The following is a 144,179-nucleotide window of genomic DNA, read 5'->3' as shown; positions in this document are numbered from 1 at the left end:
CTGGTTCAAGACCCCGAGGTCGCCAGCTTGAGTGCAGGCTCATCTGGTTTGAGGAAAAAGCCCACCAGCTTGAACCCAAGGTCGCTGGCTCCAGCAAGGGGTTACTCGGTCTGCTGAAGGCCCGCGGTCAAGGCATATATGAGAAAGCAATCAATGAACAACTAAGGTGTTGCAACGCGCAATGAAAAACTAATGATTGATGCTTCTCATCTCTCTCCGTTCCTGTCTGTCTTTCCCTGTCTATCTCTCTCTCTGACTCTCTCTCTGTCTCTGTAAAAAATAAATAAATAAATAAAATTAAAAAAAAAAAGCCGAATGCCAACCTGAGTCTTGCTCCCTAATAGGAAGGCTGCATTCACTCTTGAAGTTTTGAGAATTCTCTCTCCCTCTCTGGGATTTTGAAATTTCACCAGGATAACAACCCAGTTGAGCTTAGGTATTTCCCCTCATCACCGGCTCAGATATTGTTACAGGCAGATAAACTTTTAAAAGGATAAGCTCTTCACCCTCCCACGGCGTTACCCTACTTTCTTTGTGCTTCCAGGTGTAAATGCCTCCTAAAGGAAGGTGGTCTGTTCTTATGGGAGCAAAGAGAAGACGAATCCACGTCCCAGCCATCTATCTGCTTGCCACCAGCAGGGTACCTGGCACCTAGCTAACATGAATAAATGTCTAGAGAATTGGTGAGTGAACTATGTTGCTGCTGACTGAATAGCCTAAAACATCCTCTTGCTATTAAAAAAAGAAAACTTTAAAATTATAGATAAAGAATGGTTTTTTTTGTTTGTTTGTTTGTTTTGTTTGTTTGTTTGATTTTCTGAAGCTGGAAACGGGGACAGTCAGACAGACTCCCGCATGCGCCCGACCGGGATCCACCTGGCACGCCACCAGGGGCAACGCTCTGCCCACCAGGGGGCGATGCTCTGCCCCTCCGGGGCGTCGCTCTGCAGCGACCAGAGCCACTCTAGCGCCTGGGGCAGAGGCCAAGGAGCCATCCCCAGCGCCCGGGCCATCTTTGCTCCAATGGAGCCCTGGCTGCGGGAGGGGAAGAAAGAGACAGAGAGGAAGGAGGGGGGGGTGGAGAAGCAAATGGGCGCTTCTCCTATGTGCCCTGGCCGGGAATCGAACCCGGGTCCCCCGCGCGCCAGGCCGACGCTCTACCACTGAGCCAACCGGCCAGGGCAAAGAATGTTTTAAGTATTTTAAAATACATGACTGAGATGGAAAGAAAGTCAAGGAGAGGCCCAGTAGCCAGAAATGAGATGCGAGCCGGAATCCAAATAAGCCAGCAAGCGCAGAAAGCAGAGCATCTTCTGCCCCCCTGTGACCTGGAGCAAAAGCTGAACTGTGTCCTGAGGGAGAGGAGGGAGGATGGGCAGAGACCACTGCCCGAAGTGCAGAGTCCCACCTTCTGCATTCTTCGTAAGTGGATGGTCTAGCAAAATATGCCCTCTGCTAAGCAAGAGAGGTAATATATCAATATTTATATCACAAGCTTGAGTTGAAGGTAGAGAAAGTCTCCTCTGAGAATGAAAATCCACAAGCCAGACGTTATCCATGTTTTTACAGAACAATTTATACCACCTCTGTAGTTAAAAAAAGAAAAAGAAAAAAATTCCCTTGCAAAGCACACGTAAATTCTCTTAGGGAGCACCCAGACTTCAAAGGATTCCAACAGACAAAAGTTTCATCAACTATCAAAAATCACAAAGTATAGTAATCCTCCCCCTTAGCTATGGTTTTGCTTCCCATGGTTTCATTTACCCTTGTCAATCATGGTCTGAAAGTATTAAATGGAAAATGACAGGAAGAAGTAATTCATAACTTTTAAATTACACATCATTCTGAGGATCACGATGAAACCTCGTGCGGTCTTGTCCAGGGTACCCACACTGTATGTACCATTCGCCTGTCAGTTTATTCAGTAGCCGTCTCCAGGAAACAGAGCTGGGAAGAGGCTTGGAAACACTGCAGCCCAACCTAAAATCAGCTCAGTCTCTGTCTTGAAATGATGAAAACCCACTCTCCCTGAATAGCTAAAGAAAAAAATAACTCCCTCTGGAGGAAGACAACATTATTTACAGTCTCAAGATCTTTTTCATACACAATGTCCATCATTCACTTTAAAATCACCAGGCATATTAAGAGAGAAGTCCAAACAATCAAAAGCCAAGAGGAGGAAAAAAAAAAAGAGAGTAGAAAAAGCCCTATAGATGACTCATATATTGGAGTTTGTTTTTAAGAGCTAACGTTTTATTTTTAAATAGCAAAAATAATGGATAAACAGATGAAGGATAATTTCTCCAGATAATCAGAATCTATTAAAAATAATTAAATAAAAAGGTTAGGACTGAAAAATACAAGTGAAAAGTTGAAATTCAATAGCGGAGGTTCAGAGTAGATTGCGACCCAGATTTAGACCTAGATTAGCTGAGTGGAAAACAAGAGAAGATATCTAAACTAAGAGAAAAATAGATGGAAAATATAGGAAAAAAAGTGTACAAGACAAATAGGACACAATGGAAATGAATAATATATGTGTAATTGGAGACAAGAAAAGAGAAAATAGGGCAGAAAGCAATATTTGAAAAGACAATAGACAAGAATTTTCTGAAACAGATGAAATATAACATTCATGAACTTCACTGAATTTGATCATGATGAAAACAAAAAAAACCACGCTGAGGTGCATCATGGGAAAATTGCTCTCAAACTGCTAACAACCAAAGATACAGACAACAGCTTAAAAGTAGAGAGAGCCTCCAATGGACCACGTGAAGACTGAGAGGAGATTTCCAACAGAAACAATAAAACGCAAAAGACAAGGTGCTGAAAGAAAGTAACAGCCCTTCGGACCTTATACTCAGAGAAGTTACCCTTCAAAACCAAGGGCCAAGGCCTGACCTGTGGTGGCGCAGTGGATAAAGTGTCAACCTGGAACGCTGAGGTTGCCGGTTCAAAACCCTGCACTTGTCTGGTCAAGGCACTTATGGGAATTGATGCTTCCTGCTCCCCCCCCCCCCCATTCTCTCTCCCTCTCTCACTCTCTCTCCTCTCTGAAATGAATAAACAAACAACTAAATAAATAAAAACCAAGGATGAAAAGCCAAGCAAACCCGAGAGGATTCTCAACCAGCAGAACTAAGAGAAACACTGAAGGGAGTTCTTTGGAAAGAAGGAGAATTAATCCAATAAAATACAGAAATACAGAAAGGAAGGGAAACCCACAGAGAAAATAAACATGAATATTGACTTAACAAAACAATAAGAAAGAGGTATGTGCCTTTGAGCCAGTGATTCCTCCTCTAGAAATTCCTACAGATACACTATACATATGTTCCACCCCTACCCCAGATCCATTTTTTTTTTTTTTTTTTTAGAGAGAGAGAGAGACAGGCAGGAAGGGAGAGATGAGAAGCATCAACTTATAGTTGTGGCACCTTAGTTGTTCATTGATTGCTTCTCATATGTGCCTTGGCCAGGGGCTCCAGCTGAACCAGGGACCCCTTGCTCAAGCCAGTGACCTTTGGTCTCAAGGCTGTGACCATGTGATCCTGTAGCTTATCCCACGCTTAACCTGGATGAGCCTGAGCTCAAGCCGGCAACATCAGGGTTTCGAACCTGGGTCCTCAGCATCCCAGGTCAGTGCTTTATCCACTGCACCACCACCAGTCAGGTCCACTCCAGATTCATTTTCTATTCTCTGCCCAGTTCTGTGCCAGGACAATGACCACACTGGTCACCTGGTCCCTTGCCATCTGGCCTCTGTGGTTGGGTTTGGCTCATGGGAGGCACTGGCAGGACATTTCACAGCAAGAAGACAGTGATGGGGGTATTTTCTTCTCCTGCTCGCTCTACCCTTTGATGCTGTGTTTCTGGAAATATACACTCCTGCTAGGTGGCCCCTTCTTCGTGCTCCGGCTCTCCGAGGCTCCAGTGACACCATCGTCCCCTTCAGGACTGGCGCTGGCAACTGCTTGCTGTTGCTCTCAGTTCCTGGGCCCCTCACCTTCCATCGGTGGTCCCGGAAACCTGCCCACACCTCTGTAAACTAGTTCCTTTCCTGTCTCCTAGTTCCAACCTTCTGAGTTTCAGAATGGCTTCCTTCCAGAACTCTGACTGAGGCAGATGCAAATTTCATTGATTTTGTCAAAGTATTGTTTGCAGTAACAAAACACTGGAAACTGCCTAACATCCATCAGTTGGGAAAATGATTACTTAAATGATGACATTCATGTAACAGAACACCATTCCAAATTTTAAAAGAATAAAATAGCTCAATAGGAACTCAGAGGGAAGGTTCTCCAAAATGTATTAAGTGAAAACACTCAAGGGAAGAGCTGGTACCATAAATTCTCATTTATGTAACAGAGAGTGTTAATGTGTGTGGACAAATAAGACTATCCTTGCAAGAACATACAAAAATGTGGCATTGTTGATGGACTCTTATTGCTTTATTTGAAGTTTGTTTACCCTGTGGATGTATTACTTTTTCAAAGATCCTTTTATACATTTTTAAAGAAGAAAATACTTCAGTAGAGTCAAAACCACCTTTCCATTGTTTGGCAAATCAGTTTCCTTTCCCCTTCCCCCCTGGTTTCACTCCCTTAAAAATACGCCATCAGCCTAACCAGAACTCCTCCTTAAGTAGTGCTTTAAAGAACCTTGCGTAAGTCAAAAGAAGAGAGACAGAGAATCTAGATTCCAATGAGCTTTCCGGTTCCTCGTAACTTTCCCCGTGAGCAGTGGAGGTAAGACCTGCAGAATGATAATGGTTCTGGAGGGGACAGAAAGACAGGAACCCACTATTGACACTCCTCTCCCCACCCAATTCTGCCCTTGAGTGAATATCATTTAAACTTTCACCAGGTTGTTCTGGTTTGGATAAGTTTCTGGTCCCCTCTGGTAGTGGATGAGTGAGGTTGCACACAGACTCAGTTCCCTCCAAATAGCTAAGGGGTTACCAAGGAGTCACCCTACCAAACAGCAATCAAGACTAAAGCAGATGGTTTCAGTGTCATCTTTGTCCAAGAAAAAGAACCTGGCCCTGGCCGGTTGGCTCAGTGGTAGAGCGTCGGCCTGGCGTGCAGGAGTCCCGGGTTCGATTCCCGGCCAGGGCACACAGGAGAAGCGCCCATCTGCTTCTCCATCCCTCCCCCTCCCCTTCCCCTCTCTCTCTTCCCCTCCGGCAGCCGAGGCTCCATTGGAGCAAAGATGGCCCGGGCTCTGGGGATGGCTCCTCGGCCTCTGCCCCAGGCACTAGAGTGGCTCTGGTTGCAACAGAGCGACACCCCGGAGGGGCAGAGCATGGCCCCCTGGTGGGCAGAGCGTCGCCCCCTGGTGGGCGTGCCGGGTGGATCCCGGTCGGGCGCATGCGGGAGTCTGTCTGACTGTCTCTCCCCGTTTCCAGCTTCAGAAAAATACAGAAAAAAAAAAAAAAAAGAACCTGGTCTTCTTCTGAAAAAGTAACATGTCTTTATCTAATAAAGACTGCGGGTCTCATAACTGGCCATATACCTCTCTTTGCCTTGGCTGTCAGGAAGCTCAGACATGAATTTCCTTCCCACCCTGATGTTTTGGAAGGTCTTGCATGGAGCAGGCATTCAAGAAATTGTGACTAAATTTATAGTTAAAAATCACTGAGGTAAGAACAGTCCTATGACTAAGTTCTAGCTGATGATTTATAAACATCTCATGTTTAACTTTCTAGAAGAGGGTTTGCCCTCCTCATTTTCTTCCCTCATTCCTGCTAGCTGGAAACACTCCTTCACACATGACAAATACACCTCTGTTTAAGACACTGTTATTTTAAGCATTTACTGTCACTCAAGCTGACAGTGCCAACTCAAACAAAATTAATGACTGAAAAAAAATAATAAAGTTACCTTTACATTAGGTAAGAGAAAATACATAGAAGCAAATGATTTTTAAATCTTGTTAAAAGCATAATTTGGGATCCTACAATTCTCCCCCCCCCCTTTTTTTGGTTTATCTATATTGTTTAAATATCTTAATTACTGCTAACATGACTCAGATAATAATTACAATATGATCAGAGATCTCATTTTGAATAACTACAGCAGTGTACGTATGCTGCATTATTCAAGAATAATTCATTTAAAAAGTTAACTTCACCGTTATAGATATCTCTTTCAAACCTCACATGAACCCAGTGAAATAGCAAAGGCACTTATGTTCCCTATTTGCCAGTTAAAGAAACGGAGGATTGCATGCAGGCGTCCCCAAACTACGGCCTGCGGGTCGCAATTTGGCCCCCTAAGGCCATTTATCCAGCTCCTGCTGCACTTCCAGAAGGGGCACCTCTCTCATGGGTGGTCAGTGAGAAGAGCACTGTATGTGGAAGCCCTCCAATGGTCTGAGGGACAGTGAACTGGCCCCCTGTGTAAAAAGTTGGGGGGCCCCTGGAAGGGGTTCCTGGGGAGTGACAGCAGAGCTCAGTCTGGAAACCCGAACCCACTTCTTGGGCCTCACAGACAGGCTCAGCGTAAGCGAAACATCTGCAAACCACAAAGGAATTCCGGACACTGCCCCAAACAACAGTGCAAATGCCAAGTACAGGAAGGGTTCTGTGAGAATGGTCTTAAAACACTAGCAAACAAACAAGCAAAGAAGCCTATTGTACTGCGCACACTAGACTCGGTGCTGTCCTTCAGAAATAAGGGTAGGAGACTGGACCCACACGGGAAGGAAGCAGGAGAAAGCACCCTGGGATGCTTGTGTCACAGGGACAGCGTCAAAGTCTCGTCAACGGGAGGAAGGTGCCTGTCTCATAGAGGAATGACCAACCGTCCTGGTCTGCCCAGGACTGGACACTTTCAGTGCTGAGAAGCAGAAAACACCCCTTGCAAACCAGGACGGGTTGGTCACCTGCAAAAAAAGACTCTGTTCCTGGGGAAAATTAATATTCATCTTGGGAAGTGTGCTTTAAAATTCCTCTCTATAGGCTGTCTTTCAGGTCAGTTTATGATCCAGGAAAGAAAAATGGCTTCGTTATTTAAGTGACACCTTGTTTTTAGAAAAAAAAAATAATGGCTTTGCCTCAACGAACCTGAATGACTTTAATGTCTTTTCAAAAAAGTATACCCCTTTAAAGGAAAAGATTTTTTTCTTTTCTTATCAATAAAGATAAATAATGTACCAAAAACTAGGAAGATAAGTCCCAAAGAGATGTTCCAAAGTGTCCCTAACAGAGTCCAAGTGACTCTTCTGAAGAGCTCGTTCATTTGAATGCTGTCTGGAATATTTATTTACTAAAACTAAAAAATCTGGGCCCTGGGCGGTTGGCTCAGTGGTAGAGCGTCAGCCTGGCGTGCAGAGGTCCTGGGTTTGATTCCCGGCCAGGGCACACAGGAGAAGCGCCCATCTGCTTCTCCACCCTTCCCCCTCTCCTTCCTCTCTGTCTCTCTCTTCCCCTCCCGCAGCCAAGGCTCCACTGGAGCAAAAGATGGCCCTGGCGCTGGGGATGGCTCCATGGCCTCTGCCTCAGGCGCTACAGTGGCTCTGGTCGCGACAGAGCGACGCCCCGGATAAGCAGCGCATCGCCCCCTGGTGGGCATGCCGGGTGGATCCTGGTCGGGCACATGTGGAAGTCTGTCTGACTGCCTCCCCATTTCCAGCTTCAGAAAAATAAAAAAAAACTAAAATCTGTTTCATTATCTTATAGCCACCCTTTGCAAACATATAGTGAACGTGAAAAGACCTTCGTGTTACATACAATTATTAAAGCAATCAGCAAAGATGGTAGGCCGCCAGAGACTCAGTCACTTCGCTGGCGTCCTATGAATGCCAACAGATTAATATTCACATGCGTCCACTTTTAATTGAGAAAGATTAGAGCTCCCGCGTGAGGTAGCCTTTAAAAGGAAGAACCACGGCCAAGTTCATTTATCATGACTGATTTACCTGCTCGCGAGTGAAACCAATGGTTTGTGTGTTTTCACAGGTGAAGTAATCGATCTTGATTAAAGCCATGTCTCAGGCATTTGCATTCCCATTGACATGCTTTATTTTCACATATCTTATATTGCAAAGATGGGACCCTTGGATTGGAGCAGCACTTTTATGGACTGAAATCTGTAATTAATGACAGAGATCTTAAGTCAATGAATGACTGTCCTTCATTAAGGAACCTCCTACATTCGAATGTTAATTTAACTTCCATGATACTGCATAAGCCCATGTTTGGTGTTTGGCTGTAAACTATATGTGAAGTAATAGCAAGCCAGATAGATAAATGGAGGAAAGCTACTGTGACAATCCTGCAAATAGACAAACCCTTGTGACTCTCCTTCTAATTTTAAGAACCACTATTTATTGAGTGCTTACTGTGTGTCAGGCATGATTTAGTTTTATAGCTTCATTTAGTCTCCCCAACAGCCCAGTGAAGAAGATTGTTTTCTATCCCCATTTTTACAGAGGAGAAAACTGAGGCACAGAGAGCTCAAACAACATGCCAAGGTCAATGAATTTGCGGCCGGGCAGTCTGACTGCTGAGCCTATGGGCTCAAACATGGGACTCAGACTCCGGCTCTCAAGGTGGGAGGTCTGCCCTTCCCTTTTGCAGGGAATCTGGTCACTCCCCCAACTCTAGTCATAGCCACCACCTCCTCCTTTGCACTAATTACTCCCAAAGCTTTTCCCTCTGTCCATCTTTGTATATGTGTGTGTGTGTCTCTGTGTATGTGTGTGTGTGTGTGTGTGTGTGTGACAGAGACAGAGAGAGACACACACAGAGAGGGACAGATAGGGAGAGACAGACAGGAAGGGAGAGAGGTGAGAAGCACCAATTCTTCATTGCGGCTCCTTAGTTGTTCATTGATTGCTTTCTCATGTGTGCCTTGACCGGGGGGCTACAGCAGAGCGAGTGACCCCTTGATCAAGACAGTGACTTTGGGCTCAAGCTGGTGACCTTTGGGCTCAAACCAGCAACCATGGGGTCATGCCTGTGATCTCACACTCAAGACAGTGACCCCATGCTGAAACTGGTGAGCCTGCACTCAAGCCGGCGATCTCGGGAGTTACAACCTGGGTCCTCCGCATCCCAGTCTGATGCTCTATCCACTGTGCCACCGCCTGGTCAGGCCCTTTGTCTATCTTGACTCGCATCTCAAGACACCTTCAACTGAACACAGCCCAAACCAACACCTCACCTTTGCCTCCATGCCTACTGCCCCTCTCTGTCCCATGCATCTGGCATTGTAGCTTAGAATTCCCATCACCCACCCCAAACCTGGAGTGGTTGTGCTGTCTCCTCCCCATTCCAAGTAACATTATGTCACAGGGACTATCCCTCCATTACGTTGTTATTTCCCATCCACCCTTCCTGGCCTCCTCCGTTGTCTTTGTCCATGATCCTGGCAATGGCCCACCAGCAGATCACCCCAACTCCTCTGCGTCCCCACTCCGACTCAGCCTACACCCCGGAGCCTGGTTAATCTTTCCGAAAGGGAACCCTGATGGGCGGGAGCACCACACGCAGCCATGCGATTCATGAACCACTCCGGCGCACGGCATTTCCCAGCTTTCCCCAAAACACCTTGTGAAAGATGTATCGTTCGTTCTGCAAAGCAGTCTGGTGTCACACCGAAGGCCACGTCGCTAATGAGATCCTAGACTCCTTCCCCAGCAATAGCTGCTGCCTCCTGCTCAGGGCAAGCCTGCGCTCTCCCATCGTGAGCAGAATGAAGGGGAAACTCACTCTGGCTTTCCAGGTCCTTGCACAGCCGGGTCCCCACCAGCCTTTAATGTCAGCTCCCACTTAGCTCCTGCTTAATGCCCTCAGCATGTTTTCAGTTAAAAAATAAAACAGAATAAAAGAGTGGAGAGGAGGGAAGTCAAAATAACACTAAGTAGGAAGGCTATTATTTTATCCCAATACAAGGACATTCTGAGCCAAAACTCGGTAATATTTTTCCACCTAGTGGAAGAAATATATCTTCAAGGCTATTTTCTCTTGCTCTATAAGCAGGTTAAAAAAAAAAAAGATGCTTCAGTTCTTTCTCTAGTTCTTTTTGGGTTTTGGGGTGGGTTTTTTTTTTTTTTTGTAGAATGAATTCTTAATCAGTCCATTAGGTGAGACACCTGCCATGTTCCTTTCATGAGAAAATGTCAAAAGCCCAGCGTGGAAGACACCTTGCACGTGTATGAAGTTACCCCGGAGATAGTGTCTGGTCCCTTCGAGGTCGGAAGTGGGGCTTTGGCCGGTGCAAGGTGAACAGCGCTGTAGCCCCAGGGTGTAGATCCTCAGCCAATGCTCTGTTTCTTCTTCATGGTAGGGAACAATCATTCTTTTATTTATTTATTTATTTATTTATTTATTTATTTATTTATTTAGTATTTTTCTGAAGCTGGAAAAGGGGAGAGACAGTCGACAGACTCCCGCATGCGCCCTACCGGGATCCACCCGGCACGCCCACCAGGGGCGACGCTCTGCCCACCAGGGGGCGATGCTCTGCCCCTCCGGGGCGTCGCTCTGCCGCGACCAGAGCCACTGTAGCGCCTGGGGCAGAGGCCAAGGAGCCATCCCCAGCGCCCGGGCCATCCTTGCTCCAATGGAGCCTTGGCTGCGGGAGGGGAAGAGAGAGACAGAGAGGAAGGAGGGGGGAGTTGGGGTGGAGAAGCAGATGGGCGCTTCTCCTATGTGCCCTGGCCGGGAATCGAACCCGGGTCCCCCGCACGCCAGGCCGACGCTCTACCGCTGAGCCAACCGGCCAGGGCCTCATTTTTTTAATGGATATAAATTCCTCTAAATTCTTTTATTCCTAGAACACACATTTCAAATGTTTGTGAAGTGAGGGAATAACTGCGTTCCAGGCTCAGCCAAAGCAAGCCAGCTGTGGCCCCTAAATGGGGCAGCTCGGCCTCCGGGGCCTCGTCCCTGTCCTTTCTCAGTGCCAGGATCACCTGCTTACGCACGCTGTCTGGAGCTTTGCTAAACGCTGGGCAAAATTTCTTCTATGCATGGTTTTCTGTTATCGATAATAATCATAGCCACTGATCTCATACCATTTAATTCCACAACCACCCAAGGAGGGCTGCTGTAAGCCCACTCTATGGTTGAGAAAACGGAGGCCTCACAGGTGGGAGGCCGCTGAGGGCTGGAGCTGGGGGCTCTGGCTCTGGGCCCTCAGGCCCAGGCACTTACGTCCCTAAGTACACTCCTTGAAGGGGTGCTTTTGTTTGTCTTAGTTTTTTATAACCCCAAAGACTTTAAGAGGAAGCACCTCCTATTCACAGGAATTAATACCTTGTTCATCTCCAGGACCTAAGCCAGGACCCAGTTTATTAAATGATAAACTAGGGTTCCTCATGATTGTGTCTAAAAGATCTTAAATTCTGCCTGATTCAGGATCCATTGTGTTTCTTTACCAATGTTGAAAATGTTCATGTTAACTTAAAATACCTGCTATGCTCTCTCTCTCTCTCTCTCTTTAAAAGAAAGAAAGCCAGCCAGCCCTGGCTCAGTGGCTCAATGGGTTAGAACATCATCCTGAAGCACAGAGGTTGCTGGTTCAATCCCCAGTCAGGGCACATACAGGAACAGATCAATATTCCTATCTCTCTCTCTCTCCCTTCCTTTCTCTACAATAAATAAATAAATAAAATAAAATACCTGTTATGGACTGAATTGTGTCATTCTAAGATTCATAGAATGCTGAAGTTCTAGTCCCAGTGTTATCTGGAGTAAAGAAATAATTAAGGTAAAATGAGGTCATAAGAGGGGGAGCCCTGATCCAATGGGATTAGTGACCCTATAAGAAGAGACATCAGAGAGCTCATGCTCTCTCTCTCTCTCTCTCCTCCCCCACCTTCTTTTTTTTTATCTCTCTTTCCCTCTCTCCCCCTCTCCCTCTCTCTCTCTCCCTCTCTCCCCCTTCCCTCTCTCTCCCTCTCTCCCCCTCTCCCTCTCTCTCTCCCTCTCTCCCCCTTCCCTCTCTCTTCTTCTCTCCCCCTCTCCCTCTCTCTTTCTCTTTCCTTTGCCCTCTCTCTCCCTCTCTCTTCCCTTTTCCCTCTCTCTCCCTCTCTCTCCCTCTCTCCTTCTCTCTCTCTTCCCCTCCCTCTCTCTGCCCCTCTCCCTCTCTCTCCCTCCCTCTCCCTCTCCTCTCTCTCTCCCCCTTCCCTCTCTCCCCTTCCCTCTCTCTTCTTCTCTCCCCCTCTCCCTCTCTCTCTCTCTTCCCCTCTACCCCTCTCCCTCTCTCCCCCTCTCCCCCTCTCCCTCTTCCTCTCTCTCCCTCTCTCCCCCTTCCCTCTCTCTCTCTCCCCCTCTCCCTCTCTCTTTCTCTTTCCTTTGCCCTCTCTCTCCCTCCCTCTCCCTCTCCCTCTCCTCCCTCTATCTCCCCCTCCCTCTCTCTGTCCCTCTCCCCCTCTCTCCCCCTCTCCCTCTCCCTCTCTCTCTGCCATGAGAAGACACAGTGAGAAGACAGCCACCTGCACACGAGACAGAGTCCTCACCAGGAACTGTCCCACCTCGATGTTGGACATCCCAGTCTCTAGAACTGTAAGAAATAAACTTCTGCTGTTTAGCCACCCTGTCTGTGGTATTTGTGGCAGCCTGAGCAAGCTAACACCCAACACTTCTTCTCAGCTGTTCTTACAACGCCATGCCCCCAACCCTGAGATTCACATCTCCCATCCCTCTTACAGCAAAGACCTTCTGAGATGCTCTCCGAAACAGTGCCCAGAAACCACCATTTACACAACGCAAACTCAGCATAAATCTGGTTAATTGGTCCCCTTGTTAATAGAATTAGAGTGCATTCAACTGTCTCTTTATGCTCCATGGGTGTTTAATATACTTTCATTCGCTCCTAGCTCTCGTCTTGCTCGGAGATGGGTGAATGGTGTTGAGAGCCACGATGACTTCAGTTAAACTGCCCCATTTGTCTACAGAATGGATTTCCATTATACTCCAGCTTTAATGCTTGCTTAACTTAGAAATACAAACTTTAGAAGGATTATTGTTGTCGTTTGTTGGCAATGTTTGTGAAGTATTATTTTACAATAGTTATATTTTCCTTTTTAAATGTAATATCTATTTTTGAACAGTGTAGTATATTGACTGAACAGTGTCCTCCCCAAAATTCATGTCCACTCAGGACTTCACAATATGACATTTTAAAAGAGTCTTGGAAGCTATAGTTAGTTAAGGATCTCAAGGTGAGATCATTCTTGATCAGGATGAGCCCTAAAGCCAATGACTGATGTCCTTGTAAGGATGAGGACAAAGAGACACAGAAGAGAAGGCCATGTGAAGAGTTAGAGACTGGAGTGACACCACCTACAAGTGACCCTAAAAGCCACCGAAGTTGGAAGAGGCCAGAGCAGATTCTCCCCCAGAGCCCCCTGAAGGAGCATGGCCCCCCAGCACCCGCCCCCAGAGCCCCCTGAAGGAGCATGGCCCCCCAGCACCCCCAGAGCCCCCTGAAGGAGCATGGCCCCCCAGCACCCCCAGAGCCCCCTGAAGGAGCATGGCCCCCCAGCACCCGCCCCCAGAGCCCCCTGAAGGAGCATGGCCCCCCAGCACCCCCAGAGCCCCCTGAAGGAGCATGGCCCCCCAGCACCCCCAGAGCCTCCTGAAGGAGCATGGCCCCCCAGCACCCCCAGAGCCCCCTGAAGGAGCATGGCCCCCCAGCACCCCCAGAGCCCCCTGAAGGAGCATGGCCCCCCAGCACCCCCAGAGCCCCCTGAAGGAGCATGGCCCCCCAGCACCCGCCCCCAGAGCCTCCTGAAGGAGCACGGCCCCCCAGCACCCCCAGAGCCCCCTGAAGGAGCATGGCCCCCCAGCACCCGCCCCCAGAGCCCCCTGAAGGAGCATGGCCCCCCAGCACCCCCAGAGCCCCCTGAAGGAGCATGGCCCCCCAGCACCCCCAGAGCCCCCTGAAGGAGCATGGCCCCCCAGCACCCCCAGAGCCCCCTGAAGGAGCATGGCTCCCCAGCACCCGCCCCCAGAGCTGTAAGAGAGTAAACCTCAGTTGTTTCAAAGCACCAAGTTTGTGAGCGTTGCCGCAGTCCTAGGGAACTGATACAAATAGCGAATGTGGGTACATGGTTAAATTATGGCAGAAAGTGAAAAGGCTCCCTCTGTGCCTATCCCCAGGTACCTGACACCGAACTCCTTGTTCTCTCTCATACACACACACACACACACACACACACACACACACACACACACACACTCATTTTTAACATATATGAAATAAAAGACCTGAATGTATATCCTCCCATTTCCTTACCCAAAAGGTACCATTTTCCAAAAGATACTCTTCTGTACCTCGTTTTCTTACTTAGCAATATACTTCAAAAAAATCTGTATGCCTTTACATGGTGTCCTCTTTCTTCTTGTTAGTCAGATAATATTCAATCGTACGAATGAACCATCATTATTTAACTGGACTCCAAGTGACACTGTTGTTTCCAATCTCTGGAAGTTTGAGCACTGCCACAGTGAATGACCCTCTATGGGTGTGTCCACACGTGTCTGCAGCATAAACTCCCAGAAGTAGAGGCAGTGAGTCAAATGATGTAAGCATTGTATTTCCATACGTCCCCCCACAGGGACCGAGCCCGTGTACCTCCCCAACAGGGCTGCATGAGAGCGTCTGCCTCCCTGCAGCCTCACCAGCAGAATGTATTACCAAACGTGTGAGGTTTTGCCAAGCTGAGATGCAAATGTTAGCTCAACATCACTTTCATTTATTTTTTTAAATGATAAGAGTGAGCATCTTCCCATCCATTGAAGAACCATCTGCGTGAACAACAGGGTGGTGAGTGCTGGGGAGAAGGGGAGGTGGAGGAGGGTAGAGAGGAGATGAATGGTGATGGATGAAGATTTGACTTGTGGGGGGAGGTAAACACACAACACAGTGTACAGAAACGTGATGTAGGCCCTGGCCGGTTGGCTCAGTGGTAGAGCGTCGGCCTGGTGTGCGGGAGTCCCGGGTTCAAATCCCGGCCAGGGCACACAGGAGAAGCACCCATCTGCTTCTCCACCCCTCCCCCACTCCTTCCTCTCTGTCTCTCTCTTCCCCTCCCACAGCCGAGGCTCCATTGGAGCATAGTTTGCCTGGGCGCTGAGGATGGCTCTGTGGCCTCTGCCTCAGGCACTAGAATGGCTCTGGTTGCAACAGAGCGACGCCCCAGATGGGCAGAGCATCGCCCCCTGGTGGGCATGCCGGGTGGATCCTGGTCGGGCGAATGCGGGAGTCTGTCTGACTGCCTCCCCGTTTCCAACTTCAGAAAATACAAAAAAAAAGAGACATGATGTAGGCTTAGGCACCTGAAACCTGTATAATTATGTTAACCAGTGTTGTCCCAATAAATTCAATGAAATAAAACCCCATCTGTGCTTCCTTTGCTCTAAGCTATCTGTTCTTTTATTTACTTTGTTAGTTTTTTGCCCATTTTTTTCCCTAATAAACTTTGTTCTTTTTCTTATACATTTCTGGAGGAATTATATCCATTAGGAAGAGTAGTCCTTCATCTATCTATACAAAAAGTTTATCCAGTTCATTATTTGTCTTGTTAATGATATTAATAACTTTATAAAATTAGAAATAAATAATTCTATATTTTCTTCTATATTTTTATGGTTTTATTTTGTTCAATTAAATCTTTGATCTCTTTGGAATTTATCCTGGTATATGGTTTTCTGGTTGGTGCTCTTTGCCTGTTAGTAAATTTTACTCCTCGTTTTCAAATATTTTTCTTATAGGATCTTTGTATAAATGCTGTGCCAGTTCTTTTTTCTTTCTTTCTTTCTTTAATACTAACTATTGAATGTAAAATTTCCTGAGACATCCACTGGGAAGGCGCAGGATGGGTCAGGACAGCTCTTCGTGCTTCAAAAGGTATCTGAAGACAGACAGCTTCCTACAAAAATGGCTACACAGTGTATTTCTATAACACTGCCTCCACTGCTTCTCTGCGCAGAACTCGGACTCAGAGACCTTCTGCTCCAGCTTACATGTTCCCTTCCAGGTGCCTGCAAACCAGGGCTGTCGCTTGTTCACTCTCGAGCGAGCCCCTCCCTTTCAGGAAGCACAGTTTGCCAGCACTGCCGGCACTGTGCCACCACCTCTGTGCCACCACCGCTGTGTCACCACCGCTGTGCCACCACCACTGTGCCACCACCTCTGTGCCACCACCGCTGTGCCACCCCGGGCAGCTCTTCTCGCTGGGTTCCTGCTGCACTTCCTCCCGCGCAGCTTCTTACCCGGGCAGCCCTAACAGGCATTTCAGAGTTTGAGGATCATTTTTTACCTCTTCGTTTTTCTGAAAATGTAAATTGTGGGAAGGATGAGAGATGAAGACAGGGGTTTTCATTGGTCTTGTTGCTTTTGTGTAATTTCCAGGAGAAAGGTAGAGGTGCTGGCTTACCTAGCCAGTGGTCATACTGAAAGTCTTTTTAAATTTTTTTTTATTTTATTTATTCATTTTAGAAAGGAGAGAGAGATAGAGAGAGAAGGGGGGGAGGAGCAGGAAGCATCAACTCCCATATGACCAGGCAAGCACAGAGTTTCGAACCGGTGACCTCAGCATTTCCAGGTCGACGCTTTATCCACTGTGCCACCACAGGTCAGGCCTGAAAGTCTTTTTAATTGTTCCTCCTTTTCAGTCATCAGAGGCCTTCTTCCTTTGCAGCCCCATAACGTGGGCTGGTGCTGCGCTGCTGGGGTAAGCTATGAGCTCACTGCATCGGACAGGGAGAGAGAAGGGTGGAGCGAAAGCATTTGGGGTGTCGGCTCCAGTGCCTGGGGTCGAATCCCTCCTCTTCTGCTTACTAACTGTGGGGCCTTGAGCGAGTCAATCAACCTTTTGGAGCCTCAGATTTTTCATACGTCAAATGGAAATGTGCATCTCATAAAGTTACAGATGAGGGTATAAAGCAGATGATAGTTATACTATAAGAAGTGTTCAACAAATGTCAGTATGTTGGGACTCTGTGGTGTTAATGTAATTGGTAGCCTCTGAGGATGTGAGCATCTCCAGGTCCCTTTGTAAAGAAAAGAAGGTGAAGGCAGATACTGTGCCCCACAGTCTATCACCCACCTGACACTGCATGAAGTGTTGACACACTCCACCTCCTCACAATAGAACATTTCATTACCCAGCGCCAAAATCAACAACAAGAGGAAACTGGGATAATATCAGTCCTGAGATGATCAAACACTGGAAACCACAGAGCACACCGGGTTCTCACGCACTCCACTCCGGAGCTCAGCATTGCCCCAGATCTGCCTTGACATCTTGTGAAACTGCCCGAGGACACAGCCACAGGGACCCCACAGGGCCCTCCCTGCCAGTCAAAGTCCAGCCCTGCTGTGGCTGGGGCTGCCTGGCTAATGAACGAGGAAGAAAGGCAGGCAATGCAAACAGTGGCCGGCTCACGGCCAGGGCCTCAGAAGGAATGGAGCCCGCGGACACCTTGATCTCGGACTTCCAGCCTCCAGAACCGTCAGACGAACATTTGTGTTGCGTGAGCCCCCCCAGGCTGTGGTCCTTTGTTAGAACAACCTTAGCAAACCAATGCAGCCATCTCTTTGGAGGACACTCAAAGAGCAGGTCTTCTCCAAGCAGAGTCACAGAACCACAGAAGAGCAGGTGGCTCAGACAACATGGGCGAAGCTTCTGAGACTGGGGCTTCTATTGATACAATCCCAGTGATCTATGACAGTCAACTGATCTGTGACAGCCCACCCTATCCACCCCAATCACCAACAAAGTGACACCGTTATTGCCCAGCCCTACCCAGACCGTTCATCTCTGTGACCCCTTGAGCTGACTTTCCACCTCTCGCCTGCTCCATGCCACCTGGTTCCCACCATCATGAGCCCATGGGGACTCCAGCAACACCACCTACCTGCTTCCCTGCTTCTACACTCACGCACCAGCCCTCCCTGCACCCGCCGACTCTCCACACAGCAGGTGGAATGAGCCTTTTGCACTCCAAAACGCTCCAGCATCTTCGATTCTACTTAGAACAAATCCCAAATCCCTTTCATAGCCCAGAAGTCGCTGTAAGATGCCAGCTGTGCCACACTGGCCTTTCTCCCGGCCCTCCCCCGCTCCCCGGGACTCCACCGCGAGCTGTCCCCCTCCTGGAACTGAGCTGCCCCTGGGCCCCTTGTGCGTGGTGTCCAGCTCCCTTTCCTCCATCCGTCCTCAGGGGGCCTGGCTCACCTCCAAAACCTCCAAAACAGCAAAAATTCGTTTGAGGATGTGTGGGGGGGAAAAAATCTTTATTTTTGTATGGATAAAGCACACTACAAACAGTACACAAACAGATCACAATGTATCTGTGATCTGGAAATTGAATGAGGGAGAGGTTTTTAGGAAGACAAGCCTCCTGGAGTGAAGACGATCATTGTTTTAAAAGGTTGAGAGCCCAATCAGACGGTGGCGCAGCGAATAGAGCGTCAGACTGGAGAGCGGAGGACCCAGGTTCGAAACCATGAGGTCGCTGGCTTGAGCGTGGGCTCATCTGGTTTGAGCAAGGCTCACCAGCTTGAGCCCAAAGTCGCTGGCTTGAGCAAGGGGTCACTCGGTCTGCTGTAGGCCCCCAGTCAAGGCACATGTGAGAAAGCAATCAATGAACAACTAAGGAGCTGCAACAAAGAATTGATGCTTCTCATCTCTCTCCCTTCCTGTCTGTCTGTTCCTCTCTACCTCTCTATCTGTCCCTGTCACACAAAAAATAAAATAAAAGGTTGAGAAACTCTGTATTAGTCAATGGAAGACTCTGGTAGGAGATTGGGGAGAGAAGCCATTGTAGAAGGAAGCCCTTTCTCCCCTCTGCCCTCTCCTCTCTCGGACAGCATCCAGGCAGGGGCCACACTCTGCCTGAACCCCCCCCCCCCCGGCATGGGCTGGTGCTGCCCAGCCCTGGGTTCCAGCAGCGTGGTGTCCCTGCTGTCTGTGCAGACTGGGTGCCAGCAGCATCCTGCATGGGCTGGTGCTGCCCAGCCCTGGGCTACAGCTGCACGTGTCCCTGCTGTCTGTGCAGACTGGGTGCCAGCAGCATCCTGCATGGGCTGGTGCTGCCCAGCCCTGGGCTACAGCTGCACGTGTCCCTGCTGTCTGTGCAGACTGGGTGCCAGCAGCATCCTGCAGTGGCCAACCTCTGGGTTGTCTCACCATCCTGTTTAGCTCCTCAGCTCTTCCACCACTTACATAATCATTCCCTCCATTAAATTTCCTCCGTTAACACTGGGAGGAACAGGAGGCAGCCCTATCTGGCTCCATACGTTGTGTACTTTATACAGTAACTGTAAAAAACATATTTAAATTTTGATTAAAATATTTCAAAACTTCCAGGAGGAACAGTGGTTCCTATTCTAAATTTAAATAGTAACAGCTGGCCCCAAACAAAAAGGGGTGGGGGGCGGAGTGGAATGAAGGCAGGGAGAGCAATGTTTCCAGTTCTTGAGGACAGAGGCCATGTGTCACTTCGCTGGGTCTCCGCAGAACACAGGGCAGGTCCCAATTAATACTGGGTGGGTGAGAAGAGGTGGTGCAGGTGGGTCCAAGGTCCAGGGTCGGCTGACAGACCAGCAGCTGCCAGTAGCAACACGCTCCGCTCCAGCCTCTCCATTCAATCGTCCCAGGGCCCCACCATAGACAAACTGGGTGTGCCCCCTCATGATACAGTCCCATCCGGGTCCTTCCTGGAAAGATGAGAGAAAGTTGTTGAAAGAATGAGAGGTGTCTGTATTCTTGTTTAAGACAATGACAAGAAGTCCTCCTTCTCCTTTCTGCTCCTAAGGAAATCGCCAAGTTCTGCAGGAGAACTTAAGCTTGCTCTTCATCGACGGACCCGTCACTTCCTCTCAGGATTTTTATTTTTTTAAGGGGAACAAAGATCCTTTCAAAATGTATGGTCATTCTTACAGTGAGTGACGAGACTCAGTTTGGCTCCGTGCTCTTTCTTGGCCTCTGTGACCCCAGCTGGTAAACACAAGCATCAGGGAAAGAGAGATACCTGCTTGCTCTGCTGACCTACAACGGGTCCCACTGCTGTTTGAGAAAAAGAAGACAGATAAGAAGCAGAGGGGAAGACGGAAGAAAAGAGACTTAAGACTTGAATGGGCTCGGAAACAGACCTGGTGATTGTGTTGTATTTTGCTTTATGTCAGAAACTAAGAGGGAAATAGCAAAAAAGACACAAGGGAAGTGGCAGAGAGTATGCAGAGGAGACACACCCTAACGTCAGCACTGGTGTTCATGCGGTGAGCCTCAGGGTGATCATTCTTCTCCTTCTTTTTCCTCATTGATGTGTTTTACTCTTTCCACAATGGCCATTCTTTGTTTTGCGTTTATAATAACAACCCAAATTCCTATACACAAAAAAAGAAGATGTTGTTTGTCTTTTTAAAAAAAAGTAAACCACATCCAAATATAAACAGTGGTTCTTTCCAAATGGTAAGATCTGCGGGGCTATTTTGCTCATCTCTGATTTCCAAATGTCGAAGACAACGGAGAGGTATTAGCGCAGGAAGGAAAGTAAGGCGTACCTGCCCCGCCCCTCCGTCACCCGCTGCGGGGCCTTCGGACTGCGGCTGGCTGTAACTACAACCAGAGCGAGGGGAGAGATTGCACTCGTTTCTCCTTCTCTCCTCTCTTTTTTCGTGGTGGAGGAAACAATAATATGACCTCTCAAGAGGACTTCACTGTTGCTCTTGGTTGGGTTCTAAACCCCACACTTATAAAAGTAGCTAACTCAGCCCTGGCCGGTTGGCTCAGTGGTAGAGCATCGGCCTGGCGTGCAGGAGTCCCGGGTTCGATTCCTGGCCAGGGCACATAGGAGAGGCGCCCATCTGCTTCTCCACCCCTCCCCCTCTCCTTCCTCTCTGTCTCTCTCTTCCCCTCCAGCAGCCGAGGTTCCATTGGAGCAAAGATGGCCCGGGCGCTGGGGTTGGCTCCTTGGCCTCTGCCCCAGGTGCTAGAGTGCCTCTGGTCGCGGCAGAGCGACACCCCCTGGTGGGCAGAGCATCGCCCCCTGGTGGGCGTGCCGGGTGGATCCCGGTCGGGCGCATGCGGGAGTCTGTCTGACTGTCTCTCCCCGTTTCTAGCTTCAGAAAAATACAAAAAAATAAAAAAATAAAATAAAAAAAAGTAGCTAACTCTGTCCATCATGAAGCCAGGAGACAGACGACCCCTAAAATTAAGTAAGTATATCACCAGTCAAGTCATCCTAAGTACCAAGGAGAAGACTTAAAGCAGGTAACAGGGGTGGGGAGTGTGCTGGGAGGGGCAACTGCTGTTTCTTGATGAATTAATTGAGTCATTAGCCACCAGCACAGCGTCTGGCGCACAGGCACTGCTCAGTATGGACAGAAGGACTGGATGAACACACAAATGCTGAATGACCCGCCTCCCAAACAGAGTACAACTCCCATAGGGCATGATTTGTCCTTCGCCTGTAGTGAATCCCAAGTGGCTACATATTGCAGGGTTTTTTTTTTAAATTGTGGTAAAATACACATAAAATGTACCATACATCAACATGTAAAACCTTCCCAGAGAGAAAATAGCCTTCCCATCAGTGGAGTGTCTAAGATCATTATCCTGATGTCTTCCCTGTTGTAAAGCCAGGAGGCAAGGCCAGGGCCACTATCACAGCAGCCTTCTGGCCCATGCAGGTTCGCATTGGATTCGGACAGTCGGCAAAGAAACAGCGGAGCCAAAAACTGATGGGCCATAGTCTTTAATTCTAGTTTGCACCCGGCGGGCAAGTAAAAATACACACTGGGCTCCAAAACCCAATCACATTCAGTGCTCACAAAGCCACTGACTTATCCGAGTTTCCTAGAATCAAAAGTTTCTAGCTCACCAGACTTATTCACCTCTGTTCCCCATCTCCTTCCTTATCCCAAATACAAACTCTACACAAACTGGCATCTCACTCAGCACTCCACCATCTTGGCTGCTTCTCCTGGCCTCCTCCACGTGGCCTTTCTCTGCTCTCCTCTGCTCTCTCTTCTAATGATAATCTCAGGAACCAAGAGCCCAAGTTCCCGTTCTACCCCTATTTTATATTGTAGCTTCACAATCTCTAATCCAATATACAAAATAGGGAAGTCTCTAATACAAAGTCACTTCTCTGAGGCATGATTGGATTGTACCGCCCCACATCAAAAAGGGTGGGAAAGGCTTAATCCCAAAACCAAGCCCCAGGCTACAAGGATTCTACCTGCCCACAGAGACACACATTAATATCACCTGGGAGACAGCTTCCTCATGGGCAGCGCCGTCTTTAACAAAGTGAGCATAATACATTTTATCTGCCCAACACCTGTCCTCCCAGAAAGAACGGAGGGAGAAAACCAGAGAGGGGAGGTATAAAGCCAGGAGCCATGGCCACCATCACAGCCGCCTGGCCCATGCAGGTTCTCATTGGATTCAGACAGTCGGTAAAGAAACAACGGAGCCAAAAACTGATGGGCCATCATCTTTAGTTCTAGCTTGCACCCGGCAGGTAAGTAAAAACACACACTGGGCTCCAAAAGCTACTGACTTATCCAAGTTTTCTAGAATCAAAGGTTTCTAGCTCACCAGACTTATTCACCTTTGTTCCCCATCTCCTTCTCTCTGAACAAACTGGCTTCTCCTTCAGCACTCCGCCATCTTGGCTGCTTCTCCTGGTCTCCTCCATGTGGCCTTTCTCTGCTCTCCTCTCTAATGCTAATCTCAGGAACCAAGAGAGCAAGCTCCCGTTCTGCCCCCATTTTATAGTGTAAAAATCCAAACCTTTAATCCAATATACTCTAAAACCAAGCCCCAGGCTACAAGGATCCTGCCTGCCCACAACCCGCCCCCAACACACATTAATATCACCTGGGCGACAGGCTTCCACGTGGGCAGCGCCATCTTTAACAAAGTGAGCATAATACATTGTATCTGCCCAACAGGAGGGAAAACAGGTCGTTCTGGGTACCTACGAAGTCACTTTATTTCTGTTCTTCCCTGTGGATTGTGCCGTGTTTTATTTTTCCCCACTTATGATAAACAAATACGTAAACTTGAAGCCTAGAAATTTTAAGTAACTTGTCCAGGGTCACAGAGTTTGTGTGATCTGAACAAAGCTGGGAACCCAACAAAGCTCTGAATCAGAATCTATGTTTCCAGCACCTTCCAGGACCTTGAGGGTGAGTGAGGACAAAGGAGGGTGTTGGGCAGATAAAATATATTATGCTCACTTTGTTAAAGATGACGTTGCCCACGTGAGGCCATCGCCCAGGTGATATTAATGTGTGTTGAGAATCCTTGTAGCCTGGGGCTTGGTTTTGGGATTAAGCCTTTCCCACCCTTTTTGATGTGGGGCGGTACAATCCAATCATGCCTCAGAGAAGTGAGTTTGTATTAGAGACTTCCCTACTTTGTATATTGGATTAGAGGTTGTGAAGCTACAGTATAAAGTGGGGGCAAAACGGGAGTTTGGGCTCTTGGTTCCTGAGATTATCATTAGAAGAGAGAGCAGAGGAGAGCAGAGAAAGGCCACGTGGAGGAGGCCAGGAGAAGCAGCCAAGATGGTGGAGTGCTGAGTGAGATGCCAGTTTGTATCTGGGATAAGGAAGGAGATGGGGAACTGAGGAGAATAAGGCTGGTGAGCTAGAAACCTTTGATTCTAGGAAACTCGGATAAATCAGTAGCTTTGTGAGCACTGAATGTGATTGGGTTTTGGAGCCCAGTGTGTGTTTTTCTTGCCCGCCGGGTGCAAGCTAGAATTAAAGACTATGGCCCACCAGTTTGTGGCTCCGTTGTTTCTTTACCGACTGTCCGAATCCTATGCGAACCTGCATGGGCTGGGCTGCTGTGATTCTGGCCCTGGCCCTGGCTGCTGGCTTTACAGAGGGGATCTTGAATTACCTGCGGGAACATTTGAAGTCACCTTTATTCATCTCCTTCACCCTTCACCCTTCAGGTGCTCCTGACCCCTGACCTGATGCCCACAGCCCTGGCTCCTGCCTCCGCCGGCCAGTTCTCGGCACCTTCTTCGTCAGCAGTAATGCCGTGTAAACCTGTGAATAGTTACCCAGACCTTTTTATAAAAGTCACATCTCAATGCTGTTTATATTAAATAATACTGTTGGGCAGATAAAATATATTCCGCTCACTTTGTGATGGCGCTGCCCACGTGGAAGTCCATCACCCAGGTGATGGTATTGGTTGCCCTTCTCGCTTGGGATGGGCTTGATTATATCAATGTGTGTTGGGGGTGGGCTGTGGGCAGGCAGGATCCTTGTAGCCTGGGGCTTGGTTTTGGGACTAAGCCTTTCCCACCCTTTTTGTTGTGGGGTGGTACACTCTCATGAGGAATCCCATTATGCCTCAGATAAGTGACTTTGTATCAGAGACTTCCTTGTTTGTATATTGGGTTAAAGGTTTGGATTTCTACAATATAAATTGGGGCAGACCGGGAGCTTGCTCTCTCTTGGTTCCTGAGATTAGCATTAGAGGAGAGAGCAGAAAAAGGAGAGCAGAGAAAGGCCATGTGGAAGAGGCCAGGAGAAGCAGCTAAGATGGTGGAGTGCTGAGGGAGAAGCCAGTTAGTGCAGAGTTTGTGCAGAGAGGAGATGGGGAACAGAGGTGAATGAGACTGGTGAGGTTAGAAACCTTTGATTCTAGGAAACTCAGATAAGTCAGTAGCTTTGTGAGCACTGAATGAGTGGGTTTTGGAGCCCAGTGTGTGTTTTTACTTGCCTGCCGGGTGCAAGCTAGGATTAAAGGTAATGGCCCACCAGTTTTTGGCTTTGTTGTTTCATTACCGTCTGTCTGAATCAAATGTCATCCTGCATGTGCCAGGCGGCTGTGATGGTGGCCGTGGTTACTGGCGTTACAGTGCCCATCTCCCGCCCCAGAATGTACTGTGGCCCTGAGAACGTACCCGTCAGCCAGGCCGAGAGAAGGAAAGTGTCCACATGGCCTGGGCAGAACCTTACGAAGGAGAGAACAGGCCAGGAGCACACATATCTGGGCAGGGAAGGAGCCAAGGGCAAGGGCAAGGGGGGAAACAGAACCGATTTCAGGGGGCGGCCATGGGTCCTCAGGGCAAGATGATTAGGAAGGGGGGGCAGAGGAAACAGGGTTCAGAGAGAGGACGCATAAGGTCAGATGAGCAGAGGACATGCAGTGGGGGGGCGGCGCTCCCCCACAAGGAGAGGGGCCGAGGAAAGCAGGGGGACCTGCCTTCAACTGCAGCTCTTCCGCTGTGCAACGCTGGGCACATCACCGTCCCTCTCTGCGCCTGTGTTTACCCATCTGTGAAAAGAAGGTGATAACTGTGCGGGTGCTTCATACTTTGCAGAGCAAAAGCGAGATGAAGAATATGAAGCAGTAAAGAGTTTGGCAAATCTAACTCTGGGGATGATCAGAGAGAAGGCGGAGGGGTTGGTACCGACCAGTGCCCAAACACAAAAGGACTGGACAAAACAGAGGCCAGGGGGCCATGCAGCACAGGGTCAGGGGCCCAGACTCTATAGCCCGAAGGCCTTGTCTTCCGTCACATTCTCTACTTACTGGCTGTGTGTTCTTGGGCAAGTTACTTAACATTTCTGTTTCTCCTATAAAAACACAGGCTAACAATAGTTTCTAGTTCACAGGATTGTTGGGAGAATTAAGTGGGTTACTATCGATAAAGTATTCAGTGTCTGATGCACAGGAGTGTTTGTTAAAATATATAATGGAGCAGAGGAGCTAGGGTGGAGGGGCCAGCAGTCAAAGAAGCCATGGTGGGGCATAAATGGGGCTCCCAAGAGGAGAAACGAGAAACCATTGCAGCAATTCCTGTACATTTCTGCACCTCTAATCCCCTTCCCTGTTAACCACTCCAGTTTAATGCTGTTATCACTGCTTCCCACTAAAGGGAGCCACGTCTCCTGGCAGCTCCCTTTCTCCCTCCCCTCTCCTCCCCATGGTCCAAAGCTTCTTTGGAAAACACTCATCTTTCTTCTTAGCAAACCCACATGGTTTTGACGTTTCTAAAACATTATTCACCAAGAAACCAAGTCACCTATTTGATCACATAAGTTCAAACCAAAATTTACAAAGCTGGGGGACTCATCCTGCCCGATGTCACACTGAGTCAAACCACCTACCAATCAAGAGGGGCCTGGCAGGTTAGGATGAGTAGGTCTTCCTGTCCCCACAGTCCTGGTCCTTTCTCCTCACTGTCTTCTCTGGGGACCTTGGCCTGACCCCTACTATTGGAAAGAGGGACTCTCTCCAGATCTCCTCCTCTTCTCTTCTTCCTCCCCCAAACTCCCTCCCTTGATGGCAGAGGGCTAGGAGACCAGAGGCTCCATTAAGGGGCCAAGTGGTTATTTCCTTCTAGGGGAGCAAAGAGGCCACCCAGCAGGTGGTCAGGGGCTCAGATGCTGCAGCTTGAGGACTCAACTGAGGACTTGTTGCTCTGAGATGCTTTTCCTCCTCCGAAATCCTCCTGCTGTGAGCACCCAAGGTGAGTCAGCAATGCAGAGACTTCTCCCCTTAGACAGAGGCCCCTCTGCCAAGCCCAGCAGGCCACTGTCCCTTCCGATGACCTGTGACCAGCCCTATTGGCACTAACCAGGTCACATGAAAGTCTTACGTGCTCTGGGCTCCTTGGGCAGTGCTGTTCACACTGTCTCCCTGGGTCTGTGTGGCTCCCTGGCTACTTCGAAAAAGAGAAAGAGGAACGGGAGGAGGAGGAGGAGAAATGAAGAAGACGCCTAGAGAGAGGAGGGGAGACGGAGGGAGGGAAGGAGAGCAGGAAAGGAGGGGAGGGAGAGAGGCGTGTGGCGGGTTCCTTGCTGTGCCATTCTGCCCGCTTGAACCGGGCATTCATTTTCAAGGTCTTTAATATTTCATGAGTGTCATTCTGGGACTCTTGGGCTCAATATTTCAAATCACCCTGTAATTAACTAACTTCACTCTTGTGTCCCTAAACACACCCAGCCTACTCTAACACCCCGCCCTCGGGCTCCGGAAAAGAGGCTCCCTCTTCACCCCCTGCCCCGCTATCTTGCCGAGTGCCCTCTTGTAGAGTCCGGCGCTGGCCCAGTTTAAGACCCATCGGCCGAGAGCACTCCACTTCCTTCTGCTTAATCCCCATAGAGGCTTCAAGCACCGCACAAGGGGCTCGGGAAGTGCCGCCGCCCTCCCTGGAACTCCGCCCGCCGGGACCGAGTCCAGAAACAAAGGCTTTTCTAGTCACTGCCCCGCCCAGAGGCCTGGCCCCCCAGCCCTCAGCCTCTCTACGTCCTCGGGGGGCTTCTGGGGCTTGTGGTTGCCTTTGCCAACCTCCAAGACCACCTGCAGGGGTCCAAGAATTTCATGGGGGGGGGGGGGGAGGGGGCAGAAGGTAATGCCACTCCGAGTTACTTCTGAAATCCACCCGACAAAGGCATTTAAAGAAATATCAGATCAGGTCGGCCTTGGGTCCTGGCAAGAAAAACCCAAACCATCTTTCGTTTTCCTAGGTCAGAACCCGCACCCCCGCATGCCTGCGGTTTTCCGCCGCCGCCCCCTCCAGCCCCAGCTAAAAATAAAATGAACTCCGTGTGGCATTTGGGGAAGAGAAGTCAGAACCCTGGAAGCGCTGGCGGGTGGGCGAGCCTGTGCCCCTCTCGCCACCCTTCATCACTGAGCGCCACGAGGGCGCCTCCGCTAAGGGTGCGACCCCTCCCGCCCGCACTAGGAGTGAGGGGGCTGCGCCCTGAGCTGGCGTGGTGGCTGTCAATCAGGCAACCCGGCTGAGCAGGGGTGGGGGAGGGGCAGGCAGGCGATTTCCAGGTAAACAAATAGTCCCATCAGTAACTGCAGCGGGAGGCACAATCCAGGCAGAAATGCGAAGTGGGAGAAGGGGAGAAGGTGTGACTAGGACTGGGGGAGACCAAAGTCTCATCCAGGGGACAAAGAGGCCTCTCCGGGGAAGGGGCTTCTGAGCACAGTGGACCTCGGAACACTGGGTGAGAGTCAGGCGTGGAAACATCTGGGGGAGAACGGATCCAGGAAGGGAGAGGCAGGGGTTGAGACAGCCAGGAGCAGACCTGTGACGGCCTCGAGGGCATGTCAGGGCTGCCACTTTACAGATGAGAGACAGAGCACCAGGGGGCGTCAGGCTTGCCAAGGCTACGAGGCCAAGCCAGCCCGTCCGACTCCGGAAGGCGTTACTCCCCGTCTCCTGTGGTAGGACGCACACAGACCCACGTCCCTTAATCCAAAACCTGTGCCACCTGTCCCTCAAAGTCTCCGACTTCGGGGTGTGTGCACAGTGCAGCGTGACATGTCTGTAACACACACACCCCGGGGGATATCTGGGACAGCGTGCAGCAATGGAACAGATTAACACAGCATGACACAATTAAATATACTCGTATTTCTGCAGCAAAACAGACTAATCTCCACACTCGGTGGGCAAAATAAAGAACTAATAATAATAGCCTCAGTTCAGATTTGCCACCAAATTCAGGTCACATTTGATGCCAAATTAATTACCAAAATGAACAACAAACACCTTTCAGTTTGCAGAACCTTTAGGATTTCCACTAAAAACAATGGGGGGAGGAGCACCGTGTTACCACTTCTGAAAATGACAGCTCTGTGGAGAGAGGCGGTAGAGAAGCCAGCCGGAGAGGAGGTCCCCCCACTTCACATCTTGGCACGGCCCAGACCTCGGATCGGCAGCCAAGGGGCCCAAGCGCTTGGGGCACTAACTTCCTCCTCGGCAAAGGAGCGCAGCAGCTGGACAGCAGCTGGCGCTCTCAGGAGGAGATGGTGCGGAAGTCCAAGTCCACCGCAGGGCTGGAGAAGGTGCTGTAGGAGCCCAGCGTTATCAAACAAGCCACCCACGTGAAAGTGGTCGTCTGGGCTCTCACTGCGCCCTGGCTAGACAGGCCTGGGTTTGACAATGTGGCCAGAGGCAGAGAAGTAAAAGATGGGAGAGACAGAAAAGCATCTTTCTTGAACCGTTTTGAATTGCCCTAGGGCTCTTCCTCTGTTTCAAGTCCTCTAGGGATGTCCCATCTCGTTTAGGATAAAACTCACAGGCCTTACAGAGGCCCCACCATCCGACCCTCTACCACCCCAGCCTGCCCTCCTCCCCTCGCCCCTGCACATACCCCAGTGCCCTTGCCCATGATGTCTGCCCACCAAGAAGAATTCTATCCCAAATCTTCACCTGCCCTCTCTCACTGCTTTCAGATATCTTCTCAAATGTCTTATCTAATCTAAAAGAGCAACTTCTTTCCTCTTCCTTCCTCCCTAGCTTCTTCACCTGCTTCACGTGTGTTTATAAGTGGTGCCGTGATCTGAAATTTTCTTGCACACTCCCTTGTTTACTGGGTTATTGCCTATCCCTTCCCCACCGTTAGAATGCAAGACCGTAAGGAAAGAATGGGGTGTTGATGAAGATATACATCGTCAGTGCCCACACTGATGAGAGCATTTAGGAGGTGCGCAGTGTTTGTTGAATGAATAAACGACATCCTAACTTCTTAGTGTGGCTGTTGGGCAGATAAAATGTATTATGCTCACTTTGTTAAAGAGGCCGTTGCCCAGGTGATATTAATGTGTGTTGAGAATCCTTGTAGCCTGGGGCTTGGTTTTGGGATTAAGCCTTTCTCACCCTTTTTGATGTGGGGCGGTACAATCCAATCATGCCTCAGAGAAGTGACTTTGTATTAGAGACTTCCCTATTTTGTATATTGGATTAGAGGTTGTGAAGCTACAATATAAAATGGGTACAGAGCGGGAGTTTGGGCTCTTGGTTCCTGGGATGATTAGCATGAGAGAGTAGAGCCAGCAGCGGAAGGAGGCCACGTGGAGGAGGCCAGGAGAAGCAGCTAAGATGGCGGAGTGCTGAGATGCTAGTTTGTGTAGAGTTTGTATCTGGGATAAAGAAGGAGATGGGGAACAGAGGAGAATAAGTCTGGTGAGCTAGAAACCTTTGATTCTAGGAAACTCGGATAAGTCAGTAGCTTTGTGAGCACTGAATGTGACTGGGTTTTGGAGCCCAGTGTGTGTTTTTACTTGCCCGCCGGGTGCAAGCTAGAATTAAAGACTATGGCCCACCAGTTTGTGGCTCCGTTGTTTCTTTACCGACTGTCCGAATCCAATGCGAACCTGCATGGGCCAGAAGGCTGCTGTGATGGTGGCCCTGGCCGTGCCTCCTGGCTTTACAGTGGCACATAATCTCTCCATGATATGACCTCTGCCAACTTCTCTAGCCAGATTTCTTCTCCCTCTCTCCGAGAACACTCCAACCATATACAGTATTTGCTGGATGGGGGAGGTGACCCAGTTGTTGACACCGCCAAGTGTGGGTACAGCCTGTGCTATTTGTCTGCAGTGCCCTTCCCTCCTTGCCTGAGGACAGCTGCCGTGTTCGCACATGCCACACTGACGTTTCACTCCTTTGTCTGGTACCGCTCCCAGCTCAGCCTTTACACCGCCCATCTCATTTAGGTACCTGTCCCTCTGTGTCCTGCTCAAGCCCCTCAAGGACAAGGCTAGGGTCTTCATCTGCCAGCACAGGCAGACCCCAGGAATGTGGGTTGAATGCAGGAAAAAAATCAGTGCAGACCAGGCAAATCTGCTGAGTGTTATTTTCTTTAATGTGACTCTTAAAATTACAAAAGGAGTCCGTGCTAATTATTTCTCATGAAAATGCTGAGTGTATCCAGGGAAAAGCGAAGTCCCTCATTTTCCAGGACTCCGCGGAGCTGCCCTTGAGCCCTGAGCACGTCCTTTCAGGCAGGGGGGCCCGGGCCGCAGACCAGCTTCTGGGCAGGGCCCCAGCCGCATGCCACACAGCGGTGGGAGCGACACCCCACCCAGGAAGGGGGCTGAGGCGGACCCCACTGACTCCGGGGGTGGGCTCTTCCTCCACAAGAAACGGTTACCCCCTCTGCATTCCTCTCCTCCCCCAATTGAGAAAAAAAAATTGGCAGAAAATGCTTTTTTGTCTTGCTTTCTTAAATTGGGCAACTTCGAAGTGATAAGAAAGTACTTTGAAGTTGCCCAAGTTGGAATTTCCCAGAGAAGTTGATAACATTAATATCAATAAAATGGATTCATTGACTGGTTAACCTTTTTAACTGCCCACCACCACCACCACCACCACCACCACCTTTTTTATAGCTTTATCAGAAACTCCCAAAATAAACAGATTCTTTCTCAAGCTGGACCCTCCCCATGGACGTGGTGTTCCCTTTCTGCAGAAACCAAATGCAACAACAGAGCCTCCTTCACGGCCGGCCCATGCAGCCCGCCTCCAAGCGAGTCTGTCTTGCTGGTGGACATGGGGGAATCCCGCCACCTTACAGTTCAAAAGTTGGCAGCTCGCATCATTTTACTGCAGAGAAAAGATGTCCTGGTTGACAGACACAAGCCTCTGGCTTGCTAGAAGAATGGTATTTCTTGTTGTAAATTGTGTGTGTGTGTGGGGGGGGGGTTTGTTTGTTTTTTTGGTATTTTTCTGAAGCTGGAAACGGGGAGAGACAGTCAGACAGACTCCCACATGCGCCCGACCGGGATCCACCCGGCACGTCCACCAGGGGGCGACACTCTGCCCACCAGGGGGCGATGCTCTGCCCCTCCGGGGCGTCGCTCTGCTGCGACCAGAGCCACTCTAGGGCCTGGGGCAGAGGCCAAGGAGCCACCCCCAGCGCCCGGGCCATCTTTGCTCCAATGGAGCCTTGGCTGCGGGAGGGGAAGAGAGAGACAGAGAGGAAGGAGGGGTGGAGGGGTGGAGAAGCAGATGGGCGCTTCTCCTGTGTGCCCTGGCCGGGAATCGAACCCGGGACTTCTGCACGCCAGGCCGACGCTCTACCACTGAGCCAACCGGCCAGGGCCGTAAATTGTGGTTTTTAAAGATAATACTTCCACTGCTGAGCAACAGCAAGGAGAGAACGAGACTGTGGGACGGGTGGGAAAAGACTAGGATTACGGCGATGATGCTGATGTTGAAGAAGAAGATAATCTTTAAAAAGCAAGAGAAGCAATACAGGCCTCGTGTTTCTCTCAGATCTATAAGTGTGAAATGAAAGCTGCCAGCACCATGGAGATTTAGCCAAATTCCATAGAGACCAATCTGATGCCCAGCCAAACATACGCCTCCCTCCAGTGGTCAGATAAATTTCTACACTGACCACTTCCCCAAATCAGATACTCAGCCTCCTGCTTTTGCTGCACACCAGCTAGGAATTGAAATCTAGTTATTAGCTTTCCACTATCTACTTTATGTCACTCTTACCTCCTTCCCCAATTGTCCCTGGCCTCTGCCCCCCTCCTCCAAGGCCTACCTTTTGTGAAAGTGCTCTCTCATAGATATGCGTGACCAAAGATATCAAGTCTAGACTTTAATATCAATAACAGTTTACATTTTTCCAGTAACCTAAGGTTCCCAGTTTGCTTTTGTGTAAGTTATCTGATTGAATCCTGTCCTTGTGGAATGGATATACCCATTTTACAGGTGAGCCAGTTGAGTGACCAAAGGGTAAAGGGACTTACTTGAAATCACACAGTTTAGTTAAATGTAGAACCTTTTCATCAATACTGTAGCAGACTCGAAAGGGGAGAATTGTATGGTTGATATGAAATTCAGGGAAGAGAAGAGGTGCTGAAGTTCATCGTTTTTATGAACATTGCTGGGTAGGAAAGGTACTTAAATCAGAGTCAGTGTAAGTAAAGAGGATAACTCTTCTTCTAACCCAATACTGGGTCCCGAGGGGCTGATTCGTATAGGTTCAGTAATGCTATGTTCTACGGCTTATAAGGTATTGTAGAGTTGAGCTCTGCTAAAACGGATGGTGGGACTATAACTTTCAATGGCCTGGGACAAACAACAGTTCTTTCCATGAGTCAAAGAGGGCCATGCACAACTTGTTTGAGAAATCCTGAACAAGAGGCCCCAAATTTTGTTCTAAAAATCGACAAGAGATACACAGACATGTAAGACAGAGTTCCCTGAAAATCATGTCACAATATGCTGTCAAGAAAAAGAGTAAGTTACAAAATAATAGGTATCATATAATCTTGATTTTGCTAAATATTTGTATATACATTTAAAATCAATGGCTATACAAAGATGGAAAAACTTAGCAGAGTGATCACGGCCCTGAGGAATACCCCTGGGGGACTGAGCCTGGGTTCCCAGGAGACCCTCGGTACTTGCTGACAGTACAATCTGCCATTCCATCCACATCAAAGTCTGAAAATCGCAGCAGGACCAGGCCCTCACCAAAACCACGTGACTGCTTCCTTGGTCATGAGTCTGAAGGTGGACACATGAAGGGCTACGCTATTTGTAGGGTCCAGTATGAAATGAACATCTGGGGTTCCTTACCCAGAATTCCAACATGAGGACAGCAGCGTGACAGTGAATAGACAAAGGGTCACCAGCCAGACGGCATATAAAAACAATACTCTGACCCACAACCTGCAGCAGCCCGCCCAGGAAACCAATTCCTTCCTTACAACAACCAGCCAGGAAGCCAGCCGGCTGTATGTAAGTCGTTCCTGTAGCGAATCACCACTGCCACCTCTAGTGACAATCCAAACAATAACCCCTGTAACAATAGGCCTCACATGGCCTGGACTTGATCAATAACTGACAGCCTCCCTGATGTTTGTCCCTGATTCCAACTTAGCACCAACAGGAGAGAGCGCAACAAACCCGCCCAGCAATCACAGAGATTGGCCGGGGCTGGTTCTCCACCCCCGCTGCACGCCCCCACACCCCCACACCCCCAAACCCCCCCCACCCCCCCCCCCCCCCAAACCCCCCCACCCCCCCACCCCCCCCACCCCCCCACCCCCCGCCTGCACGCAGGGCCGACCCAAGCCTCCCTTGTCTCTGCTCAGAAGTGTTCCCACTCCTCTGCCTGCCCTTGAAGCTCTGCCTCCCTTGCTCGAGCAAGTTCAGAATAGACAGCCTTTGCTCATTCCCATTTGGTGGGTCTCCGTTTATTTTCACAGAGCCTTAAACCAAGCCCGGGTCCTTCTGGACAGGACTTCCGTCATGCCCACAGGTCGCGAAGCCAGCACTGACATGAACTCTAAGGGCCGGCACTCCGAGGTGCCTGGTTGTAAAGCCTCATTAACGATCGCACAGACAAGCGATCTGCTGCCCTCTGCAGGCGTTTCCAACCGTCCTTCAGCTGGCGAGCCAGGTCAGGAGTCCCATCTCCCTCCCTGGGAGCTCTCTCCTGGGCCGATGGGCCTAGGACAGTGCTGCCTGGTGACTCAGCATCAGCCAGGAAGTCCATGTTGTGCTTGGATTTCCTGGGTTGAGGCATTCCCACAGAACACCCTCGGAAAGCCGCAGGCCCACTCCGGTGGGGGGCAGCTCCCGCCTACCTTGGATGGCTCAGCTCTGCTGACCTGGACTGGGGTGGGATTGGGGGGCTGGGAGACTTCTGCAATGGCCCGAGGCTACAGTTAGACTTTTTAGCCTCCAGGGGGCGCTGTGGCTTTCAAACAGGCGTCCAGATTGCATTCATTTCAGGGGCAGGGCTTCCCAGCAGGGGTCTCCAAACTTTTTACACAGGGGGCCAGTTCACTGTCCCTCAGACCATTGGAGGGCTGCCAAATACAGTGGTCCTCTCACTGACCACCAATGAAAGAGGTGCCCCTTCCAGAAGTGCAGTGGGGGCTGGATAAATGGCCTCAGGGGGCCGCATTGCGGCCCGCGGGCCGTAGTTTGGAGACGCCTGCGAGCATAGATCATTAATGAGGCTTTATAACCAGGCACCTCGGAGTGCCAGCCCTTAGAGTTCACATACCAGGAGGGAAATATATACCATCTATAAGTAATGGGAGTAAGTGGTTGATGTCAGAGAGGTACAGTGTAGGACAGAAAATTTAGACCTCACCCCTCAATAGCTGTGTGACCTTAGCAAGTTACCTAATCATTCTGGGCCTCTCCATCCTCCTTGGTACAAAGAGATTAACAATGCTTCCTTTCTCGCCTGTGTGGGAAGGGACAGTTGAGCAAGTTAGTACCCAAAGTGCATTTATAAGCCCAGGTCCTCGGTGATGGTTAGTAGGAGAGAAGCTTTGAAAAAGCATTTGTATTGGACTCTGGGGCAGATGGAAGAAAGGCAGGGGACGAAATTCTCAGTCTTCTAAATGAGGTGGACATATTTCTTAGACGTCTAGCCCAGAATGGCACCACTTCTGTTTTTACTTCAACCCATAAAACCTATGACTTTCTCTCCCGGTGATGTTGTCGAGTGTCATCTCGTCAATCCACTTCTGGCAGCAAACTGTCACCCATCCCTCCGGCTTCCGGAAATGGGCTAAACCAGGTGGCATGAGTCACATGTCTACTGCACAGCCCAGAGCAAGACTAGTTATAAAGCAGCGTTTCCCTAAATGAAACATAAACAGGCCATCGCACCAACTCATTTCGGAACGAAGGGGAGAGAAAGTCCTGGTTTAGAAATCTGAGAAACCGAAGGCTGGTGGTTTAATGGAATTGCTGAGCCGATTTGCATATTTGTTCCTTCGACTTCCATTTCTCCATGAAGCTACGTTATTTCATTTCCTGCTCCATTCCGGGACTGTCAGCCCATCAGGTCCCTACTACATGTTGGATAAGTAAACAGGATAATTGGCAAGTGATGCTCTGTGCTGTTTCGTGTAAAAACACAAGATGTAACAGTTATTTTTATCACACTGTGTTATCACAGTTCCTAGCCCACAATTAATTGGCCACATGTGCTTTCCAGTCTGGGTTTCAGGGAGTCACATGGTCATCTTTGCGGTGCTCACAACTGAACAGTCTCTGTTTTGAATAGTTTCCCTATGCACACTGCAGATTTGCCCTCTGCTTGGTCCGTGTATTCATTCTGATGATTGTTTCTCTGCGTCTCCCAAGCTATGGATTTTCGGTGGGAGCTTTGACCCACTGGAAGTGTTCAGCCTTTAAAGGGCAGCCCGCCGAGGTTTGAATGGCAGCCTCACTGCTTACGAAGTAACTGTAAGGAAGTTACTGACCCTCCTCCCAGCCTTCGAAGGTTCCTGGAGACTTGGGAGCACATGCGGCTATTTCTCCTCCTCTTGTCCAGTCATCTTACTGCTTGGCCTCTCCTCCCCCTCCTCGGCCCTCCCCCTTCCCTCCCTCCTCCTTGGTGACCTCAGCACCCAACTCACTGCTACTTCCTCATCATCACTGCTGTTATCCTTTGGGGAGATTTTTTTTTTTTTCCTTTGGGGAGATTTTAAACAACCTCACAGATAAACCATTCAAAATGCCTGGCCACTTGGTTCTTGACCTACTTAACCCGAGTGATTAGACATCATCGACTTCACCCCTCTCTAAGACCCACTGCAAATGACCCGCTCGGGCTGTCACCTTTCCCTGTCCTAGCTTCCCTGGTCCCCAAATCCCACAGCTCTCTGCCTTCTGGTCCGCCAACCCTGTCATATGTACAGCATATATATATATCTGGTCCGCCAACCCTGTCATATGTACAGCATATATATATATATATATATATATATATATATATATATATATACACACACACACACACACACACCTTCATGCCTTCTCCTGCAACAATTGGACAGGACAAGGTAAGTGGTGGAAAGGAGAGAGGGAAGTAACATGTCATCAATGTTAGCAAGGTTTATAGCATCACTTAACATGTTGACAGTCACTAGTGTAGTTTATAGCAGCCATCTAATGGGGTTCCTGATTAATTGTTCTACTATCAAAAGTGGAAAATATATAACTTAAAATAACAATGTTCACTCTGCCACAGTTATCAGGAATACAGAAATTATTAAAAGCAGTCCCCAATGTTTCTAGTCCGGTTGGGGGCATGTGAGAACACTGGACTTTGGATGGTAGGTGGCATGAACTACAAACATCTTATTTTGACATTTAAAACCTATCAAGTCAGCTCGAGTGTCATTTAGTCAGGCTGTGGGACACAGTACATTCCACATCTGGGGGTGCTGTGCAGTCAGTCCCACTGCACATACCTAAGGGTGACATTTATGAGCTGTAATGGCCTACTCCCAACCTGCATGCCCATATGGACCCAACTCGGCACTACCGCTCAGCAGAACGTGACCTTGAGGCTGACATGTGGCCTTCAGGGAATCATTTCTCGATGCCACAGTTCATAACGAGAACCGGGCTACAATCTGCCCACTGCCGTCCACAGACTCACACAACTGCGAGCCCTTTGCGTGTGAAATTAACCACCAGTTGGGGGTATTTTTAAAGAAAAAAAATATATCGATGTTCAATGTATCTAAAAGAGCAGCTTTTTAATTTTCACAACTAAAAAGGATAAACAGGCCCTGGTCGGTTGGCTCAGCGGTAGAGCGTCGGCCTGGCGTGAGGGAGACCCGGGTTCGATTCCCGGCCAGGGCACATAGGAGAGGCGCCCATTTGCTTCTCCACCCCCCCCCTCCTTCCTCTCTGTCTCTCTCTTCCCCTCCCGCAGCCAAGGCTCCATTGGAGCAAAGATGGCCTGGGCGCTGGGGATGGCTCCTTGGCCTCTGCCCCAGGCGCTGGAGTGGCTCTGGTTGCGGCGGAGCGACGCCCCGGAGGGGCAGAGCATCGCCCCCTGGTGGGCGTGCCAGGTGGATCCCGGTCGGGCGCATGCGGGAGTCTGTCTGACTGTCTCTCCCCGTTTCCAACTTCAGAGAAAAAAAAAAAAGGATAAACATCTCATTCCTAAAAATAAAATCCATAAAGAATATGGTTCCCAACCTCAGTGGGCATAAAAGTGGGGAGCTGGTTAAAATGCAGGCCTGGGCCCCACTGTCACATTCTGATGAGGGAGCTTGCGCAGCTCCGACCTAGTCCTACTGTTAATCACTGGCCCGGGCCGTTTCGATGGGGTGGTGTGTGCTTCCTGGGAAGTGCTGTGCTAGTTCACTCTGAAAGTGGCAAACATTGAAAAGAGCAGCTTTTAAAAATATTTGATGTATCATATATCTTAAAAACATGTGATTACCTACCACAGTAACACTTCATTTCTTAGAACGAAGCCTTTAATCATTGAGAATTGCTGAACTGAATATTCGAGTTCAAATGCTATTTTCCTATGTAACATACGCCCTGCTCTCACATCTTTCTGAACTCGACTAAGTACCATCACCCTCTGCTTAGTGAGAACTAAAAATATGTCGAACAGTCCAATGTAGATCTAATAAATGCAAAGTCTAGAGATAATTGTCACCATTTTGAGGTGCCAAAGAAACTGACAACTTGCCCCAGTGAGATCATGCAAGGCATGGTTTCAGCTATTGCATCTTCTAGAAATAAGTATATAGCACATGTCTGCTTGCTGAACTTCAAGAAGGGAGATGTACTTAGATGAACTGAGATGTGTGTGTGTGTGTATAGATAGATAGATGTATATATATATATATATATATAGACTCCCAGTGGCACCGTAAACTCAGCAGTATACCATATACCATACGAGTTTCTTCACATTTATATTCAAATGCTCTTACCAAAGAAGACAGCATGCTTTAACATTTTGCTGAGTATAAAATTTTTATTTTGGAATAAAATCAAGAACAAAATAAAATAAAACCTAGGAAGCCAGAGAATTAGAAAGACTATGACTCTCACCATCTTATTAAGTCCGGCACAAAAATAAAATGTTCTGTACATTTCTGAAAAAACCAATACAATTTATCCTGGAAAAGAGCAGCACAGAATATTGTAATAAGTGCACCTTTTTTCTTTTTTAATGATGATTTTATTGATTTTAGAGAGAAAGGAAAGGAGAAAGAGAGACAAGAACATCGATCAATTCCTGTATATGCCCTGACCAGGAATCAAACCAGCAACCTCTGCATTTTGGGATGATGCTCTAACCAACCAAGCCATCAGGCCAACATAAGTGCTCATCTGTTCCAGGCGTCTCCTATATGCCAGCCACAGTGCTCTACAAGCACTCCTCCGTTTACTCCCCGAGCCCTGAGGTAGGTGCTTAGTCATCCCCACCATACGAAGGTCAGGCCCAGAGTCCCACAGTCAGTGACCGGGGGAGCCCATCGCCCACCCAGGGTCCTCCGCATCCTCACGTCTTTCTTCACTTTGTTCACTAACTCAAATGCACATCCAGCATCTGCTTATGAATATGCCAAACATAGTCTCTAATGATCAAATTGGTTCTAAATATTAAAAGGTTTCTAATGGCGTAAAAACTATATCCTGTATCTAAAAGTAAAATGATACACAAAATCATTTGCTCTGTGCTTATTAAAATTTAGAGATGTAGAGATCAATTTAAACTTTTTCACCTTGATGTAATACAAATCTAGTTCTTAAATATTTGATGTATCATAGATCTTAAAAACATCAGTGGAGAAACTATCCTCTTATAATTAGGAATTATTCACACTAATTTAACTCTTAGTGTTAAGGACAAGCTAGGAACGAGCCAGGGGCATCAACAGAGCTGGTTCTGGTCCCCGGTTCAGGCTAAGGGCAGAATCTGGAAGTCTTGCTGGAACTACAAATAGCAAACGTGCACACATCAAAAAACCTTTATAAATTCAATGCTGAAGTCACATGGGACTGATTACTGACTAATAAAGAACTGGTTATTGTGAAATTGGAATTCATTCTAAGAACAAGCTATAGTTATTTGTCTCCCAAACACACCAAAGTTACATATTTAAATGTTATGGGGTAAATTTCTGCAATGCATTCACTCTAAGATACTCCACGTGCCTACGACCTGTAATTTCTCCATGTCATCTGACAGTTGGTTCGCTGTTTTTCACTCACACAGCTAATTTAAGACATTCTGCACTATGCCACAAAATACTGGCCAACCACCAATAAACATTTAGACTTACATATGAATTGTATTTAAGGCAGGCCCGAGGCTGAAGGCTAGTGCGGTCAGTCTTCTGTAGGTCCTAGTTCTAAACTTTCAAGTTCATGTACACAACTCTGGTTTCACATCGGCTTTCCCTTAAAAACCAGGCAAGATCAGGCCCTGGCCAGGTAGTTAGAGCATCACCCTGAAATGCTAAGGTTGCGGGTTTAATATCTGGTCAGGGCACATGTAAGAGGCAACCAATTAATGCATAGTAAGTGGAACAACAAATCAACGTTTCTCTTCCTTCTTCTAAGATCAATCAATTAAAAAAACCAATAAAGATCAGACCAACTAAGGCACCTGGAGTATGTAAGGAGTAATGTACCTCTAGTCTGAGTGCAACAGCTACCTATTAAAGAGACAAATGACACAGCAATCCTAGCTACCCACTTCCCTGCTTACAGTATACCTTCCTGCCCCAAGATACTCAAAGCTTTCAAAGTGAGTCTTGTATGATATTTATCAGTGAACTGATATTGGAATTCATACCTACAATGGAAATTCTTTGAAAATCACTTGAGAAAACTACTCCTTTAGGAATGAGCCGTAGGAAATCAAGGGTAGCTTCTCTGCACTAATTCTAAATTGTTTACTTGACCCGTATTTTGCATGTTCCCAAGGAGTCAACCCCCCAGAGAGCTGCCACACGCCCCAGACCGATTCCAAAGGGAGGGAAAAGAAACCCCGCTGACTCAAAGAACTCGGCGCTCTAACACAGCACAATGAGAAAAGATGATCACGTAGGTGTCCAGCCGTGCTTTTGCTACTTAGATCATAAAGAGAGTACTGACCTTTGGTTTATTCAGCATTACAGTAGATCAGTGTATTTTGAAAACAATTTCAAAACCATTCTGGAGTCCTATAATAAACTAGAAGAGGAAGACACAAAAATAGGAACAAATGTTGTCTACGTTCTTATTTTACTTTCTAAGTATATATTTTTAAGATTTTATTTATTGATCTTTAGAGAGAGAGAGAGAGAAATAGGGAGTAGGAGCAGGAAGGATCATCTTGTACTAGTTGCCTCTCATATGGGCCTTGACCAGGCAAGCCCGGGGTTTCAAACTGGCGACCTCAGCGTTCCAGGTCGACGCTTTATCCACTGCGCCACCACAGGCCAGGCTGGCTATGATTTTAAATATAAAATGCATCAAAACTTCCAGTGACTGACTGTTTCAACATCATTTTTTCCTGATGGAGGACTGAGTCCTGATACCCACACCTATCTTTGTCTTCCTGATCTGCTTTCTCCAAACACTAGTTCTGTACAGAGTGATACAAAGAAATTCCAGCAAACAGAAAGCCTACCACGGAGACGAACGCTAACAGAAGATGAAGATGAAGCAGAATGAGGATAAGATCGACTGTTTATTTGTTATACAAAGAGAACTAAAAGTGGCTCAGGCATGTTAGCCCGTACCCTCTGTCCTTTCTGACGTGGTGAGAGCACACAGACGGCAGCGAGCGCATCAGTCCAGCTCGGGGTCAAGCTTCTCCACTTTGATGACGATCTCCGGGGCCGGGGCGGCAGTGCCGGCTGGGGTGCTCTCCGCCTCGGACTCGGACAGCACCTCCTCCTTTATTCTCACAGCCTTGTGCCCGGCCTCGTCCTCTTCGTCGGAAGACTCGTCCAGCTCCCACTCATCATCTATGTCCATTTCAAACACTCTCACATGGCGCAGATTGGAGCTTAGCTAAAGGAAAACAGGCGATACAGAATTTTAAAAGTCAGTGGTTAACTAGTACATTATCTGCAAGAAATCAGAAGTTCAAAGAATGGTTTTACAGGAAAATTATTTCCCCATCAACTTACTAAGCTGAAGCCTTCAGTTTGCATAAAAGAATCTCCACATACAAGAGGAAGAATTTCAAAATCAAAATCCTCCCAGAATTGTTATTAGTGACTTCGTAAGCTTTCTCAGAACAAGAGAACTAAATAGCTAAGGCAACTAGCAGGCTCATAATCAATAAAAGCAATTCATCCAAGCTGCTCACAATGAAAGGACCTCACCGATCCGAACTCCCTTCCCCTGTAACTCTTAGTAACGATCTGTGAACACTTACCACACAGGACACTTTGCGAAAACCATTCCCAGCAACATACTGGGCTTTCATGCTTTCCAGTAATCTCCAGTGCTTCTCGAAATGCATGGTGCGTGTGGGAATAGCGTCACACTGCTCATCCAGCCTAGACAGGAGGGAAACGGGCAGGCATGAGCGGGGTCTTCTCCCTGGCTTGCTAGGGTGGCACCAGAGTCAACCATGCCACCCCTAGTGGGTTTCTACCGATATTCCCATTGCCAATCTAATTCTATCAGCCACTGCATAAGAGAACTGTGTACTATATTCTGTGAAAATACTACAATTATACATAGGGAGAATATCATCTTAGCAAGGTTTTTTTATTCCTTTCAAGAAAAGCAAATAGACACATTTTTAAATTAGAGAAGGGATCTGCTTACTTAAATCTCAGTCAACAAAGCCATCCCTTGGAAATGGCCATGCACCCTCCATGGGGCTACGGAGGTCCTCATTCTGCGAGGGAAACACTGAAGGCAATCTAATTCTAGCGGATGTGCTGCCGAAGTGAGCTCTGAAGTAATTAATTCTGCTACAAACTGGGGTTAACGCTGCTCTTGAAAAAAAGAACTAAAAGAAGTCTTAGTTTCCACTCCAAATAATTCCCAACCTTGTTTCAGCAAATACTTATTGATTTACTAAAAGCAAAGGAACAGAGAGGCTGTTAAAGCCAGTATCTTTTAAATAAAAAACAGGAGTATCTCTGCTCAGTTGACTTTACGATTACCCCTAGTAACTATTATCTAAGCAAACCTAAAGAACTAGACTGTATGACAGACGCTGAAAAACATTTTAACTGTGAAAGCAGAAAGACGAACTTATGAACAAGCTCGTTACCTTGCAGAGTAAGTCCCGGTGAACTCATACTCTGCAGAGTCTTCACTGTTATATACTAAAGACAACGGCAGCTGGACCAAGAGTCTGTCTCTTCCTTCACGTCCTATAATGTCCTTAAGGACGACGGTTACAGTGTCATCATCATAAAATTGTGCATCTAAACAACTGTAGGTGCTAGAATTGAAATAAGTTTTGTTATATGAAAGATGATCATAACTATTGAGGCAATCTAGTAGGCATAATATACTTGTACAAAGGAAAAAACCTAATATCAATATCAAGTGAGCCTGGGCTGGCTAGCTCAGCAGTAGAGCGTCGGTCCAGCGTGTGGAAGCCCTGGGTTCGATTCCCGGCCAGGGTGCACAGGAGAAGTGCCCATCTGCTTCTCTGCCCTTCCCCCTCTCCTTTCTCTTCCCCTCCCGCAGCCAAGGCTCCATGGAGCAAAGTTGGCCTGGGCACTGAGGATGGCTCCATGGCCTCTGCCTCAGGCACTAGCATGGCTCTGGTTGCAAAAGAGCAACATCCCAGATGGGCAGAGCATTGCCCCCTGGTGGGCATGCCGGGTGGATCCCAGTTGGGCGCATGCAAGAGTCTGTCTCTCGGCCTTCCTGCTTCTGACTTCAGAAAAATACAAAAAAATAAAATAAAATAAAATTTAAAAATCAAGTGACAGTCTATATAATAACATTTAAAATATATCATTAGTTTGCACTAAAATCACAGTTACCTGCTATACTGATTATTCACAAATATAACTAACTAGGCCCTAAAATAGGTAATCACGAAAAAGGAAAAATCTGTATGGTTGTTGGTTTAGTTTCAATGGTCAGGCCATTATGGAAATTCCATGAACGATTTCTTACATATATTTGGAGTTAACTAGACTGAAAATAAAAGTAAGATTTACATATAAAGACACAACTCTAAAGATGTTACCACAAAATACTTCACGTAAGAAGAGTGAGAGAAAGACTGGCCTCTCCTTAGTGTTAATTCCGCCCTCTGCAAAGCCTCAGGGGTGACTTAGGTATTGCCACCCTTTTTGCATCAAAGAAAATCCCACTGCGCTAAGAATAACACCACCTCCCAATTTTGTTGGTCACAATGAGAACCTCCGCTATCAGCCCCTGAAACGACATTACTTTCTTACTAACAGACAAGGAACTCAGAGGTATTTATTATAGGAAACCGTGCTACATAAATTCTTGCTGCAGGGTGGTGAGGTTCTATTGAACTCATTCTGTACGAATACAATATGTGACCAATACTGCCTCTTGTGTTGCAAGAGAGGAAGCCCTTGTAGTTATATGTCGCTTAACTGAGTCTAACCATAATCCTATCATTTGCATTATTAAACATATACATACACACATATCATCCCAACAAAATTCAAGATTTACCTTCTTCTTACTTTCTCAGTCGTGGCATATGTGAAGCTCCCAAATTTAATAGCAATCAGTCCATTATGTATAGATCTTAAAGAAAGAAGGGGGTGGGGAAAGAGACTTTGTAGAATAACTTGGGTAGCTAATAATCTAAATGCTTGAAAGAACATGATTGTCAGTGTTAGTACATTTACCTAAACACCTAATCTCAGACCAAAATACCATTATGCTCACTCTAGAATACTAATAACTACATAATTTAAACACAGAGGTAGATAAACCTAACAGAAAAATTACAACATGGTTGGCCCTGGCTGGTGGCTCAGTGGATAGAGTGTCAACCCAGTGTATGAACATCCCGGGTTCAATTCCCGGTCAGGGCACACAGGAAAAGCAACCATCTGCTTCTCCCCTATCCCTCTCTCCTTTCTCTTCCTCTTCTTCTCCTGCACCCAGTGGCTTAATTGGTTTGAGTGTGGCTCTAGGCACTAAGAACAGCTCCAATGGAGCACATTAGCCCTAGGCACTAACAATAACCTGGTACTTGAGCATCGGCCCCAGATAGGGTTGCCGGGTAAATCCCGGTCAGGGCGCATGCAGGAGTCTGCCTCACTATCTCCCCTCCTCTCACTTAAAAAAAAAAATTACAACATGGTTTACAAATCTCTAAAGTAGCTAGTCACCAGAGTAGCTAGATATCTTAGACAATTAAGGCCAGGTGGAACCAAAGTATTTCTCTTTGGCTACATCTTGGTCTCAAATTATGTTCTTGATATTCAGATTTAAAACCATTTAAGACAATAATGGCATTCTGAATATAATTTACCTTTCAGAACTCTTACTTGTATTCTCAAAAGCAGCTTCTACAGGTAAATTCTCTTGTTTAGTGAAAGCATACTTAACCTGAGGTAAAGTCCTTCCTATAAGGAACCCAGACCACAGCTCTGAACTTCTGTGTGTTCATGAGATGTAATCCTGAGTGTCCTGCTCTTTTTAATACTTTTTTTAATTTTTAAATTTTTTTTAAATTTTATTTATTTATTTTTTACAGAGACAGAGAGAGAGTCAGAGAGAGGGATAAATAGGGATAGACAGGAATGGAGAGAGATGAGAAGCATCAATCATTAGTTTTTCATTGCGCGTTGCAACACCTTAGTTGTTCATTGATTGCCTTCTCATATGTGCCTTGACCACGGGCCTTCAGCAGACCGAGTAACCCCTTGCTGGAGCCAGTGACCTTGGGTTCAAGCTGGTGGGCTTTTTCCTCAAACCAGATGAGCCCACACTCAAGCTGGTGACCTCGCGGTCTCGAACCCGGGTCCTCTGCATCCCAGTTTGATGCTCTATCCACTGCACACCGCCTGGTCAGGCGAGTGTCCTGCTCTTGATTTTTCCTAAGCCTAAAGTAAAATCCTACATATGACTGCTATGCACCAATACAAAATTAGGTAATCTGGAATCGGAAGGGATCACATAGCTTCCTGATTTGGCACAATCATCTTGATGACACAAAATCTAAGACTAAGAACAGTTCAGCGACAGCCCGAACGTCATAAGGTATCTAACCACAACCTGAAATGTAGGGAAGAGGAGCTGTGTGTTTTATTATTAATAATAGAATCTTATCTCTTCTGATTCAAACTTCAGATGAACACTTACCGGGAAATATCAGTATGTCTCCTTAAGATGCACATTTTGTAAAGCGAATCTTCTAAAATAGTAAAAAGAAGATAATGTAGATTTGAAGTCTTATTATTCCACCTAAGGGAAAAAAATTTAGTGTTAAACAAGATATATAGCTATCATGCGTAGAACAAAACTGTATTGTTCACAAGACAAGGAAGAAACACACTTACAGAAAAGGAAATTTGAACAATCTACGTGAAGAGTCCTCACTAAAAAAAAAAAAAAAAAAAAAAAAAAATTTAAGAAAAATTCAAGTTGGCAGCTGAATTACACCACCCAAAAGGCAAACAAAATTACCTTCTACTATCTTTATATAATGGAATACAGATTGCTTGATTCATTGATTTTCCAATTACATCCTAAATAAAATAAGATTAAAAATATTATTAGAGCGCTTACATAGATGGATAAATACTCCACAGAAAGGGAATGACCATCCCTGGTTAAGTCTAGTAAAAATGATCTATATCATCAAACCTCTCCCACAGAAACTTGAACGGCAATCATAACAGCAAGGGAGAGACAAAGTCCTGAGCTGAAAGGGGCCCAGGCGATGAGCGAGGGGCACACTACGGACCCTCTCCCCCCATCTCCCCACTGTCACCACACCGACTCGCCCCTCCCTCCGGAGTAAGCGACGCAGCAGCTCTGCAACTGAGAACACTCACAAGTGGGTTCCGGGAACAAATACTAAAGATGCCAATACCTTCAATAATCTTTTCCACTTTTAATTGGTGTAAGAAACTAACAAGAAGAGGAAATATTAGGGTGAACCATATAAATCTCCCAGTTTTGTTCATCAAAACTGGCTGAATATCAGCATTTTTGTGTGGTTCGAATTAATAACTATGCTCATTTACATAAATGAGCCACATAATGTAGACGTTCTTGCTCTAACACAAAGACATGCATTTCAAACTTACTGCCGGCTTTTGCAAACATTGATCAATAATGTTCTCCATCCGCCTTTTCACAAAATGCAATGATTTTCGAGGGTAGTAAGGAAACAGCAAAGGACTTTCTGGTTGCAAACAAAAACAGAAACAAACAAACAATAAAAGCTGTAGTAAACCCGATGATCAGAAAAAACACTCTACCCTTAGAGCCGGCCCGCACAGCTCATCTGATGGGGGAATTCTCCCTGGCCACCTCATGGTGCCTAACACAACCTCACTAAAAATGGCGTCGTGGCCTCTGCCTTCCACTGTTCCCTGACAGCCCACTAAACACAACCACACTGACTGCAAGCCAAGTCCTGGCAGCTTACTGCTCTAGATGCTATTTCCCCCCCAAAATCCTACAGTGTGTTTCAGCCGACTGTGAGAAGAAAGGGCAGATTTGGGAACCATGGGACATATAATGAAACTAAGTTCATTCCTCCCTATTCTTTGCCACAATGGAGTGACAACAGCCGTCCTGTGCTGTTTTAGAAGACTATGACAAAAACAAAAACAGGAAACAAGAAACCAGTGCTATGAAGATAAGCTCTTCACTATAAAAAGACTACTTTTTCAGTAGAAAGTAATAATTTAGCATTTATTTTTATTTATTTATTTATTTATTTGTATTTTTCTGAAGCTAGAAACGGGGAGAGACAGTCAGACAGACTCCCGCATGTGCCCGACCGGGATCCACCCGGCACGCCCACCAGGGGGCGATGCTCTGCCCACCAGGGGGCGATGCTCTGCCCCTCCGGGGCGTCGCTCTGTCACGACCAGAGCCACTCTAGCACCTGGGGTAGAGGCCAAGGAGCCATCCCCAGCGCCCGGGCCATCTTTGCTCCAATGGAGCCTCGGCTGCAGGAGGGGAAGAGAGAGACAGAGAGGAAGGGGAGGAGGAGGGGTGGAGAAGCAGATGGGCGCTTCTCCTGTGTGCCCTGGCCGGGAATCGAACCCGGAACTTCTGCACGCCAGGCCGACGCTCTACCACTGAGCCAACCGGCCAGGGCCTAATTTAGCATTTATTGACACCAACTGTGCTGGGTTCTTTTTACATGTTATTTCTATTGTTTAAAATAGTTGTACAAAATAAGCATCATATTCTCCATTTCACAGATAAAAAAAAAAATAGATGTAGGGGGTTCAGACAATTGCTCACTATGAAATTGACTAAGTATGGCCCTGGCCAGTTGACTCGGAAGTAGAGTATTAGTCCAGCATGTGGAAGTCCCGGGTTCGATTCCTGGTCAGGACACATGGTAAGTGACCATCTGCTTCTCTATCCCTCCCCCTCTCTCCTCTCTCTATCTCTCTCTTCCTCTCCCGTAGCCATGGCTCAGTTGGAGCAAGTTGGCCCTAAGTGCTGAGGATGGCTCCATGGCCTCCACTCAGATGCTAAAATAGCTCAGTTGCCGAGCAACAGAGCAATAGCCCCAGATGGGGAGAGCATCACCCCATAGTGGGCTTGTTGGGTGAATTCTGGTTGGGGCGCATGTGGGAGTCTTTCTGCCTCCCCACTTCTCACTTAAGGAAAAAAAAGAATGAAAATGACTAAGTGTCTGTGACTTAAGCCCAAGTCCGACGCCCAAGCACACCCTCTCCCACTGCACCCTGCAGGCCTCCCTCGCTCCCTCCTCACAGCATCTCGTGTGTCAGCTAAGCTGGAGAAGATAAACATTAATCTCCCACAGCTGACAGATGCTGTCGTATTACAGAAAGTTGTGCGGTCCTGTCCCCAGTTCCTGGCACAGAGCTCCTAAAACCTTTGGAATTTCCTGAGTGCTCAGGGTGATAGGAGCATCTTTCGTTCCGATGAGGCCATGCATACCAGGGCCCTAGATGGCCTCAGCAAGCGGGGGGGGGGGGGGGGGGGGGGGGGGGGGGGGGACACCATGCAGACCAAGCCGTGAGGAGAAGTCTGAACTTGCAGCCCCATCCCCAGCATGCGGGAAGGAGAGAGAAGCTGGAGTTAAGTTCAGGCACCAATGGCCAGTGCCCTAAGGAATCATGCCTCTGCTACACAATGAAAACACCGTACCAGCCCCTGAACAACAGGGTTCAGAGGGCCCTTGGACAGAGGGTGGGGGAGGCACAGGGCTCCCCGCTCACTGTGTTCATCGGGAGGCTCGGGGAAGGGGGCGCCTGGAGAGCCCCTGGACGGAGGGCGGGGGAGGCACAGCTCCCCGCTCACTGTGTTCATCGGGAGGCTCGGGGAAGGGGGCGCCTGGAGAGCCCCTGGACGGAGGGCGGGGGAGGCACAGCTCCCCTCTCACTGTGTTCATCGGGAGGCTCGGGGAAGGGGGCGCCTGGAGAGCCCCTGGACGGAGGGCGGGGGAGGCACAGCTCCCCGCTCACTGTGTTCATCGGGAGGCTCGGGGAAGGGGGCACCTGGAGAGCCCCTGGACGGAGGGCGGGGGAGGCACAGCTCCCCGCTCACTGTGTTCATCGGGAGGCTCGGGGAAGGGGGCACCTGGAGAGCCCCTGGACGGAGGGCGGGGGAGGCACAGCTCCCCGCTCACTGTGTTCATCGGGAGGCTCGGGGAAGGGGGCGCCTGGAGAGCCCCTGGACGGAGGGCGGGGGAGGCACAGCTCCCCGCTCACTGTGTTCATCGGGAGGCTCGGGGAAGGGGGCGCCTGGAGAGCCCCTGGACGGAGGGCGGGGGAGGCACAGGGCTCCCCGCTCACTGTGTTCATCGGGAGGCTCGGGGAAGGGGCGCCTGCCTGACAAGGGCTGTGGCCACGGGCCAGCCTGGTGGCGCCAGGACCACGTCACCGTATTGGGCTAATGTAGCCCTTCCTCTCACTTAAAAATTAAAAAAAAAAAGAAAATGAAAGGCATAACAACAATAACAAAACCCTACCACTCAGGAGCACACACGGATGCATCATGATGCTTCTAGAAGTCTACAGATTGGAACTAGCAAAACAGACTTCTCTGACCTGTAGCCTCATTAGTTTTCTTCGTAATATCCTATTTTTATAAGGCGCAAAACAGACAATACTTAAGAACAAGCGATCTCCGTATATCACAGTTAATGTCAGTGTTTTTGATCACGGTAACGTCATACACCATTTGTTATTCTGCTGTTTCACTAATCAAAACGGACACAGGAGATAAAGCTAAAGAAGTTGATAAGGACTCAGAGAGAGTTTAGCAAAACTGTTAGCGGGTGTACTGGTCTCAAATCAACAAACTGGCCAAAATCGACTCGGTTCACGCAATACCTTTAAGGTGGCTGCTGTTTTGAAGGAAGTCATACCACTGGTTTCCTTCTGTGTTGGGGGGTGACACAAGATCGTCATCTTCATCTTTCAGGTACTAGAAATACAGGATTAAAATGTAGATGAAGGAAATCAAGATATCAGGCTGCAATAATTGTTTACATTTAGCATTATTCTATTAATAAGTTAGTCCTCTTGTGAAGTACATTGCTGTTATTCTAAGTGGTCACCAAAATTTGCTAAATGCCATGCAACCAAAGAAACTGCTAACTACTACAAGATTAATATGCTGCAAATGTGGAGACTATAATAAATCTCATTTAAACTTTATGAGTTCAATTTTCATGAAGCATATTTTAAAAAATAATGATCATTAAGTTAAATCCAAAGCCCGTACCTGACCAACTTTTTCAACGTTAAAGTATTTTCCTTTCCGATTATAAAGGTCTGGAGCCTAGAAAGAGTAAATGCAATTTAACTCGTAAGTCAACTCACACACCAAAAACATCTTTTTTAAAACTAAAAACTTTGAGAGAGCTATTGAATGCAGTTACTTTTTCTTTAATGGACTGTAAGATATACATACAAATAAAAGTTCAACCCACAGAACTTACGTTTAATAAATAAGCACTACCATTCTTTAGTTCAATATTTAAAAAGCGTTAACTGCTAAGACTTCAATTAAATTAGATTAAATCTGTCTACTTCTTACCGTTACCCAAGTTTACTGCAATTATTAAGGAAAAACAGCATAAGAGAAATACCACTATCCTACCTCATTGAAATGTTCAGTAAGAAATTCAGCAACAAAGGTGATATCTTTTTGAGTCATCTATCAAAAACAAAAAAAGAACAAAAAGAAAAAAAATCAAGGTAAAAGAAAGCTTCCCAATAATAGAAATATCATGTAATAATAAATGTGACTCTTTTACTATCTACTAAAAGCCACAGGCCAAATAAGCAAACTTCCTTTGAAGAAGTATCAGTAGACATCCAGAAGATGTCACTCTGAACATGTGAAGTCCTGGGGCTCTGAGGAGCATGTAATGCAACATTTAAATCCATCTTCCAGCCGAAGAATCCAATAGCTCCCTCCTGGCCTAAGCTGTTTATGACGTGATGCGTGTGCTACAATGACGCCTGGGTGTCCCTCCTCCGGGAACAGGGGGCGGGCGGGGTGGGGCGGGGGGGACCCTGCAGGCCCAGAGGAGCTGCAACCTAAGCTAGGGGCTGTCCCCAACAGCACGGGCTCCGCGCTGGCCTCAGCTTCTTGTGATGACTTTTCTCTGCCTTTTCCTGGGTTTCTCAGCCTTCTAAAAAGTACAGTTAGGTCCCTCCAAACAATTAACGTATTTCACGTCCCAAAATAAAGGTAAGAATGAAGTCCTAGAACAGCTGATGTGAACTCCCCTGGTTTGCAAGGCCAGTCAGCACAGCACAGGAATGTCCTTCAGGTTGAGCCGCCCGCGATCCCTTCCTGCTCCACTCCACCGAGGCGAAGTCTACTGCCCTCCGTTCTCGCAGGCTCAAGGTTCCCTACCCTGTCTGAACCCTGTGCGCAGGGCGAGGTCGCCTGGGCCGCAGGAGTCAAGTGGGAACCCTGCCCTACTCTGTGCGCTCTTCCTGGAAAGAGACGGCACTGCTACTTGTCACAGTGCGGCCGGTCAGAAAGAAACCGGCTCACCAGACATCAACATAGGCACCAATATGTACGTACTAGACTTCCAAGGAAAATACAAATGCAGTTAAGATTCAAGGAAGTTAAACCTTATAAAATGAGCCATAATAAAGACATTCTGTGAGGTAAAACAGAAGGCTTACTAAGATCTGTCTCATGTCTACAGCCTGAAAACCTCCTAATTACTATATAAAAGGAGTACCAAGACCAGCAAAGCTGAGCTCAATCAGGGCATAATTCACACAACAGAAAAAAATATACCACTGTCTACTACCTTATTCAGCTCGGGAAGTACGTGGTCTTCTGTCATTCTCAACATTGCTGAAAATAGAAATTTAAAAGCCATCTTTAAAGAAAAACTACAAACATAGTTTTAACTATAGATGTTTCTCCAAGACTAAATGTTTCACTAGACCAGATTGTCAACTTTCAACAGCTGCTTTTCAACAAGGAAAGCTTCCTTCCCTCTAGAAACTGAAGGGAATCGATACATCTACGGAGGAGACCTGGCTTTGGGCAAACAACGCGGCGCACAGATGAGGTAACGTACTGTAGAACTGTACACGTTAGATTTATATCATCTATTAACCAGAGTCACCCCAGTAAGTTTAATAAAATTTTTAAAAACCCTAAATGGTCAAGAATCTAAATTTGATTTCTATTTTTACATTCCAAATGGTTGGTCTATTCATCCTAAATTCTTTCTTTTCCATTTTCGCCCTTACCCCAACCCACCGCCACTCCAGACAAACTGCTGCCTTGTGCTAAGACTATGTTTGCTAGGATTCCCCTTCTAACCTGGTGGTGCTTCTCTTAAAATCTGCAAGTACGTCTTTTTTCCAAAAGCCCTAGAAAACCAAGCAGATGACTTTCTTTCCCTTGGGCTTTTTTGCTACAGAAAGACATTTGCGCTGAAATTTCTGCGGCACACATGCACTCATCCATGGGTCAGTGTAGTCTTTCATCGCGTCTCTGTGGCTGTCCCCATCACAGCTGTGTCTCTGGGCCACAGTCATGAAGACACTGCATGTGCTTTCCGCACAGTGTCTGAGTATGCTCATCTGCACAAGGAGACTCGATTTGGTGTTCACCACCCCACATCAAGTCTCCTTCCATCACCATCTATCCCCAACTCTACCATTTAAAAAAAATTAAAACCATTTTTAATTCAAACTTCTCAATTATTGGTGAAACCAGCCATAATCTAGGTCCCCTAATTCATTCATTTATCCATCTAAAAACTGCTTACTGAGCACAGCACAGGTGGTAGGGACACAGCAGTGGAAGAGAAGCCCCTGTCTTCGTTAAGACGACATCTTACAAGAGCAAACAGGTTTTAGAGCTGACCAGTGGCGGAGCCGGATTACAGTTAGAGGTCTCCAGAGCACAGATCCGGTGTGCTCTGCACAGTGTCCTACTCTAACGATAAGGACTGACCAGGGCCGGTCATTCACTTCTCTGCTAACCGGCTTCTTAGTGTGATGAGAATGTAAACTGCCTAAAGCACTCCAACAATTATAAGTAAACCAAACTACTACTTCTGTAAAGGAAAATGATTGCTGCAGTTTCTGTCATTTATTCTAATTAAACAGGCTGGCCAGATAAACACTCTGGCTCCCCATTCTGGCTAGTGTTGGTTTTGAGAAAAAACTAAAAATTATAAATGTCAACATCTGCAGACCGCATTCATGATTTTACCAAAAGCAATTTCATTAGGTTGACAAGTATAAAGTCTGTTTTTAAAGTATCAGAAACAAAGATCTGGGCATTTGTTTAAAGATGCTAGCACATTACAGGTAATTTATTTTCTATTTTACTCTTTACTAAACATTTAGTAAATATGGGACAAATTCCATTTATAACTAAACTTTGCATATGTTGGAGGGAAATGTATGCTGGATTATTTCAAAGATTTTAAAGAGAGATCACAAAAATAACAGTACAAATGGACCTAAATAAAATATGCATACACTGTAAAGTGAGCATTCAAGTGTTTAGTCAAGTTAATATTTTGTTAATTACCTACAAATGCAAAGAGCCTGTGGAGATACCAAAAAAAAAAAAAAAAAAAAAGGGTCACAAGTCGTCTCCACCCTATTTAGCTATGCATCTCTGTCCAACAGAGCTGACAGTGGAAATGTTCAAGTTCTGTGCTGTCCAACATGGTGGCCCCTGGCCGCGTGTGGCTACAGAGCACTTCAAATGTGGCTAGCATGACTAAGAAACTGAATGTGTAACTTTATATAACTATAGCGGCTACCGTAACAGACTGCACAGATCTAGAGACAGAGACTGAGGTATAAAACAGGAGGTAAGCTACTCAGGGGCAGAGTCTGTGCCATATTTTTCTCTCTCTTTATTAATTCTAACACTGAACGATGCCTAGATCATAGCAGGGATTTAAGTGTTATTTTAGCCTGACCAGGCGGTGGCACAGTGGATGGAGCATTGACCTGGGAAACTGATGACCCAGGTTTGAAACCCCAAGGTTGCCAGCGTGAGTGCGGGCTCACCTGCTTGAGCATGGGCTCACCAGCTTGAACGTGGGATCACAGATATGACCCCATGGTCACTGGCTTGAGCCTAAGGTCACTGGCTCAGCTGTCACCCCCCAATCAAGGCACATATGAGAAAGTAATCAATGAACAAGTCAGGTGTTGCAACAACAAATCGATGCTTCTCATCCTCTCCCTTCCTATCTGTCTGTCCCCCCTCTCTAAATTAAATTTAAAAAGTTATTTTAACCTAAGGAGAAATTACAAGGTAAAAAAGGGTTAATTATCAGTGAGTAACACAGACAACCAATGCTACAAGTTACATCGGAGGGGAAGGGAGGGCAGATGGATATACAGAAGAAATAAGACAGGCTGTGTTTTAAAAAGAGTAAAAACTGGGTGAAGGGTAGAAGTGGGTTCATTTATACTATTCTCTCTACCTTTACAGGTATTTGAAATTTCACTAGAGTAAGTGAAATATTCTAAATTGATATTCCTACAATTTTTTTAAAAAGTATTAAAAAAATAAGAATGCTTTACTTACCGACATAGAGCCACCGAAAAAATGCTTTGAAGTTTTTCATACTACTATCTATAACTCTAAAAAAAGATAAAGATAAATAAAAAATACAATTATTACATAGGGCTCATGTAACATTTTCCCATTGTGCAATATAACAACCCTATTGTTCTGTTCTATCTCATCTGGACCACATTTAAGCCTTCAGAACAGATTTTACAAATCAAACACACACCGAAAGATAAAATTTCAAAAGAGCAAATCCCGATTCTTTTAAAAAATAAGGCAAATGACTCAGATTCTGGTATAACAGCCTTGGCACAAAGTATACTAGTCTCGCTTAGCATTTGTAAAAGTATGAAATCCGTTACTACCTTTGCAAATAAAAGAAACCAGAAAAAACATTTTCAGCATTATTTAGTTCAAAAAATAGCCTCCCTCGTCAGTAAGAAATAACATAACCTCAAAAGAAAACCATTACTATACATTTGTACTAAGTCGCTATCTCCGATATCCCCGGACATTATTTTTGGAAGTTAATTTTTTTGTCCTGTTACAATAATGGATTGCAAGACTTGAATTTTCTTGTGCTTAACACAAATATACCCCCCAAATTAACTGTTATAAGTTGATGCCATCTTCAAGTTGATGAAATTGTTTCTGAATACAGAGATGAGTATCATTAAAAAAAATCCCTTTAAACTTATATCTATAAGATAATTACTCTAAGCAAATAATGCCTACATTTTTCATTCCTAAATCTCAAAGCCCCTTCCAAGCACTAAGTTTCATAATACTCCTGGAGAGGAGGGCCATCATCACTACCCTTTTTCTGTAACCAATAAAACCCTTCACTTAAAGCAGTGGTTCTCAACCTTTCTAATGCCGTGACCCCGCAATACAGTTCCTCATGTTACGGTGACCCCAAACCAAAAAATAATTTTGGTGGCTACTTCATAACTGTAATTTTGCTACAGTTATGATTCAGAATGTAAATACCTGATATGCATTATGTATTTTCCGAAGGCTTTAGGCGACCCTGCCAGGGTCGCAACCCACAGGTTGAGAACCGCTGACTTAAAGGACTGTCACATCTCTTATGCTAAGTAGTATGATCAAAACTCTATTGCAGGAAAAAGGAGGAAAGAAACAAAGTTCCTTTGTGTCTTACCCAATCAATACTTTCACCCTAACCCGGGGGAACTCCTGGCTAACACAAAAACTCCCACTGCCTCAGTTTCTCTATCTATAATGTAAAATAATGCTATAACTACTTATCTCAAAGAAGAAAAAGTTTTAATACCTTTCATTCACACTGAAGGTGACCAAAGAAAGCTTAATATTATGTATTTACTCAATGTAATTATGGTGAACCAAAAAGTAATTCAACATACATGAGAAGCAACATCACTTTTCCTCTCATTTTGTCTTCTGAGCATACGCAGCTATAACCTCTACCTTCCAAAGCCCCATTGAAACGACAGTGGATTGGTGGGGAAATATGTGTGTGTCATGAACTCACAAGAGAAGAGAGCAGTAGGAAGAAACTGATCTCAGAACTGTCCAAAGCTGAGGGAGGACTGGCGACAGACGGAGCACAAGGAGGCAGCCACGGCCGGACACCGTGGAGAGCGCAGCACGGAGCCCCGCACCCTGCGAAGCCCAGAGCCGCTCAAGTCCTCGGCACAGCAGGACAAACTGAAACAGAGTGGTCAATATGTTCTTTCCCAGAGAGCCCAGGGGTTTACCTCCCCGACAGAACACACATGCAGCGTCCTCCGAAGACGCGGAATGCTCGGGGAGGAGCCGAGGCCGTCGGCTGGGTGCCGGCCCACGCAGCAGAGCCCTGCGCACGCAGCACGCAGGCACTCGGCCGGCTGCAGGCTGCCCGCACGCCGAGGCCACGCAACTTCAAACTGCCTCGTGAATAATTCCGAGTGAACCCCGGCAGCAGGTACTGGAAGGAAGGCGCTTGCAACGAGGGGCCAAGACAAACAGAACAGTGACCCAGGGAGTGGAGATACTTCAGGGAGCAGCAGAGACTGTTAGTCATTGCCCTCAGAGAGACCCAAGCACACCGCTCTCCTGGTCGTGTTGTGTCCCCAGTGTCCTTTGCTTGCTCCCCACCAAACCCACTTCCCAGTGCGGGAGAGCTCACTGCTCCGCTTCAGAGCGCTCCTCCTCTCTAAGCACCCTGCTTCCTCCCGCCCACGGCCTGCAGTCACCCCACGTGCTGCTGGCTCCCAGCCTCCTCCCTGAACGAGAGAGAGAGAGAGAGAGAGAGAGAGAGAGAGAGAGAGAGGCGCACCATCAGGGTGCGCTGCACTGCGGCCCCGGGCATCCAACAGGCACTTCAACACACTGACAGCGTGAGCAAAGCTAACATCACTGAGGAGGGGTGACGGACACCCTGAGGGACGCTCCCCCAATGACCTCGTTCTCTGGCTGGGTGGCATAATCTGAATCTAATCACACACACAAAAAAGGTCAGTATCAGACAAACCCCAAGTGAGGAACAGAAGCTCTATGGGTATCTTTATATAAACTGTCCGAAGTCTTCCCCCTTCCAGGAAACGCCAGTGCCCCTCCTCCAGGCGCTCAGGGCCTACGCTCCTAACCACCCTCCACTCCTGATTTGATCACCCACATACAGGCACTCAACGATTCTCGTTATTCCCACTCGTAAAACATACCCAGCGTCTGACCGCCCTTCCTCCCATAGCTTCTGTCTGTCCCCGCCTACTCATGACACTGAGTGAATCACAAGAGGGGTCTCTTCAACGTGTCCCTCGTATCCTGTCCCTCCACTGCTCGTACCTCCCAAGGAGCTCCCATTACACCCAGAGGAAAGGCCAAAGGGCTTACACAGCCTGCTTATCTCCACGACCTCTCAGCTCACCCTGTACCGCTCCGCTCCCTTTAGCTATGGTGCCTCCCTGGGGTCCCTCAAACGTGCCAGGTGTGCACCAAACTCAGGGCCTTGACACCTGCTGCCTCTCTTGCCCCCAAATACCAACAGGGCCACTCTCTCCTGTCTCTCCCCACCACCACCTTTCCAGCGAGGCCGTCCCCGAGCACCAGCACAGAACTGCACCCTGACCCCCCTAGCCTGCCCTGGGTCCTCCCCCCCGGCTGGCTTTCATCACTACTCCCCAGCACAGAACTGCACCCTGAGCCCCCTAGCCTGCCCTGGGTCCTCCCCCCCGCTGGCTTTATCACCACTCCCTACCACCACCTCACACTTCTAATTACTCGTTTCTTTACTGTCCGCCTCATCACATTAGAACGTAGGGCCCATGAAGACAAGAATTTGTATCAGTTTGCTCACTGCTCTATCCTCAGCATCTAGCCTAGTGTTTACAACAGTCAGCTGCTTAGCAGATGTGTACTGATGAATGAGGGTGTTGGATAATTAAGCCAGGTACGTTTCTCAAAACAAAAGACAAAGATATGAAAAATATGAGAGAAAAAAATTTTTACTTCTTTGTCTTTCCATAGAAGATAAATCCATGAAGTCTATTATCCAACCAATTATATTTCTAAAGCAAAAATGTAGTAAACGGAAAAAGAGAATAGGAAATTATCAAAATAATACACTGGAATTCAGGTTAAAATGGCCATTTTCTTTTTATCAGCACAATCAATGAAAAGATACACATCTGAAAGTGCCACTGTGAAATTTCAAGAATTTAGAGATGAGGAAAAAAAAAATACCCTACCAAGGAACAAGAATGAGAAGCACCAAACCCTCATTAGCAACAAAAAGTCCAGAATACTATACAGTAATGCTTTCAAGTTTTTATGAGAAAATTATCTCCCCTTCAAAATCCTATGTCCAGTGGAAACCACCAATCAAGTGTGAAGGGAGGAGAAAGACACAGAGGAGAGAGGGTTCCCACACACGTCTTCTTTCTGAGTAAGTTACTGGAGGCTCTTCTCCAGCAAAATGATGAAATAAGCCAGGAAACAGAGGCGACCCTGGAGGTCTGGACCCAACCCCTGAGAGCAGGAAGAAAAGGCTGGTGGCGTGGCAGCCAGGAAGGCGGGGACACAGGTCCAGACTGGCGCCGGGGACGGAAGGAGAGGAAGGGCACCAGCGACGACGGGGGTCCCAGAAACACGACAGGACCCCGGAGACGGGGAAAGGACCTGAGGACGGGGTGCAGACAGTGCAAGAAAGCGAAGAGTCCAGAAACAACAAACAGAAACACAGTGCAGAAGAACTTCTAAAAACTCAGGGATAAAAGAAATGCAGTAGTCATACAGTTTCAAAATATGGAGGTAACCCACAGAAGAACTAAAAGTAGCAACAGTTATAAGAGTTCCAAGGTCCCAGAGACAGCAGCTGGGGTTAAGGATACAGGGGCAGGAAAGTACTGCTTTACCTGACGCTCTTGGCTGGTTTTAATCATGGAAAGGTATAATTCTGACAAAACCTTCTTTAAGTTCTTATTTGCAAGTGAAAAGGGAAACCTTCTCGGGTCAGTGAGTCCAGGTGTCCCCAGTACTTACTGAAGAAGCTCATTCGCCTTGAGTATGAAAGAACCCACAGCAGTAATAGCATCTAAAAGGAAATGAATAAGTATAAATATCATTTGTCAAGTAAGTCAAGTGCGTTGAATGTCTTCTATTGAAAAACGCACTGCCTACCTTCGATTCCCGCAGCATCCAAGCCGAGGGGTTCGTACTTCTGCCTCCACGAAGCCATCCCTTTCAGCTCACTCAGATGGTACAACAGGGACTCCGAGCCACTACGAAAACAGAGCGGAAACCAATCAGCCCCACTGCCACCAGCAAGGAGCCAGGCAGCTACTGCCTTGTCTGAACGTCCCTAAATACTCAGAAATAAAAACTGAAAGTAACTAATTTTTTTCTATGAGAAATATTATAATTATTTCTCAAAACAATCTCTAAAAACTGCAGCAGAATCATTTGATCGTCAACTACCGAGAGGAGCACGTGACCACAAAATTACGTTGGGTAAGAAAGTCACACTATGTTCCAGTTAGCCCTGGCACTGCTCAGGCAGGCAGTGTGGCCCTTTAGTTCTCCCGACAGCTGTACGTTTAACACTCAGCAAACACTTCCTGAGCTCCAACTGGAGGTCCGGCGCTATGTTAGGTACTGGGGACATGATGGTGAACAACACCAAGGGTTCTCGCGACAGTCTGGTGGGGCAGACAGGCAGGCCCACACAGTCAGACGTCACACCATTCCAACAACCTTCAATGCCTTGCAGGAAGGGCGCAGGGTGGGGCGTGACAGAAGAACCAACCCGACCCTGAGAGGTCAGGGAAGCCTCAATGAACAGGTGATACCTGAGCTGAGAGCTGAGATGCAAGTGAACAGCAGGGTGGGGAAGGGCGGTGGTGCACAGAGTGGGGTGCACAGAAGCATTAGGTAGGAGGAAACATCAGGTTTGAGAAGGCCACCACTGTGGGTAAAGCAGAGGCGGCTGTGCTAAAGGCTATGCAAAGGTCCTGGGGATGAGAAGGCACTTACTTGTTTTTAAGTCCGAGGAACCTGACCAGATCCACTGTGGAGAATACATTTGAGGGGCACAGTGTGGGTTGGGGAAGACCAAAGGGCACAGCAGTGATTCAAGAGAAAGGTGAGGAAGGCCTAGGGCACTCAGCATAGAGTGATTTATCAAAATTCAAGGCAAACACTGAGCACATCCACCTGCCAGCTGCTTCGCTGAAGGAGCTGGTGGGAGCAACAGCACGAGGCTTGAAGATCCAGGACTCCTGGCTCTGACCCCGGTGACTCGGGGCCAGCCACAGGGCCATTCTGAACTACAGTTTCTCCTACGTAAAACAAGGATAGCCATAACCAACGCCTTCCCAAGCTATCAAATGCAAACGCATGTAATGTTTTTTGTAAATACAAAAATAATATCCAAACATACGTAAATTCACTGTTCAATAAAGGGTATATGCCCTATTCAAAATATTCCTCCTGGCTGGGTGAGAAAAAAGCCTGGACAGGGCCTCCCCTGGTGAAAAGATGTTGGAAAACAAAGTCCATAAAGCAGAATTACAGGACTGATTCCTTATTATCTTGGGTGCTACGAGATTCCCCTCAAATGCCGATGCAATAATTTTAGCTAGAAAAGGCTCAAAAAGACAATGACAGATGAAGAGAAGGTTACAGAGAAAAGAACAATGTACAGTACACGCCAGTGCAATGAAAAAAAATCCTACGCCACCTTCATACCTCTGTAAGTGACTGATAACCAATTTCTGTATACTGGAATACGATGACTCTATGGACTGGCCAAGCTTTTTCAAGCCCTAATTCAGAGGAGAAAATATAGTTAGTATGCAAGGAAGATACTATATGCCACTCCAAAAAAAATACTTAAGACTGTGTTCACAGCCACCGAAACACAGAGACTTGCACCGCACCCACCTTCACTGTTAACTGGTTCATCAGCAGGGTCTGAAGCTCAGCACTGCGACGAGAAAGAAAGGACGGTGAGTCTTCGCTCTTCAAAATCTGAACGAACCCCTTAAAACTTTTACATTTCATATTATAAACAAAATAAACGAGAAGGAAAAGCCAAACAGAAGTGAAGAGTCTGCTGTCCTCGCAAAGGAAACGGTCCAGTCCAGAATCAGACCGAGGCGTACATGAGGCTAAAATGGCATTTCAGCTCAGCGAGGAGAAGCTGGAACACCGGATGAACCATACGGGCAATTATCTTAACATTTAAAAAAATAAAATAAAAGTACCAGAAGAAAATATAGACCCATCTTTGAATCCTCTTAGGATGGGAAGGGTCTTTCTGAGGGTAACGCTAAGGCAGACACTGTTAAAGATTCATTTCGCTATTTAAAAACTTTTAATTTTTATACATTTAAAAACACACACATACATGTATTATACACACAAAATGATCATGTTTACATAAAAATATTATGTGCACAGAAAAGCTAGAGAGATATGTACTATTTTTTTTAATTCCTATGTATCAGAATTAAAATTATTTTTTACAATAAGTAACTTTTAAAATAAAACTACTTTTAAAAAAGAAGGAAAAACCAAAGTACCTAACATGAGTTTATTACCTAGCTTTCCCCCACAACAGCAAGTGCATGAATTCATCCTGCACTGATGTGGTTGTGGTCTTTTCCTAAAAAAAAAAAAAAAAAAAAAAGGATAAAATTATATGTTTTGGTTTTTTTAAAGATTTTATTTATTCATTTTATAGAAGGGAGAGAGTGAGAGAGAAAGAGAGAGAGAGACAGAGAGAGAGGAGGGCAGGGAGGGAGCAGAAAGCACTAACTCCCATATGTGCCTTGATCAGGCAAGCCCAGGGTTTCGAACCGGCAACCTCAGGGTTCCAGGTTGATGCTTTATCCACTGTGCCACCACAGGTCAGGCTATACGTATGTTTTAAATTATAAGCATATTTATTCAAAATTACAAGAGCACAGTTCCCTCTCTTTTTCTTAACCTTCCCTCCAATCCACATTTAACTTGATTACGTGCCTAGCTGTTACTAGGAAACAGCTAGTCAGCTCCTCCAACACCTGCCCTAGGCCCACTGCCCACCTCCCAATCCTGGCCCCACCTAAGCTGTACCAAAGAGAAGAGTGTCCTGTCTCTTGAGAAAATAGCTTGAGGTTAAACCGGGGCATCTCAAAGAAATCCTGATCTAAGCCTTTTACAAACCAGAACGCTTTTTCTCATGTACCTCATAAAGTAAGTAAGGACACCATGCCTTCTTCAATGCGCAGGAAACCTCGGGGACATTACCTGCACAAACTTGGTGAGACGAGAATCCATCTGCATCAAGATTTCTTCCCATGCTTCACACATACATGTGAGTGACAGATTTATATACTATTCACAAGAAGGAGGAAACATCAATGTGGTAAAAAGTACTTAAATCAATATGCTAACTAAATAATATGTGCTTCTTTCTGTCCATTGTCTCAAAAAAAAAAAAAAATCCCGAATTTACTTTCAGTCACTTTTAACTCAGTTAAGCCCAAGGAAGAGAAGACCACAGCTAACGTCTGATATCCACTTAGCTATCAAACGTTCCTAAATTAATTCTGAGCTGGGAAAGCAGAGATCCTCCAGCTTTTTACAGTTATGTTTTATGGACACAAATTGTCAAAAATGCTGGTTTGCTCAGCTATTCAATTTTCACACTGGATCTTTTAGATTCTGGTCTCCAGAAATCTTTGACATCAGGAATATCAGTGACTGTGGTAGACTGAAAAAAAAAAAAAGGAGGAGAAGGCAGCGGCCACAACACCACGTCGCTCCTCTATCCAGACAGTGCATTTCCCCAGTCCTCGAATCTGGGCTGGCCTTGCGCCTTGAAGTGACCAACACGAAGCACAACTGACACTGAGTCCAAGGCTTTGCACACTTCCACTCACACTCCTGACAGCCCTGCCTCTGCCACCGCTTTGTGAACAAGCCTGGGAGAGCCCACTGGGGACGAGAGGGTGGAGCCCAGACAACAAGTCACAGCTGAGGGACACCCAGTCAGGCAGCTGACTACCCAGGCATGACTGGACCCAGCCGGGACTGCTGGCCCTGATCCCGATGGGCAGAACCTTCCCGCGGAGCCCAGCCCGAACTGTCAATGGAGACGCCAACCTACAGACACGAGCTAACCGGGGACGCGTTCGGTAAGCACGAAAGCTAACCGCTAAGATGAAGGTAACTGTTTTCCGTAATATCTTCTTCACAATAAAACTTGCAAAATTCCAAGATATTACTTAATTTGTGAGAATATTTTAAAAGATTTAAACTACTTTTTCCTTTCCCTTCCTTCCTTCCTTGAAAGAGAAATGGGTGAAAGCAGATTTTCAATGAAATTTCTTTTCTTGCTTTAACAGACATTGTAAGATTATCTCTCCATCAGACTAGACACCCCTACCATGGATAATTAGCTTTACAAAATAAAATTTTCAAGTTTTTTATTTACAGAGCATTAGAAACTTATAGTAAATAAACACATAAAACAAGCTATAAATAAATACCTGTAAAAGAGCTGAAATGTGAGTAAACTTTCTGGCCATTCGAGTTACTTCAGGTAAGAAAGAGTACAATACATTGGTTTCAAGCTATAAAATCAAAATAATAAAATGAGTCACAATTAGATGCACTTACTTTTTTTTTTATTAAAAAATTGTTTTCAATTACAGCTGACATTCAATATTACATTAGTCAGGTATACAGCACAGTGGTTAGACATCTGTATAACTTATGAAGTAATCACCTCAATAAGTCTAGTACCCACCTGACATCATACATAATTACTACCATATTACTATATTCCCTCTGCTGTACTTTACATCCCATGACTATTTTTTAATGGCCAATTTATACTTCTTAATCCTTTTACCTTTTTCACACTTACTTCTTTAAAAATATAAATCAGTCCTTCCCCAGTACAAACTTCCAGTTATAAATCAAATTACAGGGACTTAATATATAGCATAGTGACTCCAGTCAATAATAATGTAGTGCAAGAAAGTCAATCTTAAAAGATCTCATCACACACACACACAAAATATCTTTACATATCTTTGTGTAACTTTGTACAACGAATGGTAACTAGAATTACTATGGTGATCATTTCACAGTGCATACAAATATCAAATAATTACATTGTACACCTAAAACTGTTATATGTGAATTCTACCTCAATTAAAAAATAAATTTAAATAAAGCAGTGTCTCCTAGTTCAAAAAAAGTCCTATAATTTAGAAGAGTCAAGGTTTAATTCTGTATCATCAGAGAGGTCGTCAGGATCCTGCTCCTTTTAAGCATAACAGTTTTGAGACTAATAGCACAAAACCTTAGGATTTTCCCGTCTGCTGTGTTTAACTGTGCACAGCTCACCCTCACCTTCCCTAGGTTAGAAATCCCCTCTACATAGCTAGAATAACTGTGATAATACATTTTGTAACACTAGTAGGAGAAATTTTAAAAATCATCATAGAATATATGTAAAAAATTTTAAAGACATTATAGGCTATTGATAAAAACAAATTAAGTGCCTGACCTGTGGTGGCGCAGTGGATAAAGCGTCATCCTAGAAACACTGAGGTTGCCAGTTCAAAACCCTGACTTGCCTGGTCAAGGCACATATGGGAGTTGATACTTCCTGCTCCTCCCCCTCTCTCTCTCTACTCTCTCTACTCTCTCTCTCTCTCTCCCCCCCAACCTCTCTAAAATGAATAAATAAAAAATTAAATATCATAATGGTATGTGATTTATATCTCTATGAAGCCGTTATTAAAAAATAAAAATTACAAACTTCAAAGAAATAGTGAATTATTTTGTTATAGCACCAAGTACAATCCTGGGAACAATACTTTCACAGAACCTTAAGAGGAAAAGCAAATATCAACAACTGTTCCAGTGACTGGATTCTCTCTCTGAATACAATGAATGTTGGAGGGCTCAGACACATCGCATCTTGCCTCTTCCTGGTCCTACTTTTGAGAGTTCATGCATACTTAGTGGCTGCGTTATTTGAGGCGAAAATTTGGGGAAGATTTTCTTGAGGTCGGCCCTGGCCGGTTGGCTCAGTGGTAGAGCGTCGGCCTGGCATGCGGGGGCCCGGGTTCGATTCCTGGCCAGGGCACATAGGGGAGGCGCCCATTTGCTTCTCCATCCCCCCCTCCTTCCTCTCTGTCTCTCTCTTCCCCTCCCGCAGCCAAGGCTCCATTGGAGCAGGGATGGCCCGGGCGCTGGGGATGGCTCCTTGGCCTCTGCCCCAGGCGCTAGAGTGGCTCTGGTCGTGGCAGAGCGACGCCCCGGAGGGGCAGAGCATCGTCCCCTGGTGGGCAGAGCATCGCCCCTGGTGGGCATGCCAGGTGGATCCCGGTCGGGCGCATGCGGGAGTCTGTCTGACTGTCTCTCCCCATTTCCAGCTTCAGAAAAATAAAAAATAAAAAAAAATAAAAAAAGAAAGATTTTCTTGAGGGCAAGGCTATGATCTAAACACTCACAGGAGCCCAGCCTGTTTCCACAATCTACAACACAAAGAGCACACAATAGAAAAGGTTTTCCCCAATACAATCTACAACACAAACAGCACACAATAAAAAGGTTTTCCCCAACATTAACTGAGCACCTGACGGCAGAGGCAGTGTCTTGGTTGAGAGCACCGACTCTGGAGCCAGACTGCCCAGGCTCCTTTCTCATTCTGTGACACCGAGCAAACTGCCCAGTTTCTCTATGTGCCCATTTCCTTATCTATAACAGGGCGAAATAACAGTGCCTACCTATGACGTTGCTGCAAGGGTTCAAATGAACTAGACTGAATCATCAGAACTTGGCACATATAATATTAAACAACAAATATTAGCTTTCACTAATACTAGGGCCAGAGCCCTAATAAAACACGGTACAAAGATGAACTGGTATAGCAACCAATTAATATGGTCATTAATAGGTCATCAAAACATTATTTTAGCCTGACCAGGTGGTGGCGCAGTGGATAGAGCGTCGGACTGGGATGCGGAAGGACCCAGGTTCGAGACCCAGAGGTCACCAGCTTGAGCGCGGGCTCATCTGGCTTGAGCAAAAGGCTCACCAGCTTGGACCCAAGGTCGCTGGCTCCAGCAAGGGGTTACTCGGTCTGCTGAAGGCCCGCGGTCAAGGCACATATGAGAAAGCAATCAATGAACAACTAAGAAGTCGCAACGCGCAACGAAAAACTAATGATTGATGCTTCTCATCTCTCTCTCCGTTCCTGTCTGTCTGTCCCTGTCTATCTCTGCCTATGTAAAAAAATAAAATAAAATAAAATAAAATACTAAAACAAAACAAAACAAAAAAAACATTATTTTTATGAAAACCAATCTGGGACATGGGAATACGAATAAGGTATTCATTATAAGATTCCACATGTGAGATTTAGAAGCCCCAAGCCAGTTCTTTGCTTTTTGCTTTAATAACCATTAGGATGATATGGATAATAAAAACCTGTAACATCAATATATTTAGCCCTGGCCAGTTGGCTCAACAGTAGAGCATCAGCTTGGCATGTGGAAAATCCGGGTTCGATTCCCGGCCAGGGCACAGGAGAAGAGCCCATCTGCTCCTCCACCCCTCCCCCTCTCCTTCCTCTCTGTCTCTCTCTTCCCCTCCTGCAGCCAAGGCTCCATTGGAGCAAAGTTGGCCCGAGCGCTGAGGGCAGCTCCATGGCCTCTGCCTCAGGCACTGGAATGGTTCCAGTTGCAACAGAGCAACACCCCAGATGGGCAGAGCATTATCCCCTAGTAGGCATGGCGGGTGGATCCCGGTTGGGTGTATGTGGGACTCTGTTTGTCTGTCTGCCTCCCCATCTCTCACTTCAGAAAAATACAAAAAATATACATATCTGTTCTCTACTATCAGGTTTCAGTACTCACCTGAAAGTATGACACTTCTGAAGCACCAGTGGCAGAGACCTCTGTGACCACGGATAATGACTTCAAATCACTGGATAAACACAATCCAAGACAAGTCCCAACAATCTGTAAGACAGTTAAATTGCCCAGTATATTTAGTGCTACTGCTAGACAGCATCTGCTTACAATACAGAACCCAATTACTCACAGAGGTCTAAAGAGCAGACGCCTGCTGCCCGGCTCCTGCCACGCATGCGCAGCCCGCCGGTGAAGGGGTGACTCTGCCTCGCTGCGAGGACCAGGGAGTACACGGTCACACAGACTCATATCTGTATCAAGGGCCCCAAGTCAAATGGTGGAAAACCAACGTATCCCAGAGTCTACAGTATTTCCTACCGTTCTAGGGAAGAATAAGATAATTAAGCTCTGGCAGAAATAAAAAGCTCTGGAGAAGACAGAGACTTGGCGACCAGGCCAACCAGGGAGGACTTAGTACCGAGCAGAAGGCAGCTTCTGAGGACTCGCACCACGTTCCTATCACAAGTTTTAGCTCTTAACCACCACATGGCTAAAACAACAGTACATCATAATCAAGTGTATCCTATCCACCTTCCTGCTGAAAAGCAACACTTGACTAATTCCATGTACAGTTCCAGATCGTCATAGACGTCATAATGCTATTTTCTTAGTAAGAATATTATCCTCTTAACCTTTAAGGACAGATAATTCTAATAACTGAAACAGAGAAAAAAAAAGCGTTTTATTCTTTATTTCATAAATCAGTTAACTGCTATATTCTAAGATAAACAATATAGAAAATATTAAAACTTACCCCTGTGACTCGAGCAATTTTGAACATTCCATAAGCATAAAGTTCAATAAAACCAGAGCTTCCTCCAAGGACAAGAATATTAAGCCTAATTAAAAATAATGCAACAAGCTGAGGACAACAGGGAAGATGGAGTTCTGAAAGCAAGCCATAAATCGCTCCTGCTCTCCTAATCTGAACGCTAAAGCCCCCCTGCGGGGGAGACGGGACATCAAACAAATTCGCTAACGCTCAACATTCAATCACATCAGCCTTTTTCCACTGCTTCAAAAGAACAACATCAATTTCCCCCAGCCTAAAAAACATAAGTTTACAGTAAAATAAGAATATATTATTTTGACAACGACTGCACTCATATACCCTCAACAGTAAAAGAATCCTTTTCTCAGCTGATAAAAGCACCACCAGTTTTACCATGGCTCTGACACTAAGTATATTAAATGGGCATAAAGACCTTGAATATTTAAATTCAAATATTAGAAACTCTAGGATTTCAATCCTCCTTTACATCTTATTGAAATAAACAAGGTACATTATTTTATTATTAAGCATGACACAAAGACCATACAGTAAATACAAGTAAATAGATATTAGTGTCTGTATATTGTTCAAATGTATTTGTTAGCAATAAGATAATATAACAAACATAAGATTTGCCCTTGAAACTCTGAAAACTGCCTCAAACACCAAACATCGACTTTAATAAATTAGCTTAGTTAAAGATATGTGTAAAATTTACCTGACATCTCCCAAAAGCTTAATAATTTCATCAGAATTTTCTTCACTAAAATATAAAAAAACAAATTGGGTTTTTTTTCAACTATATCATTCAAATAATAAAAGATTATCATACTTGGGAAAAAAGAAAAAGGTATCTCTTACCTAAATATTTTTGAGGTGTTGCTATAACTAGAGAAAAACAGACACTGGGGTAAAAAATACTCTTACTAGAGAATTTTTTTAAAACAAATGAGGAAATTTGTCACAGTGTTAAAAAAGTAAAGAGAAATCCAATGAAATTATACTCTTGATACTTACTTTTTTGGCAACGTAGGTAGCTTAGGTAGAAGAAGATTTGATTCATCTTCAGCATTATAGAAGGATGTTAGAACACTAAAAAGAAAAAGAAAGCATTATAAAAACACCAAAAACTTACTCTGGCCGGGTAGCTGTTTGTTGGAGCACTGTCCCCAATACGTCCAGGCTGCTGTTCGATCCCTGGTCAGGGCACACACCAGAATCAGCCGATGAACGTATAAATAACTGCAACAACAAGCAGTTGTTTCTCAAGTTCTCTCTCCCTTCCTCTCTAAAATCAATTTAAAAGAATAAATAAAACATTAAAAAACTAAAAAAAAGATTTTACTTCTCTTTCCATTAAAAACAAAACAGCAAGTTTTTTTAAATGCCCAGTTTTATACATTACCAAAGAAACAGCTGTCACACATATTCCTTCTACCACTGTCACAGTCGTAACAGTTATAAACAAGAAACGAAAGAGTAGGAAATTCTTCATTTACAAAAGGGTTTATTTCTGCAAAAATATCAGCCTGCCCACTTTACATTTAGTGGAACAAAATGAAAAAACAATTTTCTCAGCATCTGATATATACAGGGGTGGGCAAAAGTAGGTTTACAGTTGTTGATATGAAAAATAGTAATAATACAAGAGTAAACTCTGTTTCATGTACTTACAACAGTAAACCCACTTCTGCCCACTGCTGCACTCATATGTATTCAGTATTAGATACTGACTGAGAATTTATGATTTCTTAACTACAAAAATAATGAAAAAGAAAAATCTTGGCCATTCAGAAATTATGTACTGCTCCAGAAAACAGATTTCTTCAGAAGGCAAAAACCTAACAAAGCATAAAAACTTTTTATCTTGATAAACTTAAAACCGAAAATTAAATGCAATGTACCCAATATACAGATACTCCTAGGTCAGTGGTTGGCAAATAGCGGCTCGCGAGCCACATGCGGCTCTTCCACAAAATACCACGTGTGGGCGCTACCTTGATAAGGAATGTCCCTACCTATAAAGTTTAGAAAATTTGGCTCTCAAAAGGAATTTCAGTTGTTGTACTGTTGATATTTGGCTCTGCTGACTCATGAGTTTGCCAACCACTGCACTAGGTACCCATTCTAAAAAATGAAAATTTTAGGAACATCGTCTTATTGTGACTACTGGGGTTTTTCTCTTCTTTTCTCTTCTTTCTCTCTCTCTTTCTTATTATTGAGTGAGAGGTGGGGAGGCAGAGAGACAGACTTCCACACGTGTTCTGAGTGAGATCTACCCTGCAAATCTTCTACCAGCGATGCCCTGCCCATCTGAGGCCCTTACTCCATTGCTCAGTAACAGAGTTATTTTAGTGCCTGAGGCAAGGCCATGGAGCCATCCTCAGCATCTGGGCCCAACTTGCTCAAACCAATCAAACCATGGCTATGGGAGGAGAATAAAGGGGGGGGGAGAGGAAAGGGGAGGAGCCAGAGAAGGGGTGGAGAAGCAGATGGTCACGTCTCCTGTGTGCCCTGACCAGGAATAGAACCCAGGACATCCACACACTGGGCAGATGCTCCACCGCTGGGCACACCGGCAGGATGAAGCTTGTCTTTTCTTTCTTTGCTTTGCTGTATTACTCTACCTGCTTTCTGCAGTCACTTCCATCCAGTGCATGCAGGAGACTGGAGCCTCCACAGAGAAGGAGTGCAAGCTCTCGGGTTTCTCTACATCACACAGAACAATTTTCTTGGTGTCAGCAAGAGCAAAGGCCAAAACTAAAACAGGAAGATATAATTAGAAAAAAATTAGTGCAATATTGAAGAAAAATAAATGGGTATTTCATTTCTTGCCCCATTTTAATATTTTACATACACTGTGATCACAGAAATCATTAAACCTAAAAATCCTTCCCTTAAATAATATTTTAAAATCTAAAAGATATCTTTGCACATAGTTAGGCTGTTGTCTAAGCTTACTGTCAAATGCTCAAACTTTCATGAATAAGCTGCAACTTTCTCCTGTACCACACTTACCATTTGACACATCAAAGCCTCTAGGACTGGAACCCACTGCCAAGCAGAAAATACAAAGCAGGTCTCCACAGACTAGCAACACAATTGTGTCACCAAGACACTGGGCCCCATAAACATGCATAAAAGGCAAGAAGCAATTCTATCTGCTTGGTTCTCAGAAAATTTTTTATTCCCCTTTTTTGTTTCTAACCTCTAATGGAAAACAAGGTCATCACTGTGACTGACTTATCAAATTTCTCTACCTAAGTCATTAACGTCTTCCTAACATATCAAATTTAAGAATTTCTAAACAGTGGGCTATGCGTTTCACTCTATACCAATACACAGCTGGGCTAGATGTGAGCTATCCAGGTTTCCTCATCTTCAAAGCAGTCTTGAAGTAATCAATACCTAACAAAATCTTTTTTAGTGTCTAAAAACACAAGTCAAAAAAATAAAAAATAAATAAAAACACAAGACATTTTTTAATGATAAAAATATCTATTTAAATACATTTTAACACACTAACTTTCATGATTTATTTCTGAGATTTTGGTATTTTTGGATGAATACTGCAAGACATCAAGAGATTACTTACAAAAGCCCTTTAATTTTATTATTAAAGATTTTATTTATTGATTTTAGAGTGAGAGAGAGAGAGAGAGAGAGGAGGGGTAGAGGGAAGAGCGGGAAGCATCATCTCGTAGTTGCTGGACTGGGCGAGCCCAGGGCTTAGAAATGGCGACCTCAGCATTCTAGGTCGACGCCTTATCCACTGCGCCACCGCAGGTCGGCGAATAGTCCTCTAATTTTAAATACTTTTTAAAAAAAATAAAACAAGAAATGAGCTAAATGAGTACAGATAAAAATAGTTATCTGCAATTGATAGGCTTTCATAACAATTCCTCTGTACTTATTTACATATATATATTCATCTAGAAATAATGAAGCAGCGTAGAGTACATATCATTTTACAAAAACAAATTCAGTTTTTTTTCTTAAAGCACCAATGATACAGACGAACTTGAAACTATGATTTACAACATTTCTCTGTACTGTGTGTGTGCACCAATTCAAATAGCAACTGTCATTGTAAAACAACACATAGGAGAGGCGAGTTCAGTCGTCAGAGCTACAGCCAGCTACGGCATAACAAGCTACAATATAAAAGACACCGTGAAGAGAAAAACCATAAAAGAACAGAAGAAACAAGGCCAGAGCTGACCGTCCTTCAGATGAGGCAAGCACACGTGCAGAGAGACTATTTATGAGCCACACATTTAACACTAAGATATACTTTTTGGAGAAAAGAGCCATGACTGTACTTAACTGACCAGGGAGTGGTAGGTGAAGTTTGGGCCAAACTGTGCAGTTGAGACAACGAAAGGAACAAAACCCAAGTGTTTTCTACATTCTACCAGATTTCATTTTAGAGTTATCTTCGCCAAGGAATCAGATTTTACTTTGGAGGCGTCTTTGCCCAGAAACAAGATGGCAGAATTAATCTGAATCCTATGAAAACACTTTAAAGCACTCTAAAAAACAAAATTCCCATAGTGGTATTTAAAATTCTCGTATATAATGAGAACAATAAATTCTTCCTGGAAATAAGCTTTCTATCAAGAATACTCTTTGTAACATTCTTTGTATATAATCCCATCATTACGTTTGCCATCTGGTCTCCACGCCAGGCAGGTCACTTCCTTTCCTGTATTTTCGTTCGGTGGGAAACTCCAGACTCGATGAAAACTTGCAAGTCGATGAAGTAAAACCTAGGTCAAGACAGATGCAATGGTGGAAAATAAAAATCCATTTTCAAAATGAAAATAAACGTCGATCCCCACTGTCAAAGATTGCTAAATCATCTGGAGTATAAGATTTAGCTATCAGAAGAAATTAGAAAACAACAGTGTCTGAATGAACTGAAGGTATTTTCAAAGGGTGAATTTAAGGTATTTTCAAAATACATAGAACAGGTCTAATTTAACACTGTACTAATACATTTTCCTATCTTTTATGTCAACAGAAAACTTGTCTTTTGGAAAGAAATAAGGCTGTCCGAAAAGTAAAGACAAAAAAAGAAAGACATAAACAGCACTGGAAAGGCAGGGGTAATATGGTTAAATAACAGCAAACCGGGAATCAGACTTTGGACTTAACTTCAGCTACGTCACTCAACTGGCTATGGATCTTGGACAAGTTACTTGGCCATTCTAAATTTCCATTTCCACATGAGTAAATCCCCACCTTGGAGGGTCAAGATAACAGCTCAGAGTTCCTTGCACTTCAAAAATAAGACTGTCCCTACTCCATCCTCTACACCAGTGGTCCCCAACCCCCGGGCCGCGGACTGGTACTAGTCCGTGGGCCATTTGGTACAGTTCCGCAGAGAAAGAATAAATAACTTACATTATTTCCATTTTATTTTTATTTAAGTCTGAACGATGTTTTATTTTTTTAAAAATGACCAGATTCCCTCTGTTACATCTGTCTAAGACTCACTCTTGACGCATGTCTCATAAGATCGACAATTATATTTAAAAATACCACAGTTTTTACGCCGGTTGCATAATTTTATTTTGTGCATTTATCCATCCCACCCGAAAGGCCGGTCCGTGAAAATATTTTCTGACATTAAACCGGTCCATGGGCCAAAAAAGGTTGGGGACCACTGCTCTACCCAACCAAATAACCACTAAACACACGGCGGGCAGAACTGCATGTGTTTCCAGACGCCAACACACCTTGATAGCGCACATTCGCAGCTTTGCTGCCGCATTCTTTCATGGCACCCTTCACTCCTAGCTACATCAGTCCCAGGAGGCCAGGACTCCCAAGGAATCAGTCATCCACAGACTCAGTGCTCTTTCCTGGGCCCCTCTCTGCCATTCCTTACCTCTGAGACCCTTCCTCGGCTCCCTCTGGAATTCGTGGCCAGGTATCATCAGGGTCCGCTATATCGGTGCTCAGCAAACTCATTAGTCAACAGAGCCAAATGTCAACAGTACCTCGATTGAAATTTCTTTTGAGAGCCAAATTTTTTAAACTTAAACTATATATTCCTTATATAGATATATATATATATAAGGTAGGTATATTCCTTATCGAGGTAGCGCCTGCACGTGGTATTTTGTGGAAGAGCCGCACTCAAGGGGCGGAAGAGCCGCATGTGGCTCGCGAGCTGCGGTTTGCCGACCACTGCCCTATATCTACATTCTCTTCTCTGAAATGTGCTTCTCACGTGAGGATATTCGGGTGGCCATCAGGCATCCCCACACCCCCCTGAACTACTACTAGACTAGAAGATAAAGTAGGTTTCGTCCTTGATGCTTGATGCCATTTCTGGGTGACTTTTCTTCTCTAACATCCTCGAACTTTGAATCTTAGGCAATCAGACCATATCACCCATTATCCCCCTTTAATTGCAGTCATCTAAAGACCTGTAAGCCATTCTCCTCATTCCTAGAAGGTGTGGACTCCTGCCTGGCTCCCTTGTGCTTTCCAACACTACTCATCCTCATTCTTAGTAATTTCAAGAGCTTTTCAGTTCTCAACTACCTATGCTCCAATGATTACATCTTCTCCCTCACCTCGGTCGCTCCCAGGGTCACATCCCTGAACTTCTCATTACCAATTACAAATGCTGCCTCTATCTCAGTTTCAAACCTCCCACACTCACTGTTTCTACCTTCCCAGCTCATCCCTACTTATACCTAACTTTGGTTCTTCAACCTCACTAAGACATACGATCCATTGACTTCACCCCTATTCATTGCTCCCATGCACCCATGCATGCCCTCACCTCCCAACTTCATCAGCTTAGAACCCAAGGTTCGTCATTCAAATCACTCCTCTTGCATATACTCCAACTCCCTTGCATCTCTCTTGCTTTGCCATACTTGTTAAATCCAACCATGTCTGCACTCAGAGTCAAAAAGAACAGCAGAGACACAACCACGCTCACTAGTTTCCCTCGAACAACAAGACTATTAATCTCGTGTGGCTCTTGACAATAACCCGCAGTGCTATTAGGTTTCTCTAATCTGCTTTTCCATACCTCTCCTTTCTCTTCAAACTGCCAATATTTTCTTTCCCATCCTCACTCCTAGACAGCGCTGTTGGGCAGATAAAATATATTATGCTCACTTTATTAAAGATGGCGCTGCCCACGTGGAAGCCCGTCACCCAGGTGATGGTTATTGGTTGCCCTTCTCACTTGGGATGGGTGTGATTATATTAATGTGTGTTGGGGGTGGGCTGTGGGCAGGCATGATCCTTGTAGCCTGGGGCTTGGTTTTGGGACTAAGCCTTCCCCACCCTTTTTGATGTGGGGTAGTGCACTCTCAGGAGGAGTCCCATTATGCCTCAGATAAGTGACTTTGTATCAGAGACTTCCTTGTTTGTATACTGGATTAAAGGTTTGGATTTCTACATTATAAAGTGGGGCAGACTGGGAACTTGCTCTCTCTTGGTTCCTGAGATTAGCATTAGAGAGGAGAGTAAAGAAAAGCCATGTGGAGAAGGCCAGGAGAAGCAGCCAAGATAGTGGAGTGCTGAGGGAGAAGCCAGTTTGTGCAGAGTTTGTGTAGGGAGAAGGAAGGAGATGGGGAACAGAGGTGAGTAAGGCTGGTGAGCTAGAAACCTTTGATTCTAGGAAACTCGGATAAGTCAGTAGCTTTGTGAGCACTGAATGAGTGCGTTTTGGAGCCCAGTGTGTGTTTTTACTTGCCCGCTGGGTGCAAGCTAGGATTAAAGGTAATGGCCCACCAGTTCTTGGCTCTGATGTTTCTTTACCGACTGTCCAAATCCAATGTGAACCTGCATGGGCCGGGCGGCTGTGATGGTGGCCGTGCCTACTGGCCACACAAACGCCCTTTCTTCTCACTGAGAAAATGGAAGCAACAAGTGCCCACAATTACATCCACACCTCTAACTGCGCCCTAAAATCTTCCTTCCCCCTACTGTTGAGGCTGTACTATCTGCACTCCTCTCTAGAGCTACAAGAAAGTACCAAAGCACCCTGGCAGAGGAGGGAGACTCAATTTGATGGAGGTCCTTGAGGAAGTAGACATTAGTACCCAGGCGAGGAGGGCAGGGCAGTCAAAACAAAGTTGTAGCCCCAACGGCTGCTAACCTTCCTGGCTGTGGTGTGTTCCTTACCAGCTAGTTTCCAAGCTTGCTGCACAAACCACCACCTTCCTCTGGCCAGGTAAACCTGCCCAAAGGTCAAAGGGGGAAACATGCACAGTGAAGGTTTCCTTACAAAATGGCTGCCATGCAACAAGAGCTCTCAGCAGAAAGTTTGGTACAACCAGGATGAAGCTCGTAACATACTGTGAACTAAAAATGCTGTCAACACTCATGCACATTCCAACAGAAATAAAGGGAAACATCACCCCCTTGTTTTAAAAGTATTTATAATGGCAGTGGAAGAAATATCATATAAATACACATAATACAAAACTTGGACAACATACGTAATACAGATGCTTAAACATATCCTCTGCAGCAGGTAGATGCATGCACATTTGCAGCTCAAGTCTGACAATAACTCATCTTTCTTCTGATACTAAACTGCAGGCAAACTTGAGGCAGGGTCTGTGGACCTACTACTACGTGGAGCTCATGAATGACACATGATGGGTTTTTAAAAAGCCCACTTAATTAAATGACTAAAAGAGACAGGGATGCAGAACTGTGCGATTGTATGAAAACTTCTTTTCGCCATACAATATGTAAAATGGGCATATAGGTCATCTTTCCCCTATATGGTCCCTTCTACTTTCACTTGAAGTTTACACGTGACCTGGAAGGGAGGGGCGGGATAGACAGGCGGCCCGCCCAGTCCGCAGAAGGGGAAACTGAGGCTGGGCCGTGAGTGCGCTCACTCACCTCGCCCGCGGTGTTGGCCAAAGCGATGAGATCCCGCTTGGGTGACCAGACCAGGAAAACGACCTCCTGCGGCAGCTGCTTCTCTCCCACCACCCGGAAGGACGGGAAACAGGTCGGAAAGCGCAACATTGGGGCGACCCTGCAACGACAGCTCCGCTGGAGGCCGGCAGGGGCGCCCCGCGCCGCCCTCGCCCGCGGCCCTCCCGGGAGCGCCCGGCCCGCGGCGGTACCTGCGGGGACCCGCGGCGCCCAACCCGGCCCTGCGGCCTCTCCCTCCCGCTGCCGGCTGCGCACCCGGGCCTCCGCGCAGCCCCGCGCCGCGCGCTCGGGGCACTTCCGGCGCCCGGCCTTCCTCGCGAGAGGGGGAAGGCGGCGTGGGTGCGGGAGTGGGCGCGAGGGACGCGCGGGCTGCGCCGCGAGAGCGGCCTAGAGGGCGGCAGGCGGGAGCGCGCGGGCTGCACCGTGAGACACGGCTTGGAGGGCGGCAGACGGCGGGCGGGAGCGCGCGGGCTGCACCGTGAGACACGGCTTGGAGGGCGGCAGGCGGCGGGCGGGAGCGCGCGGGCTGCACCGTGAGACACGGCTTGGAGGGCGGCAGGCGGCAGGCGGGAGCGCGCGGGCTGCACCGTGAGACACGGCTTGGAGGGCGGCAGGCGGCAGGCGGGAGCGCGCGGGCCCTGCGGGAGAGGGGGCGGGGCTCCGGGGCGGGGCTCCGGGCGGGGCGTGTGGTCCCTCGTGTGCGCGCCCGCAGGTCCTGTCTGTTTCCGCGGGAATTCCTTGCGCTGGGCGAATGGGCTCCTAGGTGTAGGGTCGAGGCCTTAGAGACGAAGGGGAGACGGGAAGGACCGCAGACTTTAGGTCCTGACCCGCTGCGGCCTCCTCTTTGGACAGTTTATAAACAGGTATTCTAAGTCCAGGTCGCCCAGTTGCATGCCCTGGTGAGGTTTAACCTCCCTCCCGCGCCCAAGCGGGATGAGACCCAGTATTAAAACTCCCTACGTATCCTGACCAGGCGGTGGCGCAGTGGAAAGAGCGTCAGACTGGGATGTGGAAGACCCAGGTTCGAGACCCCGAGTTTGCCAGCTTAAGCGTGGGCTCATCTGGTGAGCAAAGCTCACCAGCTTAGACCCAAGGTCGCTGGCTCCAGCAAGCGGTCACTCGGTCTGCTGTAGACCCACGGTCAAGGCACATATGAGAAAGCAATCAGTGAACAACTAAGGTGTTGGAACGAAAAACTGATGATTAATGCTTCTCATCTCTCTGTTCCTGTTTGTCCCTATCTATCCCTCTCTGACTCTGTCTCTGTAAAAAAACCAAACAAGCAAAGATAACCTACAACTCCCTAGGCGTTTTCCAAATTACAGCCAAGGTGGAAGGGCCCTTCTCTAAAACCTCCGACATAGGCATATATTTTGATTCTTTATCCCACTTAAACCTTACAACTTGGTAGTAGCCCCAGCATAATAAATGCGGGCTGTAGGCTCATCTAGGTGAATGGAACATAGGCTCTGCCCTAAAAGGCTTGTAGATCAACTTGGCCGACACTTGAATCTGAACCCATCTTGGGGGTGAGGAGTGAACACCTAATACAATGTACAGAAGATATGTTGTAGAATTGTGCATCTGAAACCTGTATGATTGCGTTAACCAGTGTCACGCCAATAAATTCAATTAAAAAATCAGAACCCTTCTGATGCTTCTTTATACAGGGCACATTTAAAGGTCCAAAGGCCCCCACAACTTATGACTGGGTTAAGAGAATGTGACAGTATTATCTTGTGATTCTTGAACTTAAAATCTGGTAGAAAGCCATCTGCCTTTCACTTCCTATTCAAGGGAGGGAGGCAGTAGACCTCCCAACCTTCAGCCAGCCCCACCTTCCTGCCCTCTCTCTGGGATAGCCTTGTAGGAAGGGGGTGGGAGAGGTCGACTAATTCATTCAGCGACAAAACTATTTTGTGCCAGACACTGTTTGTTCTTAACTCTTGATGCTCACTCACCCTGCCCCTCTCAGAGATGGGCTTTGTTCTTTGCCAAACAATTGAGATGTTCCCCATCACTAAGGTAATAATTGACTTGCCTTTGCTATTCGTGAAAGGCAATTTCAGGTGTTACTATTCTGGGGTGGCAATAATGGATTATCTGGATGGAGGAGCCAATATCGATCCTCTTAACTTTCTTACGAAACTGAATGCCCATTTTCCTGAAACTTACCCTGAATATGAACCCTCATAAAACACACGAAAAGAACGAGTACTAGACAGGTAAACAGTGCTACAAGACATAGAAGAGGAACTGCTTGTGCATCATGAAGCCTTCACAGATGTGAATGCATTTCCCAGGAAACAGTATGGGTGTGGAGTTCCAGACGTGGCCAGGAAACAGCAAATAAATGTGGCCATAGTAGTGCTTCCTGTCTTGGTGGAAGTGGGGGCAGGGATCGTTACTAGAAATGACCCAAAGTAGCCAGAGGACAAGAGCCAGAGGGTCTCCAGCCTTTCCTTTTTCCTCTGCCCCATAAAGGAGATGTTGACTTGACCCACTGCATTCCCTTGCCTTCCCGATTCTCTAATGAAAACACGGCCTTGTTAGGTTGGTTTGTACTCCTGGGGCCCAGAATCAAGCGGAAAGCCCCTGGCTCAGGCATCAGTGCCTCTCTAAGGCAGCAACGGCAGGAAATGCGGAAGTATGGAGAGTGGGGAGGGGAGGGAGGCGTAAGAGAAAACACTTTAAAGATTTCCATGCTCCCTATATCCTCCTCATTGTGCTTGGGGAGGGGGGAGTGCAAGAACTAGCTTTTCTGAAATAACTTTTGGGTAAGTAGGCTCTTTCTTTGATCACTACACCCCTCAGGCTAGCTCCTGCTGATGGCGTCTTTCCTGGTGTAATCATGGTATGGGGCTGAATTTTGAAGGGTCAGGCAGCTACTAACAGATTTGTTGCAGGAGGGGGATGTATTGTTGACAGCATCACACTCATTCTTAGGCTCTCAGGACTTTAATTCCTGCGGCAAGGGTCAAGGTGCATTCATTACAAAGCGTGCAAAGGTGGCAGGAAGACAAATCGGGCACAGAGGAGAGATTCCAGAGACATTTCTCAAGTAGAACAAGAACTGGTTATTGATTATATTGGGGGAATGGAAGCGAGGGAACAGTCAGGACTGAGGCTGGGATATTTGGGTGCAGATTCAGGGAATAGAGGACTGGCTGTTGAGGGGTTGGAGGTGGGGGTCTGAGGGGAGGGAAAGTAAACCAGCAAAAGTTCAGTGAGGACTACGTTCAGGTGGAGGTATAGTGTGAAAATTTCTGATGGCCAGTGGGCAGCTGCAAGGCAGGTTTGAAGGGGAAAAGAAAGGTCAGGGCCGGAGCAAAAATGTCGGAGTCACTGTGCATAGGAATAGAAGATGGAGTTGTGTGAGCTGTGACTAATCTAGACCATGTGAAAGGCCTAGTTATTCTGAGAGGTCTGTTTGGAAGTTGTAAAATAAGCAAATTGACTAAATGTGCTGGGAAGAGAAATGCATGTTGGTGTTACACTTTCTCTGCCCTACTATGGCTTCAGTCATTAGGCAATTTAAAAAAAAAAATGACTCAAAGTTGGCCAAGTAATAATGAGAATGTACTGGCTCATGAAAATAGCAAGGCCAGCAAAACGGCCAACTTCAGGGCAGGTAGACCCAGCAAGTTCCCGTCAGCAGGGACCCAGCTCAGGCTGTGTCACCATAAGGCTGGCTCCCCACATGGTCACTGGAAGACTGCTTATAGCGACTGGAGCTACATGCTTCTTCATCCAGACACCTCTTCAGCAATCACAAGGTTCAAGTCCTGAGCCTCGTGATTAGCCCAACCCCTCTCCTGAGCCCAGCAGAAATCAATCACAGGTAAGGGGGAGGGGATTATGCTCAGTGAAAGGCCCTCCCCAGGAGCTGGAGAGGCTGTCAGTCATCCCTCCCCAAAATCCCAGGACAGGACACAGTGGAGAAGGTGGGAATGTTGCTGCCGAACAGCCAACAATGTTCAACGTGACATCGTAACTACTCCAAGAGTAGTTGTAAGCGTGAATGCATTTGAGAGATGTTCCATCCTGGCACAGGGAGTGTAAATTTTATCAGTTCATGGTTTGCCTCTCACAACGATTTCAGTCGCTCTTCTGGGAAAGAAACTCAGAAACCAATTCATATGACTCCCACCTGGACGAAGAAGTTCTAATAAGAGCCACAGAACTAGTGTATATATATATATAGGGATTTATCATAAGGAAATAAGATTTGATTATAAGTATAGTATGTTCATCATAGGTCGTTAACAACAGTGAAACAATATGGACAACTTAAGATGCCCAACCATAAGAGACTGATTTTTTTTAATAGTACATCCATACTAAAGAACACTGAAAACTATTGTAGATATAAATTGATGTTCACACATGTTTATTTAAAGAGTTTTACAGAACAGTATTTATCTACAATTCCATTTCTGTGGGAGAAATTTTAGAGTGTCTGCATAGCTATTGAAACAAGAATCTGTCGTTGGGAAGAACATACACAGAAGCTGTGAATGTGATTATTTCTGGGTGGTAGGGTTAGTTGCTTTTCATTTTCTCTGATTTACCTGGCCCATGTATCGTAAAGTTAACAGGCAGGAACCTTTGTTTGCTTTGTCCTCTAAGCATGGAGAACGTTTGGGCTGACTCTTCTAGTTTTCTCCCACTCCTCACTCACCTCCATATTTGCACATGAAGAGACCGGCCTATCTACTCAGGCTTTGTTTCTTAGAGACACCCGGATGTTAGGCTTGCTGTCTGCAGCGGTATGACGCATCTACACACTGAGAATCCTGTCCCGCTAATGAATGAAACTCACCTCTCAGAGCTCTGTCTGCTCACTGTTGGTGCTTTCCCCTCTGTCTTGCTGAGTTAACATTTATACTAAATCGCCTGAAATCAAATAGTAGAGATCTTATCTTCACTTTATTGATTGCAGTGACCTTCTTAGCTGACCCTCAAGTAATTTAACCCATGTCCTAATGTTCCAATTAAAATTGTATCAAATAATTGAAATTGGATTTTCCTTTGCCTTTGTGTGCAAGCTTTCCTTACCTTATGCCGCTCTAAGCTATTAGCTTCATGTAGCACAGTTAGGGTTCTAAGGCATAAAGCGGTGTATTAAATGACATTTCTACTCACTCAATATGTATTTCTGAGCAGCTACTGCTTGAAGGGTGCAGAAATGTGTCGGCCTGGCCACACGCTTCCCAAGGTTGTGGGGAGGAATAAAGCATCACACATGCTGCTGTCAGTTGTCGCTGACATGGCTGTGTGCAAGGCCCAGCTCTAGGAGCCAGGGACACCAGTGAGGTCCACAGGGCCCTGCTATCAGGAGCTAACCTGTACAAGAGAAACAAGTACAAAAAGTCCTTCTAATACAGGGCATGAGCGAATCACCTTAAAAGAAGTTTAAGTGGAAAGACACAAAACAATAAGACATTTTTATTTCCCCAGCAGAGGTGTACTGTTCTAGAAATACCCACAAGGACATTGTGCAGGGGTGGCATCACACCAGGACCTTTTAGAAGGCTACATAATTTTATATTTAAAGATTAAACTTCTCGGCCTGACCTGTGGTGGCGCAGTGGATAAAGCGTCGACCTGGAAATGCTGAGGTCGCCGGTTCAAAACCCTGGGCTTGCCTGGTCAAGGCACATATGGGAGTTGATGCTTCCAGCTCCTCCCCCCTTCTCTCTCTCTGTCTCTCTCTCCTTTCTGTCTCTCCTCTCTAAAATGAATAAATAAAATTTAAAAAAAATAAAGATTAAACTTCTCTCAGATTTTTAGGATTTTATAGTTCACTTTGAAGGGGCCAGGCATCAACTTAAGTGTTTTCCTTAAAATACCCTTGAAAGCTGAATTATGTTACGTTTGAAGACTTCCAGGTAAGGCTGCCCATCTCGCTCACACAGCACATCCGACATTTAAACCCTCGGTATCAGTTAGGGTGGCCCTCCTGGAATATAGTGACTCTAAGTTCTTCCTAATATTGTTCGGGTGTGTTTTTCCAGCCCTTATAAGAATGAGAAAAGAGCAAGTTCTCTCCATGTGTTAGGCATGTCTACTGTTATGGACAGAATTGTGTCTCCCAAAATCCATGTTAAAGCCCTAACCCTCAGTACCTCAGAATGGGACTGGATTTGGAGACAGGGCCTTTAAAAAGGAGATTAGGGTAAAATGGGGTCATGAGGGTGGGCCCTAACCCAATCTGGCTGGTCTCCTTATAAGAAGGCAATTTGGGTGCACCAGGGATACACACACAGAAAAGGCCCTGCAAGAACACAGGAGGGGGCGGCCGCCTGCAAGAACACAGGGAGGGGGGTGCCTGCAAGAACACGGGGGGGAGGGGGGTGCCTGCAAGAACACAGGGAGGGGGCGGCCGCCTGCAAGAACACAGAGAGGGGGGGCCCTGCAAGAACACGGGGGGGGGGGAGGGGGGTGCCTGCAAGAACACAGGGAGGGGGCGGCCGCCTGCAAGAACACAGAGAGGGGGGGCCCTGCAAGAACACGGGGGGGGGGAGGGGGGTGCCTGCAAGAACACAGAGGGGGCGGCCGCCTGCAAGAACACGGGGGGGGGGCCCCCTGCAAGAACACGGGGGGGGGGGTGCCTGCAAGAACACAGAGAAGGGGCGGCCGCCTGCAAGAACACGGGGGGGGGGAATGCCTGCAAGAACACGGGGGGCGGGGAAGCCCCCTGCAAGAATACAGGGGGAGGGGGGTGCCTGCAAGAACACAGGGAGGGGAGCCCCCTGCAAGAACATGGGGGGGAGAGGGGGGGTGCCTGCAAGAACACAGGGAGGGGGAGCCCCCTGCATGAACACGGGGGGAAGGGGAGCCCCCTGTAAGAACACAGGGAGGGGAGCCCCCTGCAGGAACATGGGGGGAGGGAGGTGCCTGCAAGAACACAGGGAGGGGGAGCCCCCTGCAAGAACACAGGGAGGGGAGCCCCCTGCAAGAACACGGGGGGGGGTGCCTGCAAGAACACAGGGAGGGGGCCTGCAAGAACACAGGGAGGGGAGCCCCCTGCAAGAACACGGGGGGGGGTGCCTGCAAGAACACAGGGAGGGGGGGCCCCTGCAAGAACACAGGGAGGGGGCCCTGCAAGAACACGGGGGGGGGGTGCCTGCAAGAACGCAGGGAGGGGGCGGCCGCCTGCAAGAACACAGGGAGGGGATGACCATCTGCAAGCCAAGGGCAGAGGCCTCAGAAGAGCCCCGTCAGCACCTTGCTCTTGGACTTCCTGGATCCAGAACTGTAAGAGAAATTATTGCTGTTGAAGCCACCAGCAGCCTGTTATATTTTGTTATGGCAGCCCAACCAAACTATTACAGCTACCATCATCTGAAAACCTCTAGAAAATTCTATGCTTTCATCAAGTTTTTATTGAGCACCTACAATGCATGAGACATAAAAGTGTATAAAATGATCACTGACATTTACAAACTAACATCTTTTGGGGAAATAGAGCCTGTAAATATAACCATGTAAGAATAATACATGAAATGTGCCTCAGATGCAGTGCAGAATGCCAAGGGGTTCAGAGAGGAAGGTAGTGCTTGGTATCAGGGACTCATGCAAAACCTCCCACAAGAGAAATGGACTTGGGCCTGGGCCTGGTGGCTCTGTAAGACTTTATTACATACAGTGTGTCCATAAAGTCATGGTGCACTTTTGACCAGTCACAGGAAAGCAACAAAAGACGATAGAAATGTGAAATCTGCACCAAATAAAAGGAAAACTCTCCCAGTTTCATACCTATTCAGTGCAGTTCGATGTGGGCTCACGCACAGATTTTTTAGGGCTCCTTAGGTAGCTATCCCATATAGCCTCTACAGACTCGTCACTGACTGATGGCCTACCAGAACGGGGTTTCTCCACCAAACTGCCGGTTTCCTTCAACTGCTTATCCCACCCAGTAATGTTATTCCTATGTGGTGGCGCTTCATTATAAACGCGCCGATATTCACGTTGCACTTTGGTCATGGATTCGAATTTAGTGAGCCACAGAACACACTGAACTTTCCTCTGTACTGTCCACATCTTGACTGGCATGGCCGTGGGCTGCTCTGCTGTATACTCGGTGTTACGTCATCATCTGCGCATGCTCACAAGCTGCCACATCATCCTACAGAAACTGGGAGGGTTTTCCTTTTATTTGGTGCAGATTTCACATTTCTATCGTCTTTTGTTGCTTTCCTGTGACCGGTCAGAAGTGCACCATGACTTACGGACACTCTGCAGATGACCGTATGGAGGGAAATATTCCAAACAGAAGACGAATGAAAAGACAGGCATACTGGAGAAATAAATTAATCTAATAGTAGTCCAAATGTAGGAAAATAACAAATTAATCATTCATGGCCTACTCTGTATTTCATTAAGTTTTATAAGCAAGAAGTACAATGAAATTTAGCTGTAATTATTTAAGAAAAATGTCCTAAAAAGCATAGAAAGTTTTATCTGTCAAATTTCAGGGATTTTCTTTTCTTGTTGTTTTGAGTCTGTATCTTACTGCTCAGATTTGCAGATTTCTAATGAGAATAAAGGACCTCACCTCCCATCACACTTCACTCCCCTTAGACATTTTTACATCCTCTTAGAAAAGAAAGACATGAAGTCCTTCAAATTAGTATTAATTGAACATAAGAACAGAATCAAGTTTCCCTATTTTTAAGTTTCTAAGAAAGTAACAAAGTTTTAAAGTACATAATTCCTGATTATAAGTAATAACCTATTTCCTCAATTCTAAGATATACTCTTCTTCACATTTCAATATTTCTGAAATAAGATACATCTAAAATTTAATATGTACAATTAATGAGTTATGGAGTGCTTCACCCTGAAAAGCTATGCTTATATTAATAGTGCATTTTTTGTCTGGCCTGTGGTGGCGCAGTGGATAAAGCGTCGACCTGGAACGCTGAAGTTGCTAGTTCGAAACCCTGGGCTTGTCCAGTCAAGGCACATCAGACAAGCAATCAATGAACAACTAAAGTGAAGCAACTATGAGTTGATATGTCTCAGCCCCCACCCCTTTCTCTCTATAAAATCAATAAATAAAATCTTTAGCCTGACCAGGTGGTGGCAAAGTGGACAGAACGTGGACCTGGGACACTGAGGACCCAGGTTTGAAACCCTGGGGTCACTGGCTTGAGCGCGGGCTCACCAGCTTGGGTGCAGGGTTGCTGGCTTGAATGTGGGATTATAGACATGATCCCATGGTTGCTGGCTTAAAGCCCAAGGTCACTGGCTTAAGCCCAAGGTCGCTGGCTTGAGCAAGAGGTCACTGGCTGAGCTGGAGCCCCCTAGTCAAGGCACGTACATATGAGAAGCAATCAATGAACAACTAGTGATGCAACTATGAATTGATGCTTCTCATCTCTCTTCCTTCCTGTCCTCTATAAATAAATAAATAAAATCTTTAAAAAAATAATGCATTTTTTACAATTGACAGTATCTTAAAACAAAGGAAACATGGTGATGATTAGAACCATTGTCCATCAGGACCAATTCTGCAGTTGTCGCAGTCCCTCAGGTTTCTGACTGTTGGGGGAGATAACAATAGATCTTACCATGGTATCGTGGATACCACAAAAGTCAGGCAATATCCATATCCATGCCTGAATCAGAGAGGGAAACCGTCACAATGATTCTATAAGGTTCTTAACTCATGGTACTAATATTATCGCCATAGCAACCCATTCAGAAAAGGGGGAAAAAGAAGATTCCTGATGCTCATTAAGTCCAGGAGCTTAGCTTATCGTTTGGTGTCACCTGATATCCAAGCCACCACTACGTTGACCAGGGTTCTGCTTGAGTATCCCACATCAGGCATCAAACCATCCTAACTAAATACTGGAGAGAATTTAAATGCTAGATGGAGTACAGTTCTACCTTTACTCACAGGACCCTAGCTAAGCCCACGTAAGGATGTCTCCAGTCTCACTCTAAAACAGGTGTTTGGATTTCAGAAAGGTTATTATGAATTATTATTCCTAATCAGTGGAATCAACTACTGACTGCCAGCACTGTGTCTGCAGTCGGGATATACTGATGAGTGCTGATAAGACAGATGTGGTCCTCAGCGGCCCTCCACACCGTCTCTTTCCTCACCCAGGTTGTCTGGATTCCAGCCGCGGGCCCCGTAACACCTGCATCTCGAGGTCACGCACAAACTTCTACAGAGAGCTGGGATAGCACGAAGGACATTTATAGAAAGGTTGTCTCTAATTTTTATCCAGGATCTAGTAACTGTGTCTCTTTTTTTTTCTGCTAAGGACCAGTCCCATTGTCACTTAATTTCTTTACATCATTGTGACTGTAAACAGGAAAATCTCTGAGGCAGATTCTTATGTTGAAGTCTAAAGTCAGCCACTTTTACCAATTCTCCAAAATATGAAAATATGACTTTATATACTCAAGAATCAATGTCCTCAGCTGTAAAAAGTGGATATTAATAATAGCTATCTCAAAGGAAAAAATAAATAAATTTATAAATAAATAAATAAAGAGTGAATAACCTGGCCAAGGTCATACCACCAGGAAGTGCTGGTCCCAACAGGAAAAGGAGATTTAACCAACAAACTGTTCTGCTTTCTGTACCACGTTTATAAAGAAGGAAACTTACTGCTCAGGTTAAAAGACGAGATGATGGAGCAAGTCCTAATTCTATATACCTCATTCATTCCACAATCATTTGGGAGATTCTATACCATCAAAGGACAACTGCAAAAAGTACTTGAAAAAGAAATAATTAATAATAATATAACCATAATTATAATCTTCATATCATTAGACTGCCTCTGTCAAATTCTCTCTATCATTTTCAGATTCTGTCTAAAAATAATTGTATAGTGTACTTCTCCTTACAAGGGTATTTAAGCCATTGTACAATATTTTCATATTTAATTTAAAACATTTATCTTAGTTAACATATCCTATGTAAACAAAACCTCAGGTTTTCATTTTCTTCTGCCTCTGCAAAAGAACGCTGTACACCCACTTATCAGATAAAAGAGGCTAAAATAATATGATTTAAAGGGGTTTAGAGAGAGAAAAAGACACAGAGACACAGAGCTGGTAAACCAGCTAAGGATGGAACAACTCACCAGGTCTCCAGAGGGGTCTATAAACCAGCAAATACCAGCTGCCTATTATCTAGCCCAGAAAGGTGCACACCTTTGGAAGTGACAGAATTTAAGTCCAGCATGGCACTTTCAGAAAATGGCATCAAAGGTTGGACTATAAATCTTTCTTATTCTCCAGTCACTGGACATTTAAGAGCAAAGATATTGATGGGCTCTTTCTCTCCTTTTCTTCTTCCTTGTAACAGATGTATGATTCATGGATTGTCCTTTAGTGGTCTCCATTTTCATCTTATTACTTTTTCTTTGCTTCTGCTTTCTGACAGCTCTGAAAAACAGGGTGCTAAATTATTTTGTAGAATAAGCACAGTGAATAATGTAATTAGGTTGAAGTTTAATTAACTAGCTAGCTGAATAAGAAAACAGTAGGGAAAGAATTTATTGTATGATAAGCATAAATCCTCAGAATCCTAAACCATAATAACAAGGAGAGAGTCAGAGGCCTGACCAAGCAAAATATTTGAGAAAAGAAATTTCTTTGAAAGATCTTTACTATAGATTTAGAGCAATCTATTCAGGACAAACACACAACAGAGGTAAATAGTCAAGACAATGAGTTGGGAGTTTTTTTCTTTCTTTTTTTTTTTTTTTACTTTATTTATTTTTTACATTTGCACTGCTCAACTCAGCACTACAATCTCCAAACCCTGAATTACATTTATCAGAAAGAGAGCTATATTCCGGCAGTTAGCAGAGGTGGAAAATGACATGGCACAATAGAAAACACTGACAGCACTTAGAGAGGCTGCCCTTACAAGTCCTACGGCTAATTCCCCCTGCGTCAGTAGATCTACAAGTCCTGACAAGTGCCTTATACAGGATGTCCACATTTTGCAGGCTCTTCTTGAAGACTAGCTTCAAAATGAACAAGTTGGAATTTGTCCTCTAAAAACACTAAACCACACAAGAAAAAAACAGATCCTTTGTTTCTGGTAGTCTCTGAACTAACTTACAGATGTGCTGTAGCTGAGAAGGATTGCTAGTCTATTCATTCACTTCCTCCAAGCTGTCAGAATCATGCCATTTATCCCATCGGAGCTGGGGCTGCCGGCCCTGGCCAACCTGGAACCCTCCCATGGCTATACTGCAATGTCAGTCGTTAGATTCATTCTCCTAAAGCACAGCCAGCCCCAGGGCAAAGCTCATTCTCGATCTTCCCAGTTCCGAGCCCTGGAAAGAAGCTCCCTTAACATCTCCCAGTGAACCAGACTCAGGCCTCAGCTTTTATCCACTCAGCATATATGCTCAGTGCTGGGGACACAGAATGAATGGGCATGATCTTTGAGTGCAAAGAGCTGGGACACTGAGGCAAGGCCTATGTCACCCCTCTCTTCCCTTCCCAGCTTTTTTTAGGGGAAGAAATTGAGGCTATGAAATCATCCAGTGAGGAAGTAGCAGAATGAGCTTGATTCTAGAACCTGTGTCTTAATTACCTTGATACCATATACTCTACTATAAATTATTTAGGTGTGTAAAATGCTAAGCATATAGTAGTCACTAAATAAATATATATTAGCTATTATTAATAGCTCCATAGGACTGTAAGTCCAAATTTTGCTCACCAAATTTAAGTTTTTCCATGTTTATATTCTGCACTAAGGACTGGGGTATCCTACCAGTTTACAAAACAATCACCTTTTGACTGTTTTGTGCATGTTATCTAAGTGTCCTTTCCCTACAGCCAGTTTTTTAAAAGTAGGATAATGTCCTGATAAGTGATGATTTTGCAAATTTAATGAAGTATAACCTCTTAATGGGAAAGTCAATAAAGCTATGCATGCCTGTATACAAAATTTAAACAAGTTTTCTTTGGCTTATTCACTTATAAGAACTAAACATGAACCAGATTTCACTAGAGGATACAGTAAACAAAAACAGAAAGAAAACAGTCCCTTGTAATATGAATAAATAAAACTCTCCAGAGACACTTTTTCAGCAGTGATGAAGTGATTGAGTATAAATCAATTAATTATATTATTTTGCTTTAAAATTAAATTGACCTAGTATTTGTCCTCTAAATTAGTTATTTATATAACTGATAAAATGAGCTTTAACCACAAGAGGGAGCCAGCGTCATTCCAATTCACCACCAAAGGAAAATGAAGACTAAGGGAAAGCCAATTAATATGAGACAGCTACAAAATACATAAGATGAAAAGATCCTTTGTGATATATATGCTAAAAAGGTTACTAAAATTATTTTTTCATTGTAAAAAAAAAGGTTTTCATTTTCAATTTCATTATAAAAATTTTTTTGAAAGCAATAGCTTAAGATAACTGTGAACAGGAGGAGTTTAGCAGTTTTCTCTAAGAGAAGTAAGTACCACATCCTAAGGGATTTGCTCTTTGAATTAAACTTGATAAAATCTAGTACTAAAAGATACTAGAAGGTTCCCATCAATGAAAACAATGCATTGTTATCAAATAGACTAGCCAGGGCTATTTAAGAACCAGTGAAGAGCCTGCAATGTAGTATCAAAATACAAGTTCAGTCTCCATGCATCATAGGCCCCAGAATAAGAGGCTGAGCTTGTTACTCACTCCTGTTTGCAACCAGAATTCCACTGTAACTAGTGAAAAAAATCCCAGACAAATGGTTTATCAGGTTGTATTCCATTCTGGAAGGTTTCTAAGGAAAAATATTTTGTAAGATTCTTCAATATGCCTCTTAAGTTAATTTCAAAAATCCCACTTCTATTCTGGATTACTTAATTGAAATTTTTATTTTATTTTATTTATTGATTGAGTTTTAGAAAAACAGAGATAGGAAGGGGGGAGAAGAACAGGGAGAGACGGGGGGGGGGGGGGCATTCATTGGTTGTTCCATGTAGTTGTTGCATTCATTGGTTGTTTCCCATCTGTGCCCCGACCGGGAATTGAACCCACAACGTTGCTGTCGCAGGACAATGCTCTGACTGAACTACTGTAACTGGCCAGGGCCAGAAATAATTATTTAAAGTCAATTTGATAAAAAATGAATGGGAAATGTTGTTTAAATAGTAGGCAAAATTTTCCTGACCAGGTGGTGGCGCAGTGGATAGTGCTGGACTGGGACCCAGAGGACCCAGGTTCGCCGAGGACCTGGGGCGCACATCCCGAGGTCACCGGCTTGAGCGCAGGGCTGCTGGCTTGAGTGTGGGATCATAGATGTGACCCAATCGTTGCTGGCTTGAGCCCAAATGTTGCTGGTTTGGGCCCAAGGTCGCTGGCTTGAGCAAGGGGTCACTTGCTCTACTGTAGCCCCCAGTCAAGGCACATATGAGAAAGCAATCAATGAACAACTAAGGAGCCGCAATAAAAAATTGATGCTTCTCGTCTCTCTCCCTTCCTGTCTGTCTGTCTCTCTATCTCTCTCTCTGTCACAAAAGGAAAAAAAAAAGTGGGCAAAATTCAAATGGCTGGAACTTAATGAAACATAATACATAATATATTGCTCACAAAAATTAGGGGATATTTCAAAATGAATATGAAGCAATAAAATATCCCCTAATTTTTATGAGCAGTGTCATTTCCACTGACATAAATAAATAAATGGAAAGAATTCTAATATCATAAATAAGTATGAAAGAATTGGAGACTGCTATTACTAATAGATTCTTTTTAAATCACAAGTCATACGATAGCTCAAAATTTGATCCTAACCTCAGTTTTTGTGTAATGAGAACCTGAGCATCTGGTTTTCACATCAATAAAACAAAAGGACTTAGTACCCATCATCCTTTTTAGTTGAAAAAGAAGTGTTAACGTTTCAGTTAGCCCCACTGCCGCAGCAATGGATTTTCTAAATACGCTGCTGTCCTGGGGATAACTCTGCTCCGGGCTACAGCCAGTGCCAGCTATTGGTGAGGAAGAGAAATTATGATAGAAAGAAATGTAAAAATCAAAACTTTAAGTATTTTAAATGTAAATATGTCTAAATATACAGCTCACAAAAATTAGGGGATATTTCAAAATGAATATGAAGCGATGGAATATCCCCTACTTTTTGTGAGCTGTGTATTTTTCTTGAAGTCTGATATAATTTATGAAAAGATAACGTCATCTTGCCAGTATGCGCACCGTGGAATCTCAGGTTTCCTCCCATCTGAGATGCGTTCTCCAGCCTTACCGGCTCACTCGGGTGTCCACATCCAGTCTGCCCTGACTCAAACACCGCCTCCTTCAATACAGCCTGCACTCTCACCCCACAAATTACAATTTCATATGGAATCGGTCACTTTCTACCTTGTATTTCGGCTATTTTCATATCTGACCTATAAAACCCTCAGCTCTTGGGGTCATCCTCATATCCTCCCTCCCCCATCAATACATAACAGTGACAACAATTAATTCAGCACTTCTGAATCCTCTAAGGATTGCTCCGTAGAAATCACACAAAGAAAACATTTTTTCTAGTAAATAAAAGAATTCAACTAACTTGTGAACTTTCTCCAATGTAGAGATGTTAGGACAAGTACTGCGTTTATGACCTAATTCACCACAGATGAAGCAGCCGTCTTTAGGGGCCTCGCAAGAATGATCTGGAAGCGCACAGTGATTGCAAATGCCACAGTGGGTCCAGGCTGTGAAGTAAAAATTAAGTTTTAGAAGAGGCTCACTCAGTATAATTTTTCATGTGATTAACCTTTATGGCAGGGAAGCATGAATAGTGTTGACTTCAATTACTGTGATGGGTTGGCAGAGCTGGTTATGATTTGGCTCAAGGGCCCAACGTTAAGAGGTTGGAATCCTTTGTAAACCAGGTAAATTCTTCCTGAGACATGGCGACAAGTTTAGCCCTTCTCTAATGAGTCCTGATCTTAGAGCCACTGGCACCCCGGAGGCTGGCTGAGTGACACACAGCCCTGTGAAAGTACGCCAAACCAAACCCACACTGAAACAGGTTAGTCACACTTCTCTATCAAACAGAGAACGTACATTTTGGTAACTGTAAAAATTAAAAAGGAAGTAAATTAATACTGGTCTCTATAATAATTTTTTCTTTTATAAATACAGTTAAGTACAAATGTTTTCACAGGATCTCAAACACTAAGTCTCAATACTTACAAGGCTTTACACACTTTTTGCAGAGAAAGCAATGCTTCCATCTCCTGCCGTCCTACAAAAACAATTTTTAAATTATATTTAATTTGTCATCAAAAATCAATTCCCACAATTAAAATTAAAATGTCTTATTAAAATCTGTGTAAATGATTAATTCCTTATTTCTCACCCTCCTGGGCTTCAAAATTGCATATTTTATTTTAATTTATGCATTTCTCCACTCAACTCAATGCCTCATCGATGGACTCCCATTTCCTTAACTCTAAAACCGGGGATTTAGCTACATGATCTTAAAAGTCCATCCACTCCAGATCAAGCAACCTGATCTGCCTAAAAAAGGCTCTCAATGAAAATTTCAAAAGAATTAATGATTTATAATTTTTATTTGTCCCTCTGGCATAATCCTTAATAAAATTCATATTTGAGAACTGTATGTAATTTAGAAAGATAAAGATTATGGGTTACTATTTGGGTAATTTTAAGACGCTGAAGTAAACATAGCTAGAACAGTGCATAAAACGTACATGTCCTGTTTAATGACTGTATAAAGTAAACGCGAACCCTAACAGGTCAAGAACCAGAACACCCTGGTCTGCGGGACAGCTTCCCCGTGCCCTTCCCGGTCCAGCTTTCCTCCTTCTGCACAAGGAGCACCTGGTCAGCGTCCTCTGAGGGTCACTTCCTCGCTTTCACCTATTTTTACCACTACGTTCATGTGCACCTCTAAACAATAGTTTTATTTTCCACATTTGAACTTTTATGCTCTGAGCATCATTTTTAAAAAAATGAATACAGGTTATTTCTAAATGAACTGAAAATGTATATAATCAGATGTGTTACCATAATTAAAAATGAGTATAACCAGTAATACAATTATAAAGTTATGAAAAAAATACTTTCTAATAGTTATAAAAATATTCCCTTTTTTTTGAAGAACAGTATGTGCTTATTGGCCAAACTAAATTTCACGTGTTCTTTCTTGACCAGACTTATTTAAAATAACAGAGCAACTTAAGGGTGATCCAAACCTCCTGAACGATATAGAGGTGATCTGTCCCGTGTAGTCCTTCCTCATCTATACACAGCGAGGAGTAACTGTACCTATCGACCAGGGCTGCTGCAAGCAGTGAGTGAGTTCAGCCATGGACAGACGGCTCTCAGGACAGAGCCTGGCACATGAAAAGTGCACAGGACCTGATATTAAGCAGGCGTCCCCAAACTATGGCCCGCGGGCCGCATGCGGCCCCCTGAGGCCATTTATCCACCCCCCCCCCCCCGCACTTCCAGAAGGGGCACCTCTTTCATTGGTGGTCAGTGAGAGGAGCACTGTATGTGGCGGCCCTCCAACGGTCTGAGGGACACTGAACTGGCCCCCTGTGTAAAAAGTTTGGGGACCCCTGAGTGTCACTAGAACAGTGATGGTATCCGATAGCTCAATGTCTTATTTGAAACATAATTCTATGCTCAACAAAATTCGGTGCCTTATTTAAAACACTAATAATTCTAGCAGTCATACTGTACCATATAAAAGTGACTTCAAATAATTATCAATAATGAAGCTGATTGTGCTACATGTCGTTGAGCTGGTGCCAGTCCTGGCCACCCAACAAACAAGCGATGTCCACAATGTCCCGCCCTCAACAAGCCCTGCTCAGCTCCTGGGGACTCATGCCTACGGCTTTTTCCAATAAAGTCAATGCGTCTCCTATCTGCTCTTCCTCTTCTGCTGCCTTCCCTTCCCAGCAGGACTGTCTTGCCCAGAGAGCCTGCCATCTCAGGCTGTGCCTGAGGTGGGACAGCTTCATTTCTGTCACTTCTGCCCCCAGCGATGTTTCAGGCTCAGTTTGCTCTAGGACCCTCTTGTCTGTCTAACCATTTTTAAGAGCCTATTTATAATTAGAAATAAAATATTGTGTTAAAGTATAATTAATAAATTATAATACAAATTATATGAACAAAATAATGTTAAGCAAAGGTAATGAACATTAGTCAAAGTAAAATATGTTTGAAGAAAAATGTATTCTACAGAAATCTCTACCTTGGATGTGCACGAATCACAGTGCTCACAGTGCTGGTTCTCTAGAGAAACATACCGTTGACACAGAGGGCAAAACCTAGAGACGAAAGAAAGAGTTGGAGAGATTACTGCATATACTTACTGAGTTTCACAGAGTAAATAAAAGTTGGCAAGGCACTCATTACAAATTTAATTCAACATCGAATGATGGGCCAAAGTTAAAAGTAACAGAACTACATGGGTCAGTATTAAAAGCCCTTCAGTATTAGACACCTGGAACTGCACTTTCAGTGACCTGTGTGTGTCAAGGTCCACTGTGACCTTACCTGTACCCTTCTTCAACAGGAAGGATTACTTTGTTGGGTGGAATATTGGTGAAGATGCGCACGGGAGACTGTTTCCGACCCGTCTTTCCATGTTTATAAAGTGCATGATTATCATAATCTACCTAGAAAGTTGTAAAAATTTGAAAAGAGAAAATTTACTCAAATGAGTCAATATTTCTTAAGATTCTTTAACCAATAAATGAACAAGCTGATACTAAGACACAATAAACTGAGGTCTTTAAAAGCAAGAGTTTACTTACTAATTAGCAGCCTCTGAAAGCCCTCCATGGCAGTGAAATTTGATTATAAAAATGGTAAAATTTGTAATGACAAAGTCACATTGCCTAGCATTGAGAACAACTCCAATCTTTTATCCAATAGACTTTACAAGAAAGGCTATTACAAAACTAAGAATTTAGAGTTTGTAAGAAGTACAAATTGGTCATTACAAAACAGTCCGGAGAATGTCAAGTGCAGCACAGGGATACAGTTAATAATATTGGACTGGCCCTGGCCGGTTGGCTCAGTGGTAGAGCGTCAGCCTGGAAGTCCCAGGTTTGATTCCCGGCCAGGGCACACAGGAGAGGCGCCCATCTGCTTCTCCACCCTTTCCCTCGCCTTCCTCTCTGTCTCTCTCTTCCCCTCCCGCAGCCGAGGCTCCATTGGAGCAAAAGATGGCCCGGGCGCTGGGGATGGCTCCTTGGCCTCTGCCCCAGGCGCTAGAATGGCTCTGGTTGCAACGTAGTGATGCCCCAGATGGGCAGAGCATCGCCCCCTGGTGGGCGTGCCGGGTGGATCCCGGTCGGGCGCATGCGGGAGTCTGTCTGACTGCCTCCCCGTTTCCAGCTTAAGAAAATTCAAAACAAAACAAAACAAAACAAAAAATAATATTGGACTAACTATACGGTGCCAGGGGTCCTGGAAGAATCAGGGGACCACTCTGTAAAGTATGTGATTGTCTGACCACCGTGCTGTATACCTGAAACTAACACAAAATAATGTTGAATGTAAACTATAATTGAAAAACAAAACCAATTTTTTAAGAAGAATTTAGCTTTTGGCATTAAAAAAATTCCACCTTTGAAGATACGGGCCAGCTTGGTTGCGGCTTTTCATATTTTGTGCGTGAAATTCACTACATGTCCGTTTTCGGCTCGCCCACCCTCAGCAGGATCTCAGTCCGGCCCCGCCCCCCACCATGTGACAGAGCACAGGTTTGGAGGCCGGACAGTGGCTCTGCTGCTCACTGCTTACGTGACCGTAAGCCAGGCCGCATAACTTTCACCTTAGAGATGTGCCAGAGAAACAAGATGATGGGTGTGACACGCCGAGTTCCGGGCCTGGCACATGTAGAGACAGACAGAAAGACGGCGATGAGGAGAGAGGCTGCGAACTCCAGCTCTCCCCACGATGACTATTTCAAACATTTACCTCTCTTCTCAAGATTCCTAATTCAACGGTCAGTGTCAGCAGATTATCCTGAAGGTAAACTGAAGCTCAGAATCATGGTCTCTATTAGCTTCTTGCTCCAGTCCTTCCTCCGGTCTCTACTCTCCACACACATTTTCAATTTGGTTTAGAACTCTAGGGATCCACCCGCCGCTTTGTTGGCCTTTCTTTAGGATCATTCTCGGTGTGGGGTCTGGATCGGCAACGTCACCACCTGGGGTCTTGTTGGATCGCAGACTCTGGCCCCGCCTACGACCTCATAAAACAGAACCTCTGGGCTGGGGGGCCCAGCAATCCGTATTCTTCACAAGCCCTCCTCGCACAATAGTTTGAGAACAACTGCTGTAAACTGTCCACAAGAACACCATGAGATCTTTATGAGGTCAACACAGGTGGAACACAACTTTCAAATAAGTTTTCATGATTGTTTAGACTCCAAACAAGAATACACTGAAGAATTCACAACAGAGCTAGCTATTTAATAAGCCAATCACAAAAATGTCAGGAACTGATGACAGTGGAAGAGGCCTTTAAAGGGAGAGTCCTAAGCTCCTCGTGGCCCTGCCAAACGCCTACTAGATTTACGGGGGTACACATTTAGGGAGACTGATTAACAAGCTTCAGCAGGATGAGGAGACCCCGCTAAACAAAGGACAGAATGAAATAAAATCCTGGCAGGTCTGTCAGCTGTCAGCATGATGAGCCCACAGCTAGCATAAGTGTGTAAAAGCTGGCCCAGGCCCCCAGCGGGCCTAAGGAAAGAACGAGGTTAGGTCACATCTGAAGCCCCATATTCAATCACTACATTTTAAGAGACATTAATAAAGCCGCTTCATTTCCATGGAAAGTAATGGAAATGAATAGGATTTAGGGTTTAGCACATAGCTGGTGTCTACTCAGAGAAGAGAAGGCTGGGAGGATGACCCAATAGCTACTTTGTAACAGAAGGGGTGTCCCGTGGAATAAAAATTAGCCTTATCCCTTATTGCTCTGGAGAACAGAAGTAGGGCCAATGGTTAGAAGTTAATAGGGAGCATATTTTATCTCAATATGAGAAAATCTTCTAACAATTAGAGCTATTAAATAAATTGAGTTGCCTTGTAAGGCTGCAGGACTTTGCTCACTAAAAGCATCAAGTGAGGCTAGATGACCGCTTCTCGTGAATTCAGTGCAGAGGATTATTACGCTGCGAAGTTAGCCTATGTTACTTCTGTTTCTTTCCAACTTAAACATTCTATGAATATGTGTTACCTAGGAGAGGCTAAGATACAAAAATAGATTTTACTTCAAAATCACCTTAAAACAGTACCTTCAGTAGTTTTCTTTTAAAATGATTTAAATTCATAATTTCCCCCGTTGCACTCCTCTTTGTACTCAATGAATATATGGCACCTTATTAAATTCAACAAAGATATTCTGAACACTTATGAGTGTCATAAGAAAAAGATTTTTCCCAAGAGAATCTTACAAAGGTTTGCAAATGTTGGAAAAGAGTATCTTAGAAAGATTTCTAGCAATATTTCTAGGAATATTCCATGCAATATAATAGATAGCAGATGGAAGAGGAAAAAAAAAAAAAGAACCATTTCTTTATGGTTACCCAAGGAGTCAGAGAATGTATGTGTCAGGAAGGTGGTTGATTGCTTGATTTTGCATAACCTAATTGAGATTATTATTATTTTTAAATGCGGGTTTGTTGTGCTAATTAACTATAAACATATGGTATGTAAAATGCATGCTGCTAGGGTAAATTAATGTACCTCTAACATACATCCATATTTCATAGCTTCATCCACACAAATAAACCTCCTATGGAAGAGCTGTAAAGCAAACACAATTTTGCAAATTGCATATCACTAGTGGTAGAGCTAATACACCATTTTCCCATCATTATCCCTGACATTTCACTCACAATGATGATGAGAGGCATTTTCAAATAGAAAATTTCTCCCATGGAACTGATTAATGTGATGAAGTACTGTATAGAAATGAGGGAAAGCACAGAAATCTCTGCACTTCCTAACTTTTAATTTTATCTCTACGCAAATTTCTTCTGCAACATGAGACTGAAACTAGTGATGGGAAAGCCAGACATTCAAGTCAACAACCATTATTTTGCACCTACTATGCTCCAAGCATCTGGCCCGGAAAGATCAACTAGAACAGAACCTGTATTCTCGTAACTCCCTAAGGACTGGGTTCTGTTTCATTTCAGTACACTGAAAAGATCCCAAGTGAACTAACTCGTCAGCTCCATCAATCAACCTCTATCACATTAATAAGGTCTTTTACTCATGTTCTCCATAGCCCATGTAACCTCATCTAAGATTACTATATATAGGAAAAACTAGTGAAATTAGTATATACAGCATTGGGTAGTGGCTCGTATGGAAAGTAATTAATAAATAATGATAGAAGAATAAGCTGTTTTGTGTACTCACATTGGAAACTGACTTTTGTCCTACTTTGTGTGTGTGTGTGTGAGTGTGTTTGTATTTCACTCCAAACCCATGAAATGTTTTATTTGTCAAGTCTTAAAAATTTCAGTTGCCACCTTTTAATTTACAATCATATCTCAGAAATTCCTGTTAAAATATCTTCATTTATAAACCCTGGCCGGTTGACTCAGTGGTAGAGTGTCGGCCTGGCGTGCAGGAGTCCCGGGTTCAATTCCTGGCCAGGGCACACAGGAGAAGCACCCATCTGCTTCTCCACCCCTCCCCCTCTCCTTCCTCTCTGTCTCTCTCTTCCCTCCCGCAGCCAAGGCTCCATTGGAGCAAAGTTGGCCAGGGCGCTGAGGATGGCTCTGTGGCCTCTGCCTCAGGCACTAGAATGGCTCTGGTTGCAACAGAGCAACGCCCCAGGTGGGCAGAGCATCGCCCCCTGGTGGGCATGCTAGTGGATCCCGGTCGGGAGCATGCGGGAGTCTGTCTAACTGCCTCCCCGTTTCCAACTTCAGAAAAAAATAAAAATAAAAAAAACTTCATTTCTAAACATGAAACTAGACTCAAACACCAGTTTTTCTATTCGGGATGATTTTTTTAAAGATAGCTTTTAAAAAAGAATGAAGCAAAGAGCTCTACTTTCAAGAATCCAGACCAATGTGCAGATGAGGTGGAAACAAGAGCTCCCATAAGCGTGCTCCGGCGGAAGGAGACTGAGATGCTCCGCTCCGATATGGTAACACAGGCCCGAGAGCCCGCACTGCCTGGCGCTGCCCTGAGACACACCCGGCCCTGAGACACACTCACTGATCAGGCACGCTGCCCTCCTCTGCCACCGAGCCTGGTGTTCTCAACACACTCTCCAGGAAGCCACCACCAATTACTTTATCAGGCTGGGAGCTGAAAATGGAACTTACCTGCCATCCCTTCTCTGGTTCAATCATTTTATTTTATTTTATAGCTAAGGAAACAGAGACCTGGGGTGAAAGAGTGACTTCTCTCAGGATTAAACTGCCTCTAAAAGGCAGTGCTGGAACTCAGACTTATGACTCTCCATCAGAATTTCTTCCCATTGTCACATCCTTCCCTTCTAACCTGCCCTTAATAAAACACTTGGTGTCCGTGGCCGCTGATAACTATTTTATTCTGCACTCATCAAGGGCTTATCATGGAGGAGTCTCCGTACTTTATATTTTATGAAGATTTGCAGCACTCTGTCTTTCTCTTACCTGAACAGTATCTCAAAAAAGATTCGGTGATTTGGGGTTTTCTTTCCTTTTGACTGCATTGTGGTTTGGGGGCTTATACTCATCTCAGACAATGTCAGAACGAAGGCCTAATCAAGGTTTTTGGGGAAAGATCGGTGAAGGAGGAGAGCAGCAGACTTTCAAATTTTTATTCGATAAAGGTGACTAACATGAAAGGAAAAAATTACCACAAAATGAGGCTAAAGTAACAAAGAAAGAAAAGGAAAGCAAAAGACTCAGAAAAGAAGAGGGTGACAAGTCCAGATAAATTTTCAGAAACAAAGGCAGAAAAATCATGAAAAGGGAGGTACATCCAATAAGGTTAAATCCACTAGGACAACAATTTTCAACTGGCATGCCACCATGCACTATCTGACTATTTAGTCAGGGGCACTGCCTCTTTTCCCTTAGATTGTAAATTTAAAAAATGACAACAGCCAACACAATAGCCTCCTGGTGTGAATGATGGGCAAAAAAATGTAATGTATTTTTTGGTGTGTCACAGAATTTTAGTAATTAGTTTCTACGTGGCATGAGATGAAAATGGTTGAAAACCACTGCACTCAGAGACAGTGAAAGCAATTTCTCCAACTAAGTATGTCATGGGCAGTAATGTTCTTATCTTTAGTAGGAGGACTCATGAAAAATAAATACTTGTTTTGTTTTATAGATCTTATTCTAATGTTTCTTTTCTTTTTTATTTATTTATATTTAAATTTTTTTCTTCTTTTCCAAGTGAGAGGAGGGGAGATAGAGAGACCGACTCCTGCATGAGCCCCAACCAGGATCCAGTTGGCAACCCCTGTCCAGGGCTGATGCTCTAACCCCGTCTGGGGCTTCTGGTGTCCAAATCATTTTTAGCAACTCAACAGAGCCATCCTCAGCACCCGGGCTGAGTGCTCAAATCAATCGAGCCAGGGCTGCCAGAGAGTGAGAAAGAGAGAGAGAAGGGGGAGGGGTGGAGAAGCAGATGGGTGCTTCTCCTGTGTGCCCTGACTGGGAATTGAACCCGGGGCTTCCATACACTGGGTCGACACTACTGCTGAGCCAACCGGCCAGGGCCTGAAATGTTCTCTTCAAAGGTTGGCTTTCTTTTTATTGAAAAGACTGCTTTTAACCCTGTCCAATACACATGACCTAATTAGAAACTTTTTCACTAATACACTTAATTACATAATAACACCCAATATTCTTGGATTTTGAAAGATTTCTCAAAATCAAAGCTCCAGAAGTTCCTGTCTAAACAGGCGACAGTGGGTCCCTCTGCGTTGCCTTCCTCACCTCCCCACCCCGGTCTGCCTTTGCCTCCTCACCATTTCAGACTCTTGCCATAGTAGCTGGGACAGTTTTCTAAGGAATCTTGTATTTTGCAATTTTAATGTCTCAGAGACTTCAAGAAAGGACCTGGAGAGAGTTTTACCCCCACCTTGAGACCATCTGAATGATGACAATACAGTGATGGTTATGACAATATTAATAGCAATTACCTTTACATTTGCTGTGTGCTAGGGCCTAGGCTAAGCCTTTTTAATGCATTACCTCATATAATTCTTAAAACCATATGAGGCACATATGGATTTACTAGCCTCATTTTACCAGGTAAGATGAGCCTCAAAGAGTGAGAGAAAATACGCCTAGCTAGTGAGCAGCAGAACCAGGATTAAAACTCGGTTCCTTTTCAAATGCAGAGTTCCCACTAACTTTTTCATTCAGCTTTGACTCCACATGCGGGGCCCCTGCTGTGTGCCCAGCACTGCGCAGAGGGTGACTCGCTGCCAAGGCAGCAGGTGCTGCTGGAACCAGGACTCCTTCGCCCCGTGCACATCTCCAGGCTGGGGCAGCCCTCTCTGCACTGTCAACGTCAGAACCAGAAGGCCCCTCAGACAAGAAACAGAGAACTGGGCGCCCTAGAAAGGAGAGTTCGCCACTTTGAGAAGAATTATGATGTGGATTCTTTTTCTAAAGTGGAACTCAAAAAGTCAATATTAAAACAGCTATACACTTTGGTGAAGGAGCCAGTTAAGATGGTTCAATGGTCATAAAAATGTCTGTTCAATTTGATAATGTAATTTTTAGAATTCTATGTTAGTTTTGTAAATTTATTTAAGGAAGTTATGTAAAATATGGGAGAAAAGTTTATGAATAAAAGATGTTTATGGCAGGTTTATTTATAGTACCTTTAAGGTAAAGGCAGCCTGGAAGTCCAAAGAGAAGAGAATGATAACATAGTCTGTTAATAAAATAATTTAAAGTTACTAAAAGCATAAAAATTATGTAGCTGCATTTAAAAATGTACATTTATATAAGACACAGTGAAGAAAACAGAATTCAAATTCATCTGCTATGATTACAAGTATGTAAAAATGTTTTTAAAAGAGACAGGAAGGGAATACTTCAAAATTGTATTTGCTGTTTGAGGAGGAATCACAGGTAGGGCTGTCCCTGCATTTTTAGTAACATTACAGGTACTTCTTTCAGAACTTCTAAATAATTTTCATAGTGGTATATCTTCCAGACTAGAAAGACTGGAACCTACTGTTAGCTTGGAATACCTAGTGAAGACATTTGCAGTTATAGGGATGAAAAGCCTTCATCAGAGGATGGTCAATTTCTCAGGAAACTCAAATAGAAAACTATAATTACGCAAGAGGAAGCAGTGCGCACTGGGTGAACAGACCTCGTTATGGCGACAATGGAGTTCACTTGAGAAGTCAGGACATGAACACAGGAAAGTGGGCATTAAAGCAGAAGACCAGGCTGAGGGCAGGGTGGAGGTACCGTGGCTCCGCCCTGTGACTGTGCGCACTCAGGCAGGTGGCCAGGGCCTCAGGCAGCTACGTGAAGGGGGTCTAGCTGCTCCCATCCTGAGTCAGCACACTCGCCCCTCTGCCTCTCTGATGCCGTGACCTGAGGCACACCCCTGCTCAGTGCTCCTGGCGGCCTCCGAGTTGCACAAGAGAGTGTACACAGCATTCTACTGACCAGGAAAAGCTGTTTACTTCTCTCTGACCTCTACACCGAGAAAACCCCCTGCATTACGATCCTGCGGGTGTTGTGAAATCACCTGCGATGATAAATGATTAGATCAGTTGGTCTCAAACCTAACTGCATTTCAGAATCCCCGGGGAAGCTTAGTAAAATACGTATTTTTTTGAGAGTCGAGCTCTACCCTCTGATTTTGATTTAGTAGATTTATTTTGGTACCTAAGAATCTATATTTTTAATAAGCACCCCAGGGATAACAGATATTTAGGTCCTACTGGACTAAGCTACATATGGTATAATTTTAGTGTTTAACAAAATTTATAGCATTTTCATTTACTAAAACCAACAGTCTTATCGGAATATTTATTTAAACTGAATATCTATTCCCCACCATGCCAGCAGACAGAATATTTACTGTACCTGATAATCCAGCATGCAGAAGCTTGGGAAAAACTGACAAATTCGGGATTCAAAAAAATATGGGAAAATCCAGAAAATGGGTAGTTCTTTGGGACTGTCATCTAATGGATCATACGAAAGGAGAAAGAAAATAAGAAGCTGATATTAAAGGAAAAAATAAAACAGCTATAACTGGAAAACTTCTGGTACCAGAAGAAAGTACAATTGTTCAATAAATTTAAGTCATACACAAGGGAAGAAGGTTGACCAGAGCGCCATTTACAACCAGACCTTTGTCAAAGGCAATGGAAACGTTCTTTTCTATCTAAACACAGCTACAAAGGTATGCAAAGTAGTCTTTCCATACATATCATGATAACATATGTAAAGGTAGAGATGTTACCAAAAAAGTGGGAAAGAAAATGGAGCCCCAAGATTTCACTGGTTCAAGTTCATACAGCTGGTAAGTGGCAGCACTGGAATTCACGCCCACAAAGCTCTTTATTACTTTCCCAATAACAGAGACTTGATCTCCTCTCATAAGTAACTTAAGAACTGAAAATAAGCGGAATACTTAAGTCATGTTTTAAATTTTATTTTATATATTTTACTTTTCATTTTATTTTACTTTTTAGCGAGAGAGAGGCAGAGACAGGAAGAGAGATGAGAAGCATCAACTTGGAGTTGCAGCACTCTTAGTTGTTTGTTGATTGCTTTTCGTATATGCCTTGACTGGGGGGCTCCAGCCGAGCCTGTGACCTTTTGCTCCAGCCAATGACCTTGGGCTCAAGCCAGTGAACTTGGGCTTTAAGCCAGCGATCTTTGGGCTCAAGCCAGTGCCCATGGGATCATGTTGATGATCCCACGTTCAGGCTGGCAACCCCATGCTCAAGTTGATGAGCCTGCACTCAAGCCAGATGAGTCTGTGCTCAAGCTGGTGATCTCAGGGTTTCACACTTGGGATGTCAGTATCCCAGGCCAACACTCTATCCCCTGTACGCACCACCAATCAGGCTTATTTTATACAGTTTAGATTTCATTTGCATTCTGTCCCCAAAGCAACACTGTTTATGTACCATAATTGATGGAGAAAATTGATTACCAATTCCTGACACTGTTACAATTTATCACCTTAAAAACTTGAAACTAAAAAATTGTTGTATAGACTAATTAGATAATTGTATTAAATACTTTGAAGTCCTAAGCCACTTTAAACTGAATAGGAGCCCTCAGCCATTATTCTACCTCTAGGACCAGGTATGTGTGTGTCACTGATAACCACTGTCAGGCGACTGGATGTCTGACTTTCCCACCCAGATCTTGGCACGGTTAGCACTCTGGGCCAGGGGCTGGGTGCCATCTTAGGGTTCTGAGCAAGACGTTGGGAACAGGGAGTGTAAGACCCACGAGGGCAGAGATATGGCTCTGTTGTCCACTATGCTTCCAGCACCTGCACAGGACCTGGTTCATAGAGGCCATTCGGTAAGTACAGGTGTGGGCAAAATTAGGTGTAGTTATGAATACACAAAACACAGTCTATTCTTGTATTATTATTTATTAATTATTGTATTACTTCCCATATGAACCACTGTAAACCTACTTTGCCCACTCCTGTATTTATTGAAGAAATTCACTGCTGTTCTTCAGAATGTTCCTTTATGCCCACCAAAAAAAGGAATATTTTACCTATAAACCATTTTAAAAATACATGATCAGGACAATACAAAATGTATCATGATGACAAAGTTTGTTGCATTATCAAATAAGCCTATTTTTAAAAAAGACAAGGACCCAAAGGCATGTATATTTTATCAGTGCTCTGATTCACTGAGCTCTGCTAACATTTGACAGAAAGTAGATATATACATACATGTTTATTTTGCATTAAGTAATAAGTTACACACCTTGGCTTTGACCTTTTTTCCACATAGCAATTAACTTCTTGAATGTAACAGCCAGAGGTTCCACCAAGCCACCAAAAGGAGGATCTGTCACCATAATGACTCCTTCCCCTTCATCTTCCTGTAAAAATGTTCTGCACACTTCAAGGGCAGCCTAGAACAAATAAAAATTCATTTCTAAGTTAGGACTAGAGAGAGGCAGTTCACCCTACCTGGAGGAGAATGCATTAGGCTCAGCCTCCTTCTCTGCACTGAGACCTCACCCAGCTGCCACCCAGAGCCCCTCATTGACATCCGGAAGAGGCTTTCATTCAGCCCCTGTGAGATTTTATCTTTCGGGGTCTTGATAAGCAGGTTTTACAATTGCAAGTTCAAATATCACCACTGTCAAAGGACTACACATTTCAAATGGTTAAATTAAAAAACTAAATTTAGTAACCAAAAAGAGAGAAACTCATTACCCATGAAGACTGTCTAAAACAAACAGAAGCAGGGACTGTGCTAAACACTGGAGACATAAAGACGAATAAGACACTTTCTTTTTCCTCTCTGGTTTGTCCACCACCATGTGTTCAGTTTAACAGGAGCTACAGGTGCCAGTTAAACACGCACATGTTTCTGAGTGCTGAGTACACGGCAGACATAACTGAACAAGCACCAGTAAGTACGTAAATGAAGGCTCACAACTAACAGAGCTTATCCCGGCCATGACACCATGCTATTAGCACATCTTCCCAACAAACTGGTTCAAGTACTTTTAGGAATTGCAAAGTTAATATTAACCACTGTCTAGGATATACATCATTTTTACTTCAGGAGAAATTAATGAGACACGAATAATAACAACTCCAGTCAACTGACTTTGTAATAGTTTTCAAGTATGAACTCATCTATAAAAGCAAACCAACACTTAATAATAGGTGGCATATGATTTTAAAGTTTAATGGTATTTTAAACTTTAATAAACTTATATGTACTTTATAATAAAATATATATTGTTCTACTACTAAATCAATTTAGAAGACCCAACAGATGAGAGAAAAGCACACAACATCCTAATCCCTCTTCCCTTGGAGTGTCTTTATTCACTTCCAACTGGAAACACTACAGCAAAGGATAGTGTGTCAAGAAGGCTAATCGTTTTTCAAGTGCTGCCTGGCACTTTCTCAACCCGCCTTCATGAACAAGGACCTAAGTACAGATGATGCTACTGAAAAAATCCTGAGTTAAGAGCAGAGGAAAGAAAATAAACAAGTAAACTAGGCCTAAACTCTCAACCAAATTTTAAAAACGGGAAGAATATCCTTCCAGGAAAGAATTAAGGTTGTGATGTCCTGTCATGAGGTGCTGAGGATCCCAATACAGACCACCTCTGGGAAATAGATGCTTGCTTATCCCACCAATGTTGACAGTAACTTAAACCTTTTCATCTCAGTTAGAACTTAAAAAGTGCCTAGCCTGTTCAATGCCACCCTCTAAACACACTTTTAACCCCCTTTACCATTAAGGCACATGACATTTTTTGTTATCCAAATCCTCTATTATTTGCTATGAAAAAATCCTGTGCGGGAAATGCCTGCTTTTTAATCCCATTAACTAGGAAGTGCTGATGAGCAGTGACAGAGGCTTGGAGCCTCAAAGCGCCCTGCACACCTTCACAGGTGCCTGGAGACACACAGATACTCCGTGATTGATTAGAGCACGGTAATCGTGACTGAAAACCTTGACTCAAGAAGGATGCAGAAAGAAAAAGGGCAGAGAGTAAAATCATTCAAACAATAGTTTCCTCTAGGTCAGTCTCTAGTTACAGGGCTACTCAGAGGCTGTTACTAAAGTTACAGAGCGAGGAGAGTGAGCCGGACGCCTGTTCTCCGCTGGGAAAGATCAAGGGGAACGCAGTCCTGGCAGCTCCATAAACGATCTAGAAGCTTGTAAGGTAATTCTATAAATTTTCAATAAAAGTTACATAAAATTTCCTGGACGAAGGCTAATTACATATTACTTTCTTAAAACATATGAAATTGCTAGCCAACTGTTAGGTATTTAAATGTAATTTTACTCTAATTATTATGATTCAATATAAGATGCAAAATCACAGCACGGTATTAAAAGCAAATAACTAAACCCCTGACCCACAACTGCAGCATCAAGCAGTGATACAAACTTGGTTACTTCCTCACTTATGTCCCCAGCCCTGAGCTCAGGGCCACATCATTTTAAGAGACCATCCTGGACACTTCCATACCAATACTGCTCCAGCCTCACAAACTCAGCATCCCCAAACCCCACGTCCAAACTCCCCTGCCCTGTTTTGATGAAATGTGAATCCAGATCACACCACCAAGTCATCTTTGACTTCTCCTCTGGAACACTTATCACCAAGGTTTTTTTTAAATTGAGGTACAATTTTTTTTTAAATTCAAGTATACAACATCATGATTACAACCAAGTCTTTTTTAATTTTTTTTTTCTTCATTTTTCTTGAGAGAAAAAGACAGGAAAGAGAGAGACGTGAGAAGTCTCAACTCCCAGTTGTGGCATTTGATTGTTTCTCATATGTTCCTTGACCAGGAGGTTCAAGCTGAGCCAGTGACACCTTGCTCATGCCAGTGACCCTGGGCTTCAAGCCAGCAACCTCTGGGCTCAAGCCAGTGACCCTGGGATCACGCTGATGATCCCGTGCTCAAGCCAGATGAGCCCGCGCTCAAGTTGGCGACTTCAGGGTTTTGAACCTCGGTCCTCAGCATCCCAGATCAATGCTCTATCCACTGGGCCACCACTGGTCAGGCACAACCAAGTCTTCTTGTTTCCATCTGTGAAACGCCTACACCATCCACTTTGCTATTTCCCACTACCACAGTCCTAGTTGAGAAGTCCTTCATCCTCTACTGTCATGTGATTTGTCAACTCCTCTCTCCTCCATGCTAACCTAATCATCTCTCAGATCCTACTGATTATCAACCACATAAGCCCTTTGGGAAACAGTGAAATACGTCTTATTCTAACTGCTATTTATTTCAACACTTGGTTTTCATGGCTGTCACGGCTGAAAATATATGTCCCGAAGCTGAACTGATTCTGATGGAAGGAGTACACTCCTGTGAAATGAGTCAGGAGCCTCATTTTTCAATCCCAACCAACAATGCAATTTTTTTTCATTTCCTTAATGCTTAGTTTTTTAGTTTCGCATGGGTTTCATTCTCTAATTACTTAGTATCTTAAAGCACAATATATATACATACTTCAGTGTGGTTCCATTTTTTTTAACTGATACATACACAACACATATGGATATACTTCAAGTGTCTTGATAATTCCAAATCATTTACAAATTCAAACCCTCCTGGCAGGTGTGACTACTTGGTTGGTTGTGCGTTTTACTTTGTAAGAGGACGGACAAAGAGCCCAACCTGGGAGAAGTAGCAGCTCGGCTGTGTTGTTGATTCACCAAGACATTATTAACATCATATTGAAAGAAGAACTTGTTTCAGCCACTGTCTTTAAGACTATTGTTTCATGGCAGTTTTAGGTTCACAGTAAAATTGAGAAGATACAGAGATGTCCCACCCACCCCTGGCCACCACGCACGCAGAGGGTGAGCCTGCGTTGACCCATCTTCCTCACCCAGAGTTCATAGTTTACACCAGGGTGCACTCTTGACACTACTTTTGAAGGATTAATTTAATAAAATTTCCTGCTCCTTAACTGGGACATGAAATTTATCAGGGAGGCAGACACCAAACAACTAACCATGGAACTATTTAATGATATAGTATCGTACATCTACGAAGGAGAGCTTGAGCCTATCTGGGGCTCAGTGGAGACTGGACAAAGTCACTTAGAACAGCACCCTGAAGGATGAGGTCAAGTTGACAAGGCAGAGCAAGCAGAAGGCAGAGGAACGGCATGGGCACAAGCCTGCGGTGGGAAGGCCAGTTCCAGACGAAAGGTCGAGGTGCAAGTCCCGTGCCCTGAGCACAGAAAGCAGGAGCCGGGAGAGGAGAGAGGAAGAGAGGCAGGGTCAGACCCCACAGGCACGGGGCCTCGGTGAGAAAGCGGGTCTTTACCCCAAAGGGGGTGAGGAAGAGAGGCAGGGGTCAGACCCCACAGGCACGGGGCCTTGGTAAGAAAGCGGGTCTTTACCCCAAAGGGGGTGAAGAGTTATGAAAGAGGAACAATCTGATCACTTCTAGATGATCAGTACGTACTCAATTTATGAATAGTGGTGGAATGGCCACAATTTGATCAGAAGGGACTTTAGAAACTAAAGAACAATGGAAATAGTCTTGACTTTGTTCTTCCACAGGAGGAAAAAGAGATAATGGTTATAATTCTTACCTCTCCATCAAAGAAGTGATGGTTAAACATGTTATAATGGCAAAAGCTATCTTCCATATAAAACTGTGAATACCTGTAAAATAATTTATTACTGGAGTTACTTGTTCAGTGATAGCTACACATTTACATAGTTACAAACTAAAATTTAAAACTACAAAATCACACCTTTAATAAAATCAATTTCATCACTCTTTAAGTGTTCTGATATAAAGAACACTTCCCCAAAATCTCAGCCAGTAACAGTGGATGATGAATAATGAACTAAAATTATGTTCCCAAGTTTAATAAATCAGTGATAAAACTATGCAATATCACATATAAAATATACATGTTCTTGTGGACCAGAAGAACATAAACAATCAGGTTACTGGTAGATTATCATATAGTTTAAGCTTGAGATAGGCTGACAATTAAAATACATGTCCCACAGTTAATAACTTTAAGAAAAATACTGAATCAATATTGCTGCTCAACAGCTATTAATTACTGTATTTTCTTCTATGATTAACAAAAATAAAGTACTTAACACAAAGTTTTTGTCTATTGAAGATTAACTTTATAAAATACGATTTTTAATATATTAGAAAAATATGTGCATTTCATATTTTCTGAATTAGTGTCAGGAAAGAGGGATATTTGTTTACTGATTAAATCACTTCATTCTTCTAACATACTACTTTATTAAAAAATGTTTTTGTTACTTTTATTTTTTTAATTAAAATTTGTTTTTTGTAATTACAGTTGACATACAATATATCAGTTTCAGGTGTAATACCATACTACTCTAAAACACCATCAGTAACGAATGACAGTACCTGCTTTGGGTGTTAACATTTTATAAATTTTTGCTGATTTACCAGGCAAAAATTCATAATAATGTTTTACATTTGCATTTATTTGATTTCTTATAAGACTGAGATTTCTTTATTCCTTCAGTGTGTTTGTACTGTCTGTCCCGTTTTCTCCATTTATGAATATGGGTCTTTACGTCTTTCTTGCCGATTTCTGAGTTTTTCAAGTAATATATTATAGAAACCTCATTTTTATCTCAATGGGATTTTGAACTTTGACAATTTTGTTATAAACAATTCACATAGGAAGCACATCATCCTTCTACAAAATGCATAACCTAGCGGGAAGGCTGAAAAAACCAGGGACACATCCTTCCTTCTTCAACCAGACCGTGGCCGTGGCGCTGCATGGTCCACTCCTGTTCTCAGTGATCCCTGACTGCCTACCCCTGGCTCACCAGCTCCTGTTCTCAGTGATCCCTGACTGCCTACCCCTGGCTCACCAGCTCCTGTTCTCAGTGATCCCTGACTGCCTACCCCTGGCTCACCAGCTCCTGTTCTCAGTGATCCCTGACTGCCTACCCCTGGCTCACCAGCCACAGTGAGGGCTACAGTGGGCGACCCTGGCTTGTCCTCTTCCTGTTACTCTGTGGTTAGAAGCACAGCTCTGTAGGCAGATGGGCTAGTTTCAGACTCTGAGTCTCACCTATTAGCTATTAGCTTCGTAAACTTAGGAAGTTATTGAACCTATCTGAGCCCCAGTTTCTTCATCTACAAAGTGAGAAATCCAGTAGTTTGTACCTCACAGGCCTTGGTGAGAATAAATGAGATTATGTATGTAAAGTGCATACTACAGTGCGAACTACAAAGCATACATGGGAATGTTCAATATCACTATTTTAATAAACACCAGCTATAACTATGTATGTCTTAGTGTCCCTAATATTAGCGAATTATGTTTATACCCAACCAAATCTCCCCTCCTATAATCTAAACCATTTCTTCTCATTGTGTGGAGATGGAGAACAGCTGCTCACCATTTTCAGTGTGTTATCCCTTAATATTATTTAACATACTGTTAATACATCTGTTAATTTCATAAAACAAATCTGCATTGAAGAAGTAAACAAAAGGTCTGGATAACTGAAAAATATTTAAACTATATACTGTAACAATGAACATTTCAAAAACTGCGGGACAATGTCAATTACCATTAATAAACAAATGTCTTCCTATTTAACTAAATTCCAAATAGCTAGTAATGTATGAATATCTGTTATTTAATTAATTTATATCTATCAGTACTAGTACAGCTGTGAGTCAATTATCATTTGAGAGTTTCCTTCTCTCTTACATTGTTTTGTGGAAGCAAAAAAAAAAAAAATGTATATATATATATATATATATATATATATATATATATATATATACACAATCCCTTTTTAAACATACTGCTACTACCTCTCCATTTTTCATTGCTTCACAATGACACCAGTTATTTTTTATTGTTTGTTATTTAAATTTTTTTAAATTTATTGATTTTAGAAAGAGAAAGAAGAATGGAGAGAAAGGGAGGGAGAAAGAGAGAAAAAAATCATTGATTTGTTGTTCTACCCATTTTTGCACTCATTGGTTGATTCTTGTATGTGCCTTGATGGGGGATTGAATCCACAACTTTGGCATATTGATATGATAATAGCCACTTTTTTAAATTGAAAAAGAAAATTTTATTTACATAAAATTCAACACAGTACAGTTGTCCAAAACTTTTGGGCAGTCATGGTTCCAGAGAGAGAAAAAAGCCTTGATTTCAGTTTTAAGTTTCATGGAATACAAAAAAGGGAGCATAATTATTCATATTTCAAATTATGAGAAATCATTCAACATTACCCTCTTAAAATGAAATTGGCCACAAAGAATTATTCTCTCTATTGAATAAGGCAAACAAAACCAATCAGAAATGCATACACTTGAAAACTGTTCAAAAGGACATTCGTTTAATTTGGCCATTCATCCTCTTTAAATGAGCCAGTTACTAAGTGTGAGACATGCTCTGCACACAGGAAATGTAATCAAGAGCTGAATAAAATCAGTTCATGAAATGAACCCAAAAAATCCGTTTTTTTATATAACTTTATTTGGATGATAGTTTGCCAAATAGAGTTTCACATCCTTCCTGCTAAAATTAGAGCATGTAGAAACCCATCTTAGGAAATGTTAACTTCATATCTTAGACCCCTGGAAGGGATATTTATAGCACATCTACATAGACGCTGCAGTGGAGGCCGTTCTCTGAAGCCTTGGACAGACCTTCCGCAGGGCAACAACGAACCAAAGTCAGAGAGTCAAAAGCAACCAACCCCTGCCACTCCATACCGCAGAGGAATTTTTTTTCCCTGATTTAATTGTGAGAAGTCTGCACTAACCACACACTCCATCATACTATAAATACATTCAGCAGACTAAATTCATTCTGGCTGCTCCTATGTTTCAATAAACCAGCTCTCTCTAAACACCCAATGTTGACCTTTTGTAGAATTAACTCCGTAACAGAGTATGGGATCAAAGACACTAAGCTAGGATATCCTTAGTACAACACCTTGGGCTTTTGTTTGCAACACACAAACAGAGGCTTACAGACATGAAAAAAAAAGGATCAGTGTATTCCATTATAAAATAGCTTGATCCACATCCCCTGTGTCTAACTCTATCCAAGAGATTTCAACTCCAGGCTCAAGAGAGGTAAAACCATAGGCATGGCATTGAAGGCAAGAGTTAAGGGGCTATTTAAATTGTTCAAATAGAAAGTAAATTGAGTCAGATGCAAAGAGTTCTGAGAATGGTTGCACAAGGACAGAAATGTACTTTACTTACTTAACACTACTGAACTGTATGTACATTTAAAATTATTAACATAGTAAGTTTTATGCTATGTGTATTTTGTCAAATTTTTTTAATAAAAAAGTAAATCAGGACAATAGCAATGAATAATACAAAACGAAATTATGAAAACAATTGACAATAACAACAAAAAGAACAAACATTTAGAAATAAATTTAACAAAGGAAACACAAGACTTACACACTGAAAAATACAAAATATAATTTAAAGGAATTAAAGAAGACCTAAATAAATGGAAAGACTCTTATGTACATGAGGTGGGAGACTTAAGATGGTAATACTCCCCAACTGATGCACAAATTTAATACAATCTCTATAAAAGTGATGGCTCGGTTTTTTTGTAGAAATTTACAAGCTGATCTTAAAACTCCTAAAATGCAGGGAGCCCGAGAGAACAGAGCTGGAAGACTTCGACTTCCTAATGTCAGAACTTACTACAAAGCAACAATGATCAAGACTGTGTGGGACTAGCATAAGGACAGACACAGATTAATGGACTAGAATTTACAGTCCAAAATTAAACCCATACATTTAATTTTTAATAAGGTACCAAGGCAATTCAATGGGAGAAGAATAAACATTTCAACAAATAGTGCCAAGGCAACTATGCAAAAGAATGAAATTGGACCCGTACCTCATGCCATATATAAAAAAATAACTTAAAATAAATCAATAATCTAAATATAAGAAGAACTAAAACAAAAAGCTCTTAGAAGAAAACAGATATAAATGTTCATGACCTTGTATTAGACAATAGTTTCTTAGGCATGACACCTAAAACAGAAGCAACTAAATAAAAAAGAAAATAACTGGACTTCATCTTTTCACTTCCACTGTGAAGAGACAACCTGCAGAATGGGAGAAATTATTTGGAGCCCATATATTTGATAAGGCTCTAGTATTCAGAATGTATTAAGAACTTTTTCTTTTTGTAAAAATAAGTTTATTTAATTGATTTTATAGAGTAGAAGGGAGAGAGAAAGAGAGAGAGACAAGAGCATTGTTCCTGTATGTGCCCTGACCAGGGATTGAACCTGCAACCTCTGAGCTTCGGGATGATACTCTAACCAACTGAGCTATCCCGTGAGGGTTAAATGTTAACTAGAATTATAACAGGTATAAACAATTAAAAGGAGAAAAAACAATTAAAAGAAGTAAAAAGAAACAGTAGACAGCAAACAACAATAGATACTATACTTCGTAAACCTACCGAAAATCAATATCCAATAAAAGGCTTTTAATGTTAGACTTCTTGTCGCCTGATGCTTTCAATCTGATCAGCTCATGCAACCTAAAGCAATTAGTGAAAGCAAATTTAGTAAGAAATTACAAATGCCATAGGTAATAAGTGAATAAAGCCCCCAAAAGTCAATGTTCTATTAATATTTTTAATATTTCAATAAAACACTAAAGAGAATTTTGCAGATATAACCAAAATTTCAGTTTTGCAAATATTTTTAAAAGGCAGAACTTATCTGAAACAGAGAAGTCTAAAATTATAAACAATTTTAAGAAGCAAATCAGAATGAATCCTTTATCATGTGTGGAAAATCTATAAAGATTTCTCTCAAATGGAGTACGCATTACAAACTCCTTAAGAGGGGCCATGTTTGGTAGTTCTTTGTATACTCAAAGCTTCATGCTATATCCTAGAACTTGATCATTTTTTTCTTACAATTTAAATAGTGAGGCCAGCAAAACTTTTTAAAAAATCAAATAACATACCTTGGTGTTCCAACACACAGTACTCTTCGGAATGCAAGGGTAGAAAGTAGGTCTATCAAGAACTGACAGCTCCTATCAGCAAACAGATACTGGGCGTTTGTCTTCTTGTTTTCCAGGGGAGAAAGGAGCTGACTGGGCCTTTTCAACTGGGTGACAGAAATGTCACTCACGACCTCATGCTCACGATGCTTCTCCCAGTCACCTGGCAATAGCAGCTGCTGACATCTTTGACAAAACTTTCTCTGAGACAATGGCAACTCAATGAACTTCAAATACCTTCAACAAAACATAAAAGAATATATTTTAAGTTTGTTTTTTGTTTTTTGACAGAGACAGAGAGAAAATCAGAGAGAGGGATAGACCGACAGGAAGGGAGAGAGATGAGTTAGTTGTTCATTGATTGCTTTCACACATGTGCCTTGACCGGGAAGCCACAGCAGACTGAGTGACCCCTTCCTCGAGCCAGCGACCTTGGGCTCAAGCTGGTGAGCTTTGCTCAAACCAGATGAGCCCGCGCTCAAGCTGGCAACCTCGGGGTTTTGAACCTGGATCTTCTGCATCCCAGTCCGATGCCCTACCCACTGCGCCACCACCTGGTCAGGCTCTATTTTAAGTTTGTTTTTAAAGGCAATTTATTTTTGCTAGTTTAGTATGCAAAAAGTATTATTGTTTCCTAAAGAATATTGCAAAATGAAGCAAAGGTAAGAAAAATCTGCAGAACGTTGCCTAGAATTTACGTCCAGCTGCATGCCGACGAAGTGGAAGAGAATCAGCAATTTCATAAGAATTGAGACGCTCCAATTCAGCCCCTGAATGAAGATCAATATCCATTTAAAATGTGACCTAATATATTACTCACATAGTGTAGTAGGAATGGAAACCACTATCATGTTTAAATTTATCGACAAATTCACGTGCTTTAACTTGGACGTGTTAAACAGTCTAGCTCAGTATGACAATCATTTTAAATGAGAAATTAAGATCATTCTTCAAGTTCTTATGGCATACATAGCAAGCAAAATTACCTTCGAAAAGAAAAAAATGTTCCTACAAAGTTCCTCTATTCTTAGCAATACTGAGGCAGGCAGTTCTAAGAAGCTCATCCTCCAAACAGCAAGCTCATACTCAAAGCCTTAAAAATATGTATCAGAAACCCATTTGATTTCTTTCAAGTCATCCTGATATCTGATTTCAAAGTCACCACCTTGGTCTTTATTTTTTTCCTCTGGGATGAGTAAATAGAGAAAATAGTCATGGTTAGTGTGTTTAAAAACTGCTGACTTTGTATATGCTATGCCAGCTATGAAATCAGAGGAAGAAAACAAAAGAAAAAGAAATAAGATTATCAAGACTCATAGAGGGTCAGAAATGTCCAAATCTGAGCATGTCGAATAGGGCACTAAAGGATTCTTCTAGTTTGAGATTGAACTAAACTCTGGAACTGCACTGGAAAAACTGAACTTAATGCAGAATCAAAGTGGGTTTTAAAACTTTTTTATTTCTAAGCACAGTTTCACTTCAAAGCACCCAAGGCGGTGACAAATAGATATTCTGAATGGCTACAGCAAGAAATAAGCTTATCAGGCCGGCAATTTAAATATTTCTATTTCTGTGATAACGGTTCTTTTGACAGCTTTATCTAAGACTGAAAAGAAAAGGACAGCAGTGTTAGAGGAAACTTCTATGGTAATGCAAAGAATGTCAGTCAAGAAAAGGGCCCCTAAGACATGAAACACGAGTGGAGAGAACCACTGCACGACAGCCACAGAAATGCCGAGTGTACAACCGTGACCTCTCACTGTTAAATGCTAAGTGTGGAAGACGTCCACACCCAGCCAGGATAGAGTAACAGAGACAGGATTTACTATCCTGACCCTCAAAAAAATGTTTCAACACACAAAATATATGAAACCACACTTTTAAGATATGGGGCAACTGGCAGCCCAAACAGCGAGAGACAGGAGAAGGGAACAAATGAGTGGAGCAACTGTCCCGCTTACTGGTCCCCTTTTATCCACAGTCCAAGACCCCCAGTGCGGATGCCCGAAACTGCGGACGGCCTCGAACTCTGTATATATTGTGCTTTTTCCTATACATATATACATATACATACATACATACATACACACATATATATACCTATGATAACAATTAATTTCCAAGTTAGGCACAGTAAGAGATTAACAACAATAACTGATAATAAAATAGAAAAATTATAATATAAAAAGTTGTATAAATGTGATCTCTCTCTCTAGTAGTTTTTCTGTATTTTCCATCTGATCCAATTCCTGAATCTAGACTTGTGAAACTGGCTAGAATCCCCAGTCAGTGTTGAACAGCAATGGTGAAACTGGCATCCTTGCTATGTTCCGACGTTAGGAGGAATGCACTCAATCTATTATGGGTAGGCTATTAGCTACATTTTTTCTTAGATGCCCTTTATCAGGTTGTGAGAGTTCCGATCTATTCCGAGTTTTCTGAGAATATTTATTATGAATGAATGTTTGATCTTGGACTTGGAAGAACTCAAGTTATATATTTCTATACCCTGGGTATTTACTGAAAAGCCTGTGGGACAGGTAGAAAAGGCACCATCCAGACTAGAGCATCTTTAAAAGTCCTAGAACAGATTTCTCTAAGATGGCACCAATAGATTTTGCTACATCTGAATGTTCTGGAAGGATCCAGACCACGAGCAGCATCTGCAGCTGAATCAGTGACAAGAACATAAATAAGAGTGGCTACAACAAGAAGCCCAAGACTGTCATTAACTCCAAGGAAAACAAAAAGCTACATAGGAAAGAACTTACTGTGATTTATTTTATGGTTCAGCTATGAGCAGCATTTATAGGGTTATAATAATGAGCACACTAAATTTTGAATCTAACCAAAATCATAATCTAACCATATAAGACTAAGGTATGAAAGTGTACGTATGGATTACAGCTGTGCGGGGCAGGGGGCAGGGGGCAGGGGGCGGGAGGCAGGTGTTGGAGAGGAGAGGGCAGAGAGAAGAGGGGACGGCCGATCTTCATCTTCCGTAGGAAATAAACAGACACTTCCAGAAATGGATTAATCACGAAGTATGAGACAGGCACATTTTGTATTCTACAGATAACAAGGTGAATTCTAAAAGAATTAGCCAGAAGAGCTGACCGTGGTGCCTCCTGGGAGTGTAAGACGCATGGGTAGAGACAGGCATTTCACTCTTTGTAAAACCTCACAGAACTATTTGATTCTATTGCCACATACACATTTCTTTGTTGAAATTTACTTCACATAGCACATAGACACCTTTTCAAGTGTACGATTCACTGCTCTCCCTCCCGGGAGCACGCCCATACCTGTCCCTTACCCCCTCCCTCCCCCACAGGTGTGCATCTCCTAACCTAGACTCTAAGGGCCCCCAGAGGACTCGCAGCCAGGGAGCAGTAGGCAGTGGCAGCTCGTCCCAGGCCAACCCTGCGCCCACCTCCAAGGCCCCTTTCGCTGACTTCTCAGTGAGCTAGAATAGCCCCACCCAGGCTCTCCTGTTGCTTGTACTGTCCTAAGCCCTTTCTTGTAAAAAAAAAAAAATCAAAAAGTGTACGATTCATTGATTTTTAGGACATTCATGAAGTTGTGCAACCATCGCCACAATATCATTCAGAACGTTCCTGTGCCCTCAGGAAGAAACCTCGTACCTATCAGTGGTCACGCCCCCAGCGCCGCGCTCCCCACCCCTAAAAGCCACGAGGATGCTCTCTCTACACAGAGATTTGCCCATTCTGGACACTCATCGAAATGGAATCATATAAGAGCCACGCAGAAGTGTTGATTTTAAAAGCTTTATTAATAAAAAGACTTCCATTTTAAAAATAAAGACTGCTAGAGGATGTATTTCAGCCGAATAGGAGATGAATGAAGAGCCTGGAGCCAGGGCTCTCAGTCCGTACTAAATCTATTTAACCACAGAATAAAAACAGGAACGTGGGCATTATACTTACAGTGCAAAATGCAAATAGTGTAACTCAAACAAAAGTGGCAGGCAGGGTATGAGAAAGTGGCGACAGTGTACGTATACTGATTTTTGCATGTTTTAGAACCACAGGCCAAAAGTTGTCATTTGAAACTGAAAAACCAAGTAAAAGAGCTATAAGCAATATTTAAAGGCATAAAGGTTAAGAAGAAATAATCAACTAAAATGAGTCAGTGATTGAGAAATATACTCGGTTCATCATTTCTCATGTTTGGATGAATAAAGACTATCTAAAAAAATAAAAGGATTAAGTATGGCATAGAAAGTTACAAAGGCAGCCATTACAACAAAAATACGGAAGCGTACATCAAAACAAGAGAAGCAAAGCAAACACAGGCCACACATAGTGAAAGAGAAGTAAAAGAAGCAATAAAAACAGAAAGCATTTAGTATGTAATACAGCAACACTAAGAACAAGCCTATTTATTACACCCACTATGAAAATGGGCTAAATCCGTCCATTAAAAGAAAGCCTGTCGGACTGGACCACAAAGCAAAAACCAACCACCCTATTTCATAACTTCCAAGAAGCCTCTTTCTTCACATTTCAGCAGGTACAATATTGACATGATTTATAATTGCTATCAGCCAGCCGAAGGTCATGCCGTTGCAGGGAGTGTCCACCCACGTGCAAACGTGGTCCTAGTGCTTCCCACTGTCCTCTCTTCCCAGCAGAACGGAGCACTGCTGGGACTCCAGGAGGGGGGGTCCCCGCCATCACCCTGGCTCAGTCCCCAAACACAAAGTACAAAGCTAGCTCACCTGCAGTCAGGCACCACAACTGAGCAACAGAGCATGCGCTGAAAGAATGACAACAATCAAGGGCTTTACAGGAAAAAGGATAGGGAAGATTCCCAAGCAGATAAAGCTGTGCCAGGTTCTGTGATGCCAACTAAAGGCAGAGCTGCAAAACCAAGAAGAGATGAGACGAAGTCCAAGGCCCTGAGGGGTGAGTGTGACAGTTCACTCACTACAGGACTTAACGCATGAAGTTCAACTACTTTCACAAGAAGAACACTGTTAAATGACCCTCCATTTCTTCTTTGTGCCTTGTCAAAAGTGTCCTTCAAAAAGCTTTACTGCTTGTTTATCAACCTTCTCTTGACAAAAGATCGACTGAGATCTTGTGCCTATTTCTCTCTCTTCTAAATCTCATCATAATCATTCAACTGTACCGCTTTACATTTAACATTCAACACAGGGTTTTTATTTTTTTGTTCTAATTAGACCATATTTTTAAAGTCTTAGTTTAGTTTCAATTGTACAACACAGCGGTTAGACAACCAAGTACTTGACTAAGTGTTCCCCCTGATATTTCCAGAACCCACCTAGCACAGGACATAGTTATGACATCACTGACTGTATTCCCTGCTGTGCTTTCCATCCCTGCAACTATTCTGTAACTGCCACGACCAATCTAGAACCTCTTAATCCCTTCACCTCTCTCACCAATGGTCCAACACCTGTGCCCTCTGGCAACCAGCAGTCAGACACAAGGTTTTTTCAGTCTGGTAGCAAGAACATGAGACCACGAAGAGCTAAGGATTACTCAGTGCTCCCTCCTTATTTGTACTTAATACACAAACCCCAGAGGGAAAAAAAATTCATTCTGCTGCATGGCTCAGCATGATTCACAAATTGCAGGCTAGCATTTTGAAATGTCATTTTTATTGATCTCCATTTGATATTTCATTTGCCTTTCCTGGAGTAGACAAATTATGTTTATTTCCCTAATAGCAGACTTTGAAAATCTGAGTTTAAATGAGAGCTGAAAAGAAACATAACCAAATGAAATATCAACTAAATAAAACTATCTGAATGCACATTAATTAATGTTGATTCCAGCATTAAAATATATCTTCCCTAAGACGTCAGAGGTCACAGTAAAGGGGCCAGCATACTGCATAATAGAATAACATTTCAGAGCATAACCGGCAGCTAAAAACTACAAGGAAAGTCAAATCTCAGGCACAAAATGTGAATCTGTCAACTGAGCACAGGAACTATAAAGGATGGTCCAAAGAGTGAGATTAGAAAAACAAGTATCAAGTCCTATTCTGTGGCACCCGGAAGTCTGAGCAGCACTTCCAGTTCTGTAATCAGAATCAAGTAACAAATCAATTTATCATGCTACCGATCATCATTCATTCTAACCATTACGAAAATAAGTTAGTCAATGAAAAGCTATTGTTACGCCACAATAACAGAGGAAAAGTTTGCTTTCTAGGATAGGTATCATGTTGAAATGCATTTTACTACTTTCAAATATAGTAGTTCTTTAATAAGATACAGTAACTTACAAATGAGTTGCATAAAGTTAAATTAGAAAGCAATTACAATCTCAAGTAATGGTACAGCATCCTTAGGCCCACTTACATGCAAGAATGAACTGCTAGTCTAAAGTTAAAGACACACTAACAACAGGTAACCAACAACAGAGAATAGATGATGTATTAAGTGTTTGATTTTAAAAACCAAAATTTTAAATTTTTAGAGGAATGCTGATTTCAAATATTTTACACCACAGAAAACACATAAGAAAGCATCAGAGCATCAATTACAGAGTGATGCAGTGAAATCAAAGACGTTGTATTTCAGAAAGCTCACACTTCTACTCATCCTCCAAAACCTATTCAAATACCACTCCCTTAAACTGGACCGATCAGCTCTGGCACAAGTAAGGTGTAGCTCTTCTGACTTTCCAGAGCACTTAGTCTTTTTCTATGAATACATCGACATTCTTCATTGCACTGTATTATTTTTTACTATATCTCAACCTCACTACTAGCATTTTAAGTTCTTCTTGAGCACTCAACAAAGAATGAATATAGCTCTGGTCAGTCAGCTCAGTGGATAGAGTGTGGCCCAGTGTGCAGAAGTCCCATGTTCAATCCCTAGTCCGGGCACACATGAGAAGCAAACATCTGCTTCTCTTTCTCCCCTATCCCCCTTCTCTCTCTTTCCCCCTCTCATAGCCAGTGACTTGACTGGTTCGAGCACTGGCACCAGGCACCAAGTAGAGCTTGGTTGGTCAGAGTATCAGCCCCAGGTGCTGAGAAGAGCTGGGAGTATCAGCCCCAGGTGCTGAGAAGAGCTGGGTTGGTCAGAGGGTCAGCCTCAGGCACTGAGGATAGCTTGGTTGATTTGAGTATCGTCCCCAGACAGGGATTGCCGGGTGAATCCCAGACAGGGCGCATGCAGGAGTCTGTCTCTCTATCTCCCCTCCTCTCACTTTAAAAAAAGAAGAAAAAGAAATGAATGGATAGATGGATGGATGGGTGGGTGGGTGGGTGGGTGGATGGATGGATGGTGGAATGGGCAACAAAATCCAAGGTTATGGGTCATGATGACTTATAATTTTAAAAATTATTTTAAGATATGCTCTCAAGAGCCTGACCAGGCGGTGGCGCAGTGGATTGAGCATCGGACTGGGATGCCAAGGACCCAGGTTCGAGACCCCAAGGTTGCCAGCTTGAGCGCAGGCTCATCTGGTTTGAGCAAAAGCTCACCAGCTTGGACCCAAGGTCGCTGGTTCGAGCAAGGGGTTACTCGGTCTGCTGAAGGCCTGCAGACAAGGCACATATGAGAAAGCAATCAATGAACAACTAAGGTGTCGCAACGAAAAACTGATGATTGATGCTTCTCATCTCTCTTCGTTCCTGTCTGTCTGTCCCTATCTATCCCTCTTACTGACTCTCTCTGTATCTGTAAAAAAAAAAAAAAAAAAAAAGATATGCTCTCAAGAATCAGCACTAGATAACAGATAAAATTATGGCTCCCAAGTCTTACTGAATCTAAACTTTTTTTTCTCTTTTAAATAATTCCAAGTCTATAAGGTAAAAAGCCTTTATAAGCAGCCCAAACAACCTTTTGAAAATTCTTTAATACTTCATATTTTGGCCAGTGTTTTTGTATGCTAATAAGCATGAAATATAAACTTCAAAAATTCTTAAATATCCAAAAAATCATACTCTGGCAATATAAAGATAAGAACAGTGTTTTAGCTCCAAACTAAAGTTTTATTATGCAAGAACACAAAAGCACCTAAATTTTCTTGAATTTAATTCAAGAGTTTAATTGAATTACCAATATCCTTACATAATAACATAAGCAACATGCTTATCAGATAAAAGTGGTAAGGCGGAGTACAAAACTATGTACATGTTATGATTACAACCTTGTAAGACAAACCCTGGCCCAGGAAAAAAGGCTGGAGGCAATGTAACAAAATGACAAAGGTGACGGGTGCAAAGGGAGAAACCATAAGCAATGTCTGCTTTCTGCATCGTAGATACTCTATTTTATCTCATTATGATAATCTCATTATGATATATCTCGACATACCTCCTTATGTTTATCTCCTTATAGCTCTTTAAATTAAATCACTACACATTATATATATATTTTCTAATTTTTATTTATTGGTTTTAGTGAGAGAGGAAAAGGGGGAGAGAGAGAGAGAGAGAGAGAGAGAGAGAGAGAGACAGGAACATCAATCTGTTCCTGTATGTGCTCTGACCAGGGATCAAACCAGCAACCTCTGTGATTCAGGACGCTGCTCTAACCAACCAAGCTATCCAGCCAGGGATACACATCATATATTAATTACCATCTGCTTTTTTGTTTTGTTTTGTTTGTTTGTTTGTTTTTTGTATTTTTCTGAAGTTGGAAACGGGGAAGCAGTCAGACAGACTCCAGCATGCGCCCGACCGGGATCCACCCAGCATGCCCACCAGGGGGCGATGCTCTGCCTCTCTGGGGTGTTGCTCTGTTGCAACCAGAGCCATTCTAGTGCCTGAGGCAGAGGCCATAGAGCCATCCCCAGCATCAGGGCCAACTTTGCTCCAATGGAGCCTCAGCTGTAAGAGGAGAAGAGAGAGACAGAGAGGAAGGAGAGGGGGAGGGGTGGAGAAACAGATGGGTGCTTCTCCTGTGTGCCCTGGCCAGAAATCGAACCCGGGACTCCTGCACGCCAGGCTGACACTCTACCACTGAGCCAACTGGCCAGGGCCAACCATCTGCTTTTAAGTTTAAAAATGCCATGTTAGAATCAGAGAGGCATAAATGAGTCACTGCTTATTCTAGTATTATGTAGTTACTTAACTTCTCCAAGCCTCAATTTTCTCATCCCAGTAAAACAACTCAGCAGGATTAAACAACATCTCATGCAAAACATCTAGCTTAATGCCCAACTCACAGTAATGCTCAATTTATATTACTTCCCCTTTCAACATTTTTCGTTATCAATTGAATTCCTATAAATTAAGTAGGCATCACTGATTAAGTACTTTGGTTAAGAGACAAACCATTTATCTTAAGAAAAGCCTCCTCCATCAAAGGACTTTGAAATCTACTAAGAAGCTTAGGAAGACATTTTTAATAGATCCCAGTAATCCTTTCCACTTAACCTGGATAAGACCTCAGAATCCGTCAAAACACAGCAGCCCAGGTCGCCACAGGAGTGGCCATGAGCCTATACCTATCTGTCATCAGCAAGTCAGAACAAGGGACTCTTAAGAAGCTTCTCCCAGTACACAGAGCACAAGGCCTATGACACAGGAGCGGGATGAATTACTTTCACAGGTTTGCCAGATAGTCAAATCTATGACTCAATTCTAGTTCACCCAATAAATCATGTTAACAGTGCAGATATTCAAAAACAGGTGTTGGCCCTGGCCGGTTGGCTCAACGGTAGAGCGTCGGCCTGGCGTGCGGGGGACCCAGGTTCGATTCCCGGCCAGGGCACATAGGAGAGCGCCCATTTGCTTCTCCACCCCGCACCCCCCCTTCCTCTCTGTCTCTCTCTTCCCCTCCTGCAGCCAAGGCTCCATTGGAGCAAAGATGGCCCAGGCGCTGGGGATGGCTCCTTGGCCTCTGCCCCAGGCGCTAGAGTGGCTCTGGTCGCAGCAGAGCAATGCCTCAGAGGGGCAGAGCATCGCCCCCTGGTGGGCAGAGCGTCGCCCCTGGTGGGCGTGCCGGGTGGATCCCGATCGGGCGCATGCGGGAGTCTGTCTGACTGTCTCTCCCCGTTTCCAGCTTCAGAAAAATACAAAACAAAACAAAAAACAGGTGTTTACTGCTTAAAAGAAAAAATTGGTTCATTTTAATATTTTTTAAAAAATTTACAGGAAATCTTCATGGTTTTGTATTTAGCAATGAATTATTTGCTATGATACCTAATGCACAAGCAACAAAAGAAAAATTTGATAAACTGGACTTTATCAAAGTTAAAAACTTTGTGTATCAAAGGACATCATCAAGAAAGTGAAAAAACAATATAAAGAATGGAAGAAAACAGTCACAAATCATCTGATAAGAGTGAACATATAAACACACCAAGAACATATAAAGAACTCCTGTAATTCAATAACCAAAAGAAAACCCTATCAATAAGAGAAATGAACAGACATTTCTCCAAAGATAAGCAAATGGCAAAAACACATGAAGAAATGATCAACATGAGTACAGGGAAATAAAAAATTAAAACCAAATACCACTTCACAATTGTTGGGATGGCAAGAATGATAATAATAATAAAACAGAAAATATCGTATTTTTCACTTCATAAGACGCACCTGACCATAAGACACACGTAGGGTTTTAAGGAGGAAAATAAGAAAAAAAATATTCTGAACCAAATGGTGTGTTAAAATATTTAATAAAATACTGTATTTTTTTCTCCATAAGATGCACGAGCATTTTTCCCTCCACTTTGGGAGGGAAAGAGTGTGTCTTATGGAGCAAAAAATACGGTAAATGTTGACAAAGACGTGGAGAAATAAGAACCCTCATATACTGCTGGTGGGAATGTAAAATGGGGCAGCAACTGTGGAAAATAGTATGGAGGTTTCTCCAAAAACTAAAACTAGGCCTGACCAGGCGGTGGCGCAGTGGATAGAGTATTGGACTGGGATGTGGAGGACCCAGGTTCGAGACCCCAATGTTGCCAGCTTGAGTGCGGGCTCACCTGGTTTCAGCAAAAAGCTCACCAGCTTGGACCCAAGGTTACTGGCTCGAGCAAGGGGTTACTCGGTCTGCTGTAAGCCTGCGGTCAAGGCACATATGAGAAAGCAATCAATGAACAACTAAGGTGCCACAACAAAAAACTAATGATTGGTGCCTCTCATCTCTCTCCATTCCTGTCTGTCGGTCCCTGTCTATCCCTCCCTCTGACTCTCTCTCTGTCTCTGAAAAAAAGGCCCTGGCCGGTTGGCTCAGCAGTAGAGCGTCGGCCTGGCGTGCGGGGGACCCAGGTTCGATTCCTGGCCAGGGCACACAGGAGAAGCGCCCATTTGCTTCTCCACCCCCCCCTTCCTCTCTGTCTCTCTCTTTCCCTCCCGCAGCCAAGGCTCCATTGGAGCAAAGATGGCCCGGGCGCTGGGGATGGCTCCTTGGCCTCTGCCCCAGGCGCTAGATGGCTCTGGTCGCGGCAGAGCAGCGCCCGGAGGGGCAGAGCATCGCCCCCTGGTGGGCAGAGCGTCACCCCTGGTGGGCGTGCAGGGTGGATCCCGGTCGGGCGCATGCAGGAGTCTGTCTGACTGTCTCTCCCTGTTTCCAGCTTCAGAAAAATACAAAAAAAAAAAAAAAACACAACTAAAAATAGTACTACCATATGAGCCAGTAACTCTGCTCCAAGGTATATATGCAACCAAACTGAAAACAGGGACTCAGATAGTTACACCGATATGTACTGCAGCACTATTCACAATAATTAAATATATGGAAACACCCAAGTCTCCACTGATGGATGAATAAACAAAACAAAATGTGGTATATACATACAATGGGATAATATGATTCAGCTATAAAAAGGCTGGGCTTGACCTGTGCCTTGGATAAAGCGCAGTGGATAAAGCGTCGACCTGGAACACTGAGGTCGCCGGTTCAAAACCCTGCACTTGTCTGGTCAAGGCACATGTGGGAGTTGATGCTTCCTGCTCCTCACCCCTTTCTCTTTTTCTCTCTCTCATTCTTATTCTCTCTCCTCTTTAAAATAAATAATTTTTTTAAATAAAGGCTGAAATTCTAACACATGATACAACATGGACGAACCTTGAAAATATTACACTAGGTGAAATAAGTCAAATATGAAAAAACAAATATTGATCATTTCATTCATCTAAGATACCCAGAATAGTGAAATTCATGGAGACAAATAGTCTCCAAGATTAGAGGTTACCAGGGACTTGGGGGAGGTAAAATGGGAGTTATTGCTTAATAGTGACAGTTTCTGTTTGGGGTGATAGTTTTAGAAATAGTGGTGATGGATGCACAAGATTGTGAATGTAATTAATGCTACTGAATTGGCAAGTTTTATGCACATGTGTGTGTATACTTATCACAATAAAATTAATTAATTAATTAAACTTAAAAGGCACAGGTAAAACAAAACAGGAAAATTAAAAATGACAACACATCAGTACCTTTCCACACACTCCGTTCGGGATAGTGGAGGCTGACATCTTCGGTTATGAGCTTCTCGGGCAGCAAGTCTAGCTCCTGACAACTGAGAATACAAAATCCACTTAATATACCATCAAACTTGCTACTACACTAAAGAAACCAATATCACATTCTGACATGGAGAAGCCAGAAATTCAGGCAGCTCAAAGTTGTAACCAAGCATTCATTTCGGAGGGGTGGGGTGGGGAGACCAAAATGTTACACTGGAAAAATTCTAGAGTAGTTTGAAGCAGTATCCAACCAACATAATAAAGTACTGAGATTAACTCACATGTGGTAATTAAAAGGTCTGCAGAAGCATAATATACAAGACTGTTTTCTAATAAGCCTAACAAAACTGTTAATATCCTAGACAAAACTTTCAGAAGCTTGGGGTGGAGTCCAAGAGGATACCCAGCTCATAACTATCTAAGTGCCTTCATTAGTCATCCAACAGCTGTATAAAGAATGTTCAATGCAAATGTTCTTTAAAAAGTGTTTTTCTAAAACATTTTCTGGAATGATCATGACCTATATTCTTTAGGGAGAAATCTGTATTTGTTCTGTATTTGTAAACGCAATACTAACACCTCAGAAGGTCTTACTGGGAACTAAGTCTTTGAGATAGTAGTTTTTAAGACATCAGTGATCAAAGTTCAAAGTATGAACTCCAGTTTAACAAAAACATGGTATACTCATCTTTTACAAGATTTATCTCACACATTCTCAAAAATGTCACATATATCAAAAATAAAAAATATATATAAAAAAAGTTAATATACCTTTTCATCTTCCCATTGAAAAAAATTACAATCTTTTCTATCTCTACAGGCTGAGCAGGCATAAAATCTCCGTGTTTCTTCTTTCCCTTGGCTCACTTTTACAAACAAAAGTGTGGGTCCTAGTTCCGGAGCAGGAAAAAAAAACAAAAAAAAAACCGTGTCAAACAATAGTCATCTACATCAAGTTCCGAGTTTTCAGCACCCTTAAATAAAACTTGTTTTAATTTTATGCACGATTTGTCACAACTAAATCCACTACTTTGTTTTAATAATGTACTTAAGAAATAATTTTTGCAAACCGGTCCTCTCCAGAAATGAAATGCTATTGTTAGCAGAGCTGCTGTCTACATGATGAATGACCTGGGTCCCGAGGCTAAAACAAGGCAAGCGTCCAGAGCGCTGAGCGCTTTGCCACCTGCGTCCGCTCGGTTACCCTTTCCGTGGAGATCCGAGCCTTTAGAGCCGGACACACCCTCTCTCCGCAAGTTAGAGGAAAACGGGGTCTGGTTGCTAGGGAGAAATTCATTCCACCATTCTCCCTAACATTTCTTTCTTTCTTTTTTTACTTTTACTGGACGGACAGCAAATCAACAAATGGAATCCTCCAAATACTTGACAATGGGAATTACTCAACACGCATGCTCTTTGCCTAGCCTCTACCTCTCTTCTTCTTCCCTAAAAAAATAAAAATTAAAAATGTATGTAAATGGCCGTGGAGCCCAATGGGGACTTTTTGTGACGATTTCTTAATTACGTTGAAGACCACAAGTTCCCGCGGAAGGAGCGTTTTCTAGGCATCACACACGTTTCCAGGGAGAGAGGCTGGTAAGGACCCGGGAGCCCCAGCAGCCCCTAGAAACTCGGCGGAAGCTCGCCCCTAGGCTGAGCCCACACAGGGACCCACCGTGAGGGCACAGAGGGGCGGGGGTGGCGGCATCGGGGACAAGCACCACCTCCGCTCCCGAGCGCCCCTGGCTGCCCGCGCTCCCCTCTGCCTCCACCGCTCCAAGCCGGTCTCTGAGCGTCGCCATCTTCCCGCCGCCGTCCCGAAAGCCTCAGCCAAAAAAAAAAAAAAAGAGGCTGAGAAAGAGCGCCGCCACCACCCGCTGAGACTCGCAGCGCCCCCGCACGCCTGGGAGGACCTGCGACCGCGGGGCAAGGCCATTCCCTGAAATGCAGTCGCCGCCAGTCCTTGGCTGCCCCTGAGAAGTCCTTGATACGGAAGGGTACGACTCACAGGCAACTTGCTGGACCTGTGCAATAAGCTTACCTATTTCCTGCTGCACCCTTTAGCACCTATAAATACCCTCCTTTCATAAGAATACAGTCAGGAGACGAGATAACACTTTGGAGCAAAGCTTTGGTCGGATTTAAGTCCAAAAGGCAGCATCATCACCAACAGCAGTTGACAAGAGAGAGCTGAAAGCCTCCGCGCTTCATGAAACCACCTCTTTTCAAGGTTGGTGGCACACTGTCATCTCCTACCTCTGAACAGTGTTTACACTTACACGTTATAGTTCCATATCCATCGGCATTTATTTATTGTAAGGAAATAAAAATATCCCTATCTGCATCTGACATGATTGGCTGCATAGAAAATCCCAAGGAATCTACGAAAATAACTCTAGTTTAAACTGAGTTTAACAAGGTTGCAGGATACCAGATAAACATACAAAATTTATTGTGCTTCTATATACTAGCAAAAATCACTTGGAAGCACCAAAATTAAAAACAGAATACCACTTATAACGACTCATTTATTTATGAAGTATTTAGGCTTCACCTAAATCTAACAAAATAGGCACACAGGACTTGTATCAATCTATCCAAATTAAGACATAGCTGTAGATGAAATAAATCTCCTTATAGTATTTAAAGAATCGATGGACCTTGTACATATTTAAACTCACACATTCACTGCTATGTTATATTAATTTAGAAATATTGCTCTTTTCCAAGCACATTTCATGCAGTGGTTTCACTCAACTCCTTGACCTGCACCTGAGCACCTGGTCTTTGGCGTAACAATTCAAGTTGTCCAGCACAAGTTATTGGCATGTCTAAATCTTTAGGATAGAGAACTTTCTGGACTCATGTCTAATGATACCTTTTTAAAAAGATTTTATTTTTTTATTTTGAGAGAGAGGAAGGAGAAAGAGAGAAAGGAGAGGTGGAGAAGCAGGCAGCATCAGCTCATAGTAGTTGCTTCTTGTATGTGCCTTGTACAGGCATGCCCAGGTTTCAAACCAGTGACCTCAGCATTAGAAGTCAATGCTCTACCCACTGTGCAAACACAGGTCAGGCTTTTCTAATGATACTTTGTGTGTGTGTGTGTGTGTGTGTGTGTGTGTGTGTGTGGCAGAGAGAGAGAGAGAGAGAGAGAGAGAGAGAGAGATAGGGACAGACAGACAGGAAGATGAGAAACATCAATTCTTCGCTGGGGTTCCTTAGTTGTTCATTGATTGATTTCTCATATGTACCTTGATGGGGGGGGCTACAGCAGACTGAGTGACCCCTTGCTCGAGCCAGCGACCTTGGGCTCAAGCTGGTGAGCCTTGCTCAAACCAGATGAGCTCACACTCAAGCTGGCGACCTTGGGGTTTCAAACCTGGGTCCTCTACATCCCAGTCCGATGTTCTATCCACTGCGCCACCACCTGGTCAGGCCTGTCTAATGATATTTTGATACTTTTGAAAATTGTATCTCAAGACCTAACTACCCTTAGTCATTAACATTAGTACTTCTATTGAAAAAATTTAATTAATAAATATAGATTTGTAATCTTTAAAAGACTTGTTTACAAAGCTTGCAGTTGAAATCATAAAATCATACTACCAAAAATAGTTACTGAATCAATATTTTCTTATTCTCTCTTAAATAATTCTGATGCTGTGAAGTGAGTTTATAAGCAACCCACACTGATAAGGATTCGCAGCCTTCACATGAAAAGTCCAACAAAGGTTGTCCAAACAAGATAAGCGAAAGAGCTCCTCTTAGTGTGAGAGATCTACAAGGTTTCAAAAATAAGGCAGCTCTCTCTTTCCTGGGGGGTAATTTGAGGACAGAAACATCTCAGCCATATTCAGGCATGTATATGTAGTATATGTTGAATGTTTACTGAAGAGGTCATGAATATGAGAAATAAGTTATGCATGTTTCATTTTACTGTCTAATAATAGTTTTAGTTTGTACAGGAAACACCTTGAGCAGAGAGAGCTGAGAGACGTAGGGGATTCTCAAAAGAAACCAGTGGCAGAGCTGAAAACGGGCCCCTTGAGGCTGAGCACTGAGAGAGACCCGTCACACTCACCACTAATGATCCTTAATGCCCCTAAAACAGCCTCAGCTTCAGCCACTGCCCCACCAGAGGACGTGGCCAAACTGGGCAGCTTCCTACAGGCACCAGGATGTCTCACTCCGTGACTTTGTTAATAGGATAAATGCCCTCCAACCACCCGAATCTCCTGCAGAGAAACATTCTGGTTGAAGCCAGAGGAACATTTTGTAGTGGATGCCTGACTGATTTCTCTATCTTCTGTTAGACAACCCAGTTTTTTCTTTGGGAAGCCAAGCCTCGCCAGTTTTAGCCCATGTTTTTTAAAGGTACAAAAAAATCATAGGACTGGCTTGACAGGGGGCAGGTGACTTGGGAATGGCTGCAATGGCTGAGAAAGAATCAGTGATCATTAGATTTTGTCATCTCAGTGGCATCCGTAATGTTGATTTACCATGGGTCTGAGGAGGTCAGCTCTTTGGTCTTTTCTGGGCTAGGTCGCATACTTAGTGCGGAGCTGGTCCAGGTTCACCTAGGCTGGGATAACACAGCTCTTCTCCTTGTATCTCACATCCTCCTTGCAGTGGACTGAATGTTTGTGTCCCCCTCAAATTCACATGTTGAAATCCTTAACCTCCAAGGATGATCGTATTAGTAAGCAGAGCTTTTGGGAGAGGTGATTAGGTCATGAGCACAGAGCCCTCATGAATAGGATTAGTGCCTTTATAAGAAGCCCCAGAAAGCTCCCTACTCCCTTCTGCCATGTGAGAATATAAGAAATCTCTGACCAGAGAGAGCTCTTACCCAACCTTGCCCAGCACCCTGATCTTGGACTTCCAGCCCCCAGAACTGTGAGCACTCCATTTCTGTTGTGTTTAAGCTGTCCAGTGTGTAGTATTTTGTTATAACAACCCTAGTGAACGAAGACACTTCTCTTAGAACCAGGGGCCCAGCCTGTGCATGTCTTTCTCATACAGGTGGCGGAAGCACAAGACAGCTAGGGGAACACACACATTTCTGCAGGCCTAGGCTTGGAGCTGCCACTGTCACTTCTACCTCATTCTTTTGTGTGTGTGTGTGTGTGTGTGTTTTTTAAATTATAGATTGATTGACTAATTTTACAGAGAGAGAGAAACACGGCTTGTTGTTCCACTTAGTTGTGCATTTCATTGGTTACTTCTTGAATGTGCCCTGACCAAGGACTGAACCTGCAACATTGATGTATAAGGACAATGCCCCAACTAACTGAGCTACCTGGCCAGGGCACTTCTCCCTCATTCTTTTGGCTTGAGCAAGTCACGTGGCCAAGCACTGCAAAGTTACATAGCAAAGGGAATAGGTCAGAAAGGGGTGAAGAATTAGGGCCAATGGCACAATCTGTCACAGAGGCATTCTTCACTGGGATAACCAAGTGGCTGGTAGCAGTGTTCCCAAAAACTTCAGGAGCTCCTGTTTAGCAAGAAGACAATAAGAAGAAAACAGAACTCCTAGATAGGGATGTGTAATGATACCGTGTGAGCACCTAGGTGCAGCCATGCCTCCTGTTTTTAGTAAAGAGAGTCATGAATGCCTTTGTCTCCTTGAGCCAGTTTGAGGTGGGGTTAGTTCTATCAGTTGCAACCTAGAATGCTGACTAATGTTCTGTGGCTGCAGCTTGAACACTGGATGAATGGGCGTGTATGAATATTTCAGGAAGCTCTTTCCCAGGCAAGACCAGCTGACCCTTCTCTCTCCTCTGCCTGCCCCCTTCATCCTTTCCCTTTACCCATCATGGACTCCCCTGCAGAGGCCCTTTAAATTAGACTAATGAAAGACAGATTCACAGAGGAACACAGAGGTTAATTAACTGTGCACCAAGCACATACATGGAGCACTTAGAGTTGAGTAACTCAAAGGGGTGATTAGAACTTGGGCTGATACAGCATCTTAATTAAAAAAACACAATGAATTGTTAGAGACATGATAAGACAAAGGAGGACTTTGAGCTTCTAGGTGTGGCAAATCATGGAAAAGCAAAGATAAGGGGAAACTAATGGCTAATTGTGGGTCAAATAAGTTTGTAAATATGATATATATGTTTGCTCGCTTATACAATAGTTTGCATTGGGTGTGAGGGACAGGCTGTAAGCAGACAGGTTGGTTAAAGCCTAAGGCTTAGTTTTAAGACTAAGCTTTTCCCCACACCCTTGACTGTTGCATGATGTAGGGTGGTGCACTCTTATGAAGAATCCCATTTATGCCTCAGATAAGTGACTTTGTATCAGAGACTTCTTTGTTTGTATATTGGATTAAAGGTTTTGATTTCTATACTATAAAATGGGGCAGAGGAGCCCATGCTGGAGGAGAGCAGAGAAAGGCCACGTGGAGGAGAGGAGAAACAGCCAAGATGGCGGAGTGCTGAAGGAGAAGCCAGTTTGTGCAGAGAGAAGGAGATGGGAACAGAGGTGAATAAGGCTGGTGTAAAGCCAGTAGGCACGGCCAGGGCCACTATCACAGCAGCCACCTGGCCCATGCAGGTTCGCATTGGATTCGGACAGTCGGTAAAGAAACAACGGAGCCACAAACTGGTGGGCCATAGTCTTTAATCCTAGCTTGCACCCAGCGGGCAAGTAAAAAATACACACTGGGCTCCAAGACCCAATCACATTCAGTGCTCACAAAGCCACTGACTTATCCGAGTTTCCTAGAATCAAAGGTTTCTAGCTTAACAGCCTTATTCTCCTCAGTTCCCCATCTCCTTCCTTATCCCAGATACAAACTCTACACAAACTGGCATCTCACTCAGTACTCCACCATCTTGGCTGCTTCTCCTGGCCTCCTCCACGTGGCCTTTTCTCTGCTCTCCTCTGCTCTCTCCTCTAATGATAATCTCAGGAACCAAGAGCGCAAGCTCCCGCTTCGTCCCCATTTTATAGTGTAGAAATCCAAATCCTTAATCCAATATACAAAATAGGGAAGTCTCTAATACAAAGTCACTTTCTGAGGCATGATTGGATTGTTCCACCCCACATCAAAAAGGGTAGGAAAGGCTTAATCCCAAAACCAAGCCCCAGGCTACAAGGATTCTCAACACACATTAATATCACCTGGGTGACGGCCTCCTCGTGGGCAACGTAATCTTTAACAAAGTGAGCATAATACATTTTATCTGCCCAACAGCTGGTGAGCTAGAAACCTTTGATTTTAGGAAACTCGGATAAGTCAGTGGCTTTGTGTAAAGCTAGAAGCCATCACAGCAGCCCAACCCATGCAGGTTCCCATTGGATTCGGACAGTCGGTAAAGAAACAATGGAGCCAAAAGCTGGTGGGCCATAGTCTTTAATCCTAGCTTGCACCCAGTGGGCAAGCAAAAAAACACACTGGGCTCCAAAACCCACTCACATTCAGTGCTCACAAAGCTACTGACTTATCCGAGTTTCCTAGAGTCAAAGGTTTCTAGCTCACCAGACTTATTCACCTCTGTTCCTCATCTCCTTCCTTCTCCCTGCACAAACTCTGCACTAACTGGCTTCTCGCTCAACACTCCGCCATCTTGGCTGCTTCTCCTGGCCTCCTCCACGTGGCCTTTCTCTGCTCTCCTCTGCTCTCTCATGCTAATCTCAGGAACCAAGAGAGCAAGCTCCCGTTCTGCCCCCATTTTATAGTGTAGAAATCAAAACCTCTAATCCAATAAACAAAAATAGGGAAGTCTTTAATACAAAGTCACTTCTCTGAGGCATGATTGGATTGTACCACCCCACATCAAAAAAGGTGGGAAAGGCTTAATCCCAAAACCAAGCCCCAGGCTACAAGGTTTCTGCCTGCCCACAGCCCGCCCCCAACACACATTAATATCACCTGGGCGAAGGCCTCCAAGTGGGCAGCACCATCTTTAACAAAGTGAGCATAATATATTTTATCTGCCCAACACTTTGGGAGCCCTGAATGGAAAGGGAAGTGTTTTCCCAGTGTGTTTTCTTCATCGCCAGGTGCAAGCTGGGATTAAAGCTAATGGCCCATTGTTTCATTACCTTCCGAATCAAATCTGAACCTGCAACGGGCCAGGTGGCTGTGATGGTGGCCGTGGCTACTGGCTTTACACTGATGAAGGTTAGTTTTAGCAAACTTTGTTATATAGATACCTCTGGTGCCCTCTCTGGACTGAGAAGGTCTAGAGCTTTCTCCACTGATTAACTCCTGTCCTTCCTGATACAGTGGAGAGGGGGCAGACATCTTTATAGATCATGCCCTGCTTTTATGCAAGCAGGGAGGGCAGAGAGCTTTTCTTGTATCTGCTTCTTAATTGCCTTCAGCTCAAAATAATATATACTTATATCAAAGTGCCGTACTTGGGAGTGGCATGTCCTGCTACCCCTCCTCCATCTCTTCATTCAAAGTCAAGAGCTTTTCCTACGCATTCCTTTATAGATAATGCCACGTTCTGCGTCAGCGACAACTTGACCTCTCTGAGCTCCAGACTTTCGAAACTTACAGGTAGTGTATTTCCCCTCAAAACATATTAAAGTGGATGCTGTCCAGGGAACAGGGAGTATTTTAGCTAGAGATGCCGAGAACGGTGCATTTCCACTCCCCACTGAGCATGGACAGCAAGTGTGGCTAGATGTCACATTGCTTAGAAACCCTTCCAAGGCGGTGGGACCTGGGTTTCAACCAGTATCTTGGTTTCAAAGCAGGTCCTGATTACCTTCAAACACTGCAATTTAAAACAAACACTTGAAGGGTGAAACAGGTTTCTGGTGTGTTCCCAAAACCACACTGAGATAAAAGGCCGTTTTATTTGCCCTGACAGGCATCAGGCCCGAGTGTCACTGAATCTGGTCAAACCAGTTCCGGCAGCCTGGGATCGGCCCAGAGATGTTTATACGACTTTCTGATTCGGGCAGGGGGAGGCCACCTGAATTTTCTGTCTCTGCAGGCCTCAGTGCTTTCCGAAGCCTTGACTGTCAGGTGGCCATAGTGTAGCCAGAGCTGCAGAGCAACCCGGGATCCTGAGCCAAAGGAAAAACAAACACATTTCTGTGCTTCAGCGTACATTGGCTGCTCCTCCCCCTTTTAAAAATATCACGTGCTTTCTGTTTCCAGGTCTGAGATACCCACCAGGTGACAGGCAGAGGCACAGTCCCCGGCTGCCAGGTTATCATTTCATGGGCAGGACCCAGGTGTCAAGATTCCAAACAAAAAATCTTTTGAAATATTGCTTAGGGTCTGAGGGAGTCAGGTTTGGATAAATACCTTACTATTACCCAGTGACCTCAGGTGCCTTTTACTCTGACCCTCAAATCAACTGGTGTCACACACAGAACACTTCAAAATAAGTTTTTGATTCTAAATGTCGCCATGCTCCAGGAAAGACGATATCAAATCTAGAAATTTGCCTGTGCATAGACCCCCCTTTATGCAATAATCCAAACCCAGAAACACATGTGTACCTTATCTCATCACCTAAAACCCCAGATCCAAATGGGCCATTAACACACACGGACAGCTTCTCAGGTGGTTAGCGTAAGCAGCTAGGAGGTAACAAAGAGAAGGAAGCCAGACTGGCTGGGCCTGCTTGAGTTTAAGTCTGCAAGTCACGGCTTCAGACACCCCAAAGGATAGCTGAATCCTACCAAGGGGATTAACACCTGGAGGTCAAGTAAGTTTGTAAAATATGATTTTTATGTTTGCTCGCTTATAGTTTGCATTGGGGGCTGGGCAGTGACAGGTATATGTGGGTCTGTGAAATTGCAAATTACCTTCCCGCTTGGGAAGGGCCATTGTTTTGCGAATGTTTGCTGGAGGAGAGGTTTTCATGCCAGAAAGTTTTGAAGAGAAGAAGAGGAGAGAGAGAGAAGCCATGTTTGCAGAATGAGAGCAGAGAGAATGCAGGGTGTTGTGGAAGAAGCCAGTTTGTGCAGAGAGAGAGAAGCCATGTTTGCAGAGAGCACAGAGAATGCAGACTGCTGAAGAAGAAGCTAGTTTGTGCACAGAGGAGAAAGTGTGCAGATGGGGAACCAGAGCTGAGGGGCTTTTGTGAGAGACTGAGCCCCTTTGATTCTAGGAGGAACCGGAGAATGTGTCAGTGGCTTTGGGAGCCCTGAGTGAAAGGGAAGTGTTTTCCCTGTGTGTATTGCTCGTCGGCCGGTTTGAGACTTTAATAAAGGAATGGCCCACAATTTTTTGGCTCCACTGTTTCTTTACCGTCTGCCCGAATCCAGTGAGAACCTGCAAGTGAATGGCAGTGATGGCGGCGACAACTGGCCCTACAATACCCCTCCATCTCCCCGTGCAAGAAGAAAGACCAACTTTCCAGTCTCCTCAGGGTACAACTGGTCCACTTGCCCAGACTATGAGGGCAAGGAATAAACAACAATAAAGGGAAGTTCCTTTGCTAGGCACATGCACAGTAGAAGCCAAGATGGTGCAGGGGAAGGTAAATGCGTGTGTGGCAAAAACCAGACGACACAGCAGAACTTTGAGGCATGCACAGGAAGAGGCAAGATGGTGATAAAGGGAGGAGTCTAGCCTGGAAAAGGGATTGGAAAGGATGAGGGCAGGAAATCCCAGAAGATATAGGAAAGAGATTGGAATGGGGGAGGGAGGATCCAACACAAGCCCATGAAGAGCCAGGAAAGAGATTGGTTAGTTTGAAAGAAAGTTTACCCCATTCCAAGCCCAAGGGAATGTAATCAAAGCTTAACAAGAGTCCCTCTTGGTAGCATGCCTTCGTTCCTGTGCTCGCCCATTCATTCATGTGTTCTATAGCAGCCTTGCAGGCCTGACAGCCGCAGGGGCCCCAATGTGGGTGCCAAGTGTGGCTCCAAGCGTGGGCTTGGGTGCAGCAAGGGCAGTGCCAGCTGGAGCGCAGCCAGGAGCAGAGACTGAGTCAGCCGGAGGGCACAGAGACCAAGCTGGACGAAGCTTTGGCATGGGCCACACTGAATTATGGCAGCTTCACGTGCCCTGCCGATCCTGAGTAATGGCATAACATCTCTGGACTCTGATCCTCCTCCTGGGCTTGGTGAAGACAAGACAGGGCTTCTTCCATAGAGGGGCGGAGCTGAGCCACCTGGCCGTGGATGAGACGCTGGGCACCTGAGAATAGTACTTTGTGCTTTGCTCCAGCCCCAGTAATTCTTACCACTGTACCTCATCCTCCAATGCATGGGTCCCAGAAGTGCTTTTCTTGTGCTCTGTGAAAGAACCCCGTTTCCACTGGCAACAGGATGGAAACAGAATCTAAAACTAACAGTCTCTGAACTGCACTCTTCACAAAATATACCATATTGCATCCTCGTTACAGATCCCTGGAGTTACCCTTAGCTAATGTATTTTACATGCGGGAGACTGCAAGGTCAGACCAAGGACACGGAGCTAATAAGGGGCAGAACCAGAACTCAATGCAGGTCTATTCCAATCTCAAACTCTCAGTCAAAAGAGAGTTGTGGCATACCTCCCATTTATTGGAGCTAGCAAGATTAGAACATAAGTAGGCTTCCAGTATTTTGGAATGACAAAAGTTAAATCTATTTGCATTAGTTGGTGGTAGAATAACAACTTTAAAACTTAAGGATTTATTTTTCTCAAAAAACTCTTTACATGGATTCTGAAGCAGACTAAAACTTACTGAAAAAAATGATGATTAATAATGCAACTTGCTTACATGCATTTTTGTTATATACTTAAACTATTTGATCCACGGGCCAAGAAACTGAATGAGTCATACCCTCCCCAACCCAAGAGAAACCTAGCCATTGAAAATATACTTCTATAATAAATAAGAAAAATGCTGAGCGCATTTAGTTTACGAAGCGTTTACTTTCCCTACCTTGTCTGCAAGGAATTTACAATCTAAGAGGCAAAAGCAGAAATGTGCAGGTGGGACACATATCAAAAATTAGGAAGGACATTATTCCTTGGAAAATATTTGATTTTTGATCTATTACCATTCCTTCTCCCTCTGAGCAGCATTTGAAGAGTAAATCCAAGAGTTGAAATTGTATCTTTACTGATTTTTGGGTTCCCCCTACCTTCTGGAGAATGTGGCATACAGCGAGTGCCTAAGAAATGTGTGGAATTCAGTGAGTGATCTGTATCTACCATACCAACGGTTATCCATTCAGGAGTTGGGATTTGATCAAAGAAATGAAAAATAGCTAAAGCAAATTCATGCATCTGCCACGACTGAGAAATGAGAGAGGTTCTGGTTCACAATTCCATTGAACAGAACCACGAGCCCAGCGGGAAGCAAGACATTTATCTCCACAGTCAAATTAATTATTACAAATCCAGGTTGAAAACTTCCTACACATTATGGGGGGAGGGGGACCTCTCAGACCTCACTTCAGAAAATAGTTGGAGGTGGGTGTTGCTATTATCTGTCTTCCATTAGGAATATGACTGAGGAGGTGGCCGGGACTGCAGTAGTGACAAAGGTGGAGGCTGATCTTGGCCACATTAGAGAGGCTAATGCACATGCAGGTGCTTAAATGTTTTACTTTGGGTGGTACTACAAACTGAAATGTGTCCTCCCCTTCAAAACTCATGTTGAAGGTCTAACCCTCAATGCCATTATATTTGGAGAAAGGGCCTTTAAAGAGGTAATTAAGGTCAAATGAGGTCATATGGGTAGGTCCTAATCCTACAAGGCTGGTGTCCTTATAAGAGGAAGAGACACCAGGGATGTGTCTGCACAGAGAAAAGGACATGTGAGGACACGAGGAGAATGAGGCTTTCTGTAAACCAAGGAAGCAGGAACATCAATCCTGCTGGCACTTTGACCTTGGACTCCCAGCCTCCGGACTCTGAGAAGACTGATTTCTGTTTAAGCCACTCTGTGGTATTTTGTTATGGCAACCGTAGCAAACTAACCAAGGCAAACGAAACATTCATGCAAACATGCTCCCTTATAAAGGCTTATTCTTTTAATGAAGTAAGTGAAACATGGAAAATAACAGAGAATATGTAAGGTCTACCGGAAAGTTCTGTCCGTTTCTATCACAACAAGTTTCGACACGCAAGCACGTTTATTTGGCACATGTGTGTCTCTCTATTTTTATCACTTAATGTATACATACTGACATAGCAAATTAACTAAAACAAAGTTGATTCACGTTAGTCTTATGTGTGAAGCAATAGTGTACCCATGGCTACTGATAAAGTTCATTTACGCCACTATAATTTTTACGAATTTCAACAGGGAAGAAATGCTACAGAAGCATGTCTGTCGCATCCACCATATTCCCTGGACTTAGCACCCTCCAACTATCACTTGTTTTTGTCCTTACAAAATTTTTTGAAGGGTAAAAAAATTCAAAAATGAAGAAGATATCAAATAAGCAGTAGTTCAATTTTTCTCATAAAAAGATAAAACATTTTTCAAAAATGGTATATACAAATTGCCCTCACGCTGGCAAGAAATCATTAATAATAATGGCAATTATATTATTTAATAAAGTTTATTGATGGTAAGAAAAATTTGTATTTTGTTTTATTCCAAAAGCGGACAGAACTTTCCGGTAGACCATATAAAAACACTCACTTACCTATCACTTAGATTTTAACAAATGTGGGAATCTTGTATTTGCTGCCGTTTTCTCAATACTTTTGATTGGTGTAGGGATCTAGCACACCTCTGGTTGGACTTATTTCTGGAAATCTGATGTTTTGTTGCTGCTGTAAATGGTAACTTTAAAAATATTTTTCTAATATTCCTGGTATATAAACCTTACAAAGTTCACTTATTAATTCTAATAGTTATCAGTAGATTCTTCTGAATTATCTTAGTTATACAAAGTTATGTCTTCTGTAAATAGTGAGTTTTCTTTGAGTTTTCTTTCTTGCTTTCTGACCCCTATACCTCTTTCCTGCCTTTACTGCACTGGGTAGGCTCCACGGTGCAGTACTGAACAAGGCCAATGAAAACAGACATGCTTGTTAGGGAACGGATCTCAGAGGGAGCGCATGGAAGCCAGAATAATGGCCCCCAAGGAGATCCATGGCCTAATCTCCAGAATTTATGAATATGTTACATGACAAAGGGCTATTAAAGCTGAAGGAATTAAGGTTGCATATCAGGTCCTGGCTGGGTAGCTCGGTTGGTTAGTGTCATCCTGATACCCAAAGGTTGCGGGTTTGATCCCCGGACAGGGTACATACAGGAACAGATCAATGTTCCTGTCTCTCTCTCTCTCTCTCTCTCTCTCTCTCTCTCCTTTCCTCATTCTCTAAAACCAATAAAGTAAAAAAAAAAAAGTTTTTAAAAAAGTTTGCATATCAGCAAGGCCTTTATATAGGAAGATGATCCTAGATTCTCTGAATGAATCCAACATAGTCACTAGGGTCCTTAAAAGTAGAAGAGGAAAAAGATGAAAGGATTAAGCCGCACAGATGGTCAGTTACAGAAGAGTCACGGGGATGTAAAGTACAGCATAAGGGACAGTGTCAATAATATTGTCATAACTATATGTGGTGCGGGTGGGTACTAGTATATTGGGTGATCACTTTGTAAAGTGATATAAATGTGGAATCATTGGGCTGTACAACTGAAACTAAGATAATGTTGTACATCAACTGTAATTGAAAAGTAAAAAATTATTTTAAAAAAAAGTAGAAGAGGGAGGCAGACATATGGGTCTTAGAGTGATCCGATGAGACAAGGATTCAACCCACAGCAGCGGCTTTGACGATGGCGGCACAGGGCTACAAGCCAGGGACTGCGAGGCCTCCAGAAACCATGGAGGGCAAGAGAACATTCTTCCCCAGAATCTGGAAAGGACACCCCGACTTCGGCCAGGTGAGACCTGTATCAGATTGCTCACCTGCACAACTGTTAAGATAGTCAATCCGTATTGTGTTAAACCACTAGTGTGTGGTAATTTTCTACAGAAAGCTTCAGAATTTCCAACACTGTGATGTTTGCTATCGGTTTTTTGTGTTTGCTCTTGCATTTTATTTCCCCTTCTTGCTTGCCTATCTCACTTCTGAACTCTTCCAATTTTGATGTTATGTTGTTCTTAGCTTCTATCATTTCTTAAATTCCTTCAGCATTTTAAAAAACATTATTCTGTTTCCCTGGGATAGCTTCATTTTCTGTGGGTGTGTTAAACAGATGGTTATCCTGTTATTTTTTAGAGCATATTGTTAGATGTGGTTCACGTTTAAGTGAAGTGAGTTTTCCTACGTTTTCGAAAACTCCTGTGCAGGAGGTTGAGGTGAGCCAGGACAGCTGCCCAGTGCTGTGGTTCTGGGGTTCTCTCTTCTGTATCCAGCTCCACAGTGTTAGTTAACTGCTCGTTTCTGTGCACCTTTGGCACTTTCTGACTTCTGTCTCATTGGTCCCTGATCGAGAGTCTGAACCTCCTCTCCCTTACCCCCAGCGCCCGCCCCTAGTCAGCGTGTGTTCTACAGCCCGTATTTCGCCTGGTGCAGGCCTATGTGCTCACTGGCTGCTTTGGAGAACCCCGAAGAGCAGGTTGCCTGAGCACGCTCAGATCTTTCTGAAGGCTCCTTTTACCACTTGATAACTAATTACTACTGAACAGTCCCCTCTCAATTTTGACTGACTGTGGTTTTTGGATCCACTGGCTGAGCTTGCCACCACTACCGTGGTCTCCTCCAGCTGGGGCTGAGGACACGTGACAGACTCTGGGTTCTCTGGCTCTTACAAACATCACAGCTCTCCCTTACTTCCTCTGCTTGCTCCTCCAACTGCTGTTCCTATGTGACGGTGCTGCTATGGATGGTTTTAGTCCAAACTGCGCAGATTCTGGGATTCACAGGGTTAGCCCATCACCTAATTTTAGTGACGATGGTGTCATTGTGTGTTTTTTTCTTTTGCTATAGGCTAGCTCCACGGGGATTTGGGAAGATTAAAAAACTACCCACTGCTGCTGCCATCCTGTCTCTGATAATTGATTTTTTCTTTTAAAATGATTTGTGTTTTTCAATTTACATTATAATGCCCAGGATAGGACAGACTATGCTTTAGTAATGAATAAATTCGACATTTTCGTGACTAAACACGAACATTTATTTCTTGTTCGTGTCACAGTCCAATGAAGTCAGCAGGATCCCCTTCCAAAGCAGTGACTCACGGGCCCTGGCCGCTTCCA

At 44.3% G+C, this 144,179-nt stretch overlaps 2 protein-coding genes across 3 annotated transcripts; both read right to left on the bottom strand.

The window, feature by feature from the left end:
* Positions 1 to 41,218: 41,218 nt before the first annotated feature.
* On the bottom strand, positions 41,219 to 77,337 carry ANAPC4 (anaphase promoting complex subunit 4). The gene is made up of 29 exons (XM_066384852.1): positions 77,044 to 77,337; positions 76,814 to 76,952; positions 72,588 to 72,693; positions 70,552 to 70,684; positions 68,942 to 69,016; positions 68,786 to 68,812; positions 68,643 to 68,687; positions 67,907 to 67,991; positions 67,096 to 67,200; positions 63,709 to 63,792; positions 62,465 to 62,551; positions 61,774 to 61,838; positions 61,115 to 61,157; positions 60,920 to 60,996; positions 59,354 to 59,454; positions 59,216 to 59,267; positions 54,728 to 54,783; positions 51,963 to 52,009; positions 50,786 to 50,842; positions 50,408 to 50,464; positions 50,014 to 50,107; positions 46,774 to 46,871; positions 46,148 to 46,209; positions 46,021 to 46,059; positions 45,824 to 45,925; positions 44,180 to 44,254; positions 42,780 to 42,953; positions 41,928 to 42,051; positions 41,219 to 41,557 (listed from the first exon to the last, which is right to left on the bottom strand). The coding sequence occupies exons 2-29, from the start codon at positions 76,940 to 76,942 to the stop codon at positions 41,333 to 41,335; spliced, it is 2,424 nt and encodes an 807-aa protein (XP_066240949.1). The 5' UTR covers positions 76,943 to 76,952; positions 77,044 to 77,337; the 3' UTR covers positions 41,219 to 41,332.
* A 10,253-nt stretch (positions 77,338 to 87,590) lies between these two features.
* Positions 87,591 to 129,861, bottom strand: ZCCHC4 (zinc finger CCHC-type containing 4). 2 transcript variants are annotated; one of them, XM_066385723.1, is made up of 13 exons: positions 129,715 to 129,861; positions 128,811 to 128,929; positions 128,010 to 128,092; positions 115,569 to 115,844; positions 115,054 to 115,134; positions 110,152 to 110,224; positions 105,817 to 105,967; positions 103,934 to 104,034; positions 95,389 to 95,510; positions 95,084 to 95,159; positions 93,049 to 93,100; positions 92,420 to 92,564; positions 87,591 to 88,270 (listed from the first exon to the last, which is right to left on the bottom strand). In XM_066385723.1, exons 1-13 carry the CDS (start codon positions 129,839 to 129,841, stop codon positions 88,135 to 88,137), a joined length of 1,542 nt encoding a protein of 513 aa, XP_066241820.1. In that variant the 5' UTR covers positions 129,842 to 129,861; the 3' UTR covers positions 87,591 to 88,134. The 2 variants fall into 2 exon arrangements, with proteins under 2 accessions (XP_066241820.1, XP_066241822.1); XM_066385725.1 differs by lacking the exon at positions 87,591 to 88,270 and adding an exon at positions 91,592 to 91,838.
* Positions 129,862 to 144,179: the final 14,318 nt, after the last annotated feature.

The sequence above is a fragment of the Saccopteryx leptura genome, chromosome 5 (assembly GCF_036850995.1).
Source record: "Saccopteryx leptura isolate mSacLep1 chromosome 5, mSacLep1_pri_phased_curated, whole genome shotgun sequence".
NCBI classification, from domain to species: Eukaryota; Metazoa; Chordata; class Mammalia; order Chiroptera; family Emballonuridae; genus Saccopteryx; species Saccopteryx leptura.
Note: the sequence above shows the minus strand (reverse complement) of the source record. Positions and strands in the feature narration are given on the sequence as shown.

Bases quoted from the DNA above. Each gene is read 5' to 3' on its own strand.
- ZCCHC4 (XM_066385723.1), bottom strand. From the start codon at position 129,841: ATGGCGACGCTCAGAGACCGGCTTGGAGCGGTGGAGGCAGAGGGGAGC. The intron at 128,930-129,714 runs GTGGGTCCCTGT...CTCCGGAACTAG, and splicing joins CGCCCCTCTGTGCCCTCACG to GACCCACACTTTTGTTTGTA. The intron at 92,565-93,048 runs GTAAGTATTGAG...TTTACTTCACAG, and splicing joins CAAAAAGTGTGTAAAGCCTT to CCTGGACCCACTGTGGCATT.
- ANAPC4 (XM_066384852.1), bottom strand. From the start codon at position 76,942: ATGTTGCGCTTTCCGACCTGTTTCCCGTCCTTCCGGGTGGTGGGAGAG. The intron at 70,685-72,587 runs GTAATGATGGGA...TTCCTGTTTTAG, and splicing joins GTGGAGACCAGATGGCAAAC to TTTTGGCCTTTGCTCTTGCT. The intron at 46,872-50,013 runs GTATTGCGTGAA...GTTTGCAACCAG, and splicing joins AAACAGCAGCCACCTTAAAG to AAAGTCCTTTGCTGTTTCCT.